We start from the raw sequence: 144,179 nt of genomic DNA, 5'->3' as shown, positions 1-144,179 counted from the left end.
CCTTACGTAATAATTAACAAAATTACATGAGAAAAACAATTAAAGATGAAAATAGTTATGTGGAGAAACGAAAAATTGATAATACAAATAATAACAAAAATTACAAGAGAAAAAGTAATTAGAGATAAAAAAATAGTTATGTAGAGAAACGAATAATTTGATAGTACATTAGTTAAGATATAGTTGACAGTGTAAACAGTATAAACATACAGGTTATGGTACTTATAGAAATAACAGAGCAATATTTAAGCTAAAAAAATGAAAAGAAAGAATAAAAATTAACTTATATTAGACAGATTACAATATGAGACTTTGTGTCTCGCGAGATTTCGGTCAGTCTTTCAGTTCGAACATGTTCGTCACCGTTTTCCTCCCTCCTTCCGTCTTGACTACGATCCTGCCATCCTGGGTCCATACATTTTGAAGGCCGAACTGTGTGATCGCAGCGTTCAAAACTTTTAGTACTTCGCGCGTCAGATCTGCCCTCAGGGTTACCCCACTCTTGGCGAGTTTTCGTTTCTGAGCAAACACTTGAGCTCTTTTCCGGTAAGACACAAATTTAATTACTATGGGCCTGGGTTTCATGGCACCTGGTATCCTGCGCCCAACACGGTGGCTTCTGTCAATATCGGCCACGTCGATCTGCACGCCAAGTTTTTCACGCACGAGGCTAATGGCCAGGTCGTCGGTGTTTTCGCGATCGTTTTCAGCTACAAGCGCAAGCTGTTACTTCGCTGATACTGCTCAATTTCATCGTTGGCAGCAGACAGTTTAGCCTCTAGGCCGGCGGCTTTTTTCTCTTGTGCGGCCAGGGACTTTCTAAGAGACTGGATTTCGGTGCTGTTGCGCCCGACAGACTCTTGCGGTTTGTCCATGACCGCGGCCGTCACAGAGTCCGTGATGGATTGCACGATTACGTCTAGCGTGTCTTTGCTGTGCAGCGCCGCACTCACCTGGGACCGGACGAGCTCCCCGATGTCGGGAAGCGGGGCCTCACCTGCCGCCGGAGACCGGGCGCCCGCGCTGCCTGCGCCCCTGTAGCCTCGCCTGCTGCCGCTTACTTGTGCTCTTCCCATTTTTCACTCGCTTATCACTTGTGGTAATCAATGGAGAACAATACACCACGGCAAGTAACACTTGTTTAGTCGGATGCACACGTTGTGGACTGCCGCACTTCTCTGTAACACCTTCAATGAGCGGAACAACTCGCGAGCCGAAGAAACGCGCTTCACTCAGTGGCCGCCATTACTATTATGAAATGGCAGATATTACAATCATAACGTCAGCACCTTCTTGCGCCTGGTGCACTTCAATGCTACACTCCAGAAATTCCTTTTTCAGAAGTGTGATCAAACGCATCTTGTTTCGTTCGTTGTACAAGAACTTGTCCTGAGGGACTTGGTTCACCATCTCTGATTCAACCACAACGACAACCGAAGAATGTTTTTTGGCCCTACGAATCCTCTCAGCACTCTTTGTGCTACATTTTTCTCCCTCACATCGATACCCATCAAATACAATAGCAAATTGAGATCCAAAATGACGTTGCAGGTAAGAAACATAGCTTTGGGGTATTGACTTGAACCAAATATTTTGAGTCCAAGTGACTTCGTGGATGAGGTTCCCTCCATCACTGACAATAAATTGTCTCAGGAAACTGAACTATTGTTAGCTGCAATAGGCAACCTAATTAGGTAGGTAATTATCTTTTGTATAAAGAACAATTCCTACGTACTTTTTCTTCTAACTTATCATTAACGTCAATCAACTGTGGAAAATGTACGGCACCTGCATGCAATCGTATTACATATTGTACCACAAATAAACGTTACGCAATCCGACGTGAATGTGTTCGTAGTTATTGAATATGATGCTGTTTGTCCTGGCCCTGCAGCAAAGTGAGATGGTAAATTCCAATGAATAACATGACGAGTAATATGTTTATACTATACAAATAGAAACTGAAACAACAGTGTTCAAAAATTAAGTAATTTGCCATTTTGCTCGAAATTTGAAAAATTGGTATTTTTTGACGCGCTGTAGCGCAACTGAAACAACAGTGTTCAAAAATTAGGTAATTTGCCATTTTGCTCGAAATTTGAAAAATTGGTATTTTTTGACGCGCTGTAGCGCCTTAGATATTGGGAGTAGAAAAAAATGGTAAGAATCAAATTCGTAGATAATTTTGTGCTCCTTAAAAACGAAAATAGACGTAAAAGCAATAGGAGCAAATGAAACTGAGATATTTTGAAAAAAAAACTGAAAAAAGTCCGAATTTTTCGAAGTTTTTGGGCTGCAGAAAGTTTTACCAAGAGAAATTTTGTTGTCAGAACTTGGTTTTCTAACCTTTCCAACAATATGAACGAGTTAAAAAAAATAAAATCTTCTACCCCACCTTTTGCAAGGTACTGGCTTTTTTTCTGACAGTTTCACTGGACTAGTATCCTGACCAACAAATACTGGAGACGAGTGTTACACTTGGTCAATGAAAATCGGCTTCAAAGTGGAAAGGAAATGCTGCTGCTTGTCCATTTCAACTAGAGATGGAAAAAACTGAGCGGTTAAAACCGATAGCAGTATTTCAATACTCTGAACATGTGTAATTTTATTACATATTTTGCTGAAGAACAAAGGTATAGATCTGCCGAAACCATGGTAAGACATTGAGTAAAACCACCTTTCGTTGCTACTGATTGGCTGTTTTCGAGTTCTTTCTTTTTACTGATAATAAGGCAAAGAAACCGAAAATCAATCAGCCATGAGAGTAGTGTTAAAATTTTTGTTTTTTAGGTATATCTTTTGTAAAGAACGATTAATTTTTTGCGTATAATTCACATTGAAATAGTACTTTATACCAGAAAGCTGAGCGCTAAGTCCACCGCTGGCGCGCTGCCAAGATTGCGTTATATGGTTGGCGGGTTGCGTAGCCCGCCTTTGTAGGCGCAACATGCTGTTACATCCTTGAGCCCCCCGGTTATAGATGTACCCTTGTCCGGTTAATGGCTGACGCTACAGATCAGTTTGCAAATAAACAATTTATTTATGAAAATATACAGTACAATCACCAACAAATTTTACATATTCGCATACTCCTTTACCTCTTACGCAAATGAATACAGACTCATTTACAGATATTTTTCTCTTATTAAGAGTAAATAAAGGCAAACAAGACGCCGACATATAGGCAGATTTACCAAAGTCTTTATTAGCAAGTCCTACCATATGGTAGGTTCGAAAGGCAATAATGTCTCTATCAACAAAACTTTCAAGTCCACCAACATTAGGTACTCCTGTACCTCCACGTACAATAGCTACTGTAAACCATCCGTTACCATGACCAAAAGAACCATTAATATCTAAACTAAAATTAAGACGACAACCATAGAAAACAGACGGTCCGTCCAGCAACGCTTGAGCAGCAACAGATTTGACTGGTATACGATTATTCTTGTCTCCAGATGTTGTAGCAAATTCGATGTTCTCGATGGTTTTGTACATTGTATGTTTAGAACGGCGACGGTAGGTATATCTTTTGTAAAGAACGATTAATTTTTTGCGAATAATTTACATTGCACTGAAATAGTACTTTATACCAGAAAGCAGGAAAAGCGATCACTGTTATTTAAATAACAATACCGACAGAAACGAGCAAAAACCAAGCGGCATAAGAACTGGTATAATATGGCTGAGATAATAATGTACCTGTAACATGTGGTGTTGGCTACAGAAGATGGGCGTGTACAAGTACTGCACAAATCACAAAATAGCACCATCCCTAATCTGTTAGTATTTTACGAAATGCAGTACCAGTTAAACAAACTGCTCCATTTGCATTAAAAGACTAAAAACGAAAGGAACCACAACAAATTTGCGACACAATATAAAGAGAAAACTTAAACCATAATACACTCCTGGAAATTGAAATAAGAACACCGTGAATTCATTGTCCCAGGAAGGGGAAACTTTATTGACACATTCCTGGGGTCAGATACATCACATGATCACACTGACAGAACCACAGGCACATAGACACAGGCAACAGAGCATGCACAATGTCGGCACTAGTACAGTGTATATCCACCTTTCGCAGCAATGCAGGCTGCTATTCTCCCATGGAGACGATCGTAGAGATGCTGGATGTAGTCCTGTGGAACGGCTTGCCATGCCATTTCCACCTGGCGCCTCAGTTGGACCAGCGTTCGTGCTGGACGTGCAGACCGCGTGAGACGACGCTTCATCCAGTCCCAAACATGCGCAATGGGGGACAGATCCGGAGATCTTGCTTGCCAGGGTAGTTGACTTACACCTTCTAGAGCACATTGGGTGGCACGGGATACATTCGGACGTGCATTGTCCTGTTGGAACAGCAAGTTGCCTTGCCGGTCTAGGAATGGTAGAACGATGGGTTCGATGACGGTTTGGATGTACCGTGCACTGTTCAGTGTCCCCTCGACGATCACCAGAGGTGTACGGCCAGTGTAGGAGATCGCTCCCCACACCATGATGCCGGTTGTTGGCCCTGTGTGCCTCGCTCGTATGCAGTCCTGATTGTGGCGCTCATCTGCACGGCGCCAAACACGCATACGACCATCATTGGCACCAAGGCAGAAGCGACTCTCATCGCTGAAGACGACACGTCTCCATTCGTCCCTCCATTCACGCCTGTCGCGACACCACTGGAGGCGGGCTGCACGATGTTGGGGCGTGAGCAGAAGGCGGCCTAACGGTGTGCGGGACCGTAGCCCAGCTTCATGGAGACGGTTGCGAATGGTCCTCGCCGATACCCCAGGAGCAACAGTGTCCCTAATTTGCTGGGAAGTGGCGGTGCGGTCCCCTACGGCACTGCGTAGGATCCTACGGTCTTGGCGTGCATCCGTGCGTCGCTGCGGTCCGGTCCCAGGTCGACGGGCACGTGCACCTTCCGCCGACCACTGGCGACAATATCGATGTACTGTGGAGACCTCACGCCCCACGTGTTGAGCAATTTGGCGGTAAGTCCACTATACGCCCTCGCTCAAAGTCCGTCAACTGCACATACGGTTCACGTCCACGCTGTCGCGGCATGCTACCAGTGTTAAAGACTGCGATGGAGCTCCGTATGCCACGGCAAACTGGCTGACACTGACGGCGGCGGTGCACAAATGCTGCGCAGCTAGCGCCATTCGACGGCCAACACCGCGGTTCCTGGTGTGTCCGCTGTGCCGTGCGTGTGATCATTGCTTGTACAGCCCTCTCGCAGTGTCCGGGGCAAGTATGGTGGGTCTGACACACCGGTGTCAATGTGTTCTTTTTTCCATTTCCAGGAGTGTATTTCCTTCGTAGTTCTTCACATCAAAACCAGAAAACAGCTGATCTGCAGTCTATGTCTAAGTACCATAACGTCATCTGCTTGTAGCTCTTGAAATCGGACAAATTAACACGAAAATTAGAAACGTTTTTCCCTCAGTTTTTAACCTTTAGCACAGAGTATTCGTAATGGGTAAATAGTGGTACAATCCCACATTACAACACGACTTTGAGCAGAGTTTCAAACAAATAGAATCAAAAGAAGAATATTGGTGATTTTTTGCAGTAGTCAACCAATAATTAATTTCTGAGAAAAGCGGCGAACGGTGGACGAACAATTTTTTCTTGTTCAGTATTTCGAACCTACGTATTTTTAAACAGAGGGACTCAAAATTTTTCAATTTGTGTTCGTTTTTGTAAATAATATAAATAAAAAATTGAAAACTAGTTATTTAGAGTGATGTTAACAGCCCGGCTAAACCCGTCGTTAGAAAATACGGTTGGTTCCTCCATAAACGTCATCCCCAGCCTCTACCATTTTCCGAGCGAACGTTGCCAACGGAAGTGACTGTTTTGAATCACACACCTTAGAAAGTGTTTCCACATTAGTTCCAATTGGTAAATATGGAATTGACAATTATCATAGAATAATTTTAGTTGTTGAAATATTTAGTTTGAGGATTCGGTGTGCCTTACACCAAGTGTAGTTCTAAAATTGCATGCTGGATAAGGCTGGTTTTGCTTCATCGTCTCATTCATTTACACGTAACATGAAATGTCTACAGTTCGTTTAGCACATCTGTTTTGTAACTGTTTTGGAATGAAAATACCATTGGTACACGTAATTGAGAGATCAGAATCATGTTTAAGGCAAAAATTTTGACAGATGTATTTGTGTGTGCCTGTGTATGTGTGTGTGTGTGTGTGTGTGTGTGTGTGTGTGTGTGTGTGTGTGTGTGAGAGAGAGAGAGAGAGAGAGAGAGAGAGAGAGAGAGAGAGAGAGAGAGAGAGAGAATGTTTGTACAAATGGGTACATTTTTATCAGGTATTTAAAGTGTGCAAATTCAGCAAGGGAAACCATTTGCGTAATTATTTGCATAAATACTTTTGAAGGTATCGCAAAAAATCGGATAATTGCTTAGTATTAAGTATATCTCTGATAGTTGCCCTATGGCTGTATTGCGATTAGCTGTCTGATTTTAATGGCTGCTAAAATACTTTGTTGTAGTTGACTGTAGAGGACAGGGCGAGGAGGAGAAAGGTGTGGTGTTGCTTGTCATGTGATGGTGACACTGATAAGGGTAACGATGTCACTGGTGAAAGTGATGAGGCACTAATAAGGGTGATGGGCTTTGTGACAAGGGTAGGCTGCTGAGCTGTGAAAGTGACGTCACAAATATCAACAAAGAATGCTGGACAGTATCTTGCTATACTACTCAGCGCATTATTGCAAAGGCAATTGACACAGTGATGTAAATGTTTTCGACTTCAGAATTTGAACTGGTTTCCACCTCGCAGCTAGTTGCGTTACTGACATGAGATATGGATGCGGGTGCATGTCATTGATACAAGGAGAAAAGGAGTACTGCTACTATGTGATGCGATCAAATGGTCATTGTCTGTGGTAGTCGATGGTTTGCATTCCGCATCGACATACTAGAAAGCACCAGATTTCTCCTCGTACCCTAACCTGATATATAGGGCTTTCCCGTAAAGTAATGAGACTGGGTCTGGAAAAAAGGATTTATTGATCCAGTTGGTGTCTGTTGTTAAAGTTACTCAAAATAGTCTCCTTGGGCCTTGGTATACCACCGCCAACACGATTACCAGGCGTCAATGCCTCCCATGATGATAGCTGGCATACAATACGCTAATGCAACCAATCCTAGAGTATTGTCCACATGTTTCTAGTCCTTACCAAGCAGGTAAGAGAACAGACATCGAACGATATCAGTGATGCACTGCGTAACAGGTCGGTGCAGCCTCTAACAAAGTGCGGTAGAAATGCTCGGGGAATTTAAATGAGAATGCTTGGAAAAAAATGTCGAATAAATTTGGAGAGAGTGTATTCGAAGATTAGTGTGTGACGGTTACGCTGCAACCTTCGTGCATGTAGCGCTGGGTTTATGAGACAAAAGATAAGAGAGGTTAGGGCGTACAGAGGCCTTTAGACAGTCATTTCTCCGTCACTCAGTACGTGAATAGCAAAGGAGGAAACATGGATCTTAAATATAGGTGGCTCATAAAATCTAGCCGGAAAATTAAATTTTACAGTAAAAGTGCTTGTTTGGTAACAGTTTCTCCATTCCAGAACATTCATAAGAAAATGACGTAATATGGCCGCACAAAATCACTCTCTTGTATATCTATTTCTGTACTCGCTGTTGTATACAGGATGTTGCAAAAAAGAAACATGCGTGCATGTCTGACATGTCTGAAAGAACAGACAAGTATATAATTTTTCGCCGGCCGTGGTGGCGTAGCGGTTCTAGGCGCTACAGTCTGGAACCGTGCGACCGCTGCGGTAGCAAGTTCGACTCCTGCCTCGGGCATGGATGTGTGTGATGTCCTTAGGTTAGTTAGGTTTAAGTAGTTCTAAGTACTAGGGGACTGATGACCTCAGCAGTTAAGCCCCATAGTGCTCAGAGCCATATAATTTTTCAGCATTCCCGGCGAATTATATTCCTGTCACAATTCCGTCCACGAAAAAGAAAGGTCCATAAACTTTGTCAACAGAAACGATACAAAACACATTCAGTTTCGATGAGTCTCCTTCTTGTTAGAAGACGACACAAGAATTTTGTGAACCCTAAATTCTTACATTATGACGTTTTACTTTATAAGACAGATGTAACGTCGATTCGCCCGAAAAGACGACTCGTTCGGAAAAAATGTCCTGTGCCGTATCCTGGGGAACGGTAATGCATTCGCACCCTCCGTTATGGTCGTCGGGATGCAATTGCTGTAGTAACTTGTATTTGGATGACTTTATATGCAGGGTCGTTTCAAAACACTCCAAAAAGTTGTTTGAGAAATCCGAAGTTTCTGGACTGCACGTCTTGTGGACTTCCGAGGGGTACGTATGGAGACTTTTCAAATACGCTTTACATTTTCAAAACATGTACGTGGCCGGCCAGTGTTCATCCCTTTGTACAAGCAACTATCTTCCAAGAATTTGTTTCGTCAGCCACAAATCCGCTCTCGTAAAGGCGGTTTCTTGCTGAATGGACGGTTGAATGCATGTTGCACTTGAATAATGGATTCACATCGCGCAAGTTACGATACACCGAATTATTTGTCTTGTGGTTTAGTCACCGTATTGCTACAAATAAACAACAGCGCAACTGAGCAAAAAGTTTGAACTTTCCTCTATCCAGTAACAAGCGCAAAGCATTTCTGCCCTTTGTTGTTCGTCTGTAATAACCAACTGACATCTTTATGAATCACACTGTATTCCTGATGATTTCCTCTTCTGTTTCACCGGGTATTCATACTTCTATGCACCTAAGTTGCGAAAATGTTTTACAGTTGCAATAGTGGCAGTCGCCAGCGAGAAGCTTTTAATGGTAGGGTATGAAATGACAACTTGGATTGTGCAGCGGTATTCTGAACCGTGGTATTAATTGTGAGTTTATGAAAGTTTAGCTTATGACAAACGTTGTGAAATGCGCATAGAGCCACAGGAATGCTGCTCCCACAGACCTGTAGATACATGCAGATTGGGGTTTAGCAGGCCATCGGGCCAGCTGGAGGTTAGCGCCCCCACAAAGGACCTGCAGGTAATTTGAGTGCTCGCTGGAATGCTGGTACCACACAAACAGGACTGTGACGGAGAGCAGCGAGTGTCACTGGCTTACACGCACGTCACCCGCCAGCGTTTGGATACCTGGGGATAAACATACTCCGCCAGATTCAGATCCCTTTATACACAACGTGATATGTTGATACTACGGCCTAGGTGGCAAACAGAGCAATGAATTATCGGGGATGAAGGATATGTGACTATTAAGCACAGACACCGAAACAAAGAAACAATGGACATGTGTACTTAATATTTCAAGTCATTAGTTATTATCTTTGGAGTGATTCAATGCCGTTCTTAATCTCTTCAGACCGTGTGATAATTTCTTACTCAATACATTCCTATGACGCTCAAATATCTTCGTAATCTATCTCACGTACTCTAATCATCGTCTGAACAACATATTGTTAGGATATATTGTTTATTATGCATACATCACGCTAACCACTCCAAGGAGATTTAGGACCAGTTATAACTTCATTGTGTACTGTAAATCGTGAACAATTCAGTCGATTTAGTCAGTCTAAGATCAACTGCAAGGGCTCGATCGTACGTCCAATAGATTATTTCAGTTGAGAGTCCCTTAGCTCATCGTAGGCAAAATATTCACGTGATGAAAGTTCGGTGTAATGCTACATGACAGATATTATAGGATACAACAAAAAATTACTTGAAGTTATACATGTCTTTTCACACAATGTAATTTACTTGAATTTAGTCTATCAGTCCTCATCTTATGATATAAATATTCGTCTACTGTTTCCATTCTAATAGATGCGCTTAACGTCACTAAATATAACGACCATCTCCTACTCCGAATGAGATAATCGTTTTGTGGAGGAATATTCTGTGGACTAATTCACTAATTTTTGACACTTTTTTTAAAAAATGCTTTAGACGTAATTGTCTCAGTCGAAGAACGTGATCAAAATTACTTGCATTAAAATACGGCATTGTAATCGTTATTCATTAATTGAAACATTGATTCGTTGTTCTTTCTGTACAAAATTCCGTTTTGCATTATTACTCCTGTAATCGAATGGAAATGGAAGAGGATGTAGATGAAGATGAAATGGGAGATACGATACTGCGTGAAGAGTTTCACAGAGCACTGAAACACCTAAGTTGAAACAAGGCGCCGCGAGTAGACAACATTCCATTAGAACTATTGATGGCCTTAGGAGAGCCAGCCCTGACAAAACTCTACCGTCTGGTGAGCAAGATGCATGAGACAGGCTAAATACCCTCAGACTTCAAGAATAATATAATAATTGGAATCCCAAAGAAAGCAGGTGTTGACAGATGTGAAAATTACCGAACTATCAATTTAAGTCACAGCTGCAAAATACTAACGCGAATTCTGTACAGACGAATGGAAAAACTGGTAGAAGCCGACCTCGGGGAAGATCAGTTAGGATTCCGTAGAAATATTGGAACACGTGAGACAATACTGACCTTACGACTTATTTTAGAAACAAGATTAAGGAAAGTCAAACCTACGTTTGTAGCATTTGTAGACTTAGAAAAAGCTTTTGACAACGTTGACTGGAATAGTCTCTTTCAAATTCTAAAGGTGGCAGGGGTAAAATACAGGGAGCGAAATCCATGGTGAAGAAATAAAAACTTTGAGGTTCGACGATGACATTGTAATTCTGTCAGAGACAACAAAGGACTTGGAAGAGCAGTTGAACGGAATGGACAGTGTCTTGAAAGGAGGCTATAAGATGAACATCAACAAAAGCAAGACGAGGATAATTGAATGTAGTCGAATTAAGTCGGGTGATGCTGAGGGAATTAGATTAGGAAATGAGACACTTAAAGTAGTAAAGGAGTTTTGCTATTTGGGGAGCAAAATAACTGATGAAGGTCCATGTAGAGAGGATATAAAATGTAGACTTGCAATGGCAAGGAAAGCGTTTCTGAAGAAGAGAAATTTGTTAACATCGAGTATACATTTAAGTGTCAGGAAGCCGTTTCTGAAAGTATTTGTATGCAGTGTAGCCATGTATGGAAGTGAAACATGGACAATAAATAGTTTGGACAAGAAGAGAATAGAAAATTTCGAAATGTGCTGCTACAGAAGAATGCTGAAGATTAGATGGGTAGATCACATAACTAATGATGAAATATCGAATAGGATTGGGGAGAAGAGGAGTATGTGGCACAACGTGACAAAAAGAAGGGACCCGTTAGTAGGACATGTTCTGAGGCATGAAGGAATCACAAATTCAGCATTGGAGGGCAGCGTGGAGGGTACAAATCGTAGAGGGAGACCAAGAGATGAATACACTAAGAAGATTCAGAAGAATGTGGGTTGCAGTAAGTACTGGGAGATGAAGAAGCTTGCACAGGATAGGGTAGCATGGAGAGCTGCATCAAACCAGTCTCAGGACTGAAGACCACAACAACAACAACAATCGAATGGAATCTTTTGATTTACATCGTTCATTTCTAGTTACTCACACCATGGCCCCACACATGGCAGTCGGTTTTTGATCTCGTCATAGCCTCCTCCACAGCATTCTGACCTTAGCATCTTCTTTCCTTGCTCCTACTATGTGAAGATCCTCGGTCACCTGGTCTCTGAGTTTTATTTTCGACTTGCCTAAAAATCTTCGTTTTTTAAATTTCTTCTTTGACACTTCTCTCAGCCTCCATCTATTCTCTCTTTTGAAGTCATGACCAGTCAGTCTCATTCTCCTTATCTTGGCTTCGGCAGCAACGCTTCGTTGATTGTATATCTACCTCAGTTCCTTGGTCTTTCATCTTCGGCATTATTCTCCCTCACAAACTGCTTCAAACTTCTTCCATTGGATTTTATTTTCTGAAGCCTTTATTTTTCTCTCTCTATACTAATCTACTCTCCATGTCTCTGCCTCATTGGTAATGCCGGTCTGATTATAGTTTTTATACATCCTTATTTGTTTCTTACTGGGAAACATATTATTTTAGAGGTCGGCAACCGGAGCCAAAATTCGAAATTGTAAATAACATCTTCCGCGCTGGATGTTAAAGCAATTTTATGAAAAAGTCACTAGCGGTTTCGCGTCAGTAGAAATGCATCTTCAGGTGACAGCACTTTAAAATAGTCATGGCGCGGCAATCTGATTGATGGCAGCCAAGTCCCGTAGTTCATCGCCTAGATAAAACCTATAGCACTCTAAAGGCAGTTGTCTATGACTAAACTAACAGGGATCACGAGTCACCATGCCGTAGGCTACACAGAGGGGTGGACGACGCTAGATTAACTGTACCTCTTAAAAAAGTATTTTAGCAGGCAGTGCGGAAGATTTTATTCACTTATTGACAAAATTTTCGATGGCAGTAATTTGTTGAGTGAAAATGACACTGTGGATCCCGCTTTGAAGCAGTTTTTGTTTCCCATGATTTCTGCTGTTCACCACAACCTCCAGATATTTAAGCTCTTCTGTTCCTTGAAATACGTGGTTATCAATCTGAATTGTTTCTGGCTTTTTGATTTGTTATTTCTTACGACCCTAATGAATTTTGTGTTTTACCCCACTCCAATTTCTTTGTACTTTGAAATAGCTTTCTTCGAAGTGTTTTCAGGTCATCTAGACTTTTACTGGTTAAATGCTACATCTTTTGCAAAGGCTAGTTCGTACGTCTTTATTCCAACGTTAATTCCCTCTTCTGCTTCGCTTGCTGCATCCTGGTCTTCCTGTACTGTTACACTGAACAAGAGTGTTGATATTGCATCTCTTTGCTTCACTCCTTATGTTAAAAGCTATGGAACTTTTTCATTCCATTTACAGTATCTTATTCGAGGCTTCCAGTGTAACTTTTACACGATTTATAACCTTCTTTGGTATTCCACACTTCCAAATTTTCTCTACACCTTTTTCTCTGTTTTTGCTGTTATAGTGTTCCTTTACATCAAGAAGCAATTTGCCATTGTAATCCCAGTATTTGGACATGGCTTCTTTTAGTACAAATGTCTCATCTGTGGTGGATAGGGCCTTCATACATCCCATTTCCCCTCATCTGTTATTACCTCTTTTTAAGCGTGGTTCCCGTCTTTTTGCTTAATGTTAGAGAACACATTCTAGGGTGTGATAATTTATGGTGTCTCCTATAATATCCACAGCCTTGTTTGTAACTCTTTTATGCACTGGTAGTATGCTCGCCACTTTCCTTAGAGGAGAAATTCTTTCTTCCTTCCCAATGCTGGTGAGGAATTTGTGCATTTCTTTAGTAATTTTATCTGCTAACTTTTTAAGTACTTTAGCTGTTATTCACATGTCTCTGTACTTTTGTAATCTTTTAATATTTATCTTTGTCGGCGGTATTATTAAGGGCTTTGCTTTCTCATATTTATGTTGTTGCTCCACTTTTGTACTTCTGACTTCATCATTTAAAAACTCCGGAAAATATTCCATCGAAATACCCGTATCTTTTGTTTTTTCCGAAACTGTGTTGACATCCTTCTCTGAAGAACCTAATTAACCTGTGAAATTCTCTTCCTTCAGATCTCTCCTCTTTTGCTCTTTCAATTAAACTTTCTACTGCTTTCTTTTTCCTTCTGAGGAGGTTTTTGGTATGCTTATTAGCATTTTCATATGCTTCTTTGCTTTCGTTGTAATCTTCCTGTAGGTGTTTTTCCCACGCTGCTCTTCATTCTTTCGTTTTTTTTCTCACATTCTTCTGAGAGCTATGGACTCTCTTTCATCTTTTTATTTTCCCCGCCTCTTCTACTGCTGCTTTTTCCTCCTTTGACTTTATCATTTTCCACTGGCCTTCAATTTCGAGGTTGTCTATTGTTAGAAATTGAATTTTTTTAAGCTTCGTGACAAATTCCTGTGAATTTTCTTTATCTTTCAATTTATCTACGCCAATATTGCGTTCTTTTATGCTCTTTCCTCCCCTTCACTTTTCTACAGCTATTCGTTGCAGTTTGTGACTGTTTCGGATCCTCTAATGGTTTTCAAATGCAGTACACTGCTTTTGTGACTTCGGCCTACGATGATAGTACCAATTCGGGTTTTTGTTCTACCATCTGGCGATATCTAAATTGCCTTTTGAATATCCTTAGAAGGGAAGTATGTGTTTTTAATCCGTACGTTGGCTTCTCTTGGACAGCTAGTTAGTCTCACTCCATTATCGTAACATTAATTGTCTAAGCGTTTCATCCCTGTTATTCCCTTCCCAGTGGCCTCATTTCCTACTCAAGCACTGTAGTCTCAAACAATGAAATTCATATCATATCTCGGTGTCTTTTTAATTACCTCCTGAAGAATTTCATAGAATCTGTTTTTCTCTTCATCATCCATAACCTCACTATAGGCATGTCGCGTAATTATTGTTCTATTTGCGATCTATCTCTTAGTCTTTGCACTGTGGCGGAACTGAAACCTACGGGAGTCCACTTAATTAGGACTGTTAAAATGTTTAGATACCACTCTGTGCCAGTACACCAGAAAATCTCGAAAAAATACACAATAAATATGTTTGATAGGTGAGGAGGTGCAATACAATTCTATCTAGTCTCTCAGAAGAACGCAGATTCCTAGAAACGCTACACGATCAACTTTGTGACCAATAACTAACCGTGTACGCAATTTGTGGGTTGCATCATCAATGTGAGGGTGTGAGTGTTACAGCAAACTGGCAGCTGTGCATCGTAAGGAAGCTACTTGACTCCAAGAAGAAGTTCCATACCGTGACCGTAGCCGCGTTACTCTCTTAGAGAAATCGCCATGGAGCCTGTGGATTTCAATCTCGACGCAGGTTGTGTGTTGCATCGTCAATGTGCGGGTTCCAGGGTTCCAGTAAACTGGCAGTGGTGCATCGAAAACAAGCTACTTGAGTCCCAAGAGAAGTTCCGTACTGTGACCGTAGCTGCATTAGTCGCTTGCAGAGAAGACAGCATGGAGACTGTAGTATTCAATGGCGACGCAATTTCTGGTAATTCCTCCTCCCAACACTACAGGGCAGTTTCGATTAAATGGATCACCAAAAAGGACCACCAACAAACAACAGCGCAGACCCACAAGCCATCTCACTACTAAAAAAATGGTTCAAATGGCTCTGAGCACTGTGCGACTTAATTTCTGAGGTCGTCAGTCGCCTAGAACTTAGAACTAATTAAACCTATCTAACCTAAGGACATCACACACATCCATACCCGAGGCAGGATTCGAACCTGCGACCCTAGCGGTCGCTCGGTTCCACACTGTAGCGCCTAAAACCGCTCTCACTACTAACGAAGTGTCTTTTTTTTGTAAAGAATATTCTCAATATACACTGAATGGCCATAACATTATGACTACCGACCTACAATCAACATAAACCTATCCCAGCGACAGCAGCGTCACCTAGTCAGACACACGCTCGGTCTTTTAATAAGTGAGCGTGCTGTCTGTATGCAGAATGAGAAGGCAGGCGATCTATCTGAGTTGGACCAGGGACACATTGTGATCGCCCGAAGGCTCGGCAAAAGCATTATGGAAGCTGCATGACTTGTTCGAGGAGTGCTACGGTGAGTGTCTTCAAAACACAGCTAAACCAAGATGAAACAACGTCCAGACGTCGTGGGGTTGGGCGGCCACCCCTCATTACAGATGTCGAACGTCGTAGGCAACACGGGCTGCTAAAGCAGGACAAGTATCGTTCTGTGGTGGAACCATCAGATTTTAATTCTGGGCAGTGTACAAGCGCGAATGAACCTTCGCAGCCGTAGTCCAATGCATGTGCCACTTGTAACACTGCGACATCGGCAACTACAACTGAAATGACCACGTGACTGTTGGCATTGTACGTTGACGCTGTGGCGCGGTATTGCACAGTCTGATGAATCATGCCAATGGGAGGGAGCGAATCTGTCGTCTTCCAGGGGAAAAGCTCGCTGACGTCTGTACTGCACGACAGAGACAAGCTGGCGGCGGCTCCATTATGCTCTGGGGAACATTCATGTGGGCGTCCAAGGGTCTAGCATTGCTTGTGCAAGGCACCATTACGGTAAAAAACCATAGTACACTGGTTGAAGACTACATACAACCCTTCATGACTATTGTGTTGTGTTGGCAGTGGCATTTTTCAACATGATAATGCTACATGCCGCAAGGCCAAGAGTGTGACGGAGTGATTGAAGGAACGCAGTAGCGAGTTCCACTTGATGTACTGGTCACTGAACTCACCATATCTGAGCCAGATCAAACAAGTTCGGGACTGATTGAACGTGGCGTCCTAGCTCATCGCTCCCTCTCCGGAATTTATGGGAATTTAGTTGCTGCTCAGCCGTCCTACATCGCAATGCGTGGATTGGCAAGGCATCAGGGAGGTCAGAAGAACATGCAGCTCATGTTCGACCAAGTGCTGAGACAGACGGTGCGTGAATTGAGGCATCGGCAGATTCAATAACCAGTCAAGCGACGTTTATGGCCCAGAGATTTTGCTCGTGAAAATAATAGAGTGTATTACAGTTTTATTGAATACAGGTAGAATCTGAGTGTCAAGGAAGTAGGACTCTTGAAGTACTGTAGTTCACGATTGGGAATTTGATGAACTAGGTTTAATTTTGCTGTCTTGTTCATCAAAAGTTAGAGAGAAAGAGTAAAGTTGCCTGATTTTTTGAGAAATAGATCAAAGGGGCGGGTACTGCTTAAGAAGTACATTCTGAGTAAGTATTTTATATGAAACTCCGCTGCAGAGTGAAAATCTCATTCTGGAAGTATTTTATATGGTTTGTATGTAGGAATGTTCGGTTGCTGATGACAAGAAAAGCTTTATAAATTTTCTGCTTCATTGTAAAGTTAGCGTGTTTTAAGTATAGTTGTTCGAAGCTCAGTGTGAATTGTAAACTCCTAGTAAACAGTTAACAGCATATAAGGTTTTTATTTTATGACGTTGTAGTTTTTATTAACTGTTCTAAATTAAACTGAGAAGAAATTTACTCGTGCAGACAAAATTTCGAGAATTCATCTTCTTCTTGTTAAGAATTAAGTAATACGACAGAACACGGCACAGCTGTGCAGCAATCTTTGATTCTTGTATGAGCTACTGATGTCAAATAAAGGTTTTTAAATGTTCCTCTTGTCATTAAGTGATTCTCCAATACCTTCCATATCCCTAAATTCGTGTCCTGTCATTGTTAAGTTGTCCTTCGAGAAACAAATAACTTCGTAATTACAACAATATTACTTCAGTTAGCACCTCGATAAATAAATGAGGAATGAGCAATTTTGTGAATGGATGGAAAGAGTCAATAGACAGAGTGTGCTTTTTCCTTGTAGTGAACCTGGCAAAGGAGCAAGGCAATAGAGTGAATGCTAAGAAAAGAACGAAAGCTAGTTTGTATGGACACGGCGAGATTCATCTACCGGTTCGACAACTGTGTTTCGCGTTATGTGATAAAGTGGCACATCAGATGTCTTCGACACATCTGGATAAGCAGCGAATAGCCCCAGCAGCATAAAACAAGTCTCCAGCAAAGTTGTCGAGCTAACGAATAACAAGGCAAAATTATCATTGACTCTGGAGTTCGTAAGCTTAAGGTCACAAGGATATCGTATCGAATAGCACACAAGATTCACTGACTGAAGGATATAGAAATGTGTGGTTGTACGGTCACTTGAAGTTAAAGATAGCCTAGAATGCAGGGTGTTGTACGACGAGGACACCGTTCACCTACAGGAGAGACTGACTTACCACCAGGAGTGCAAGATTACCTGGCGCTACAGCATGGTGGGCGTAGTGACGACCCACAGGTGATGCAGCAGTTTAACTAACAATCCACTTGTCAAGCATCAAGTACTGCAGCGCAGTCAAAACTCGGACTTCCGAGCCATAGTTATAAATGAAACATTTGCAATGACGCCGTCTGAATTCTATGATCTGATGCATACGTTTGTTAGGTATACTAAGACGACAAAAGACATGTGATGACGATGTACCCAAATGCAGATGGCAGAAGTTTCGCGTACACGAAGTATAATAGGACAGTGCCTTGCTGGAGCTGACATTTGTACTCAGGTGATTCATGTGAAAAGGTTTGCGATGTGATTATGGCTGAAAGAGGGTAACAGACATTAAACGCGAAGTGGAAGTTTGATCCAGACGCATGGGGCATCCCATTTCAGTAGTGATTAGGGAATTCCGTATCCCGAGATCCACAGTGTCTAGAGTGTACCGAGAATATCACATATCAGGTATTACCTGCCACCATGGACAACGCAGTGGCTAATGGCCTTCACTTAACAACACAGGGCAGCGGAGTTCGCGTTGAGTTATCAGTGGTAACAGACAAGTAGCACTGCGTATAATAAACGAAGAAATCAATGCAGGGTGTGCGACGAATGTATCCGTTACGACAGCGCGGCAATATTTGGCTTCATTGGCTATGGCAACAGACGACAATTACAAGTGCCTCTGTTAACACTACGACATCGCCAGCAGAGCCTCACATGGACTTATGAACATATCGTTGGATCCTAGGCGACTGGAAAACAGTGGTCTATTCAGATGAGTCCCGATTTAAGTCAGTATGAGTTGATGGTGGGGTCCGAGTATTGCGCAGACCACACGAAGCCATGGACCCAAATTGTCAACAAGGCACTGTGCAAGTAGATGTTGGCTCCATAATGGAGTAGGCTGTGTTTATGTGGGATATATTTTGTCCTCCGGTCCAACTTAATCGGACATTGAGTGGAAATGGTCATGTTCAGCCACTCGGAGACCATTTTCAGTCATTCATAGACTTCATGTTCGCAAACAAAAACTTAATTCTTATGGATGACAATGTGTCATGTAACCGAGCCATAATTGTTCGTAGCTGGTTTGAAGCACATTCTGGACGATTCGAGCGAATGGTTTGGCCGCCAAGATCGCCTGACATGACTCCCACTGAACAGTTATCGGACTGGGAAGTCATTTCGTGCAAAGGATCCGGCACTGGACCACCATAGGGACAGTATGGCTCAATATTTCTGCAGGGGCGTCCACCGACTTGTTGAGATCATACCACGCCGTGATGCTGGACAAGTTGGACTAAAGGAGGTCCAGCTCTATGGTGTTAAGTATCCTAAGACTTTTGTTAGCTTAATGCATTTTTTGGGGGTATTGGCTTGCGCCATAAAGGTATCCTTGTTTTCATTTTTTGTTGTTGTGTGGATAAACACTATAAATTCAAAAGTATCCGGAGACCTGGCTGAAAATGACTTACAAGTTCGAGGCGCCCTCCATCGGTAAGCCTGGAATTCAGTATGGTGTTGGCCCACCTTTAGCCTTGATGACAGCTTCCACTCTCGCAGACATACCTTCAATCAGGAGCTGGAAGGTTGCTTGGAGAATGGCAGCCTGTTTTTCACGAAGTGCTGCACTGAGGAGAGTAATCGATGTCGGTCGGAGAGGGGTGGCACGAAGTCGGTGTTCCAAAACATACCAAAGGTGTTCTATAGGATTGAGGTCAGGACTGTGTGCAGACCATTCAGTTACAAGGATGTTGTTGTTGTGTAACCACTACGCCACAGGCCGTGCATTATGAACATGCTCGATCTTGTTGAAAAATGCGCTAGCCATCCCAGAATTGCTCTTCAACAGTGAGAATCAAGAATGTGCTTAAAACATTAATGTAAGCTTGTGATGTGATAGTTCCACGCTAAACACCAACCACAGCATAACACCACCGCCTCCGAATTTCACTGTTGGCACTACACACGCTGGCAGATGACGTTCAGGGGGATTCGTCATGCCCACACCCTGCCATCTGATCGTCGCATTGTGTACCGTGATTCGCCACATCACAAAATGTTTTTCCACTATTCAATGGTCCAACGTTAACGCTCCTTACACCAAGCGAGGTGTCGTTACGTATTTACCCGCGTGATGTGTGGCCTAACTGTCATAGTACTTCCAGTGTATCCTCATGCACTTTGAAATTACTGTGTGATGGTATGGATAGATGTCTTCCTGTTACAGATTACGACCCTCTTCAACTGCCGACGGTCTCTGTCTGTCAACAGACGAGGTTGCCCTGTACACTTTTGTGCTGTACGTGTCGCTTCACGTTTCCACTTCACTATCGCCTCGGAAACAGTGGACATAGGGATGTTTAGGAGCGTGGAAATCTCAAGTACAGACGTATGACACAAGTGACACTTAATCATCTGACCACGTGCGAAGTCCGTGAGTTTCGCGGAGCGCCCTATTCTGCTCTCTCACGATGTCTAATGACTACTGACGTCGTTGATATGGAGTACCTGTCAGTAGGTGACAGCACAATGCACATTATATGAAAAACGTATGACATAGTGTATAAGTAACTGCTTGCACATGTTACCAACACAGATAGTATAGATGTTTGAGAATGAGATTCGCAGTGGATGAGGGTGGATGTGACTAGTGAATGTGTTACTTTGTTCATATTATTTTCATGACCCTCTGCAACTATCAGTTTTGTTTGTTAGACATATCCAGTTACGCGTTTGTACCATGTCTTACGTTCCTATTCTATTAACATACTCTGGGCATAAATGATATGATTACTTAAGTGGGAAAAAATACGTTACAAGAAGTATTGAAATTCTGCTTGTAACATCTGCACTTGCTGCCGTATATCCGTGCAGACTGAAGAAACATGAAAATGAGCATCAAATGCACAAACCATTACTTGAACGGTGATTAGTCATTATTAATGATGAAAAAGAAGGAACAGAATGATATTACTCATTCTCACTTGCGGTATGGGGAACCAGTTCTGTTACTTACCAACTGAGTTACAAACTTCCACACAACTTAACTGAATTTCATATTCAATACGGGAAGAAGTTCCAACTCTTGCTGAACTGTGCAATGAAACTATTAAAAAGTGAAAAAAATTACCAATGTCATGACATACATACAGAACCTCCCAGCTAGAAATCAGATGTCACACAATTTTCAGTTTCGAACCTGAGTGATGGCTAATGGCTAGCAGGGAGGGGGGGGGGGGGTGTAGTGGTACGGAGGAGGTAGGAGATGAGGAAATGGGAAGGGAGGGATACGGGATAGGATTGGGGGTTGTAAAGTAGATGCCAGTGTGTCTAGGCCAACTGACAGTATGCTGATTTGAGACTATCGTTCATTAACTGCTCGTAATAACACGAATACGTCCGATATATCACTATAAGGATTGCCAGGGTTATTCATTTGTATTTCACAACTAAAACATACATGTCCAACTATATCAGTACGTATAACGCAACCCCTTCCTCTGACACTATTGTAGATCGTGTTTAACAAATCTGTGATGCCTTCTTACGTTTAGAGTGGTAAATTCTGTTTACAAAATCGCACAATGCTTGTAGAACAATTCAATGGTTAAATTATTAGGTAACCATAGCTCATGAAGAGTGGACAGATGAAAAAGAGTGAGCACATAAATTTTTCACGAAAATGATGTGTTGCATGCTGCGACATCAATGTGCAGGGTAGTAGCACAGCTGGACGAACGAGTGACAATTTTATCTGATAGTTGGTAGAAAGGATCGAGTCACTTGGAGGCCGAATTTATGAAGGTAATTAACAGTTTATTAAATGAGGGTGAGCGATCTGATTACTTTGCGTAAAATGGCTGTTTATCATGCATTCTGCTTCACACGTCTCACATATCACACTTACGTTAATAATATGAGAAAAAATGAAAAATCAAAATCTGCAGTTCGCAGAAGGGCAAACATTGCTATGTCCGTATCACCTGAAACAGTTAAAGCCGAACAATCTGAAGCGTGAGTTCAAATGGCTCTGAGCACTACGCGACTTAACTTCTGAGGTCATCAGTCGCCTAGAACTTAGAACTAATTAAACCTAAGGACATCACACACATCCATGCCCGAGGCAGGATTCGAACCTGCGACCGTAGCGGTCGCTCGGTTCCAGACTGTAGCGCCTATATATATATATATATATATATATATATATATATATATATATATATATATAGAGAGAGAGAGAGAGAGAGAGAGAGAGAGAGAGACGGAGGAAGGGAGAGGTAGAAAAATTTTTTATCTACCTCTCCCTTCCTCCGTCTCTCTCTCTCTCTCTCTCTCTCTCTCTCTATATATATATATATATATATATATATATATATATATATAGGCGCTACAGTCTGGAACCGAGCGACCGCTACGGTCGCAGGTTCGAATCCTGCCTCGGGCATGGATGTGTGTGATGTCCTTAGGTTAGTTAGGTTTAAGTAGTTCTAAGTTCTAAGGGACTGATGACCACAGATGTTAAGTCCTATAGTGCTCAGAGCCATTTGAACCATTTTAAACCTCTTCGCCACAATAGAAGAACTACACAAATAACACGCACACCACACACCAAAACTACTCATGGAAAAAAAATCTTTCTACCTCTTCCTCCCTTCCTCTCTCTCTCTCTCTCTACCTCTGCCTCTCTCTCTCTCTGTATCTATCTATATATCTCCGTCCTTCTCTCTCTATCTCTCACTCTCTCTATCCACATTTTTTGAGTAATCGAGAAAAGTGCATTGACAAGCAACCATAGGTTAAGAAGTAAGCCGTTTTTACTTTGCCAACAACACAGGAGAACGCACCACAACTTCAAAACTGTAAGTCACACAAAGGAAACGTTATATAATCTTATTTCCGTTCGTAAATGCATAACAAATAGAAAAATAAATAACGTTTTGCTGTTGCAGATGACAAGTTGTATATTGTGTAGCAGAATAGCTACCAAAATAAACGGACGACAACATCATGTAGGAGGTCTAAGACTTGTTAACTAATGCTTACATCCACTTTTCGCCAATTAAGTTATAAATGCAACTTTTACATAATATTGTAAACAACACAAATGTTAATATGTAACAACAATTTCACGGTTAAAAATTAAGAATTGAACCCACTGACGATATCACAAAAGTGCTGAAACATACATGGGTGAAACAAAACAAAAAATGTGTCTTGCAAAAGGCGGAACTTCTCATCCCATTTTCTTAGCAAGCACTGATACGACAGGAAGAACTGCATCACAAGATGAAAGATAAATAATTTCGATTCAACGTTCAAACATATAGAACTTTTGTTTAGTAGCTTTGTTATCCGTGAGTAGTATGGTTGGTGCTTCTTATTTCCAACTACCTTTTGGTGTTAGCGAGCGCGCATTTTAAAATATGCTGCAAGATCATTTGCTTTCTCGTTGGTACCAACAGATATACGACTACGATTACGATGAAAACAAAATCTGCTGGAGTTCTTAAGACGCTTTCCGAGATTAGTGTGTGTGATTGTGTGTGTAGATTCCAAAAAATATTAGTTCGTTCCAATCGAATTATACTACATGAAATTATGCCCTTTTTATAGTTCTAAAACACTTTTAGTATATTGTTTGCTCCTCAGTCCCAATTGTACACATTTCTTATGCAGTATGACTATTTCTGATCTGTATGGATCGTATTCAGACCCACGCAGTTCCATCAGGAACCTGTTATATATCAACTGGACCTTTTTATAAATCTTTCTTCCGGCTCGTTTGATGCGACCAGCCTCGGATTCCTGTCCTGAGCGGTCTCTGACTAGTACATCCTCAGTTATTTGCTGGACGTATTCCAATCTCTATATTCCTTTGTATTTTTTACCCTTTTACCGCGAAACTGAACATAAGAATATTGTATTTTAACTTTTTTAAGTGACTGCGAATTATTACTGTTCTACAATAAAAACCTTTGGGGTTCAGGAACTGCTTATAATTAGGTATTTACAACTGATGCAATCAAACATTCCCATAAAATAACAGATTTGCTCTTCCTCTGGAGTGCAGTGACATGCTATTTTTTCCGATTTACAATTTTAGTTGGGGTAATCTTGGTGTTGGGGTTAAATAAGAACTTTTAATTGACAATATACAATAATCTCCAGCTATTGTAGGAAATCCACATTATTTCTGTTGCTGTGCCTGTCCCTTTCATATTGTTTCTGTTTTAATTAGCACAGAATTGCTTATTTTACAGCGTCACTGAAGAACAAAAGCTTTTAAGTCAAAAATCCCAATCTGTCGCCTCTTTATAATGCTATCTATCAGCATTATTTTGGAATGAAAGTTGGGGACCAGGATAAGTGGCGGGCTCTGTATATACATAATGTAACCGATATATGTGCAGGTATTTCTTTTGGTGACTAAGGACGGTGTATGGAACAACATTGCATCAGTATTTGCGTCCTATGCAACTAATAATTGTAGGTATTAGGACAAGTACGTATTTAGGTTCGTTAGTACCTACAAATACACTTGGCGAGAGCAAGCCATTAACCCTTATTTTCTCCTGGCCGGCAAGTCAGATGCTAAAGTGTGGCTGCGTGGACGCAAAAATATTAGTCTACACTGCCAGGCGTCGTTCTCTTCACAGTCCAGGTACGGCCATGCAGAAAACATCAGGTTCTAAAGTTTGTTACATGTTTGTGGGAGCATTTTTCGACGCAGAGAGAAAAATCACCAACATCTTGATGTGTGTACATATTAAGATGCTACATATATAAAATGTCTGCACTCACATATGTTACACATGTATTTTGCAACTCTTGTGGTGTTATGTTATAAAAAGTTAGGGGAAAAGAGGTCTATGGCTCCTGCTGAGTCTGTGGTTTGGTGGGAGTATAAAAATCATACAGACAACTGCTGTTTCTTCTTGACTCTAACTATAAAGGAGGGCTTCTCAAGGAATGAAAGAGGGACAATTCAGTACACCAAACATACTTCTGCTACTCGACCTGGTCCACATTCCGATAGTTTACCAGTTCCTACTTCCACCACAAAAGTATCAGTTTCAGGTAGAAAATGAGATCATTATGGAAGAAGAAGTACCCGACAAGTTTCCCACATCCCATGAGTATGAGTCTGATGAAGAAGATGATGAACCGTACACACTGAGTCAAGCAGAACTGGATGATTTCATTCCAGACATTAATTTGTCGAATGATGAGTTAGAACCTCTAGGGCCAGTATGATGAATACAAGCGAAAACTATGTGGAGATTTGAAGGTCATCACTTTACTCTTACGAATACCATAGGGATGCACTAAATATTGCTGCTTTTTATGTATGTGGAACAGTAGAGATGGGAAACTGCATTTTATTCAAGCTGGTTGGCCTGCAAAAGACCTTACCACTAGCGAGAAATACATCGTTGCCTTCCCTTCTTCTTCCAGCTTTACATAAAAAAACTAGATGTGGGGCAATTTTTGACAAAAGTATGAACCAATAAGGCTTTAAAGTACTTAAGAGTCAAATACCCTACATTAAGTGATGCAAAAGTTAAGGACCACAAGTTCGAGAAACTCTAAAGGATCCAACGTACAAATGAATTTTGGAGGTGGAAGAAAAGGGAACTTGGGAATCCTCAACGGGAGTCATTCATAGATTTTTATGTAACAACAGAGGTAAGATGTACGTTCAGTTAGTGATAATAATTCTACAAAAATACTACCAACTCGAATACAGAATGACCCTTAAAGTTCATTTCTCGACTGACAAATAGAGTTTCCCTTTCTGGTTGTCAAGTTACCAGTGATGAACACGGAGGAAGAGTCTATGGGCATATATCTGTAACGGAACAAGGATATCAGGGCCGTTGGAACGAAGCAATGCCTGTGAATTCCCGCTGGCCTGTGTCCACGTACGCTTAGAAACTCGAAACTCACTCACAAGAGGCAAGCGAAAAGAAAACAATCTCGTAAAGCCATGATGTGACTCTCTTCGGACCTAATCTAGTGCAACTTATTCTTGCATCAACTTAGATTTCATTGAGTGTAGCTGACCTTAAAATGTGTCAAATAGAATTCCAATTGTGCTAGTACAAGTAACTGAAATGACTCTTTTCTCTTAACCATTCAAACAAAACACTTCTGCATTTTGTACAGCACAGAAACTACAGTTAGCAAAAAAAAAATTTTTATTTTGTTCGTTTTCCCTAAAACCAAAATTAGTGATGTTTGACTCATGAAGCGAAGGAAATATTTTTAAAAAAATTACTGGATAACGTTATTAGTGGTTTCCCTTCACATCACGGTGCTGACATCCGAAGGATAAGTCACATAAGAGTGTAGACGTTTATAACGCTCCTCAAAGCTTTTGCAATAGGTTTTGATATTTTGCTTGCAGATGACGTATTTTCTCGACAGACTCAAGTTTACCTGCTGACAGGCTCAAGGACTAAAGTACCGATCGCATCTTGTATGGACTTTGAATAAAACATGCGTTTTATTAGAATCGTGCCACCGAATAAACATTACACATCGCCGTATTTGCTACTGATTTTGCATTGTCGCTTCATCTCGCACCGGTTGTTGTCAACTAATGTGGGATTATATCAGCGTGCCTGTCTCCGAAAGTACTCATGTAGTACAAGTTCATTCTGTGGTGTTCTTCCTCTCGTTCTGACAATTTTTTGCAAATATAGGTAAACTTATGATCTAGTACACTAAATTTAAACGTGTTCTAGCCGTCGTAACATTTACTTACAAATATCAGTGCACATTATCCTGGACATACACTGGTGTAGTGTGGAAGGACCTTTGACGCAATGTGATAAATCTTTCAAGTAAGCTGTGTACATCGGAGATTTTGTTACACTTTCTTAAAGTTTACTTAGCCTTACTTTCATTTTTGTGAAGTTTTTCTTTCCGTTTAACATATTATGAGTTGCCTTTGCTCGGTACTCGGCAGAGGGGTAATTATAACGTAAGGGGAATATTTCATGGGTGACACATAACCTCTGTGGTTAGAGGAACATACAAAGACGGCACTGTTCTATAGAGTTTATTCGTCGGTGACAGTATCTGTTGCAAGAATTTGTAACAAGACAAAACCGTTTCGATCACTTCGTTAGTTACACAATTTTTAACACATCTGTCACCAAAAGCATTTAAAGATGACGAATTGTGGAATTTCAGAAGGCAAGAAACTTTACTTATTTGAACGTATTCTTTTTTTCTGTCTTAGCTGCCCTCAGATGAGAGCGTCATTAAGACGCGGAACTTAAGAAATAGTTATAATAAGACACTGGAATGGAAATACTTTAGGTAATTGTGGGATGGTCACATATTTGTCGATACGTTGCAGACCTGCGTCATCAGGTTTTTAGTGATGGTTATAAAATATTCTGGCACGTACTTTCCTGTAATTTCATTACTATAAACAGCCGCATTTATGAAAACTTGCAGTGTACAGTTAGTAAAACCTGAAGAAGATTCCGCGGTTCTAGACGAAGCTCTTTACGTTTAATAAAAGGGTAGGCAGTCAACAATGCAAATCATTTGAAGTGTCACATGCCGTTGCCTGGCATTACTTAGAATTTATATCGATTATGATCCGCGTCGATAGAGAATCATCTGATTCTAAACAGAAGAAGAACATTTTATATCGGATAGTGCACCATCTACAGTCTTCATACCACCAACGAAGTTGTCAAAAGCTTCTTGGGGAGCTCTGTAAAGACCTGTATCGTCGGTTTTGGAGGCAGAAAAGCCCTTCACTCCAACTGTGAGTGAGTAAAGACTTTTAGTGTCGTGTATGAATTTACTTTGTTCTATAAGCTGTGAAACGACAATGTGATTGTCTACTTGTTCTTGATTACTGTCTTAGTAAAGTACTGGGGTCAATTCTAGTGTCCGATACCACCAGTCAGCTTTGACCAATGACGTAATGTGTGATGTTATTTTGTTTGTGCCGCAGATTGCTGTCGATGAACGTTAAATGATTTCTCCTCGCTCTTGTATATTAAAAATGCGATGTAGATTGTTTTGTTTTCATCTCGTTATCTGTTTTCGGCAGCTTTTGTTAATGAAAGTAGTCGTGATTTATAAGTAGTCGTGATTTATAAGGTCTGGTTTTCTCACGCTGTTGATTATGGATGAGTCAGTTGTTTTTACTGTGAAAATTCTGCTTCAGAAAATGAGTGACCGTAAATCAGCTATAAAGTTTTTGCAATCATTGGGCGTCATTGTGGGGAAACAGAAGGATTTCAGTGATGCAAGGCCATTTAGATGAATACTGTTGGAGGAAGAATATTCCTACAGGTTATTGTTTACTTCTTGCATTTATGAAAGTAGTCAGCAAATTGTACAGGCCTCGTTTTGTTAGTTGTGTGTTGGTGGGTCTGATACTTTTTTCTTGTTTTACGTTGCGCTTTTTTATGTTACTGTATTGTGCGAGTGCTACTTTTTTGGTTTCTCTGGAGGAAGGTTTTCCTGTCGTTTTAAAATTTTGGGTTACAATGGTAGGCCGAGAGGTATTGCTGTGTCTTTGCCGTAGGGTTTATCTGATTGACTCGTGGTTTCATTCTTTTTATTATTTTAAAATTTTGCGTCTGATTGAGGGCGGGAAGAACTGATTTGAGTGGTACCTCATTCGTGCCTGGACTTTGTGTTTCTTATTATTTTTCATTAATTTTTCTGGATTTTGCTTCTTTCGTTACAGTTTGACCTTCTAACATTATTATTTCTTGTTATGTTCTTATTTCGTTCTTGTCAGCCTCGATCTTTGACTAATTTGGAAGTTCATATGCGGTAAGTTTCTTTTTATGTACCAGTATTGTTTTCCTTTTTGATGTTTTTGCTACACTTGTCTTACTTTTACTGTCACACCTGGTGTATCAATTTTACTGAGTGTTATTTGGAGTTACTGCAGCTGATGTGACTTTCGTGTAGTATAGTTATCGGTTGCCAGGTTTGGTCTTTTTTGCATTTTATTTCTTTGCGTGTGCAGTAATGTGTGTAAAGAGTTTCATTTTTTGAAGGTCTAATCGTATTCTGTAGTTCACTAACAAGATCATTTTTTACCCACGTTTCAGATATGTTATAAGATTTTTGCACAACAAACAGTAATATTGGAATCGGAAGCTAGAAATGACCTCCTACGTATTTTGCATCTAGTTACCGATTCCAACTATTCGACGATTCATGGTTTTGCAGTACGTGTGGAAAATACAGGGTGTTTCAAAAATGATCGGTATATTTGAAACGGCAACACAAACTAAACGTGCAGCGATAGAAATACACCGTTTGTTGCAATATGCTTGGGACAACAGTACATTTTCAGGCAGACAAACTTTCGAAATTACAGTAGTTACAATTGTCAACAACAGATGGCGCTGCGGTCTGGGAAACTCTATAGTACGATATTTTCCACATATCCACCATGCGTAGCAATAATATGGCCTAGCCTCTGAAAGAAATTACCCGAAACCTTTGACAACGTGTCTGGCGGAATGGCTTCACATGCAGATAAGATGTACTGCTTCAGCTGTTCAATTGTTTCTGGATTGTGGCGGTACACCTGGTCTTTCAAGTGTCCCCACAGAAAGAAGTCACAGGGGTTCATGTCTGGCGAATAGGGAGGCCAATCCACGCCGCGTCCTGTATGTTTCGGATAGCCCAAAGCAATCACACGATCATCGAAATTCACGAAGAATGTCCAGATAGCGTGATGCAGTAATCGTTTCGGATCTGAAAAATTGGGCCAATGATTCCTTTGGAAGAAGTGGCGGCCCAGACCAGTACTTTTTGACGATGTAGGGACGATGAGGGACGATGGGACTGCAACATGGGGCTTTTCGGTTCCCCATATGCGCCAGTTCTGTTTATTGACGAAGCCGTCCAGGTAAAAATAAGCTTCGTCAGTAAACCAAATGCTGCCCACATGCATATCGCCGTCATCAATCCTGTGCACTATATCGTTAGCGAATGTCTCTCGTGCAGCAATGGTAGCGGCGCTGAGGGGTTCCCGCGTTTGAATTATGTATGGATAGAGGTGTAAACTCTGGCGCATGAGACGATACGTGGACGTTGGCGTCATTTGGACCGCAGCTGCAACACGGCGAACGGAAACCCGAGGCCGCTGTTGGATCACCTACTGCACTAGCTGTGCGTTGCCCTCTGGGATTGCCGAACGCGGTCGCCCTAGCTTTCCAGCACGTTCATCCGTCACGTTCCCAGTCCGTTGAAATTTTTCAAACAGATCCTTTATTCTATCGCTTTTCGGTCCTTTGGTTACATTAAACCTCCGTTGAAAACTTCGTCTTGTTGCAACAACACTGTGTTCTAGGCGGTGGAATTCCAACACCAGAAAAATCCTCTGTTCTAAGGAATAAACCATGTTGTCCACAGCACATTTGCACGTTGTGAACAGCACACGCTTACAGCAGAAAGACGACGTACAGAATGGCGCACCCACAGACTGTGTTGTCTTCTATACCTTTCCCATCACTTGCAGTGCCATCTGCTGTTGAAAATTGTAACTACTGTAATTTCGAAAGTTTTTCTGCCTGGAAATGTACTGTTGTCCCAAGCATATTGCAACAAACGGTGTATTTCTATCGCTGCTCGTTTAGTTTTTATTGCCGTTTCAAATATACCGGTCATTTTTGAAACACCCTGTATAATAGAACAGGCTCTGCTAACGGTATACTGCGCCTTCCACATCGTTGGCAACAACTTCTATACAACGCTGTTCTTTTATATTACATAATATATGCACTCGTAATTGCTCTCGTGTTCTCATTTATTTCAGTCATCTTCAACTCGTTTAAATGAAATTAGCGCGTAAATAATACTCGCATTAAATGTATTATTTTATGGCATACTACATTCATTTGTTTACGAGGATAATCCGTTCCATTAATAGATTGTCCATTGCAACATCTTTGCCTTGCGTATGACGTCATTGGTCAAAGGCGACGGGTGGTATCGGACACTAGAATTTATCCAAGTACTGCGTGAGTCATAGTGTCTAAATGCGGTAAAAGCAGAAAGGAAAAGATACGTCGCCAGTAAAATATGATTATTTTGTATGATAACGGAATGAAAACGTTCCTAGTTAGCAACTGTTCATTGGTTAGACGCACCGCATAGTCATTGGCTGCCTCCCGTTTGACACAAGGACACGGCGCCAATATCTGACCTGTACGCTGAGTAAGGGCAGCGCGAGGACGTCCATTAATACAGATTAGCCAACTAGTGCACTAATTACACACTGCTGGACGTGCAGCACCAGATTTTATCGTTTATCGATTACTTCTTGCTTGTGTTTCTCGTAGCATCTCCATCTGTTCCGGAAGTACTGTTAATGCCATTTGTACCTGCGGTATCCTCAATTGGTTCAGCAATGTTATCTGGATGTTTCCTTCATTTTTCGTATTACTCGTTACCTTTCCACGGCGCAGTGTGTATATTCGAACCAGCGTTAACTGATACTTACAAATGGAGGTGATGATTTGCTTATGGGTCATTGTCTGCATTAATTCCTGCCCAAAGTCAACAGTATAAATATTTAAAAACACTTTTGAGAGTGCTTAGAAAGAAACAGAATGGTGATGAATAAGTAACGGTGTTCTAAAGAGGTCGTGTAGCACATGACGTTCTCAGTAGTGAAGTCAACAAGCAGCTGGGTGTGTTTGTGTTACGCACGATTTTGAGAAGCACAGATTTTTTTCTGCATCATTCAACCTATCACTGCCACTCGGGAAAGTTTTGAGATTCCGAAAAATGGTTCAACTTGTTCTGCGCACTGTGGGACTTAACATCTCAGGTCATCAGTCCCCTAGAACTTAGAACTACTTAAACCTAACACACACATCTATGTCCGAGGCAGGATTCCAACCTGCGACCGTAGCGGTCGCGCGGTTCCAGACTGAAGCGCCTAGAACCGCTCGGCCCCACCGGCCGGCTGTGAGATTCCAATTATGCCTTTTCCTTACTCCTAATGGACGACATTTCTAGCACGTGACCATCGATAGAGCCAGTGATGATAATAATAATAATGACAATATTACACTGAAACCAGAAAGTTACAATTATGCTATACAAAAATAGTGCATTACAGTTTACGATGTTGCAAGATGATGGCGCTTTACATTATGTGTTTCATCACATTGATGTATGCATAAAAAGATGGTGATATTACAACCATAACAATTTCAAACACTTCCAATCTCAGAGATATTTAATTATGTACATGCATGTAAAAGTAGATATTTACAAATTGCTAATGTTACGTTACTAACTATTTACATTGGAAGAGAATTGATTAAAATTTGGATAAATAAAGCAGTCTGTCATAAAGTGTTATTGCAGTGATATTTCGAAAATATTATGGCATACATGGGAAACAAAGTAAATGATAAGGGCGAGATGTACACAAATACATGTTACTCCTATGGACATATTATGGCATACATTGAAAGCACAGTAAATGGGTTGGGATAGATGTGAATATATAAATATTACAATTATTCTTTACTTTGAATTGGAAAGCAGGTCAATGAAATTGTGGAGAAAGGCTGCAATGGCTAACTCGGTTTCTTCATTGAAGAGGTTTTGTTGTGATTTGCTTTTATGAATATACATCAGTGGATGATGGTTCCCTATAAATCTCAAAATTATGTTTATCGTTTTTATTGGTGATTCTTACATCTAGGAAATTGATGCTGTTGTTGGTCTCACGCTGTGTTTTTGTGCATGCTACTCAGTTTTGTTGCTAATGTTTCTATTTCCTTATTGGTGCCATCAAAAAGTATAGTTGTATCATCAACATATCTTTTGTAGTAGATTATTTTGCTGTTGGTGTGACCGTTAGCGTCAAAAAATGTCTTCTCTAAGTGATTTATGTAAATATCTGCTAACATCCCAGCTAGGGTGCTACCCATTACCAACCCATCTTTCTGTCTGTATATTTTGTTATTAAAACTGAAGTAATTGTATGGCAGTACAAAGGTGAGTAGCTCAATGAGCTCACAGATGTCTGCCTTTCTTAGTTTCTTATATCTGAGTACATTGTTTCTGATTATGTTTAAGGTGTCCTTTACAGCGATGTTAGTATAAAGGTTTACTACATAAAGTGAAGCAAATCTGGCTGTTGGTGGAATGTAAACATCTTTAATTTTGTCAATATGTTCATATGTGTTCTTAATGGAGAAATTTTTTTCGAAGGTATAGTAGGTATTAAACAGAGCTTCGAGAGCGTCTAGAACCTGTAAGTCATTTTCAGCCATGTGTCCAGATACTTTTTATCACATAGTGTACTAACGCGCACTGCATCATATTCAAAAATGGTTCAAATGGCTCTGAGCGCTATGGGACTTAACTTCTGAGGTCATCAGTCCCCTAGAACTTATAACTACTTAAACCTAACTAACCTAAGGACACCACACACATCCATGCCCGAGGCAGGATTCGAACCTGCGACCGTAGCGGTCGCGCCGTTCCAGACTGAAGCGCCTAGAACCGCTCAGCCACACTGCATCATATGTTCCTTGTTCTTTGATCTTCCTTTTACATCCAGAGCTCTAGTAACACCTAGGATTTTCGTTCAAAGCACAACAATATGCACTGCACCATCGTCTCCACGCACACACTTCCGTAGGTCAGACAATAGTGATCACGAGCAGAGGCCAACTTTCGAGACAACTAAAATAACTCCATCGACTTCCTTCACCAAATTTCGTCTATCATGTCTTGCGTGTCAGGCTCTGTTCACCCAATACACTACAGGTAAATGATCTTGAGTTTAAAAAAAGACATATGTAGTGTACAACCTCTTGGGTGTGTGCTGTTTTTGTAGAGAAGTCGATCGACGTTATCTGTTAAATGGTGAATATCCATACATATTTTAAAGTGGACGAATGTATGTCTAAGTGTGTGTGTGTGTGTGTGTGTGTGTGTGTGTGTGTGTTTATTTGTTCCTACATCGCCGGACCGATTACATCAAACGTCATACAAATATCCTGCATTGTCTGGAAACAGTCGCTATCGGGATAAGAAACACCTATCATACTTTCAGGTCATATGATGTCAAAAACAGAGAGATCCGCGAAAATTGTCGCTTAATATATGGCGTTTCAATTTAATACTTTTGAGCTACCAACTCTGTTCGCAATAAATTCCTCAGATATTATCCACATTTGTAGCTACAGGCACGTACAGAATTATGTCATGTTACCAATCATAGTTCGAGAGACGTGATGCGTGAAAAACTGCCGCATTGTGCGTGATGTTTAAATGTATTACTTTTTTGGTACTAATTCTACTAGTAACGCATTTTGCAAACAGTATCCACATATACCAATGAATGTACCTACACGAATATGTACGATACATAGTTCAAGGGGTACCACGTGATAAACACCGTGATGAATGAAGAAGCGCCCCATCATGCAGTAAGTTTTATTACACCTGTTGTCTACTACTAAGACACTCCTACAAATGAGTCAGCTTAAGGAAATTCCCAATACCTAACAGCACTTTTGATAGCTTTCAACTGTGAAGCGCAAACGGCTGTAGGCGAAAAGGATAACCGTCTTAGAGAGCTATGAAGAGACACTGCCATAGAAATGTTTACAAAATCGCAATTCCATATCGCTTTTTGCTTAACTACCGGTCTCGAAGAAAGGTGGAGTAACTCAACGCTGGAATTCAATATGGTGATGGCCCACCCTTAGCCTTGATGACAGCTTCCACTCTCGCAGGCATACGTTCAGAGTCAGGCGCTGGAAGGTTTCTTGGGGAATGGCAGCCTATTCTTTACTGAGTGCTGCACTGACGAGAGGTATCGACGTTGATCTGTGAGGCCTAGCACGAAGTCGGCGTTCCAAAACATCTCAAAGGTGTTCTATAGGATTCACGTCAGGACTCCTAGTAGGCCAGTCCATTACAGGGATGTTATTGCCGTGTAACAACTCCACCACAGGTTGTCCATTATAAACATGTGTTCAATCGTGTGGAAAGATGCAATCGCCATCCCAGAATTGCTCTTCAACAGTGAGAAACAAGAAGGTGCTTACAACATCAATGTAAGCCTTTGCTGTGTTAGTGCCACGCAAAACCACAAACCCAGCATAATACCACCGCCTCCGAATTCTACCGTTGGCACTACACACGTTCACGGGCATTCGTCACACCCACACTCTGCCATCCGATCGTCACATTGGGTACCGTGATTCGTCACTCCACACAACGTTTTCCCACTGGTTAGTCATCCAGTGTTACACCAAGCGAGGCGTCGTTAGGCATTTACCGGCTTGATGTGTGACTTACGAGCAGCTACAAGACCATGAAATCCAATTTTTCTCACCTACCGCGTAACTGTCATAGTACTTGCAGTGTATCCTGATGCAGTTGGGAGTTCCTGTGTGATGGTCTGAATAGATCTCTGCCTGTTATACATTACGACCCTATTCAAATGTCAGCGGTCTCTGTTAGTCAACAGACGAGGTCGGCCTGTACGATTTTGTGCTGAACGTGTCTCTTCACGTTTGCATTTCACCATCAAATCGGAAACAATGGGCCTAGGGATGTTTAGGATTGTGGAAATCTCGCGTACAGACGTATGACACAAGTGACACCCAATCACCCGACCACGTTGGAAGTCCGTGAGTTCCGCTGAGCTCCCCATTCTGCTCTATCGTGAAGTCTAATGACTACTGAGGTTGCTGATACGGAGTATCTGGCAGTAGGTGGCAGCACACTGCACCTAATATAAAAAACGAGTGGTTTTGGGCTGTTCGGATTCTTTTGATCTCATAGTATATCATGTCAGGAAAAACAGTACACTGTAATATCGTAGAAATTGGTCTGTGAATGTAATACGTCCTTTATTTCCAATGTAGACTTTCTTCTTCCGAATACAGTGGTAAACTACAGCAAACTATGACAGGCACAAGTCTAGTGTTAACGGAATTAAGCACGCTAACCAAGAAACTGCTTAACCCCAGGCGACATCACGCTTGTACATTATAACATTTATTTTTTTCTAAGAAAAAAGGACGAATCCTCAGACCTGGCATATCCAGTTGAAATCACTCATTAGATACCCGGAGAAATCGCACTCCGTGAATCATGACTGCTACGTTCCATCCGTTATTCCAGAAGTCGCAGGTGTCTTCTGTGGGATTAAGTACTAGTAATTTAGCGGGCCAGTCAAGGTGCGATGTCATAAATGATCGTTCGTCAAACGAACATGGCTGTTATCACCTTACAAGGTGGCAGTGATCACGATATATTTATCATGAAAATTTTAGCAACTCTTGTTCACGAAGAAGATGTTGAAATAAACATCCTTACTCAGTTTCACGCTAGCACGAATTAGTTGGTCCATATCTTGATACAATAAACATCACAGAACCACCTCCAGTCGTTCGAACCTCCTCATACTACAGATTAAACGCCTCATTGGGCCGTCGCCTCTCTGGATGCTTTGCATCTTCCCAGCAGGCACCACACTTCACTTTTCAGACAGCTACTGTTGGTTTCTCATTGAATATCTGCATGTTTATGAGTGAATAACGGTTTATTGCGTTGTAAAGATTGCAAATCTGCACTGCGTTGACTTTCCTTCAGAATGTTCGCTTGGGACGTGGTTGAGATGAAACCTTTAATTCACTAACAGCAGCACTTACTACTCGTTTTGCATCCGACTGTCGCCACTGACTGGGTGCATCTTCTGTCTCCGGAAGGATCCATTAAAAAAAAAAAAAAAAAAAAAAAAAAAAAAAAAAAAAAAAAAAAAAAAAAAACATACACACACACAAAGAACGAATTATCAAAAAGTGACGGGAATCAGTGGATTAATGAATGTGTACAGACAAGCGAAGGATTACAATTTCTGAAAAATTAGATGAGTTATTCAAAAGAAACAGCCTCGAAAATTGAGCAAGTCAGTAACGGGTTGCACCCCTCTGGCCCTTATGCAAGCAGTTGTTGCTCTTGAAATTGATTGAAAGAGTTGTTGGATGTCCTTCTCAGCGATACCGTGCCAAATTCTGGTCAATTGGCGCAAATCCCGAGCTGGTTGGAGGAATTTGCCCGTAATACTCCTAACGTTCCCAATCGGGGAGTGATCCGGCGACCTTGCTGGCCACGGTGGGTTAAACAAGCGCAAAGACAAGCAGTACAAACCCTCGCCGTGTACCGGAGGGCATTATCTTGTTGGAAAGTCAGGCCAGTATGGCTCGCCAAGAACGTAAACAAAACGGGGCGTAGAATATCGTCGACATACCGCTGTGCTGCAAGGGTGACAACCAACGGAGTTCTACTATGAAAAGGAAAGGCAACCCAGAGCATCAGTCACCATTTGGATTTGCAGTTCCTTGTGTTTACCGTGTTTGCAGTTAAAATTGTTGGGCGTAAGGTCCGCCAGTTACGCAAGACACCGTTTTTTACAAGTTCTCAAACATGTTTTTGCACCTTTGTGCGGTCATCGATATATTTCTGTTTTATTTAATCTTTACACTCGGTTTGCATGGTTTTTCGGGACCACTTGTTTATTATTTATTAAAGGTAGCTTGTCACGTTTCTGTTTGCCAAGCCATTTTATTCTCAGTATCATGGTGAGGTGTTGTGAAGGACACGTAAATATGAGTCGTATTTTCACAAATAAGTTCGTAAAAGCACTCTGAACCTCACCAAAACACAATGTAATTGTGGTTGTTTGGAGGGGGGAGGGTGCCCCAGTTTGACTGAGCTCTGAGCTGAGACCCACAACAATCACAATTACAGTGTGTTTTGGTGAGGCTCAAACTGCTTTTACGACTTTTACGACCTTATTTGTGAAAATACGAGTCATATTTACGTGTCCTTCACAACACCTCACCATGGTACTGAGAATAAAAGGGCTTGGCACACAAAAACATGGCAAGCTACGTATAATAAATAATACACAAATGGTCCTGAAAAACCATGCAAACCCAGTGTAAAGATTAAATCAAACAGAAACCCACTGATGGTCGCACAGATGTGCTGAAACATGTTTGGGAACTTGGGAAAGACGACGTTTTGCATAATTGGCGGACCTTACACCCAACGATCGGAACATATTCCTGTTCGTCAGTCCGTATGGCGGGCGCCAGTCAATTTGGTATCCCACTGCTGTCCGGGGCGTCTTCAGACATGTCTTCACTGGTCATTGGGGCTCAGTTCAAAGCGGGACCCATCACTGAGGTCTGCTCCAGTCAGTGAGATACCAGACCGATGACCGACTGGCAAATACACACCACTTAACTGCCATGACTTACGTCAGCGCCTGTTACCTTATCTACGGTTCTGTAAAGCGACCATTGTCCTCATTTAAGGGGATTAATAACATTTTCTCCCATCAGCTTATCTTCGACCAAGATGACGTGTTCTAGATGTGATGGGTGTTGGTGCAAGCCATTAACATATTCCAGATTTAGGTACGGAAATTTAGAGACTAATGTCCAAACAATGACGGGGTTATCAGAAAATGAATACAAGTGATCCATCGTGGGTGATTTAGGGTAACCACAGAAAACGAAAACTCTAGGCTGTTTGTGTTTGTAACGACCTTAATAATACGGTTATAGTGTCTTAACTACAGCGTCACATCAGGGTATCAAAATTTTGTTCTAACCAGTGATTCAATTTTGTTTCAGGTAGACGAATATGTCGTTGACGTTATGATCAGTAACAATGTGCCTCATATAGATGCCCTCGATCCTCCAAAATCGCCGGACAATGCTTTAAAGCTTATAGACGTAAATTGAAATGAAGAATCATTGAAACTGCATCACATAAAGCACACTCAGAATCTAATAAGATTTCCCTAGGCAGTACAAGGTTTGATTAGGTTTTACAGGGGATTTTTTTTTACCGTGTAGAAACTGTAGGGATTGAACGATGAGAGCATATGGAATTAAAAAAGGTCGAATGAACTTAGTCCAAAAATGCATGGTTTCCATGCTAGAGACTATTTATCCAGTCATACTCTGTTGCAGAGATTGCGGTCAAATACGCTCTGAAACCACGCAGCCGCAGTCAGAGTACGCATGGTTTCATCCTAGAGGGAGGTACTGTTCCTCATACGTCTTGCACCAGCGCCCTCTCCTGTCATAGTAAATGGTAATGTTGCGTCCGATTTACTTCTGTTGCTGATCCATCTGTAATTTTTACTTTGTTGGAAGTATTTCGGGAGACATGGATTTGTTTAAAAACTGCAAAGAGGAGGTCGTCTTGGTGCAAGCTGTCCTTAAACTGGACTCAGCTGTATCCAAATGTCTTTTCGTGCGACATAGTAGCAAGTAAATCGATTTAACGATAACCCATTGCGAAACATTGATTTTAGATCGACTTTAGTGTCGTCGTTGTCTCGGCACCCGTGTAAGTTTCGAAACACCGAAATTCTACCTAATTCTATGTTATTGGAAACGCTTTCGATCGCAACCACAATTTGTAAGGAATGATGTCATTCCTCATACGATGTCACTGCACATATTTATCACGATTTCAAGTTCGACATAGTTATTTAGTTAGTTAGTTAGTTAGTTGGTTGATTGTGTGTTCCTTTGATCAATCGCACGGTACTGTAGCCGTTATGATATGGAACGTGTCAATTGCACAAGAAATGCACATGTGAAAGAAGATTTTTGATATATATAGCTAAATTTTAATATTTCTGTTATTCACCCATTCCCTTAAAAAGCAAAAAGTGCATATACTATATTTATATGTTCGTCAGGATAGATGTCAGGAGCGTAAAATTGTGGGCGTTGCAATAATTAAAAGTAATTAAGCTGGAATGGACCCTATTTTCTCATGTAAAGATGGTACATGGGTGCCTACGTAGGGTTGAGTAGCCCCAAGAAGGGGTTGCCGTCTGTTCACCAGGAGGTTTGAGGAGAGAGGCAGAGGCTAGAGGAGCGACTACTCGGGGAAGAGGTCTGAAGCTAAGGGCGCGCGGAGCTGTTTCCAAGCCGCCCTCGCCGCTCCCCGCCGCGTCCCCACGCCATCACACGACTAGTCTCTGATTGGAGGGTTGCTTCCGCCAACGAGCCTTGCTAGTAGCGTACCCTCGTCAGCGCAACCAACCCGTGGGACTAGAGCCTGACCGAGGAGCACGTGGCAGGAATGTGCCGACAACGGTCTTCCGGCCACCACCTTCCACCACAGTACGCCCAAAATTATTTAATAAAATTTATCGGAAAAGATCCGCCTTAGGGGTCTCTCCTCCCTGCACATCCTTTCCCCTTCCGAAGAAGGCTCTCTGGATGAGAATGAATGAGCTTATTCTAATTGATTATTTCATTTAAAAAAATATATGATCATTATCCCTCCCTGCACATATAGATTTATTTATTCCTATTCAAGAATTCATCTGTGATATAGAAAGAGTTTTCAAGAAGATGTGATTTCAATTTATTTTTGAAGTTATTACTGCTGTCTGTCAAACATTTTATTTCATTTGGTAATTTGTCGAAAAATTTTATAGCACCATATTTTACCCCTCTCTGAGCCAAAGGTATGTTGGGTAAAGGATAATGTAAGTCTTTCTTTGTTCTGGTGATATAATCATGAATGTCGCTGTTGTTTTTATCTGGTCCATGTTGTTGAGAACAAATTTCATTAGCGAGTAAATGTGCTGTGAGGCTGTTGTAGGAATTCCCAATCTTTTAAAATATGCCTACAAGATGTGCGACTATGAACCCCACACATTATTCTAACCACTTCCTTTTGGGCATTGAATACTGTTTGTCTAAATGTTGAGTTCCCCCAAAATATTATTCTGTATGACATAAGAGAGTTAAAGTATGCAAAGTATGTTTTCTTACTAATTAAAATTAGCAATTTTTCTAATTGCAAAAGTTGCTGAACCTAGTCGCTTTAGGAGACCCAAAATATGAATTTTCCAGTTAAGATTTACATCTATATGTACACCCAAAAACTTAGTATTCTCTACCCTGTCTACTGACTTCTGTTGGCGTGTTATATTTATTGAAGGAACTATACTTTTTGCAGCAGAAAATTGGATGTACTGTGTTTTTTCAAAGTTTAGAGCAAGTCCATTAGAGGAAAACCAATTAATGGCTTTTCTGAAGACCTTATTTGTATCATTTTCAATTGGAGTTTCTTTTACAGGATTAATAATGAGGCTTGTATCATCAGCAAACAGTGTCAGTTCAGCTTCCTGTTTCAAAAAGGAAGGGAGGTCGTTCACATATATCAAGAACAGAATTGGACCCATGATTGAACCTTGTGGAACACCTAATGTAATTTCAGCTCAGTTAGCTGAAGTGGCAAACTTATTTAAATCACTTGACCCATATAAGGAAACTTTTTGCTTTCTGTTCTGTAAGTATGACTTACACCACTCATATGTTATTACATTTATACCATAGAATTGTAATTTATGTAACATAATGCCTTTGGTTCACACAATCAAATGCTTTGGACAAGTCACAGAGAATTCCTATTGGTGACATTGTACTATTTAAAGACTCTATTATGTGGACAGTGAAATTGTATATTGCTGTCTCAGTGGAACAGCGTTTTTGAAATCTGGACTGTATCGTTCTCTTTAATAGCAATACTTTTCTTGACATCCGTCTAACGACATTGTATATTGAATTGAATTTATTTCTGGAGTTGTTAATTTCTTCTCTAACATACATATTTCTTTATTTCCTTACTAGTTTTCTCAGTATGGTACAATAATTTTTAAAGTGTGAAACTATTTATGGATCTTTACTAGTTCTTGCTGTCTCATACAGTTTTATTTTCTTTCCAAAGACACTTTAATACCTGTAGTAGTCCAAGGTTTCTTTGCAACGTGTGTGTTGCTACAGTTGGTAATTTTCTTTGTGAAACAATGTTGAAAAAGGGAAAGAAATTTATGATGAAATATGGTCACAGTGAGCCATTGTGTGTTCTTAAGGCCCACACGACAACATTAAGTCTCACTAAAAATACGTAGGGCTGTATAATTCTTGTTCTCCCACACACTCTGTCAGCACGAGCCATATGGCAAGCACAATAACAGCAATCATCTTGCATAAAAATAAAAAATAGCATCCGCAATATACACCGAAATGTATCACTCGTGTAGTCAAGGAGGTGGCTCGATTATAGAAACGGTACATTTGGAATAATTTCAATTAATAAGCATTTTATGGCTGTGAAGGCAGACCTACTTCTTTTTTTAATAAGGATCGTCACCTGTGATGAACAAACACATCTCGTATAAGCGGTCATCCTGTTTCTGTTAACGATCTTGTCAAAAGGAGCCCGAGAACAGCATAGTGCATGTCGCTCTTTGCATGCCATACTGCAAAAGGAACAGTAATGATAAAAACGAGGAACTAAAAGGCATTTTAAGAGACTGATTTAAAGACAGCTAACATGCATACAAAGAAAATATGGTTTGCTATGGAAAGAAGATCTTGGTCCGCATTCAGTTTGCAAACACCATCGATTATTCCCCTATCTCTGGATAGAGACTGAAAGCAGGAGCATGAGGAAAATGTCGAAAATCAACTGAAAGCTACCAGTTACACGACTTCTTTTACAAATTGGAATTCGCCTTTTACATTAGGGTATCGTCACTGGATTTAACCTAGAATAATACAGTTTTGTTTTAATATGTAATAATAATATGATTAGGAAACAAATGGTTCAAATGGCACTATGGGACTTAACATCTGAGGTCATCAGTCCCCTAGAACTTAGAACTACTTAAACCTAACTAACATAAGGACATCACACACACCCATGCCCGGGGCAGGATTCGAACCTGCGACCGTAGCAGTCACGCGGTTCCGGACTGAAGCGCCTAGAACTGCATGACCACCGCGGCCGTCATTAGGAAACTGTTTACTTCATCATTCTTACATTAACAAATTACCGCTTATGTTACTCATATATCAGGCTGAAATCTTAGTCTCCTTACATCTGTTCACGCAACGGCCTTGGCGCAGTGGTAACAGCGGTTCCCGTCAGATCACCGAAGTTAAGCGCTGTCGGTCTGGATGGATGACCATCTGTTGGGCGCTGTTGGCAAGCGGGGTTGACTCAGCCCTTGTGAAGCAAACTGAGGAGCTACTTGATTTAGAAATAGGGTCTCCGCTCTCGGAAAGTGATATACGGCCGGGAGAGCGGTGTGTTGAACACATGCTTCTCCATATACGCCTCCTCTGACGCCTATGGTCTGAGAATGCCACGGCGGCCTGTCGGTACCGTTGGACCTTCATGGCCTGTTTGGGAGGGGTTTACTTTAGTTTAATATTTTTGAGGTCACACTGTCACTTCACCTATATATCTGTTCTCTCACTTCCCCCCTCGCTCTCTCTCTCTCTCTCTCTCTCTCTCTCTCTCTCTCTCTCTCTCTGTGTGTGTGTGTGTGTGTGTGTGTGTGTGTGTGTGTGTGTGTGTGTGTGTATGTGTGTGTGCTAGGCAAATTTTAAATTCCTATGAATGGCTGGTTACTCTGGATTGTAATCTTCTGTGATTATTACTTGGTAAATTTTGACTATTAAATCAACTACTGTAAAGCTACCTTAATGCCTTTATATTTTTTTAGGGTAATAAGCTATTCAGCAGGAAGAGCACTGCAGTGTTACAACGAACTTGACTCCAGCGCTCTCAAGGTTCACAAAGAGTTACGCTCTACCAAGGACAAGAGAGACGGTCCGCAAACTGCAGGCGTGTGCTAGGTGGAATATGAGTGTGGAAAAGCCTTTGTGGGTGAAACCGGGAGGCCAGTAGCGACACGCTTCAGGGTCACGAGCGTTACATTCTACTTCAGCAACAGAACAAATCTGCAGTGGCCGAACATCAGAAAGGCTGCAGCTAGATATCAAAATACAACGAAACCTGTAGACACTCCAAGCGGCCACTGATGTTGAAACGCAAGATCAGAGAAGCCAATAAATTACTAAAACGCCCTAATAATACCAACAGTGAGCACAATCAGGGCAGCCAGTCATTCTAGTCCAAGAGGCCGCACAAACAACAAGGGAACGCGAGCGTTACCGTCGACTAACTCCCACTGCATGACGTAAACAGTACGCTCGCCGGATAAAATTGATATTGCAGTGCCTGTATTATTTCGAAATACGATGCAGCGTTCCTTTGGATTTGCATGCATGCCCAGAGAAACGTTGCATCTTAATTCGGGAAACACAGGCACAGCAATATCGTAATCGTCCTCTGACACCGGGCAAGCGACTTTCGAGTAAAATGTCTCATCCGTGCAGTAATATACATAATGGATGTACGAGTATACGTTGTCGACACATGGTTCATGACAGGTGGATATTCGGGTCTGAATGTGAGCCGTGCTCGGATAGGCGAGCGCTTGCGATTATCCTGCAATCCGGGTTAGAATACCAGTTGGGCACAACTTTTCAGTGTCGTCATTCAGTTATAGAGCTGAAGGTAGTCCGTATTTGCGAATGTGAATGCATTTCATGCATTTCACGCTCGTACAGATGAATCGTTCAGCATTTATAGTTGGCACAGTGGTCGAGTCACATGCTCAATTGTTTATGAACTGACTCGTGAGCGTAAGGCAGATGCGATCTGTGAGACGTTTGTGTTTCAAGCGGACGTTGTACTGACACACGAGTAAACGGAAAGAAATGGCCATGGCCTTACGGTGTGTGATGTTGCTGGATTTGTTGGTGTTTCACGGCAGACCGCTCAACGCATCTACAAGCAGTCGTGTAACACACGTGGCCATGAAACACGAAGTCATAATTGCACTCGAGAAAATATACTGATTTACTGGGACCGGCGACGAATATCACGGCTTGCAAATCACAATGGCATCCAAACCCGACACGAATTGCTGCAACTAGTGAATGAAGATCGATTAAAAACTGTCAGCGAGAAATCTCTGCGACGGGAACTGTATGCAACGAACATTTGGAGTCGGTTATTTAGCAAGACACCATTGCTCACGCAGGAGCAGACAGACGACAAGAGCTAGGTTCATCGGGATGAATATGTCGCAGATTTTCCCAACAATCCCTCACCCTATTATACCTCGACTGGACTGCAAAATCATTTGAACGTCGTAGAAAATCTGTAGGACGTGTTGGAACAGTGGGTAAAACGCCGACATATGCATCTCTCAAATTTGGTGAAATTGCGCCGTCAAACCGAGGCGAGTGACACGAACTGGATATGACGTACCTGCACAACCCTGTTGACTTACTTCGTAGCCGAATCCACGCTGTTATCAAACCCTGGGGCAGACTTACACGGTATTAAATGATGTTTGTAGTAATTTTTCTACTAGTGATTAATTTTTTGTCTGGTGAGTTTAAGTCTCGCATGAACCCACAAGCGATTCGCCAATGACTTCCACTCATGTTACAGACTGTTACAAGCAATAGTAAAACGCAGATTCCCACTCCGTCCACCACAGGAAAACAATAACCATAAAGTTTCCCACTCCTTCCGCCACAGAACGCTAATGAATCAACGGTTTTAAAATTGTGATGTGATGTAATGTTAGTAGAGAAGTCGTGACGAAATATAACGCTCCGTGGATAAAAATACAGCGCTGAATCCAGAAGAAAGCCACTGTAACCGTGACAGAAACGTCGATTTTATCCTTTTATAGTTATGCTACAACATGATGCGCATTATAAACATAAAACTTTGCCGACCTACTACGTTCGTGGAAACGTACGCAATTGCACTTCAGTAGTGATAGAAAATTGTTGACAGAACTAGCTGACTTTTAGCTCCCTGAATAAAAGATGCAGTCATTTTCTTCGCCTTACGACACTCAGTGTTGAACGAGTCCTCCTCTCTCTTTTTTCTGAATATGTGTCCAAGGCAGGTGACATATCATTTTGTAATGAAACAGAGTCCTTCATGAAGACAGCTAGCCATGGCTTCACTGTAAATGGGTTTCCCTGGTTCCAGCAATGCCTCCAAGCATTTCTCCACAGTGTGAATAAATTTAGAGTGAAATGAACACTCCTAGCTGCACACAGGCGTTAAATGAATACCTCTAGCTGCATACAGGCGTTGATATAGGTCAACGGGGACAGTTCAAAATGTGCCCTCCGACTGGGACTTGAACCCGGATCTCCTGCTTATATGGAGACGCTCTATCCATCTTTTATTTTTATTTATTTATTTGGAGCCACCAAGGACAGATAGGATGGTGCGACTGCAGCGACTTTTCTCCGGCACGCCTCCCGTGAGACCCACATTCCCAACTTAATGTCCCGCACTATATTCATAATGCCCCTGCCCATTATACTCATTTCTTGCGGCTTTTTCCTGATTCCCGTAAAATTTCGAGCACTGAGCATCTGCACAGAAGAGGATGGTCAAAGGGCCGGTGAGCCTTCACTATATATGTATATATGGAGGTGGTTTCTGTTGTTTCGGACATGTCCGAAAGAACAGATACCATCTTCACATATAAAAAGTGAATAAATTTTATTCTGCTCGGATTATTTATGCAGATAAATATGAGAAATTCAAACTGCCACTCATACTTGAAATACAAACGGTGTATATATGTAGATGCTAAGTTAATTGTAATTCTTCTCGGAATGCAGCTCGGGTACAAAAACCATTGCTGCTTCCTATACGAGTGGGCCAGCAGAGACATAAAAGTAGAACACTGATAAGGGGAAAACTGGCCTGCTGGGAATGAACTACTTCCTCGTTAGTGGAATGCTTGAGCGTTTCTGTTGTTGACCACAAAAATGTGTATAGTGAACGGCAGTGTTGTCGGATTGCTGTTGGTCGGTAACAAGTGACGTTCGTGTGGGAAGGTATGGCAGGAAATCTGGAAGAAAATATTTTGTGGTATTGCTCTATACTCTCTTTACTGTTGCGGTAGGGACTTATTTGATTTCTTTGTCTATTGAGAGATTCTTTCAGTGATTCCATTTGGATGTCTTGTTGCGAAAGTGTGTCATTTTGTCATATCCGTATAATATATAGGCTGCCGCAGGCATTTGCAAAACACATTATTAATTGAAAACTGAGTCTCGTATAGAAATTCTGAAATGAGATTAGGATTCAGAGGTGACTTTTTCCAGTACCAGTGTGTATTGTCCTTGTAACTGGAAATTTTTGTTGTTGTTGACTAGTGTTATTTTACATTACTCTCGGTTTATGTAGAAAATGCTTTTGTGTATAGATAAATGAGTCATTTTTGTGGATGACTGGTGTCATCATAATGGAATAATATGGTCTGTCTGCGCTAATGCACATACTGAGGTGCAGTATACATACATAGTAGTCCGCCTTCACACAAGTAAAACCAAATTTTTTTTATTGGTTTCGTTGTATGTGCCTGTGAATTGTAAGTTGCCAACAAAATTCTTATGAATGCAAATTAAAAGCATCAAAACACCTCCGCTATGGTACAATAATTCTTAAGAGCTGAAAGCATTATGTGGCAACAATGCAACTATTCAATTGAAGAATATCTGCCGCGTTTGTATCCTGTCTACTGATATTATCAAGCTGTAAGAATTATGACATCCATATCCCTTCAGCGGGCGCACGTGTGTATAAGGTGCGCAAATAAATAAATAAATAAATAATAAAAGAATGAACGCTTCCATTTTTGTTTCACAACTGCAGACTCGTAACTTTTCCTTTATTATTGCTTCAGGTAACACAATAATGAACTGTGTTGTCATACGTCCAAGTGAGCAGCAGTAATACAAAATACAAAGCGAGCTAGGCATAAAAAATTTACGATCCATGCAAAAAAAAGTCCTTGATTGGAGCTAGTAGTCTAATGCCACGTTGAGGTAATTGTCTACGAGATAGTTATCGATCACATAAGCAGCTGGATGGGATCTGATGCACTGGATTGCTTAATGCTTCGAGTTAGTCATTGCTGTCTCTGTAACACCTGTCCTTGGCAACAGGGTGTTGCACTGAAAATTTATTCCATTATTGTTTAATAGAACAGTGGTGTATCTCATATTATGTAAGTTTATTTTCTTGTAGTTTAAATAAACTAGGACTAAACTGTGATTCTGATCATACATGACTCACCTCGGCAACATAAACGAAGCTGTTGTACACATGTGTACAAAGCGCGCCGTGCGACCGCTCTTATTATGAAAAACGGCGCGCCCATTCAAGGGTTAAGGAAAAGCGTCAACTTCTTCTACGTTGTACCAGATATTTAGCGAAAGAGGCGCGATTCCAGGTAATGCCCGCAGATGGAGTCCAAGAGTTCAGTTTCGAAATCAGTGGCGCCAAATTAAATAAGCTTAATTTACTTCGATTATCTTCTCTAAACAATGAAATGTTTCTATCGGGACGATCCTCAGCCACTGTAACAAGCGATCAGAAACCGTGAACTGCTCACGTGGAAATGTAACGAAATAAACCAATATAACATTCCAATCAGCGACGAACAAAGTTTTGGATAAGCACGATCGGACCTGAGGTAGCTGATCCAGAGAGAGCGTACGTAATTAGCTGACATGTGGCGCCCAGCAGGTGAGGCAATCCTGGTGGCCCTGCTAACCGCTATCCGCTACGCGTGCAGCGTGCTGCGTGCGTCACGCAGGCGGCAGGGCAAGCCACGGCCCGTCCCATACTTGCGCGCCATATGCGGCCGCTACGCGTCACGTAGCGCCAAACAGCAATACCGGCACAGCACGACGCGGCGTGGAGCAGCCTCGCGCTACGTGGTCGGAATGCGGTCAGAGGCGCCATGTTTGATCAGTCGGCCATTACAGCAATTGTGTCCAATAGCTCGCTGCGAAACATTCTGGTCTTTCTAATTTTACCAGTAGTTGCACAACTTTGACACCATAAAACACGGCTTGAGAAGTGCTGTACGTACTCTACTAGAAATCTGGGTCATAGGAGCACCATTTTTTCGAAAACTATGTTGTTTACACTTAGAAAAATTGCCTGCAACATTTCAAAATTCATACTCATTAGCGGAGGCGTTTGAAATGTTGCCATAAGGTCTAACGTAAATACGAGGGTCACTCCAAAAGAAATGCACACTATTTTTGTAGAAATACAGTTTTCATTCTGCATGTGTGAAAGTTTTACAGTGTCTAGATACATCCTTCTGGCTTGTTTTCAAACTTAGTTCAAACTTTTCCCGTGAGTGGCGCCATCACAGCATGTCTTCAAGATGGCTGCCACACTTGACGTTCGTCAGAAGCAACGTGCTGTCATATAATTCTTGTGCTGTGAAAACGCAACAGTGGGAAACATCTACAAGAAGTTGAAAAAGGTGTATGGGGATGCTGCTGTCGATCACAGTACAGTTATTGGATGGGCAAGCAGGTTACGTGATGAAAGTGGGCACCACAATTTTGAGGATTCTCCTCACAGCGGCGGGCCTCATACTGCACACACTCCAGACAATGTGCAGAGAGTTAACGAATTGGTGACTGCTGACAGACAGTGAACAAATTGTCACGCTACGTTGGGATAGGGGAAGGACGTGTTTAAAGAATACTGAAAGTGTTGGCGTTAAAAAAGGTTTGTGCCAGTGGGTTCCCAGGATGTTGACAGTGGCTCACAAAGAAACAAGAAAAACGGTATGCAGCGAACTTTTAGAACAGTACCAGAATGGTGGAGATGAATTTCTTGGAAGAATTGTGACAAGTGATGAAACATGGCTCCATCATTTTTCACCGGAGACGAAGAGGTAATCAGTGGAGTGGCATCATACAAATTCACCCAAGAAAAAATATTTAAAACCACACCTTCTGCTGGAAATGTTATGGCAACGGTGTTTTTCGATTACGAAGGACTCTTGCTTGTGGACATCATGCCAACTAGAACTACCATAAATTCTGATGCATATGTGAGGGCACTGAAGAAATTTCAAGCTCGACGGAGTCATGTTCGACCACATCGGCAAAAGCAGGATGTTCTGCTGTTGCATGAAAATGCATGGCCACATGTCAGTCAAAAAACCATGGAAGCGATCACAAAACTCGGATGGACAACACTGAAACACCCGCCTTACAGTCCTGACCTGGCTTTATGTGACTATCATCTAATTTGGGAAACTGAAAGACTGTCTGCATGGAACAAGGTTTGAAGATGATGACTCACTTGTGTTGTGTACGCTGCCAAACAGTGGCTGCAACGTGTTGGTCCAGAACTTTACCGTGCAGGTATACAGGTGCTGGTTCCAAGATGGCGTAAGGCAGTTGAGAGGGATTACCTGGAGAAAAGAAAATATTGTTCCTAAAGGATGTATCTACACACTGTAAAACTTTCAAACATGTTGAATAAAAGATGGTTTAAAAAAATAGCGTGAATTTCTTTTGGAGTAACCCTCGTATTTGTCTGTATTATACGACGACTGATAAAAATAAGACGTAAGTGATTAAGTTGTAAGTGAAAATGAAAACAGTCATTCGAAATATTCTAACGATGATGTTAGTTTCCTATGTATAGTTGGATGAACAACCGAGGAAGAAATTTCACATATCGATTGGTTTTACGTAAGATAGATGCACAACTATTACAGCACACGATTACATGCAAAGTCCACGTCAAACGCAAAACTTTTAAGTTCATTACAATTGAAGTTTAGCTGTTTTAGCATCGGTATCCGACTTTCTAGGAATGATGTTCAGACTGTGAGCTTCAGAATTTTCGCTGTTAATAGTGTCGTGATTTGCCGTTAGACGCCGGTATTCGTATGGCGACGTACGATTGAAACACAAGCATCAATTGCGTTACAATAGCAGACAGTCAGCACAGGTGTAGAACACGTCATCATCGTTTCAGTAGTAAAGCTGTTTTCTCAAAACAACAGTGACATCACTGCTGCTTGGCTCTGAGCACTATGCGACTTAACGTCTGTGGTCATCAGTCGCCTAGAACTTAGAACTAATTAAACCTAACTGACCTAAGGACATCACACACATCCATGCCCGAGGCAGGATTCGAACGTGCGACCGTAGCAATCGCGCGGTTCCGGGCTGAGCGCCTAGAACCGATAGACCACAGCCGCCGGCTCGCTGCTGCTCTTCGAGAGTATCGACGCATTGAAGGTAAACGGAGAGGACACCTTTCTGCATTAGCCTTGAAGGAAACGCACGTCTAGGAAGTTATAATTAACTGGCCAATTGGAAATTGTTCGTGGGAGAGACCGACAGTGAAGCAATTCAAAAGTTGTTGAAGAAATTTCTGTTGCCATGGTGGAGAATGCTGGACCAAATGTGCGGTCATCAAGCAGTGCACGAGCTGTGTCACAACAGCTGGACATTCCATACTCCACGTCCACATCCCACTTGAGATGTTTCAGGCAGGTGTAGAGCAACGACTAGTGTGGTTCCAGACTGTCGTGGATGCAGATGGTGGTTGCGTTGAGCGGTGTTTGTAACCTTGAACATATACGCGGTTGTATGTTTGTTGTATGTTCACCGGGGACCTAGAACCGACTGAGAGGCTCCGTCCCCGCCGCAGCCGCAGTGGTCCACAACCCCACGACCACTACCGCAGTCCTCTTCGCCCCACCGCCGCCCCACACCGAATCCGTGGTTATTGTGTGGTGTGGCTCCCAGTGGACCCCCCCCCCCACCCCAGCCCCCAGGGAAAGTCTCACACGAGAGGAGTGTAGACCCTATGTTTGCTTGGTGGAGTAATGGTGGTGTACACCTATGGGGGCGGAATAAGGGGAACCAGCCCGCATTCGCCGAGGCAGATGGAAAACCGCCCAAAAGCCATCGACAGACTGGCTGGCGCACCGGACCTCGACACAAGTCTGCCGGGCGGATTCGCGCCTGATACCAGGCGCTCCTTGCCCCTCCGGAAAGCCGTGCGTTAGACCGCACGGCTAACCAGCTGGGCTACGTATTCACGGTACTCAAATAACAAATGATACCCTCTGAAATGGAATTTATAACGCGTTTCTTTCAATGGTTTATTCGGCACTTCTCTTCAGCATGTCTTTAGATACGTTTCCATAAAGTCTCATTGTCAAATCATCACTCGTTTTTCATAGGTGCTCTCTCAAGCAGCGAAAAATTTTTATAAGCACTCCATATATTCATAGTAATATGTTACGTCAGGTCAGTGAAGTAAAATAAATCATAATTAATTTACCTACTTGGCCGACCAAGATTAGTAATTTGTTGGTTTAGTGAAAATTACAGTATGGTGCATATTGGTACCAGACCTTTATTCCTCTATTCTCCTTTAACCTAGAAGACAAACTGGCGCTTTTTCTTGTAACTAATTTTGATTGTACAGTTTCATAGTGCTGCATAGAAAAAGGAGGCTGACAGAAAATGAGAACCTGCACGCAAACCGTCTTTGGATTATTGCGATTCCCTTATGAATGTGGCTCCCGAGGAGAGGAAGAAAATCCAGTGCGCATTATGTGTGCATAGAATCGGGAGTCATCTCAGATGTGAAACAGCTAATTATATGTGTCGTTTTGTATCGGAAGAGAGTCTCTCTTGTTTCCGTCTGCTATTGAAACGCTGCAGACAGCTACTCTCACTACACACCTCTGCGTATGTGGACTGCTGCCAGAGCCACCGTGTGACGACCGCAGCTCAAATGCACCACATGGTCATACGCTGAGGTAATTCAAACCCACAAACCGCCCACCAGAGCGTTGTTTAACCGTGTATCAGCATTATCCTTAATTTACGAGCATGAGTGTAGTTGACACTTCGCTCGTTGTAGCCGGTTTCCTTCAGTCACAGCGCTCATTATCACGTCCGAAACATTCGCCGTTTACCACAGTGCAAGAGCAATTAGTTTGCTTCCAGTTCCTTGTCTGGCTTTCTTTCTTGATGTGTTTGGATCCCGAATCGTGGGTCCAGCTCTTTTATGTAGTATTTCGTCACACATGATAACCACATCAAAAACAAAAAAACACACACACAAAACGACACTACTGAAACATACACATTTCATACGCAGCACTAGCCAAACACTACTGGATCCTACCGCTCAAGACGCCATTCAGCGTCATTTATACAATTACTATGACTCTAACCACGACAATGTCTAAAGCTGAATTTTTGAAGGTTTTCAGTTAAGCGTTGAGACTGGGACATGAGAGCCATAACACAATAGACTTCTCTGGTGTAATTGCATAGTATAGTGGTTAGCGTCTGAACTTGACGTGTAGAAGATCAAAGGCTCGAATCTTGCCAAATGTAGCTAAATCAAATCGAAAAAACTTTGGTTATAATTTTCATTCAGCTAATTGGTTTAAATGTAATTTCTTTGTTTCTAATACCTCACCGCATCATTTTCATCTCAGTACTTACTCTTTTATTTGCTCATATTTTTCTTCAGTCAATCTTTTTTAGTTTGGAACCTGCTTGTGTCACCTACAATTTGCAGCCAAGTGCCAACCAGGAACGCTCCTCAGTTGGTAACGTGGCATCTCGTGTAGCCAGAATGACAGCTGTTTCAGGTAACCAGTGACAGCGAGAGATTACAGTTTGCTTTTACTGCTAAAACTGAAAACTGCTGTGGATTAAGGATATGCAACTAAAACGTATTATGAAATTTTTCTGTCTTGCGTTTGATCGTAGGGTTTAGCCTTAAACTCCACGGACAAAGTGATCGTGATTTTAGTTCTGCTGCGGGTTGTTGATCGTCGTTTTCTCGGATACATTGCACATCGCAAGGTTGTGGTTGGGTTAGGACATAAGTTTAAATTCTGAATTACAAAATTCCTCGTCTGCCACAGTTCAATCACTGGTCACTTAAAATCAATTGCCGCCAAAGTACCTCCCGTTTCTGCCTTACCTCACGGTGGCTATATCCAACATTGGTCCGATTTACAGGTTAACAGAATTTATGAAGTGACACGGACAACGTTTGTGTGTCACCAATAACCGAGCGATTGCCAGCAGCGGGTGTGGCAACACTGTAGCGTTAAGTGACCGACATCACCTATTCTAATAGGACTAATGTCCACGCTGCGCTTGTGAGGTTCGAATGGATGTGGAAGTAACGGAGACATATGAACTTGGTTTGTGGCTGTGGCCGCAACAAGACAAAGAGCTGCCACACCAATGATTGCCAAAGTGAAGTCATGCTCTGTTTGCTGTGGTTCACTGAGCGTCTCTTCTGGTAGAGGCTACTTGCCTGTGCATGGCGGCTCAGCAGTGTGACACTTTCGTAAAGTGAGGGTTAACTGTGTCCAAGCGACGGTGTGTGCGAACCATTGTGCTCTCCAGTTTTGACTGACCTTGCTTGCGAGGCATTGTTATTCGACAGTGTACAATCAACACTGTTTGAAGTTGTTTTGATGTCTATTGTGGCGTTGTGCTGGTCAGTTGCGTTCTTTCGGTCATGTCTGAGTCAAGTGTTGCGTCTCCTTAGTGTTCCATTTTACAGTGAATTCGTGTCTTGTTAAAATATAAAATTGTATATAATACATGTGAGAAGTTGCTCTACAATTGCAAAATTTTTCCTCGTCCAACCCCTGTTTTATTTAATGTTAAGTTTGTCTTCCCTATTGTTCATGACGTATGTCTTTAAGTGATGTAAACAAATCTGATGTTCATTCAGTCTGTCCCCATTTGTTCCCTTTTATAATGTTTCGTGCGATGGAAGCGGCAAGAGTGGGTATAGATGGTACCATGTATGTGAGACAGCTTTAATGATACAAAGTTTAATTTGATGATATGGGTGGTTATAATTGAACTGGTTGGTGTTCTGAGTGCTGCACTGCGGGATGGTTACAGTGCTGAAACATCGTAGGTATGTTCATTAATCGGTGCGCTAGAGGAGTATTCTGAAAAAAATAATAGTTCCATTTTCTGCCATCAGGTGAAAATATAGCGCTGCTAGCAGTCAGAATGTCGTGCGGATCCAAGAAAAGGGGGAGGAACGATGAAACACTTGATAACGATGCTCCTGTTACATTTATTAGGATATGGTTAGAATTTGCAACATGTTTTCATTTTGGTCTCCTGATTCAGAAACATGCTGCATCCATAACACCCCACGGTTGACAATTTCTCGCAGATTATCTGGTGTAATCAGAGTGATACGTCATCGTAATCTGTCCTTCAAATCAGGAAGATAGTTAACGAAGGCTCCTCGAAGCAAATCTCTCACCTAGCAAGCGAAATGTGGCGTCGCCGCATTTTGCAATAAAATAGTGGTGTGGATACAGTTGCATACTTGTTACAAAGGGAGGTCCTTATAACGTGCAGATATCCGTCTACTCCTCACAGGCGTATGAGGTGTCATCCCTTCGAAGAAAGACGGACCGAGAATGAAGGATCTTGTGAAACCATATCGCAAAGACACATAAGCTGAGTGCAGTGGATGTTCCTTCACAAAATGTGGCGAAGTAGAGCCGCATATGCAACTGTTTCACCATTTCATTGCTTTTCAAGAAACGAAGGGCAAAGTCACATCCTTTTAAGCTATATTGGGGCTTCATTTAGTGCTTATTCTGAATGTTTCAGCGATATCACTATAAAATGAGCCGGAAAATCTTTGGAACTGTTAACCAGGGGAAAGATAGTTCCTGTGTCACAGGTCAAGCACTGGCTGCAGATTGTGAGGCGTGTGCTCTATTGTCATCAACTGCCATTGGCATGGGCCGCCTCCGCCTCCCTGCTGCACCACTTAGTTCATCTGCTTCTTAAAATTTCTTGATCTTATTCTTTAGCCGTTTCGACATGGAGCCTTTTCACAAGTGTTTCTGTCGCCGATATTCCTCTCAATGCAGCGCTGCTGTTGCTGCCATTCTCAAAAGACGACTTTACCTTCAATGCACGGTCTTCCTTCTGTAAAGGTATCGAATTTCGCATGGAAAGCTTTAACCGTCTTCATCCTTTACGCCAAAAGTCTCTTCACAGAAGAAATCAACACGAGTTGCCAATCCGCAAACAGCATGTTCACGTCAAAACGGGAAATATTCCACTTCTGACTGCTTACAGCGCCATGTTTGCACCCAGTGCCAGGAAGGAGAACTACTATTTTTTCTCAGCATGGTCCACAAGCGTACTGATTAATGAACATAACTATGATGTTTCAGCATCCTTAGATATGTACGGTCTGCAGCGTTCGAAATACTGCCAGTTTAATTATAAACATCCGGTATGTCTTACTATGTGTGATGAAAGGGTTGCTTTAAAACCATGGAGAAATAAAATGTAAACCATTTTTTATATGCATGGTAAAATAATTTTTAGCTTCATGGCTAATGCGTCCAGATGCAAGTGGATATTAAATTATGTCCTGATAGATCGTTCTTGCCGCCAAGAGTAAAATGGTGAGACTGTGTTTGTTGAAAATTATAGCTTGCAACTATGTCCAGTAAAACTCTCAGAACGTTCCACAGCCCACAACCAGGTCCCCTACAATAAAAGCACGTAGCTTTATTTTTTCGAGATGGTGTTTGAAACTATGTGCCTGCCCCTTCGTACAGAGTGCTGTGTATCGATTAAATGGACGGAGTGAATTCCCGTTGAGTAATGAGCTTTCTTCCGGTGCAGTTCACAGCCGCAGCACCCGTGACAACCGCCGGAGTGCCCGGCGGCGTGGGTGGTTCGCAAAACGCGCAGAGTGATGGCGGGGCGGTGTCGGGGGCGGGACACATTAATCACGGCGCCGCCTATTGGCGCGTGCGACTGATTGATGCCCGCCACTGCTGCGAGGGACTCCGCTTCGACTCCGGGGAGGGGCGGCGCGATACAGATGCGCGGTTTGGGTGCGCGCCCTCTTTGCACAGCGATCCGTCCTGGCAGTGCCTGAGTTCCCTGTCTCCTGTCTACGCTAGCAGAAATATCTCTCCGAAAGCTTGTTGTCCTCTCAAGATAAAAGAGAATCAATAACGATTCCGACAATTTTCTACATCTCATTTAAATCAAATGGCTCTCATCTCCGGCATGATTGAGATTTGCCTTCAGAGGTAAGTTTATCGATATCATGACCATCACTCCTAACCAAAAAAATGTGTGTGAAATATTATGGGACCTAACTGCTAAGGCCATCAGTCCCTAAACTTACTCACTACTAAACCTAAATGATCCTAAGGACAAACATACACACCCATGCCCGAGGGAGGACTCGAATCTCCGCCCGGACCAACCGCACTATCCATGATTACAGCGCCTTATACCGCTCGGATAATCCCACACGGTTCACCCTAACATTTTTGCATCTACGACAGCACCTCAACTACGGGAAATTTTGTTCATTTTTTCTCTTCTCCGTTCACTTAGCAGTGTCACCAAATCTATATGCAAGCGACAGCGTCCGCTACCTCTTTGTTCCAAAACGCCGGGCATAACGACGGAAGTTTTTCGGGGATTGGAGTTCGATTGGCGATAGAAACGTAGGGTCAAGTGTTCTGGATAGTCCTTACGCTAAGGACCTTTAGTATACCAAAAAGAAGGATCTATATAGCGCCACTATCATACAGTACATGGCGTAATTTTGAACATTACACAGTTCCTCTAGCTTAGCCAAATGGAGCAAACCGGTTCGTTCTTTTTACATCAGATGTGGTCTAAGGTGAGCCTTCAGTGGCTTACAGAAGTACCATTTATTTCTTTGGCAGTGTATAAAAAACATGAAAAAATGTTTTTCACGATTTTTTCGTCGTCAGCAGCGGATATCTGAATAAATAATCGCAGAACATTGCTAGAAGTTTAACGATATGTCCTCTAAGCATGTACCTAGAAGTGCCATTTCTCCGTTTCCCAAAATTTTTTCCCGCTGTCGAGAAACAGCCCCAAAAACGTTGGTCTCTTTGAGTACGAAAATTGAGCCACTGATTCCAAGACAACTATGAGCAGCAAACTGCTGAAATCGTTACAATGTGTCCCTAAGATCTCGATCTCTAAGACCTTCAAATTTTCTCTATATATTTATCCGTTTCGAAGATACAGTAGTTCAATGCTACCCTAATTCCACAAGTAGAAAACCCTCATAAAACCCAGTGTCAGGCGAAAAAGCGGTTTATAAAGTGACGTAGCACGGAGATGTAGACCGAGAAAGGATAGCCCGTCCCGGGTAGCTGAGTGGTCAGCGCGAGAAACTGTCAGTCCTAAGGGCCCGGGTTCGATTCCGGGTTGGGTCGGTGATTATCTCCGCTTAGGGACTGGGTGTTGTGTTGCTCTAATCATTATCATTTCATCCCCATCGACGCGCAAATAGCGGAATTGGCGTCAAATCGAAAGGCTTTCACCAGGCGAGCGGTCTACCCGACGGGAGCCCCTCCTCACATGCCATTATTATTTATCAGAAAGGTTCTCGAAAACCGACCATTGTGGCCGAGCTTCAGTCCGGAACCACTCGGCTACTACGGTCGCAGGTTCGAATCCTGCCTCAGGCATGGAAGTGTGCGATGTCCTTAGGTTAGTTAGGTTTAGGTAGTTCTACGTCTAGAGGACTGATGACCTGAGATGTTAAATCCCATAGTGCTTAGAGCCATTTGAACCAATTTTGGTTCTCTGAACTCCGCTTTGTAGTACTGTAGCACATGCAGAATCCGTAAAATCGGATGTGAGATGTAAAATTAATGCTGTGTTAATTCTGTGTCACATAAGTAAACTATGAAAATTTTACTGATCTTTAAGTTCCACATGCCATGAGAAGCAGGGAAAAGAAGGGAATCGACAGAAAAATTCTTCTATTGAAGCACAAAAATTGTATATATGCTCCTGTTAGTTTAAAAGTCTCTGACTGAAAACATGACCGTCAGCTACCATTCTACCCTCAGCACCTTTAAAATTTCCCAAAAGACTTTGGCGTGTGAATCTATTCGCGGTTTTTGTACAATGAGAGAGAAAAAGACAGTGGTAATGGAAAAGAGACGGAAAAGTAATAAATAATGGAAGATAGTAGGCAGTGGTTGTGGTATAGAAAGAGTGAAGAACACAGGGGTAGACTGAGAGAAAGAGAGGGACACGATGGCGTTGGTACATAGTTAACAGGGACCGAACTGTGCTACAAAAAAGAGTCAAGAAGGTGGTTCATGTGGCAGACGAATAAAGAGAAGCAGAATATAGAAGTGGGTGAGAGGAAGTAATAATGAGAGACAGAGTCTATGACAAAGACGATGAGGAAGAGAGAGGTAGTGACAGTGAAAAGAGACAGCAGAAATGGGAAGGAATGAAAAAGATAGTAGCAGTAAGAGAGAGCCAGGAGGAGACAATGACGGTGAGTACAAAATGGTTCAAATGGCTCTGAGCACTATGGGACTTAACTTCGGAGGACATCAGTCCCCTAGAACTTAAGACTACTTAAACCTAACTAACCTAAGGACAACACACACATCCATGCTCGAGGCAGGATTCGAACCTGCGACCGTTACGGTCGCGCGGTTCCAGACTGTAGCCCCTAGAACTGCTCGGCCACTCCGGTCGGCCAATGACTGTGGGAAGAGGCAGTGTTAGTAGGACAGAAGTAAAAGAATGTGGCTACTGGACACGAAACAGTAAAAGCTAGACAGTCACAGACAGACAATGACAGTAAGTTGAGATGTACGAGCGAGTGAGAGTGGGCAAGTGCGAGTCGAAGTGTGTATGGACTTACAGCAATGGACTAGTGGATGTGATCGAGTAACAAATCCGGGTGTTTTCGAAAGTGAGAGGTGAGTGGCGCTTTAAAATGAGTGCGGATTCTTCACATGCCAAAATTTTGGGATAAATATTTTAAGTTTCTGTGGAAGATACAATGAAGCAGCTGGTGCCTCACTTTTCTGGAGTATATTCGCCTTTTCTGTACTCTGATAGGAATATTGTTCCTCTAATGCTATGTGGTTTTTCTGTCTCGTGTAAAATAGGGAAAATGGGTAATATACTGTGCAAGAACCAAGGGGATCACTAACACAGAAACACCAAGAACCATCGTTCATATTAAAAACGGTGTGAGAGAGAACTGCATCCTTTCCCCTCTACTGTTTAATGTACACATCTGAAGGCAAATGGTAGAAATAAACAAAAGTTCCAAGAATAGGTTTAGAATTCAAGGCGAAAACACATCAGCGAAAAAATGTTCAAATGTGTGTGAAATCTTATGGAACTCATCTGCTAAGGTCATCAGTCCCTAAGCTTACACATTACTTAACCTAAACTATCCTAAGGACAAACACACACACCCATGCCCGAGGGAGGACTCGAACCACCGCAGCGTCCTAAACCGCTCGGCTAATCCCGCGCGGCAAAACACATCAGTGATCAGGTTCGCTGATGACAATAGTGAAAGTGAAGGATAATTGCAGGACATGTTGAATGGAAAGTTCTACTGAACACCCACTATGTACTGTGAATAAACCAATGAAAGATAATAGCAATGAGAAGTTGCAGAAATAAGAATAGCCAAACACTTAACATTAGAACTGAGGACGACGTAGCTGACGAAGTGTAGGAATTCTGATACCTTGGAAGCAAAATTACGCTACACGGACGAAACAAAGAGGACAAAACAAGCAGTCGACTGCAGGAAAACATGACATTCCAGGCCAAAAGAAGTCTACTAGTATCAAACATAAGCGTTGCTTTGAGAAAAAAAAAATTACGACAATATAAGTTTGGAGCACGGCACTGCGTGTAAATTGATCGTGGGAAAACCGGAAAAGAGAATCAAAACGTTTGAGATGTGGTGCTATAGAAACACGTTAAATTTAGGTAGACCAGTCTGATAAGGGGTGAGGAGGTTCTCCGCAGAATCGTCGAAGAAAAGGAAACAAGGAAAATACTGAAAGAGAGGCAGACTGATGGAATACGGGTTGACGTCAGGGAATAACTTGCGTGACGCCAGAACGAGATCTAGATGGTAAAAAATGCAGGAGAAGAGTGAGATTCGAATACATCCACCAAATAACTGAGAACGGAGAGTAAAAGTGCCACTCTAAAATAAAGAGGTTGGCTCAAGATACGAATAAGTGGCTGGCAGATCGAACCAGTCAGAAGACTGATGACTCAAAAAGTCAAGAAACTGTTCTTCTTTTCTCATGATTCTATAAAATTCTTCATTCCAACTGGCTACTTCAGACAGCGAACTGTTTTCCCCATTAATCTTTTCATTGTCTGAATTCTGTTCCCTCTTCTGCATCACTGCAGATTTATCTGTGCTACTGTCTTCACCATCATGCTCCTCATTGTCTTCCCCAGTGAATGAATCACCCAACAATAGTTTCAGAATTTCAAGAAAATCCTTATCTCTGAGCGATAAAGGAACAGTTGTATAATGGTGCGCATTCAGTATTTCAAGCTCGCGGTAAACATGACGACTTCGGCCTGCTGTTACCCTCTTCTGATTGCTTTAATTAACACAGAAGGAGAAGATAATAAGCAACATACGAGCTGTGAAATGCCTGGACGCATCAAAATAAAAGAGGCTAGATTCTTAAATTTTCAATATACGCAAAGTAAATATGTCTATGTTTTTTCTGTTCTTTCGGACATGTGCAAAAGAACAGACATCAGTTTGATCCTGAAGCCACTATGAATCGCGACACATTAAAGGCATTAGCTGCCAGTGGGCACTGATTCAATTCAATGGGGCAATTTGAAAATGTGTGGGGGACTATCACTCGAAATCAGGTCTCCCGCTTACAAGATGGATGCGCTGATCACTATGCCATCCGGACACAGTGGTCAGCACAACCGCACAGATTTCCCTAGCAAAGCCTTCCATCACACCGAAATTCTCAACTTATACCTCACAGTACTGCTATTTAGCCTCATTACTCACCTACATCTCGCCGGTTCCAGTAAAAGTCGGAGCTTGGTGTTCATTCATGAGTAACCTTTTTCCTTTGTCCCTCTGTATAACAATTAATGTTGGTAAAAGTGTAACCTTCCTTGATGTCAGTAGTTAGACGAACCCCTTAACTTCTATCATCACTATTAATTTTGGCAATTACCATTAATTTACCAATCGCAGATTTTTTCATATCATGTTTGCGTGGAATGGGGACGATCTGCAAATCCAAAGGATCCACTCGAAACAGATCACAGGCACAGCTGTTACCTAGCCATAGCCCAGTGGCCCCTTGGATTCCCATGCTCAACTCTCGCAAGAGTTTGCCAGGCAGCAAGTTTCTCAGTATTGTCGCTGTTGTGAATGGTTCATTGTTACATGTGCGAGAGACGAATGGCTTCTACTAGAGACAGTGTGACCAGCTGAGAAGTTTTTACGTTCTTCAGGACACGTTTTCCCTGACTACCCATTAGTATTTCATTTGATGTTACAGATTATCACATTGTGCAGAAATAGGTAAGGTAAATCTGGTTAACACCCTCCATGTATCCCCGAGATGTTAGCTGTTACATTTGTTACGCTTCTACTTTAGACCAACCCACGTTGATGTTCCCAATAATTTATTTCACACTCAAAGAAAACATATTTATGGATTATTGTTAGAGCTCACAATATATTTAGGCATACAATTTGCTTGTAAAGGATGGCATCGACGAAAATGTAAGAGAATGTGGGGGCGGAGTGTGCACTTAAGCCAAAATTATTATTCTGGCACATTCATAATAAGTAAAGTAACAACAACTGCATGTAGGATTACTGTAGTTTCTTTAGTTTTACTAACGTAAAACTGGGTAACTTCGTGACACTTTTAGCACCGTTTATAACATACCATTATTTAAATGTGTACCGCGAAATTTAATTTCCATGTATATGGAATTGTATATGTATCGCATCAGATATATGTACTATTTAATTGGTTTATAACCTTCCCAAAATTCTTCAAAATCACAGTTTCTGTTAATCGCGTCCTATAGAGGAATACGTATATTACCCATTATTCTTTATCTTCCTTTTGATTCCAATAATTTTTCTTTCTGTTGCGTGTCTATGTGTACTTTTGGAAATGCATCGAGTGCCACATTCTGTTCTTCTTTTTCATATTTCAGTGTCAAATTACTATAGTAACAATGGCCACTGACCAACATACTACACATCAGTTGGCACTCTTTCCAATATGTTAGAGGTTTATGGTCAATAACGGTTATTCTATGATGTCCTCAAACATTACAAATAACCTTCTTGTGACCACTAACAATTATTAAAGCTTCCTTCTCAAAGATGCTCTAATTCCTTCTACAGTTTGTTATTCTGAAAATCGTAAACGCAACCATTCATTGTTTCTTATCTCCTTCCTCCTCCATTCGTATCTCATGATTTCTTGTGTCCGAGGCAGGACAAAAGGAAACGCTAGGGTCAGGGTAGTGTAATAATTGAGAGTTAGTTAACATTTCTTTGATTAGTTCCAATGCTCGTTGGTGTTATGGCGTCTAGATCCAGATACTGTTCTTTTTTGCGTAATTTAGATCAATTTGATCACAAATGGTTGATTAGAAATGAGTCCATGATAAACTTCCCATACCACAAGCTCTGATTTCAACTGTTTCTTGCCCTTCGATGCATGTGCTTTCTTAATTGCTCTTACCTTCTCTGAGTCTAATTTCCTTTCTGTAATATTTTCCTAAAAATTTAATACTTTCTTTTAAAACTTCAGATGTTGTAGTTTTTAATGTCATCCTGGGCCCGATGAGTGTGCTGAGCCATTCTTCTCGTATCTGGCAGTGTTATTCCAATTGCATGGTAGCTATCAATACAACAGTTCAGTTTTGTCCCCAAACCTTTGTCCAATGCTCTTAGAAATTTACAGACATAGTAACAGTGATAATAATGGTAATGGTACAACCTTATATTGATAACATTTTCCACTGAAATGAGATGTCATGTTTTTTCAGTTTTATTTCACCAGTACACTTTCCATTATCAGCAAGTCAAATCACAGTTGCTCATGTATCACACCCCTCTAAATTTCTGCATAATTCGTGGCATGTTCTCTGCCCTATAAGTTTCCGTTTCTATAATTCTATTACGGTTTCTAGCATGTACTAATTGAACTGATCCGTTCTGTCTGCTTACTGCATAAAGTAAATTACTGTATGCTGAATTAGCTCTCTCGCCCATCCCCCATTGCTCAAATTTTCTAAGTCTTCCTCTTACTGCAGTTCATTCGGCCATTGGTAAAGATACAGTTTTACTGCAAATAGTGGATGAGGTTTTAATTTAAGTTTGTTTGCCTAATTACGTACGATTCCAGGCTGATCAGAATAGACTCGTTTGTATTCATCAGTAATTTCATCGAAGCTTTGTGTTGCTCATGGCGACGTTTCCAATGTTATTTACTTCTCCCATTGTCTAATAATCTGGCACCTCGTTGTCAGAAGTCCAGAAGACCGCCTCTCTTATGAGTTGACGATTTTGGTAAACAATAAACACAGATTTGTGAAGAAATTGAAATCACTTTTACCTCATCAGTCTATTTGCTTCGTAAGTTATGTTACAAGTAGATAAATTATTATATTTAATGCAAGCCAAGGTTAATGTAACAACCTCTCATATGAATGCTCGGAATACAGCTATATTTTCACAATGAACATGTATGTTAACTCTAATTGTTATGTTCCATATTTGGACGACATGTAGGAATTTTTGTCGGTGGAACCTCCAAACAATTCCATTAAACTACTCATAAAATACACAGGCAGAGTTGGTGGTAAGTTTACGGTCTTCTTATAAAAAATGTCATCTGTGGAATACCATTTATACATGTAGACTGTTTTCATCTGTTCAAGAAGAGTTATTGTTAGGTGAGATATGCCGTGAAGTATTCGGAACGAGTCATTAAGCAATAGTGCGTGATTACATCGACTTAAAGTCGTACTTAATAAAGAAACCGTGTAAACCATGCATTGAACATTGTATATGCAGTGTCAGTTCAACCGTTAGATTTGGTTTGGTTTCTATTCTACGAATTCATAGTTGATGGAACGTGAGAAGGGAAGCAAACTGGTGAACTTCAGTGCAAGACTGACATATTAGCACCACACACCACCAGTGTTTGTGAAGAATATCATGCTTTGGCAGAGCAGTGGGATAGGAAGAATTGTTTTACCTTGGACATTGAATACGAAGACTAACAGTGATGTTAATCACAATTAAGAGATCACATTATGGTGAGTCGTTCACATGATTCTCCAATTAATGTTCGTAATACGAGTAAAATAAAAAGATTCCACCTTTAACACACGATGAAATGAAACGTAATGGAAAAGGAATGTAATAACTAATTTTTGCAGTTTATTCTCGATGTAAAATACTTTGATATACGTTTTTCAGACACATCTTCGACGACTCAAGCTGTTGATTGAAAGACTGAAACTGTTAAAGAGCAGCATACTCGACATTTGTGAGAGAGTTGCCATTTAATTACTTTAAGAAACGTGATAATGGTTCTGAACTCAACATGAGCGTAAATAAAAGGGAAATTCCTTGTACTGTCTTCACATCTGTTGTCTTACTTTCGCCGCTGTAGAATTTCTTAAGATTTGTGAGCTATCTTCGTAGTTTTACCAGTTGTGGACGCTGGGGAAGGCTTTTTAAGTGATATTTTGATTTGTAGAAACTGTTAGGCTAATTCCAAGAAACATCGGCTCACAGTGCATTTCCGTTGTGCATGTGATGGAGAAGTAGACGCCAGTTATATCCTCTTCCATTGCACATATCAGAGCATTCACAAACACTTTCTTCTGGCATTTACTGTAACTGAAATGTAAACTAGGACTTTGTCGTTGTTGTAGAGAAACTAAAAGATGTCAACATTTTTATATGTACACGTTTTAAAAATGTGGAGCTCGCCCTTTGAGATAGTTTCCTTAAGTAGCTTTGGTGATACAGTACAGTTTTACATGAAACTGTTAAACAATTATAAACTTTGTGACTATAGTGTACCGTTAGTGTAAATATATATCTATCATCTTTGGAAGCCCTCTCACTTGCACATGCCAATAAAAAAAATGAAAAGAGGAAAGTATTAAATTTTCCATTACGATTCAAATTCAAATTCCATTTATTAAGATTATTTGGTTTGAATGGAGAACATCTTTCCCACGTGAAGTGCCTTATCTCCACAACCAAATGTTTCAAGCCAACAGAAGAAATAATTTCCAACGGAGAGAATTTTTTGCAGCACATCTTTCCGAAGCAAGAATGAAGGGCCACCAAAGCCCCTCAGGACCTCGAGAATTAATAAGATCCCGGCGTGAAGTAATGGAAAAAATTCCACCAACGAAGAAGGAATAATGAGCGGCGAACACCAGGCAAAGGTCGTTATTCATAAAAATTCCTATAATGAAATCACGGCGTGGAAATTATGTCGTCCTCATCTCACGAAATTAGAGATACCAGTGAGGCGTGTAGTTACTATAAAGTTGTGTATTAGTTTAATTAAGAAACAACAACATAAAATGGAAGCCTTTCATTGGGTTTACTCAAGTAGTTAATCGTACTGCAAATGTTGTCGAAACGTAATAGGATTAAATTTTGTACGAACGGATCAGAAATGTATTAGCTGCAGGAAGACCATTTATTAAACAAGTCTACCATAATTACAGTGTGTTAATCTTTGTTCCCTCTGTATGGCCCCTATATATTTTTCTTTGAACCCTGAATTACGTAGGCTGGAAACTGAAAAGCGATAAAAATCTGCTAAACGTGGGTAATAGTAATTCTTCAGTTTATTATGTCTAAGTACGTTGAACATCAACTTAGGTCCGATAACATATATGGAAGGCAAAGGAACGTCTCGTTTAGATTTTGGTGGATTTGATCTTTGCCACGTCGCATAAGAGGAGAAGTAATGTGACACTGTAAGTAAGCTTTCTCCTAATTCATTCCCTGTATCCACAGGAAGCGTTAGAAAGTGGTGTACACGCCGACAGCGCCAGTGAAAGTAATTGATAAGAAAATATTATTTTAGAACCGCTAGGAAAGGTTAATGATTTTCTAATTATAAAGGTGTGTTATCAAGAACCACTGTATTTCTCAATTATAAAGTTTCATTTGCGTATGTAGTAGTAAACTATTTCTAGTTTACAATGTAAATGATTCTTTTCAGTGCAAAGAATTATTTTGAAATTATTTACGTACTGTAATATTTTATGTAGTGCACTTACGGTCATGAAATCTGTTTGCCAAATCCACATACCACAACATATTTGTAAAATATTGCCTGAGTTTTTCTGCAGTTTACTTGCACTTACTCACGTGAATTACCTGTGTTGAGTAGCAGGAACTGCATACCACGTTCTTAGTTATGTCCTTTGATCTAGAAGCACACACTCACCGTTTGCACTTGTTGCAGTTATAACTTGTCTTATTCCTATACTTCTTTATTTGAAAATGTCTTCTCATTTTATTTCCTTCCACAGAGTTTCCAAATTACTTTTCGAGTCCTTGTACCCAATACGAAGCCGCTCTGCTAGCTTCAGGATATAACTTCGACGAGAGATCTTAATCTTTCTTATTTTCTTGAAAATGATCTATGAATTGATAGCTGCCAATTCAAGAATGTTATAAAATACATGAATCGGCCATCCACGAGTACCAGCTCGAACATTGTATTTTTTTACCGTATATCCACCGCATCGCCATATTTTTTATGAAGTTGAACTTGAGAATTCAAAGTGCTATATAGAAGCACATTCTTGTTTCGTTTGCCTGCATATACAGTAAGACTGCCACTGCAGTGTTTGAAGGGATCTGAGTCGTAAAGATTAGCCTTCATTGCTTAAATGCATTAGGAGGTTCTCTTCTTTATCGTCTAGTTCTTCCGACAACGCTAAAATCATTAGTTCTCAACTTCTCGCCCAGTTTCACTGTTTTTAAAAAAATGTCCGTAGCCATGTTTCACCCCTTCTTTAGAAACGGCCCCATTAACTTCATTACTACACTTTCAGGAAGTCTCGTCATGTGATCTGCTGTCGTCTTCCCGTAAACAAGGGAACCCATTGCAGAGAAACTTTTAGTCAACGTCGACAAGAAGCCAAAATTTTACACGTAAATTATCTGGTTTGTTTAGCATATACTGTAAGAGTGAACACCTTGTTCGCCCGCATCTCGTGGTCGTGTGGTAGCGTTCTCGCTTCCCACGCCCGGGTTCCCGGGTTCGATTCCCGGCGGGGTCAGGGATTTTCTCTGCCTCGTGATGGCTGGGTGTTGTGTGACGTCCTTAGGTTAGTTAGGTTTAAGTAGTTCTAAGTTCTAGGGCACTGATGACCATAGATGTTAAGTCCAATAGTGCTTAGAGCCATTTGAGCCAACACCTTGTTCTGCTTGGAAAAAGCTGTTCATCAGCAGTCAGATTTTCACCTGGAATATCGGTCAAAAGGCAGTTTTCAATCAATTTGTTTATAACTTTTGATACTAAAACGAAGTTATGTAACTTCAAACATTCTGATGTCGTGTTTCTAACGCCAAAGCGAAGGAATCTTAGTATTTCTCGAAAACAGTTTCTCCCCATAGTGTCACTGAAGATAGGTAGGCCCCACTCTTTAGACCACAGTTCATAAGTTCAGAACTGTAATACTTCCGACCGCGGCCACTTTCTCCAACGCACCGCTATATGCCGAACCGGACACCCTGAGGCGAGCCCCCGACTGCAGTCATTCTGCAACGGCCCAGTGGGAAGCCAGGTCGGACGTCCGTTTGACAACGAGAAGCGTGCCGAGAGCTGATGGACACCTGCAGCCATTGGGACGGGACGCCAAGAATGTACGAACGAAAGAATCTGAGTTCCTCTGGCTTGGAGGCAGTCATTTCACCTACCTTAGAAAGTGGGAATATGCCGATAGTTCCAGCACCCCACGGGCACAGGAAGCAGCGTGTAAAAAGCGCGAGCGATTGGCGCAAGGAGGCGTTTGAAAGAAGCCACCATTCATAAGAAGATGTTTTTTTCTCCACAGTGAGGACATTCCTTGTAAATGACGGACGCCAGCAGATTTTGAGACTGAGCCGACACATGATTGTGTCCAGGGCTCACGCAGGGAGAGCGGTTATCAAGATGTGTTGTGTAGCTGCTCTCCCTCGGAATGAAGGAAAAAGTCTGAAGAACGTTATTTCCACCCTGCACGGAGAGGGGTGGCTATGAAATGGCGATCTGTCATTGGACTGCATTGAAAATTGCGTCCGCCAATAACAACACCAAAAGGGATATTGCAGCGAAGAGGAGTTGAGCTGAGAGATGGGTGAGAAGCGAAAAGAGAGAGTGGTGGAGACACAGCGGAAGTGAGAGAATATGGACGCTCTTCCACCCGTCGCCTTCTGATGCCGTGACAGCGCAACTTCGGCCACGCAACCGACAACGGCCAGACAACACGGAGATCGCACCTCGGCCCCACCGCAAAGCAGCGATTGCTGTTGAGGGCAGGCAACCAGTGCAGCACAGCTCCGACGCGACGCGCGGAACCGACACAGCGCCTGCCGCCGACAGCAGTATAAGACGAACGACGACGAAGAATGGTAACGCGATACGTTCCCTCCTCCTTACCGAATAACTGAGTCATGTCTACGCGCAGTCAAATCGGCCATGAGATCTGTAATTTAGTTTTGTTTTGTGGAAACATTTCTTTTATGGTTTGATCTTATAAGCAGTCTTTTACATTAAAAGATGAACTCCTAAATCTTGTACCCTTTGAGATCTGTAATTTAGTTTTGTTTTGTGGAAACATTTCTTTTATGGTTTGATCTTATAAGCAGTCTTTTACATTAAAAGGTGAACTCCTAAATCTTGTACCCTTTGTGTTTGATTTCGTTTAAACTCTCGATTTATTTTTGGCCCAACGTAGAGTAATCTCATTAGTCATCTGCTCATCATTTCATGTTCAACAGCAGATAGAGAGAGAGAGAGAGAGAGAGAGAGAGAGAGAGAGAGAGAGAGTGAGAGAGAGTAATTTATCGAGTTCACTAGATTTTTGGCACCCAACGTGAATCGTAATTTCTTGAGTTCACTACAATCCCATTGGCTCCAAGAGCACCACGAGCATACAATTAAGCAATAAAAGCTTCCACTTTCTCCAAACCTATACTCCACAATTCATTCCCTAGAATACGTCTTGATTCCGTTTCCGTATAGTGTTGATTCATCAAAAAACAGACGCCATGCACGCAGTACACTGGCATCAGAAATATACCACTTTGTATGTGGTGTAGGTCCTGGATTTTCTATCACGATTTTATAACGCTCCGATCTGCCAAGTGTTTTCTTTCCAAACGCTACTACAATCCACTCAGTAATGACATCAGTACTCAACAACATATTACGTGGTCCTGGGAGGCATGTGTTCATCTATCCTTTCTGATATCCTCTTTCACGTGATACCTTTTCTACTGCTGTAATAGAACAATAGATAACTACAAATGAGCAGTGTCTGCTCAGAGTAATTGTCATATAAATCCTGAATTTTTTGTGAAAGTTGAATTTTTATCTGTAAATAACACATTTCGTAATTAATACTAACCTGGCTGAACAACTACGTTTCCAGCATAATTAATCACTGCTTCCAGTGTGATCGTTTGGTTGACAGTAATCTTCATCCGCATCTTCTCTTATGTCTTCTGCATCTAGGTCACATTCTGCTTCACACTTATGATCTGGAATATCATGTAAGAGAGAGAACAATTCTACATCGGTAAGCGAAGGGGATCTGCGAGCCATGTTTACTACGTTGCTACGAGCTGACGAAAGACAATATAACTGAAGACGCAGAGACAAACAATAGACGAAAGTAAATTACAAGAGTTTCATTATTGTGTGCATTATTACTGTTTAGAGACTTATTGTTAACAGATTTAAACTCAACCAGAGGAAGAAGGACATGTTGTAAGATGTACTGTGTATACTTCTCAGCAACATCCTAACCATTTTTAAAAAAATATATATAATTTGTACTGGTAATTATGACCATTACCCTGGAAAAGCCACTGAAGCTCCTTGCAATACGATAAAAACGGCAGACAAAATACGTTTTGAAAACGTGTTGCCGTCATTTTGGCTGCTCTCGTGGTTCAAGTGTTAAGTTCCACTTGGGTGCTACTCGAGAAGATTAGGTTACTTATTGGTATCAGTTTCATTGTTTTTCATCTCATTCATCACCATCGTCGGCACAAACCATATTACATTAATCACAAACCATGTGGGTAATAAGATCAACGTGGAATGTCGTTAACAAGGAAACAGAGAAATAAGTCACATAAGACGACACAGCTGTTATTAAAGAAATTGGTAGCTTTAAAAAAAGCGGGTCTTCTCTTGGATATAGTTTCAGTTTATGAATCGATGTGAGGAAACTGTTTTATGAAGTTCATAATACAAAGAGAACAGCATATTAAAGAGCAGTACAGAGTGAAATTTAAATTTGTCACACATTCTCTTCTGGAATAAGGAAAACCGGTAGGGCTCTCAGAAGTAAGGTTCTTACAGAATCAATAACATTTCCAATAAGAAATCAAAATGTTGAGGTGTTGCGATACATATTGATGTTGGCCGCATGTGTAATACACCAGCAATTCGAGATACGTTCCCAGACATTAAAATATGTATTTGTTAAGCGTTTCTCTAAAGAAAAGAGACTCAACAGATGTCAGTAGCTGTCAGCAGTCTCACTATTTTTTCCAAAATATGTGAGCAGTTGGCATTGTCGAGGACTGATGCAAACACCAGCGAACGAATCAGATAATTTGTCAATCGCACTTTGGATTTCAAAACGCCTTCCCTATGTAGGCAATTATATATCCGTGAGGCAAATTTTAAGATTGTAAAATATCACCGACTTTGGATATTCACTAACTCATCGAAGGCATTTCATTGTGTGACAGTAATACTATTCTGCTTGAGATACTAATTTTGCGTGGTATACAATGTTTATCTCTTGCATGGTTTAGTTCATGTTTCAGAAAGGGGATGGAAAAAAGCACACAACGATGATTTACCCTTGGTTGGGGCAGAGTCATAATATATTTTCTGAATTAAACATACGCCTCTGTCTCTACAAGTTATTATTTTTACTACTATCACTATTGCGACAGTAATTTAAAATGCAAAATGAAAAAGAATCAGTAAGATGTATGGGTATATGATACTTCCTAACTGTTTTACGTATCTCTTTAAAACATCCTACAGCCAGCAAGAAATGTTGTGCACGAAAGGAACGCCATATCACCACATCAGGAGAAATACTATAGGGTGTTACGGAGGATCGATCACAGAACCTTTACTGTTCTTGCTCTGTTTTAATGAGGTACAATTCTATTTGAATCACAAGTCATAATTAGGAGTATTTTGCAGACGATGCCAGCATAATTATCAAGTTTATCATTGTCATATCAACAGGGAAAATGTAATTGTTTTTTCTTTTAGTTTAGGAAATGATTTTTCACAAATGGGTAGCTAAAAGTTTGGAAAGTAATATTACTCATCCAGTTTCGTACTACCAGAAACACTTCTTCCAGTCAGTGCAATGTACCAACATAAAACAGAATACAAACTCGTGGTACTTGAGTGTGCAATTAATAAAAAATGAAACGAAATAACTATATAGTAGACCCTCTAAATATTTTAGGGTGAGCTCCTTTTGACATAAGAATAGCTGACAACCTGAAGACTTAGAAATCAACAGCTTAACTAATTTTGCATATTTGCTGTCTGTAAAGTTCATTGCATTAATATTCTGGGATAGCAATTGGGAATACTAACCACAACTGCACAGAACATTTCTTTAGCATTAAAATTGTTGTCAAAAATATATCAGAATTGTAAAGTTGTAGATACATTTACTAGTTGATGGCTCTCGATCTTCTACCATAATCGAGTCCATCAACATGAGGTGTCAAATATGAGGTAGCCAAGAAGGTGGAAACGTGGGTTCTACTATGACAATACTGCTTGGCAGGTAAAACAGGAAAACATAAATAATTAGCAGTAGTACAAATTAAGAAAGTATTTATTACGTAACTTTGCTGTAGTCCATGATTAGTTGGTTGACAATTATAGAAGACGCGACTAGACTAAGCGTCTGTAGAATGACATAATTTACATGACGAATCCGGTGAACTTGAACACTAACTAGGAACGGAGCTACAAAGATTTGATGGCAGCAAAGACTGAGCTGCAGACGATGACTAACATCGGCGCTGCCTGACCACTGAGCGCGGCTACGAACTGTAGACTGGAACAGCTGCACTGCTCTCCCGCTGCACATGAAGTGGCCTAGCGGCGCCTTGCGGCGAGCATAAATACTGAGACTGGCTGTGTACTCCTTGGCTAGCACAGCCGTTCTTCTGTTCCGTTTATCGAGAGAATCGCATCCGGCGGATCGATATCAGGCGGCGGTGTGGTCGTATGACTGACGAAATCACACAATTATGATACAAGAAGGAAAATATATCTGCGTTTCTCTCTAGAAAGTGCACAGAAAAGTTTGAATACACAGCTTTAAAATTCTTTTTTAATCCGCCCAAATCCCTGCAACAGTTCCTTCCATACAATAGAGCAGCTCTTGGGTAGAAATTTGTCATCAACTATAGAACTGCAAATATTGACAGCACTTTGAGAAGTTCATTTCGTTTATTGCAAATATGATGTACTCAAAACTAAAACATTTAAGGCAGTCACCTTAATTACAGTCACACTGGACTGAGTGGAGGATACACCAACTCCGATGGTCGTTTAACTGCGGATAGGTGGCACTAGGTGGGAATGTGGGTCATCCGAGAGCAGGGCGAAGGTACTGCATGTAAATGCAACAAGAGCTGTGTCCGGGTGGCGCAGAGATTAGGGCAACTACGTAGTAAGCAGGTTCAAATCCCAGTCCGACACACAGTCATCGCCCCTGATTCTGCATCCCGTCCCGTTGCAGTTGACGTCAACAATCCCTTCCCTTTGCTTTCCTTTCTTCGCGAACCATTAATTTACCTAATTTGTATCAAAGCTGCAGATTGCACATGTTGTCTATTGTTTCAAACATTTCCAAAAGAGCACACACATATATCTTATGTTTGAGCTTACAAGGTGTCTTCATTCTTCCCGTTATCTCATAAGTATTTCATTTTTTTCTTACTATTCAAGAACACTTGGAGTGGCATTCAAGAGCATACAAGATGTTTCCTATGGTACCATGAACCAAAGCAAGGAAAAGACTGAAGCAAGCTACCATCATTCGTCTTCAGCGTAGTGATCACTGACGATAACTTCCCTCTGACCATTTTAAGTGAGTTCTGTAAACTGCCAGCGAGCAACGATTTTCACCACACCACAGATACGACACGTTCTCGCATGTCCAGCAAAATGTGATATCTGTCTCATCGAACGCGACGTTGATATGCAAGAGAGATGGATCACTGTTATAAATGTCAATTAACCATCAGCAGTTATCAGCAGTGTAGATATTTGCTCGTTAGTCAGTTTATGCGGGACATATCTGCAACACCTCGTCAGCTGCTAAACATCTTTTTGAGTGATGACGTGACACTAAGCCTCAGAAAGAGATGTACAGTGTCCACGTTTCGTGGCGAATCTATGCCGCCTCCCTTTACGGTCATAAACCGTCACCAGTTTCCTTTGCGTCTCAAAAGTGTCTGAAGAAGGTGTACACAAATTCTGCCAATGTTTCTTTTTGTGCCAAACTCGCAAGCGTCTCCATGTTAATGCTGATGGGCTGACCAAGAACTCTACGACACGAGTCTTCACGCTTAATAACGTCCAACCTGTCGCAATTGAGGAGTCTGCTGAATATTGTGTATGCGACGCTTTGACGACTTTTAGACATGTCTCGTAATGGACACACGCAGATTATCAAACTAAGTCCTCTATTAGAAGACCCACACACTAGCCGAAAAACTTACACATTTCTAATTCAGTTTGATTTTTACAAATTCTATTGAGGTGTATGAGTTCCGTTACCCCATGTTATGTAAGCGATAATCCAATTTACGCCATAAATTCTGAAGCATATGTGGGCTCATCGACTGAGGCACATTAACAACGTCTTTTCCACTACAGCATACAAAATAATTTGTAAATAGATCCAGAGAAACGTTAAGAAATCGAAATAAATAACTGCAGGAAGTCTTAGTATTTGACAAGGTCAGATTTGGCGAAAAGAGATTTGTTGTGGTAAAGCTATGGATTCAGGAAAATTCATAATAGTCAAGATCGCAAATATAATAATATATTGTTATATTTACAATCTTGACTGTTGAAGGGTTTTTCTGAATGCCACAGTTGGAGCAAGATGTAATTCCGTATATATAAAAATCAAAACAAACTTGGGTGAAACAAAAAGCAAGGATGCCAACATTAAGGGTGGAACGGCAATTTCACAGAGGCGAGAGAGGATATCTTTAGAGTGTAGAAGAAGACCTCATCGAGGAGTAGGACTCGTCTGATAACGCAACAGGAAGAAATGAGAATATGCAAGACATAGCAGATCCAATATCAGTGTCAGAGTTCAACAAAGCTTTGTAAGAGATGCAGCAAGTAAGGCGTAGGAGATAGGTAAAATTCCTTTGGAATATCTCAAATCATTGGGATAAGTACCAACCACACAATCGTTCATGCTCGTGTGTAAGACTATGAGACTGAAGTCATACAATCCGACTTCAGGAGAAATATCATCCACACAATCATGAAGTTAACGAGGGCAGATAACTACGAGAATTATTGCACAGTCGTCTTTACAGTTTGGTACCCAAGAAGCTGACAATAATAATATACAGGAAATCGAAAATAAAACTGAGGCTTTGTTATATGGCTTTCAAAAAGATAAAGCAAGCAGTGATAGTCTTCTGATCTTGTGACCAATTGCTTAAACACGACTTAAGACACATCAAGGTCTGTTCGTAAGGTATATCAGTCTCAAAATACGTTTAGCAGTGAAAAATGGTACAAGACATTCTGATTTCTCAGAAAAAAAGGAGCAAGCTATAAATCGAAAGCAGGAGAAATGTGTGTATGCCTCGGATCTCCTCTAAAGTCCCTGGATCAATTTCAACCAAATTTGGCACAGAAACAGCAAGCCTCATATGTACCAGTCTGCGGGATTTATACCACCTAACCTCCAGCAGGAGCTCCGATGTAGACAAATACAAATTATCCCAGTCCCTGGTGTATAGGCTGCCCTGAATTACAGGTCTGTGTGTTGGCGTAGCATACCTAATTTGCGACCAATCGTTAATACTGGTGTCCATGGACAAATTTTGAACACTCTGCATTAATGACTGTAATGGATTTGGCAGTTCATTATAACATATCTACCTCAGTCCCAGATTTTCTCTCAAGTACCCAACTCCCTTCCCATGATTAAGGTGCTCTGGAAGTGAACCCACATCTGAATTGACTTGACCTGGCCTGACCCTCTCATCTGAAGACCGCTACTTTGCAACCCGAACTGAACCAACTTTTTTTCGTGAAACTTGCTCTGGAACTTTATCAGCTGTACTTTTATAATGTAGATGATCCCTATTTGGGCCAGGTGAGAGTGAATACTAAAAACCTGAGGGCATGTGGGACCACTGTGTTGGAATAATTCAATGTCAGCTGGCACACCAGCCAAGGAACTGTTACAAACAGTGCAGGCTTCAGTTACCTCACTAATTGTTGGTGTATTTAACACCAGCTGGCAGTCCACCGCTCCACGTAAACGTTAGCTTAAATCGGCGACACTACCTTCAACTACTAAGCCATCTCATATAGTAATTAGACTGTGTTACATACGACTTCCCAAAGAAGTTCCTTTTGTCCAAGACCGCTTCCATAACAACCATATGTGAAACACTTCAAGAGCAGAGCAGTACACATAAATAACAGCCTCTCTTCCCCACAAGAAACAGCAGAACCGCCACCACTACACAAGAACACGCTCTTAGCTACCAGTTTTCCCATAATTTATTAAAGTATTACAATTTAATTTATTTCAGACAGTTGTAATCAGGCAAAACGTAATTAATTTTTGCCCAGTGGATTGCTTCCTAGCTTGGGGAGTAAGAGTGGCGCTGGGACAAGAAATGTTAAGCACCATTTAAAAAACAACATTATTTTACTAAATACCCAAACCTGATATCTCAAGTCGCAATTTCTGACTCCTGTTGGATTCTAGGCAAAGATTTCTTTCAATAGCGAAACTCAGAAAGTTTATACTTGTATTTACTTCGTACCTTGTAATAAAATCAGGCCTCAAAAATTTTAAATAACTTTTTAACGGATTAAAATATCAACTATAAAACTTTCAATGCTTACATCGATTACAAAAATCTTTAGATTAACTTTACAATAAATTTTAGGAAAGAAAATATTCACAATTATCGACATATTAAATCACTTGAAAGGTAAGCAAAGCAGAAGCAGGTTTTTCAGTAAGTGACCATCAAACGCCTCGTTTCCGAAAGAACTTCGTCTAGGTGGCGGATTACCTTTAGAATGGGTGATCTGCTGGCACCACTCGTACATGCCACCTCTATGGTTGGTAGTTTGACCTTACATCAACACGTTTCCATACTTAGTAATGATAGCTCGTGCAATACAAAAGCTGTAAAAAAAATAAGCAAGCAAGATGAATAAAAGTCTTATTCTGCCAATAACATTAGAGCTTTGTGTACCTAACTGATTTAAAGACAGGGCTTTTAATTTACCCAAAAATATTACTTAACTAGTGGAGGAGCTAGATAAGTGGACCAGTAAACCAACCAAGTAATTTAAATATTGAAAACAAGCACAGTACCGCAATTACCTGCCGTAGTTTAAAACAAGGAATTTAAATTACATAAAATATTACTTAACAAGAAAAAGATTGGACAACCTCAACTGACGAATTTAAATACGAATAAATGGTACCTTATTTTCTTGGCGCACTACACTCTTTAAACTTAAGGAAGTCTTTTCGTCGTGGTACTATGTGGACGCTGGAACCAAATTTATGTCCGTTAACATGTGTAGTGAACTTCGCACAGGCCTGCATTAGTACGACATTATAGAGCAGGGTAACTGCCTATGAAACGTAAAACATTCCCTGCGTCCTTCGTCACTAGTCCTAGAATACAGTTTTCATGTTCATTAGCCTCATCACAAGATCCCTCTAAAGCTTAGCACGCTGCACACACACCAGGACCACTAACTTTTTCTGCAAGCTACCTCCGAAACAGTGCCTTCAAAGGGAAATAAACAGCCCACTCTTTGCTGGAAATGCTGTCCACTTGTGGAACTGAGACAAGCTAACACGCGTCTCTTGCGAACACTGCAAGTTTATTCCACTCAACTTGGTAAGACCTTACTGGTACAAACAACTGTCCATACACAATGGACATTTCACATAGCGGCTCTACATTGGCTAATAGCTCCTTTTCACGGACTCTCTCTGTGCTCGCCTTTTCATTCTCATTCTCTCCTAATGTCTGTACCTGATTTTCTTCTTTGTCTGTCTGTCTTTCCTCTAATATCACCTTGCGCGTCCTTTTAAGACTAGCGACGCCAGCGTTCCTCTAATATCGGAACTGCGATTTAACATGAGACGTCGAACTCCGATCAAAGCTCAAGCGAGGTCGAATACCCCTCGACTCACATTCCATTCAATAGTTCCTGGTGTTCTTCTACCCTTTCACTCAGGAAAACAATTTAATTTGTAAATGATATCAGCACATCCTCTCACACTGAATGTTCATGACTCACTTTAATTTTTATTTTATTTACGAATTTAGTTCTTAGAGATATAGATTTGACAGCCGCGGTTAAAAACTGACACTTTTTAAGAAGTAATTAGTATCCGAAAATGATTATGATTCTATTCCCATTCCCAGTGTTGATATCAAGGACAGGTTAAAGATATTTGGGGTTGGACTGCCAGAGCCGTCGGCATGTCAGGTGGGCTCGTCCACTGGCACGAGCCTGCTAGTGACTCTTGCAGTTCTCCCTCAGTCTCGCTGTTCTTTGACACCTTCGATATGTGTCACTGATTAGTAGAATGATGGGCATTCCTTGTGTCGATCGTTTTGGATCGCCCACTGAACTGTTCACGAGATTCTTAAGTGTGAGTTATCACAAGCTGTGTAGGATAGGAAAGCTTCCTCTTGGTTCTGTTACATATTGTTTACCGGTCTTTTCCTGTGTCCTCATTCAAGTCTTTGTTCGACACATATATTGCACAAAGCTACTCCATTAACTCTCTTTAACCACATCTCCCCACACTGTCCATCTCCTCCTCCCTTCTCCCTATCTCTCTCCTACTCCTTTTCCCATGGTCCCTCCTGGTTCCCCTTCCTCCTATCCAGTTCTTCCTTCCCGTCTCACTGTCGATATCCATCTGCCGCTTCCTTAGTCCCACATCATACACCTGTCTCCCTATCCATTTCCTCCTGCACCCCTCTTTCCATATCCACCTGTCCTGCCCTCTGTCTACCCCGTTCTTTGTCCATCTCGACCACCCTCCAATTGTGACTATCTGCAGGTGTAGCACCAACAGGTCGATGATGCAGGTCTTTAGTACTCCTACAGTGTGCCTGTAGGGCACCACAGCCTACACATCAGTGATTGAAAACTGTTTCTGCCCCTGAAAAATTGGCTGCCATACCAAGTACGTCGATAAGGTAGACTCAAACCACTGCAACACAACACATCTGTCGTGCAGGGCAAGGTGCTACTGTGGGTCTGCAAACTTATATGTGCCCCTGATCTGTAGGCTGCCCTGTAAACTAGGCTACAAAAAAAAATTACTGATCAATGTTTAAGGGATGTTGTTGTCAGGCCCTGTGTGTCACTTCATGCATTGCTGGTGATCCTACTACAAAACTGTGTCAGACACGTTTCAGACCAGTTGTGGATTGTAGAAAATTTGATCAGAAGGTTATATTGTATTAGAGTCCATACCTCTCCCTCATTTTCATAAATGTTTGACATGGTTTGCAGTCCCTCGGTATTTTACAGTGTTAGATTTGAACCAGACATACCACCAAGTCTCATAAGCCGAAGAGCCAAAGGCACTTACGGCATTTGCAAGGGATTGGAGCTTGTGAATATAATCGTGAACTACTTAGGCTTGCCACAGGAACTGTAGTTTTGTCTACATTCTTACATTATATATTAAGGGGGGGTTGTAGTACAAATTCGTCTAAAATTATCTGAATGACGTGGTGGCGTACAACAAACTGCTTGAAAACATTTGAGCCAATTTGTGACAAGTTTTGAATGGATTTTGGGAAGCCGGGTTAGCTGTAAAAACCTACAATATGCCCTTATCTAGGTGGCAGATTTCCTACCTTTGACGTATAGTTTCGTCTGGTGGGGTTAGACGTCGATCAAGACAGAACTCGACGCATTCAGCTGTTTCCTCCTTTCTATGAGGAAACAGTTGTTTCATGATTCACGGGGCTAGTCAATGTTTTAACGAAATTGGCGCCAAACTTCACACAGTTGGCGCCGACATTGAATCAATTAAGGTGGAGAGATTAATGTTTAAGGTGGACAGAAAGCCACCGAGCAACTTTTCAAGGTTTAAAGCATGCTCTGGTAAGTGCATCAGCTTTGGCTATTCCTGAATTCGAACGTGAATTTGTGCTCCAAACGGATGCTCCTAACTGTGGACTGGCTAAATCATTATTACAAGACTATGAAGGGGACATAAGAGCTATTTACTAGCTTCTAGATCATCAACAGGGGCCAAACAGAAATACTCTGTTTATGAGCTTGAGCTCTTGGCCGCGATATTTGGCTTAGAAAAATTCAGGTTTTATTTTGACTACGAGGAAATCTCTCTTCAAACTGACAGTCAAGCACTTTTATGGCTTTTATAAGATCCAAGAAAAGCGGATATGATTGCTTGCTGTGTTGCAGGGCTGTTACGACATCATCATTAAGGTTTAAAATCAAGCATATCAAAGGGATACACAACCGAATAGCCAATGCCCTTAGATGTACAGCAGGTACTGACGACCGGGGTGCATAGTAACATTATCGCTCTTTTTGGAAAGCTGAGGGAGCGACAAGAGGACTGTGCTTGTGAAGTTGAGACCAAAGGCCTGAGAAGGTGTCGTAATTCTGGGATGTCTCTGGCGTTAGGAACTTGCTTGTTCTGTATACGAAATAGTAGTAAATAATAACAGTGATGCTATAACTGTTGGTTGGTAATATTTACTGACAAAATGCAACCTAACGCTAGATTGCGTACTTACGGCTATCCTGTGTGGCGGTGTTTTCAGTACGGCTTAAAAAGAGAGAGAGATTATTAACTGATCACCGATGCGTTGGTTTTCGATTGTGTTCAAGAGACGTACGGATTGATTACATGAAGGGGATTCTTAATTGACCTTTTGACAAAGATTGCCTTCACGCGATCACAATCTTCGGTAAAAATACCTAAGGGACCTATTTGAATATAAAAATGGAAACGAAAGCAAATTAGTGGAATTTCGTAAGAGTAAGATTAACAGATCGGAAATTTAATACATTAGTTGTCTCCCATATAGAATTGAGACACCGCGATAAAGAGCGAACCTGTAACAAAACTCATATACAATTTGAATATCATTTTTGGTTAGTGAGAGAAAAGAATAAGAAGAAAATTACTGCATAGTAAAATATAAATATATTTTGGACAAATTGGCTTTAAACTTCTAGACATTGACAAATACACAATAAATGCATGACTTACATCTGATATTTCTTTTGTACATGGCAGTCTAATAATCGCTGTTTTGTCAGTCCGTTCCTTCTTAAAATCCTTGCGTGTGCGTAAGTACATTGTATCCTCACCCGAGTTACTGAAACGTTTGTTCGTAATTTCACATAGTTTTTACACAAAATAGAAATACAACTTGTAGCAGTGCTATGTAGTACGTCTTAACATGTCGGCGACCAAAAGTGCAAGGGATAACGGAGTCTCTAGAATATTTCGCAACAAAAGATAGAGTTTTCTTTCTTCTGTTTCGCAGCTTCTTGCTATCAAGCGCTGCCGCAATGATTTTAAATATCTGCGCCCAGAGGGTTGTGATGTTTATTTAGAGTATTTAAAGACTGGACGCGCTTCTTGGTATAGGCGCACATTAAAAAAAAAAAGTCTTCTCTTTACCCTCGCGCTGTGATTCTTAGCATTTCTACGGACTACAGCTCGTTAGCTGTCCTTCTCTTTTATAGCAAATATCTCATATGCTAAGTATCTGAAATTCAATAATATTACATAATTTGTGTTTTAAGGCAGCCTATGTTAATAAGTACAAGATTTGCCTCTCCAAGGAATTGGTAACTCTGTTTTTCAAATATTTTGATGCGTCAATTTGTGGAGGGTATTAAGGTCTATAAATTACAAAAATTGAAGTCCACCTGACTTGGTCAACACTTCATATGTGCATCAGGAAGTTAGCAGGCAGACAATATGAGTATAAAAAAAGTAAACCACATTATGAGTATAAACAAGGTAAACCAAGTCAGAACACGGGCAGGCGTGAGTTTCAGTCGAGTAGGGAGGATCACCACCTGTATAAAATATTTATAGACTGTTTGAGGCCCCTGTCACGTACTAAGGAGTGTAATCGTTATCTGTTATTCGTGGTCGTCGCCTTCTCAAGATCCGTGCTGCTGCTCCCCAGTAAATGCACCAATACCGAGCTCACCGTAAAATTACTAAGTTTCTAGTTAGTGGCAACGCGCCTGCCTTTACATCTAGAGATTTCAAGAAATTCTGTTTCACCTGTGCCATTTTCTGGATCCCAGCTATATCCCACTATCACCAATCACCGTTCGGAGTGGGTTCATAGTAATATTAAGACAGCACCAATATACACTCCTGGAAATGGAAAAAAGAACAAATTGACACCGTTGTGTCAGACCCATCATACTTGCTCCGGAAACTGCGAGAGGGCTGTACAAGCTATGATCACACGCACGGCACAGCGGACACACCAGGAACCGCGGTGTTGGCCGTCGAATGGCGCTAGCTGCGCAGCATTTGTGCACCGCCGCCGTCAGTGTCAGCCAGTTTGCCGTGGCATACGGAGCTCCATCGCGGTCTTCAACACTGGTAGCATGCCGCGACAACGTGGACGTGAACCGTATGTGCAGTTGACGGACTTTGAGCGAGGGCGTATAGTGGGCATGCGGGAGGCCGGGTGGACGTACCGCCGAATTGCTCAACACGTGGGGCGTGAGGTCTCCACAGTACATCGATGTTGTCGCCAGTGGTCGGCGGAAGGTGCACGTGCCCGTCGACCTGGGACCGGACCGCAGCGACGCACGGATGCACGCCAAGATCGAAGGATCCTACGCAGTGCCGTAGGGGACCGCACCGCCACTTCCCAGCAAATTAGGGACACTGTTGCTCCTGGGGTATCGGCGAGGACCATTCGCAACCGTCTCCATGAAGCTGGGCTACGGTCCCGCACACCGTTAGGCCGTCTTCCGCTCACGCCTCAACATCGTGCAGCCCGCCTCCAGTGGTGTAGCGACAGGCGTGAATGGAGGGACGAATGGAGACGTGTCGTCTTCAGCGATGAGAGTCGCTTCTGCCTTGTTGCCAAAGATGGTCGTATGCGTGTTTGGCGCCGTGCAGATGAGCGCCACAATCAGGACTGCATACGACTGAGGCACACAGGGCCAACACCCGGCATCATGGTGTGGGGAGCGATCTCCTACACTGGCCGTACACGTCTGGTGATCGTTTAGGGGACACTGAATAGTGCACGGTACATCCAAATCGTCATCGAACCCATCGTTCAACCATTCCTAGACCGGGAAGGGAACTTGCTGTTCCCACAGGACAATGCACGTCCGCATGTATCCCGTGCCGCCCAACGTGCTCTAGAAGGTGTAAGTCAACTACCCTGGCCGGCAAGATCTCCGGATCTGTCCCCCATTGAGCATGTTTGGGACTGGATGAAGCGTCGTCTCACGCGGTCTGCACGTCCAGCACGAACGCTGGTCCAACTGAGGCGCCAGGTGGAAATGGCATGGCAAGCCGTTCCACAGGACTACATCCAGCATCTCTACGATCGTCTCCATGGGAGAAGAGCAGCCTGCATTGCTGCGAAAGGTGGATATACACTGTACTAGTGCCGACATTGTGCATGCTCTGTTGCCTGTGTCTATGTGCCTGTGGTTCTGTCAGTGTGATCATGTGATGTATCTGACCCCAGGAATGTGTCAATAAAGTTTCCCCTTCCTGGGACAACGATTTCACGGTGTTCTTATTTCAATTTCCAGGAGTGTATTTTCATAGCAATTCTCTGTAAAAAAAGGGACCAGTCAGTTTCATGGATCAACATCGCTTTTAGTACAGAACAGTTGTGCAGAACAGCTGTAAAAAGATTCCAACAATGTAAATGTTTTGTTTCCTGTGAAGTCATCAGTCTCGAATTTGTTGTCCATAAATGATTTGTTACTGGAAGTCAACGATCCGTGGGCTGTACAAAGATACTAGGAAACCGTCAGCAACATTCTGTTTCTGGACCGATGGGGAGCTATCCGCTATTATAGGCATTTTCTTCTGGTCTCTTTGAGACTAGCGGACCTGCTGTATTTGAAGAATTTTTGGGGTCATAGTAAGGAAGAGGCTCCCCGAATTTGTGGGGAGGAGGAGGAGATTCTTGTTTAACGTTGGGATTTGTGGGCCTCTATGATACAAATGTGTTGCCTTCAGTGTGCTGTCTTATCCAGAACAATGGCACTACGGCAAAAACAAGAGCACATATTAGCCAGTTGAAACTGGAATCTGATGACCAGTATAGGGTAAATTTGCTAGATAGATGGTGCCACCTACGCTTTGTGTCGTCTGCTGAGCTGTGGTACGATCGACTTAACTCCAGCTTTCATCGGGGTTCGATATCTCGCGTTAAATCACAGAGCGAATATTACAGAAACTTTGCCGTGTCTAGTCTTAAAAGGGCGCGTCTAGTCTTAAAAGGGCGTGCACGTTGGCGCTAGAGGGGAGACAGAGGGAAGAGGAAGAAGACAGGGACAGACATTAAGAGAGAAGGAGAGAGATGGAGAGAGAGAGAGAGAGATAGAGCAAGGGAGAGACAGAAGGCGACCGCAAGGTGAGGGCGTCCTCGCGTAGGTAAGATGCTATGGTGCAACCATCCGTGCAGAGAGCCTGTGTGTTTTGTATCCTATGTGGACGGACAGTTGTATGTGGCCGTTTGGTCTTGCCAGGCTGAAAGGAGTATGCTTAAAGCGTCTGCAAGCGGCGCGTACTGGCTTGGCTTAGTTACACGAGTGAATCACACTTTCAGCAACCCTGTGGTCGTTAACTTGTCATTGAAGGCACCGTTCTGAAGACAGCTTGTACAGTGCGTTTTAATGTTTCTCCGCGTTAACCTGAAGTTAAATTAGTATGACTGAATAATATCCGGTTACTAGAATGGAAACTTTTGGACGAGAGAAGTTTTAACACATATATGTCCCACATTCCCCGCTATTAATTTCATTCCTGTTTGAAATCTCAACTCTTTAAAGCAAAATGAATAATGGTATGTAAAGGGCACTTCGTAATCTTACCCTGTCTGCCTCTCGATGTCCAAGTCAGCACCTGGAATAGAATTTCTGTGGTGCTGCATAATTTCGGCGATCGTCGGTTCTGAAGATTCATAAATAGTCAGTAGCACGGTCGTATGCCCTGGGGAAGTCATCTTGGGTACTAGCACGTACTCACTCTGCAGCATGGGAGTGCGAAAGTTGCTTATTAATTTAATTAATAAATTAGCCTCTCAAACTAGAGCATAAACGACCGAGGTGGAGGTTTTATCGATTTGCCACAAGGATAATTAGTTCCCTAAGAGTTACGACACACCAAATAAAGTTCAGAGCAACAGGCGAGGGAGAAGTAACCAAAGAAGTAAACGTACATTTTCCATTCATCAAATTATATTTTTCCATAATTTATCTTCGTAGCTACATATCATCCTCTTGTTGAAATGAAATATTACATAATTAATCAAATTACATTCCGCGTTCAAAATGGCAGCTTCCAACAATTCCGCTAATTACAATTAGCTACGACCACACAATCTGATTCCTCTCAGCACTTGCTACGTCAGAGGTAAGATAAGTTCATGTTGGCCATTATTCCACGGAGGTCTTATTTCACGAGTCACAGATAAGCTCTCTCTCTCTCTCTCTCTCTCTCTCTCTCTCTCTCTCTCTCTTCGCCGTTAGGAATCTTTGATCCATTTAGACCACTTGCGCAGCTTCGCACTTTTCATTTGCGCTTAGCAGCGAAACGGTGGTGCTGTAATTTTGTGTTCACCATGTGGTGGGTATTGTAGGGTGGCTAATGTAATTGAGAATGCTATTCGAGCGTTACCGACGAAGTACGCGGTAGAAGTTTTTATGTTTGGTAAAGATTTATCCTCCTCCAAATATTCGTACTAAAGTGAACTTAAGTTATGTTTACCACACCGCTTATCAAACATAGAATTAGTTCCAGTGTCTGCGTAGTAGCACGATGGAAATACCTCCTTTAACGTAAAGTGTGTGGTGCTCCAGACAACTGAGGAAACGTTTTTTGTTACTGAAAGTTGTCCGTTGAGTTTGCCCAGTTTTGTTTCTTGTAAAGCAATTTTTCGTGTAATTTAAATTCCTCGCTTTAGATTGCAGCAGGTAACTGAGGTCTTGTGTTTTTTTTAATATTTAAATTTGTCGGTTGTTTGCCAGTTAGCTCATCTAGCTCCTTCTCTACTTAAGTAAAGTTTATGGGTAAATTTAAAACTTTTTCTTTAAATCAGCTAATTACGCCAAGCTGCGATGTTATTAAGGGCCAAGATATTTTATTCACATTGCTTGGTTATTATAAATGCTGAACAGTTGTTGTGTTGCAGGACCTACTATTACTCTGAGTGGAAAACGTGCTGACGCAAGGCAAAATTAGCAATCATAGAGGTACTAGTTGACCACCGACTCTAAAGTTAATCCGCTATGCAAACGGAGTTCTTTTGGAAACAAGGAGCTGGATGTTCACTTATTGCAAAAGAGACTAGCCAACTTGCCATTGTATTGTTTCTGTTTCAAGTGATTTAATATGTTGATAATTGTGTATATTTGTTTTCTTAAAATTTACTGAAAAGTTTACGTAAAGAAATTTTAAGACCGATATAAGCTTTCAATGCTTTAAGGCTGATGTTTTAATCTATTGTAAAGTTACTTAAATTTTTTGAGGACTTTAATATGGACCTAGGCTGTATATTCAGTTAATGTGTAAACACTGTTATGAAAAATCTCGAAAATTTCTTTGATTTACTGAAATTTTCACATGACACATCCAGACAGAAGTAGCCCATACACTTTTTAATAAATAACTAAATATGTAATATATTAAGGGGAAGGTTTAGCAAAATGTTCTGAAAAGGTATCAGGAAACGTACTTCAAATTTTTATCGTACACTCTAATAAGAAATTGGGCCGACATTCGCTATAAATTGTTTAATGTACACAATACATAAATTCATTTCTAATACAGAATGGGGAAATTTTGTTACCAAAAATCTCGAAAAGTTCTTGACTGATTTACTTGAAGCTCTTACATAATACTCTAATGAATATTCATAATGAGATAAGCTACATATTCATAACATGGAAATACAGGGTGTTTCAAAAATGACCGGTATATTTGAAGCGGCAATAAAAACTAAACGAGCAGCGATAGAAATACACCGTTTGTTGCAATATGCTTGGGACAGCAGTACGTTTTCTGGCGGACAAACTTTCGAAATTACAGTAGTTACAATTGTCAACAACAGATGGCGCTGCGGTCTGGGAAACTCTATAGTACCATATTTTCCACATATCCACCATGCTTAGCAATAATATGGCGTAGTCTCTGAATGAAATTACCCGAAACCTTTGACAACGTGTCTGGCGGAATGGCTTCACATGCATATGAGAGGTACTGCTTCAGCTGTTCAATTGTTTCTAGATTCTGGCGGTACACCTGGTCTTTCAAGTGTCCCCACAGAAAGAAGTCACAGGGGTTCATGTCTGGCGAATAGAGAGGCCAATCCACGCCGCATCCTGTATGTTTCGGATAGCCCAAAGCAATCACACGATCATCGAAATATTCATTCAGGAAATTAAAGACGTCGGCCATGAGATGTGGCCGGGCACCATCTTGCATAAACCACGAGGTGTTTGCAGTGTCGTCTAAGGCAGTTTGTACCGCCACAAATTCACGAAGAATGTCCAGATAGCGTGATGCAGTAATCGTTTCGGATCTGAAAAATGGGCCAATGATTCCTTTGGAAGAAATGGCGGCCCAGACCAGTACTTTTTGAGGATGTAGGGACGATGGGACTGCAACATGGGGCTTTTCGGTTCCCCATATGCGCCAGTTCTGTTTATTGACGAAGCCGTCCAAGTAAAAATAAGCTTCGTCAGTAAACCAAATGCTGCCCACATGCATATCGCCGTCATCAATCCTGTGCACTATATCGTTAGCGAATGTCTCTCGTGCAGCAATAGTAGCGGCGCTGAGGGGTTGCCGCGTTTGAATTTTGTATGGATAGAGGTGTAAACTCTGGCGCATGAGACGATACGTGGACGTTGGCGTCATTTGGACCGCAGCTGAAACCCGAGGCCGCTGTTGGATCACCTGCTGCACTAGCTCCGCGTTGCCCTCTGTTGTTGCCGTACGCGGTCGCCCTAGCTTTCCAGCACGTTCATCCGTCATGTTCCCAGTCCCTTGAAATTTTTCAAACAGACCATTTATTGTATCGCTTTTCGGTCCTTTGGTTACATTAAACCTCCGTTGAAAACTTCGTCTTGTTGCAACAACACTGTGTTCTAGGCGGTGGAATTCCAACACCAGAAAAATCCTCTGTTCTAAGGAATAAACCATGTTGTCCACAGCACTCTTGCACGATGTGAATAGCACACGCTTACAGCAGAAAGACGATGTACAGAATGGCGCACCCACAGACTGCGTTGTCTTCCATATCTTTCACATCACTTGCAGTGCCAACTGTTGTTGAAAATTGTAACTACTGTAATTTCGAAAGTTTGTCCGCCTGAAAATGTACTGTTGTCCCAAGCATATTGCAACAAACGGTGTATTTCTATACCTGCTCGTTTAGTTTGTATTGCCGTTTCAAATATACCGGTCATTTTTGAAACACCCTGTATATATGCGGGATTTGTTACCAAAAACGTCGAAACGTTCTTATTATTACACAATACTCTAATTAAAATTCGCACAGGCATGGGCTACACAATTTTAATATATAAATGTATAAGTAATACATAAAGGAAAACATTGCCATACATCTCTAACAGTTTTTTCTCAATTTACTTCAAATTTTTCTGGGATTCTATAATGATCATTTCGAGAGACGTCGGCTATATTTTTTTAATGCATACAAAGTAAGCATGTTGTAGTGCATTACGGGGAAATGTTGTTGCCAAAAACGTCGAAAAGTTCTTAACTTACTTCGAAGTTTTACACTTTGCTGTACATTTCGATGAACATCGCCTATTTTTTTTCAATATGAGACTATATACGCAGTACACAAAGGGAAAAGTTGATGCCAAAATTCTCGAAAAGTTCTTCACGAGTTTACTTTTTACTTTTACACTATACCGTGAAAAATATTCATATGGACAGAGGTACGTATTTCTTAAACGACAGTGTACAGATTTTTATTGAAAATCGACTCTGATAAAGCAAATCCTATTGTATGTTGCTCGGTTTTGTTTTCTTTGTCACAGTCAGACAAATTAATTGTTCCGTATATACTCCTTCTCATTATATGTATTCTGTACTTTAGTTTTATCCCTCATAATCAGTTTTCACAGAAAACAGAACAGTTGGCTATAAAGCTTATCGACTTATTTTTGCATAGTACTAGGGAATACAACTTTGCAACTCAATAAAAACAACATGCTCCAGGTCAGGGAAGAAAAATGGATGGTCATGGGGGAGAAGGGTACATTTAGACTGGGAAGGAGCAGATAGACAAAGAGAGGTAAGAGGAGGAGAGAGATGGAGGCAGTAGCAGATAGACAGAGAGAAGGTGGAGGAGGTGATGGGGACAGAGAGGGGAGAAAAGAAGATTTAGATGTATAGGGTGTATGGACATACTTAGCAATTGTGGAGCAATGCTAAGTTCGCTAGTACAAACAGTCGATACCATGTATAGCGAAATCGCTTTTAACGATGTATTAGCTATAGCAGCGAAATCTAACGATAGAAACGTTATATTGAATGTTGCTTATTGGAACTTATCGTGTGAAACGACGTATTTTTATTACGTTTTCGAAGAACAACATTAGATGCAGCGTTTAATGTACATCTTTGTTTGTTGCGAATTTGGGAATTACTAACAAGAATGTAACACTTATTTTCAAACTCTTGTTTTCTGCAGATCGTTGGTTTCAAATTAGGCGTTCAAGCGAATGCATAGTCAAATGCAAAATACGTACATGCACCTTCAATGCGAAAGCAAACAAAGAAAAATGGTCACCTTAACTAGGACGGTATACTGTAGTAGGCGTTCTTGTTTTGCGTCCTAAGGTTAAAAGACTGGTTGACAACCTAACTAACATGGCCCTTGCTGTGACTGCGGAAAACAAAATACTAAAATTCCAGTATGTCATTTTTTCAAAGTATGGAAGTGGAATAATGGTCTATTGTTCAATACTTACTGTACTTTCAAATATGCTAAAAGTTTTATCTAATTCATTGCCCAAGTCTGTGTTCGACATTATTGAACAATTTCACTTTGTACAGGTTATGTACATTTCACTGGCATTTGATTGCTGTACATGCCGCATAAATACAAGGAAAGTTTCTCTTCAGTCCCTTTCCTAAAATACTGTATTGTGAGCACTGTAGGTGCACTGAATTTCTGTTAGTTTTTCAAGTGTTAACTTTATTGCATCCTAAAATGGATATGCAACTTTTTGGGATTTGAGGTCCGCCAGATACGCAAAACACCGTTTTTCTCAGTACCCAAACATGTTTCAGCACCACTGTGCCATCAACAGTGGGTTTTCATTTTTATTTATTCTGTAATGTGAACATTTTGTTACATGATTATAAAACGTAACGTAAACGTTACTAAAACATAAGTTAATACGATAATAGGCGCGAAAACATCGCAAAAAACGTAATTACACTCTAGAACATCGATTAACTGTCAGCAAAAAAAACTTTCTCATCAACATCGTTTGGTTGCAGATGACAAGCTAACTGTAATAATTAACACAAAAGTGGTGCAGAATATTTATGCTCACCAAATCTAAAGTTAATTACAAAAAGAAACGATCTGTTGTTTGAACTAAAAATGCACATAATTTTATGATCATGTAACATAAATGTTCACATTGTAGAATAATTAAAAACGAAAACCCACTGATAATGGCACAGTGGCGGCAAAACATGTTTGGGTAGTGAGAAAAACGGTGTTTTGCGTATCTGTGGGACCTCAAAAAAATGTTCAAATGTGTGTGAAATCTTATGGGACTTAACTGCTAAGGTCATCAGTCCCTAAGCTTACACATTTCTTAACGTAAATTATCCTAAGGACAAACAAACACACCCATGCCCGAGGGACTACCCACACAGTCAGTGACTGCAGCTCCTGAGACCGCTCGGCTAATCCCGCACGAGGCGGACCTAAAATCGCAAAAATTTTAACTGCAAACACGGCCAATACAAGACGCTGCAAATCAAAAGATGGATAAGCAACTTTTATGAAAAAGTAAAGCAAAAATCTGATTTGATGTCTATCATGTATGACGACAGAAAACCGTCGGTGTCTTCCACGTCGTTGAAACCGGTTTTGACTATATATAAGAGCATGATGTATTTTCGGTAAGGATACGTGCACGGCAATCATGATCATTCTAAATGCATCATACGAGGTCCCATCTTTCCGGATTACTTTTAGAGAGGTGAACTGGACACGTAAAGCGAGGGCCCCAGTCACCCAGTGACTTCCTCTGCTCTTCAGAGGTGACGAGCTAATCGGTTTTCGGATGAAAGGCAGTCAGCCTAGACGCAGATGTCGGCGGGTGTCAGGACGTCACCGCTGAGATAGGCTGCGCCACCGACGAGTGACAGGGAGAGAGGGAGGGGGGTGACTGAAAGGGAGGGGGGGGGGGGAGAGGGGCGGGCGGGAGTGACGCACACTGAGGAGCAGGGGGATGGAATCTGCGGGCGCTAAATGGATGTGGCTGCGGCGCCCCAAGTTTTAATGAAGACGACACCAGCTGTCACGCGAATAAAATTGATTTAAATCAGGTAATTAACTCTGAGGCTCCGGCGCTCCTTGACAGCTGACGTCGCCGCTGTGACATAATCAGGCCGGCAGCGGCGGTCGCGAGCGAGGGAGGGATAGAGAAGGGAGGGCTGGGAGAGGAAGGACGTGTCCCCGAGCAACCACTGTACGTCAGCTAGTTGCTGGCAGCACGGTGGCTGCTGTTACCGCGTGTCAAGGAGCGCAGTCCTGAAAACCTGGTCACTCGCCAGTGGCATCTTGTCATGTTCCCTCACCTGCCGTTAACAAAAGTTTTCTCACACTAAGGGCTTTGGAGTTTTCTAGCTGTCATTTTTGTATACTATACTGTACACTTGCGATCACCTCCAGTTTCGCTTTCATTCTGGCTTTTCTCCCCATTTATATATTGTATCATTAGATTAGATTAGTTTTTCGTTCTATAGATCCCTGCTGAGGAGATCCTCGTGGATGTGGAACATGTCAATTTTTGAGGCTGAAATAACAACACTAATAGTATGAGTATATACAATACATCATTGTTTCTATTAAAAAATATGTAAATGGAGCAGAAGGAGTTGGCCACTAGTAAGTCTTTCAGGCTCCTTTTAAACTGATCTTTATTTCGAACTAATGTTTTTATAGTTGCTGGCAAAATATTGAAGATCAGTGTTCCTCAGAAGTGGACCCCTTTTTGAACTAAAGTAAGTGCTTTTAAGTCCTTATACAGATCATTCTTGTTCCTGGTATTGTATGTATGAACTGAGCTTTTTGTTGGAAAAAGAGATAAATTATTAAGGACTAATTTCAGTAAGGAGTAAATATACAGAGGCAGTAGTTACTATACCCAGTTCTTTGAAGAGGTTTCTACCGGACGTCCGTGAATTTACTTCACAAATAAACACGCTTTTGGACTCTGAAAACTTTTGTTTAACTTGAAGAGTTTCCCCGAAATATTACACCAAATGTCAATATTGAATGGAAGTAGGCTAAGTATGTAAGCTTTTCCATTTTTATGTCGCCTATGTCTGCTAACACTAGAATTGCAAATACAGATTTGTTAAGGCGTTTCTGACTCTTGACCGAAGCGATTTCTTCCAATTCACCCCAGGTGCTATGTGCACATCACTTTCTGCCTACTGAGTAATCCTTATTTGAAACTCAATGGTGCGTCCATGACACAAGTTTTTAGGTTCAAAATGGTTCAAATGGCTCTGAGCACTATGGGACTTAACATCTGTGGTCATCAGTCCCCTAGAACTTAGAACTACTTAAACCTAACTAACCTAAAGACATCACACACATCCATGCCCGAGGCAGGATTTGAACCTGCGACCGTAGCAGTCCCGCGGTTCCGGACTGAGAGCCTAGAACCGCGAGACCACCGCGGCCGGCCAAAATTTTTAGGGTTCTGAGGGGCACAAATACAGTGTTAGGTAAGCGTTGGTTCCTACGCAGAATTGTTTTAACTTTAGTTGGGATTTACAGTCCACCCACGTATGCATTTAGCGTACAAGATCTCGCCTGTAAAGTTGGTATATATAAATATGTTTTGCAACGTCTGCTATTGACACTGATAGAGGATGGTTCTGTCTGTGTACATCAAAAGCTTCACTAGCTCTCTAATATTTACACCATTATTCATGCCTCTTTTGAGAGAGAGAGAATGAGAGTGGCCCTCGTATACACCGATCTTCTGAAAGATGGTTCCTACAATGCGTTTGTCATTTCTTCTAAATTTTCAGTATTTTTCCACATTTCTCATCTATATAGATGAAATACGATTATAAACACAATAAGATCACTTCTCTAAATGAAGTGTGTCCCTCAGTTCACTACGACAGTGAAACACAAACAGAATGCTAAACTGACGTTCAGCTGTTACCTACGCTGGGTTAGCACATGGGTGACCTACTTGAAAATCAGTTGTCAAATCATAAATAGAGTAAAGACAGAGAAAGTCTGCAGCAGCCGGAATAAAAACAGCTGAATTGAGTAAAAGTGGACTGTTTCCGTTCATGAAATGCTCTCTCTTTCCTATCAGTATACACCAAACATACAAAAACCACACATATTGTAGTTCAGGAAGAGCTGGACTATAACTTAACACAATAATAACTATTCCTTATTCCGGCGATATTCACTTGTGAGTTTCCTGCAGACTACTTACAACCCGTGGAAAATTTCGGAAATTTGTGGTAAGGTGTTACGGGACCAAACTGATGAGGTCATCGGTCTTTAAGCTTAAACACTACTTAATCAAACTTAAACTAACTTACGGTAAGGACGGCACACACACACACCCATGCCCGAAGGAAGACTTGAATATTCGACTGGGGAAACCGCACGAACCAAGACAAGGCGCCCTAGACCGCTCGACTACCCCGTGTGGCAAGCTGTGGTACAAGGACAACATGCAGCTCTTACTGTACTGTCCCTGACCACAGGTACAGGCCACAATATTGAAACATTAAATTTAATGGGCAGTAAGCTTAATTATGTAACAGTGCCATTTACACCCTCACACGAGGCACCATATTAAGAACGCCAACACAGTGGCACTCGAATGCTACAGAACCAACTCACTTTCTGTCTAGCAGCACAACACTAGAACCTTCCACTCAGGTCGGTGCCCACGGCCTGATAAATATCATTCTAGTGTACGAAGCCGCACCGGTCCGGACTCGTCAACAAGAGTTAACATGAAACTGCAGTCTAATAAAGCACTGCATTCCTCAACCAGACTGGTTTCCTCCAACAGTACGTCATTTCTGTTAACTAATGTGTTAACCTGAATGACATACCATTCATAAAAATCACTCCATTCCATCGTGACAACCGTATCGTGGATAGCGTTAAAACACACGTCGGCTACACAGTGCTCTTGATTAACTCAAGATCGACACATTTCACCCTGTTAGAGCATCATAAGGTTATCTGGAAATGTATAGGGAGGACGGCATTACAGTTAACCAGAGGTGGCCCTGTCCTTGGACTACTATAACAGAAAAGTGAGAACCGGAAAACTGGCTGAATGAAACGATACCAGACAAGATGGGACTGTGGGTACGTTTTGATCTGGGACCATATTTACATCTTGTGCGCTTGGTCTTCTTCCGCACTGCTATGACTTGTCACCAGCGCTTACAAGCCAACCTGACTTCTTCGTTTTCCTTTTCATTCTCAACTGCTCCCTGTTCTCACTGTTTTTCTCCAGTCTGTTTGTCTTCTGTTTGTTTCTCAGTTTATTCCACTTGGTATCGTACAGTCTCTTGGCTGTAACTTCAAAAATAATAAACCTTACAGGACATAGAGGATACTCCACTGAACAATGTGAGGTAGAGAACCTGGAATCGGAGAAGTCAGCTTAAGAAGGTAGTAGGAATAGAATCACATTTCTGTGTACTTTTTTATTTACATTAATTACAGTTAACTGCAAATACCACCACTGACACAATGGACGTAACATTTGTTCTGTATCTTACAAAATGTGCTGAAACTGACTACTATCGACCTCAATGCGAGTGTGACATCAGCGAACAAGAACCCTCACAAACATCCCGTGTATATTTCGAATCACAGCACAAGCAACTACAATTTGGGCAACTAATTCCATCTCCGTATACACTGGGGTCTCATACACAAGTGACATTAGGTAACCCCGTACGAAACAAACAAGGGGATTCAGGTCAGATGTCCTCGCAGGCCATGGAATAGGACCACCCCTTCCAATCCAGCGACCAGGAAATACAGCAACATGACTTCATAGTAATCAGGCTTGCCCTCCTTTCCTTGCAGGAAATACGAAATCTACATATAAATAAACAGAACAGTACATGTAAATTTGTACACATGTTGGTTGTAAATAAGCTGGAATACAGTAATGCTAGACAAAGCGGTAGACTAGCTTACTTCCGTATCTCTTTAAGATGGCTTCTCTCAGCCTTGGTTCCCTACCTCAAATTGTTCAGTTGAGCATTCTCTATGAGGTGTTACATTTTTGCTCGCTCTTACGGAAACGCCTTGCATATATACTATTTCATTCGGTCTGTTTTCTGGTTGTCACTTTGCTGTTGTGGCAGTCCAGGACAGGACCCAGTCAGGGTAATTGTAATGTCGTCATTCACATGTGTTTCTGGGTACCCTTTATTTGTGAAAATAATTTTGTGGGACATAGAGTGCAGTGTATAGAACGTTGTTTAAAAAAATTTAGACATTGTAGTTTATTTATTTATTCAAACAATTTGTCTAGACATCGATGGCAGTGCGTGGAATATTGTTTAAACAATCTATACCCCGTGTGGAATCTCGTTTATTTAAAATATTTATTGGATACAAGACAGTGTATGGAATGTACTTCATTTATTTCTGTGGTGTCACCGCCAGACACCATACCTGCTAGGTGGTAGCCTTTAAATCGGCCGCGGTCCGGTAGTATACTTCGGACCCGCGTGACGCCACTATCAGTGATTGCAGACCAAGCGCCGCCACACGGCAGGTCTAGAGAGACTTCCTAGCACTCGCCCCAGTTGTACAGCCGACTTTGCTAGCGATGGTTCACTGACTTCTACGCTCTCATTTGCCGAGACGATAGTTAGCATAGCCTTCAGCTACGTTATTTGCTACGACCTAGCAAGACGCCAGTATCCGTACTATTGATATTGTGAATCATGTACCATAAAAAGCGACGTTCTCCATTAATGGATTAAAGTTAAGTATTCCACGAGCTACGTCCGTTTTTCTCAATTCTAATTCCCTTGTCATGTTCCAGACCTCACGCCAGCCTGCGTGAGCTGAGACGCGTGCATTTCGGCCTCCTTTAGAAAAACACGGTTGGCTCTCCTGCCAGCCACAACATTGGCGACGAGAGTCAAGGTGTTCTTATCTAAATTGCCCTGATTTACTTGTGTAATGGATTCGCCACACTCTCCAGATGTACTGTCCGAATTTTATCGCTTACAGAATCAGCAGACGCAAGCCTTACTGGATGCCCTTGGACAGCTCATCCAGGATCAACGTGCGATGCAAAACGATGCGGCAGCAGCCGCTTCACCGCTAACGCAGCCACAACATGCTTTTGCACCACCTTTTCCACCTTTTGATGCTGCACTGGAAAGTTGGACGGAGTGGTCACGCCAATTTCGATTCCATCTCGCAGCCTACAGAATTCAAGGTAACGAGCGGCAGCCTTTTCTGCTTTCATCCGTAGGGGTGACCACGTACCGGGTGATAGTCAAATTATTTCCCCGACGCGACGTCGCAACTCTGTCCTACGAAATAATTTTGTCTGCATTAGATGCATATTTCAAAGAATCAGTCAATGTAGTTGCCACACGGTATACCCTCTTTCGTACAAAACGTACGGCCGGTCAAACTAATTGGGAGTGGGTTGCAACCTTGCAAGGCCTTAGTAGGTATTGTGCTTTTGAGTGTCAATGTGCACTCCCTTATTCAGATACTATGGTACGTGTTGCAATTGCACAGAATGTTTCTGATGTTCGTATAAGGGAACAGATTTTGAAACTTGTAAATCCCTCCCTTCAACAAGTGATGGACATATTTGATCGGCAGGACACACTTGACTTTGCTCAGGAATCATTTGGAACTTCGCCGGCAGTGTGTCAAGTTAACCGGCCCGCCGGTCGAGCTGCAAGGAGCAGTAAACAGCCCTCGCGCCCGGCCGCGCCGCTGTCGCCAGGCTCTCAGCCACGTGTGCCGCGCAGGCAAGCAATTGCAGTGTTCAAACCATGCCCGCGGTGTGTTACCAAACATTCGCATGAGACTTGCCCGTCACGCCAAGCTATTTGCTTTTATTGTAATAAAAAAGGACATGTTCAGAGTGTTTGCCAGAAAAAGCTCAGATCGGAAGCTCAAAACCATTATAGGCCCTTTGCTTCGCGCCAGAATCGGAATCGAACCAAGGATACTCAGGCTCGCGAAACTTCGCCTATGGAAATTCATGTAGTTCATTCCACTTCGCCCAATGCCACATTCTCTAACAGTGACTGTGTTCGTCCCAAAAATAGTGTGCGTCGACATCGCCGGAACTCCCGTGAAGTCGCAAGTGATTATGTGCCAGTGTCAGTTCACGTTGCACGAGACAGTCTCTCTTGTCGTCGGCAGGACAATAAACTTTTTGTACACTTGGACATTAACGGCAAAGTGATACCATTCCAGCTCGATACAGGAGCTGCAGTTTCACTGATCAATCAGGACACTTACAAACTGCTGAACACACCTCCGTTACGTGCCGCAAATGTTAAGTAGTTATTTAGGTCAACGTATCCCTGTGTTACGACAGTGCAGCCTTCTTGCAACATACAAAGGACAACAAAACTTGTCTCATTTTACGTCCTTTGTTCTTCTTCTGCAGTGAACTTGCTTGGTTTCGATTTATTTCAGTTGTTTAACTTGTCTACGGTAAATAAGGTCTTATCAGTGCACCAGACTGTGCCTTCAGACAGTGTTTCTCGTCTATGTGAAGAATTTGCAGACATTTTTGCACCGGGCCTCGGTTGCGCTAAGAACCATAATGCACATTTGGAACTGAAAGTAAACGCGCAACCGAAATTTTTCAGAGCGTGCAATGTTCCCCACGCATTGCGTGATGAGGTCGCAAAAACATTACACGATTTGGATCACAAGCTGTGATTGAACGTGTGCAGGCTTCTTTCTAGACATCACCCTTAGTAATTTTGCCAAACCCTTCCGGCAAATTGAGACTGTGTGTGGATTTCAAGGCAACAGTGAATTCATAACTAGTGATTACAACTTTTGCTTTACCCCGCCCGGAAGATCTTTTTGATAAACTGCGCCCGGGAAAATATTTTTCGAATTTGGACCTAGCAGATGCGTACTTGCAAATACCAGTGGACAAAGAATCCCAGCGCGTTTTGGTGGTAAACACGCATCTTGGTTTGTATCGATTCAAACGACTGCCATTCGGGTGTGCATCCGCCCCTGCATTGTTTCAGCAATATCTACAAACTGTTTGTGCGTCGGTCTCTACTGCAGAAAATTATCTGGACGATATTGTGATCTCCGGAAAGACGAAAGAAGAACATTTGGCCAATCTCAGAACATTATTTCAGGTCTTGCGACAAAACAGTCTCCGCTTGCGCAAGGACAAATGTGTGTTTTTTCCTCGGGACTTACCATACCTGGGACATGTAATCAATGCCCAAGGCATACATCCCAGTCCCACGCACCTTCGTGCCATACAAGACTTGCCTTCGCCGCAGAATTTGATTCAGCTACAGAGTGTTCTGGGAAAAATAAATTACTACCATCGCTATATTCCGCATACCTCTTCCATTTCAGCTCCGCTTCATCGCTTACGCCGTAAGCGTGTTCGGTTCGCCTGGACGACGGAATGTGAACGCGCCTTTCGCCAGTTGAAATCGGCGTTGCTTTCCAATACTTGTCTTACGCCATTCGATCCCCAGAAGCCCCTTTTGTTGATGGTGGATGCATCAGATTTCGGGATCGGTACTGTGCTTGCGCACAAAGATAGATCGCACGGTCGCCCTATTGCCTTTACGTCCAAATTGCTCTCGTCTGCGCAAAGAAATTATTCATAGATCGAGAAAGAAGCATTGGCTCTCGTATTTGGTGTTACAAAGTTTCATGATTTCTTGTATGGTCGTTACTTTACCATAATTACAGACCACAAACCTTTGACATCGCTTTTTCATTCGACCAAGCCTGTACCTCCACGTACAGCGCAGAAATTCATTCGCTGGTCTATTTTCCTCTCGCAGTACCGCTGCGATATCTTGTATCGCTCCACTGCTAAGCACGGAAACGCCGATGCATTGTCCCGCTTGCCTGTTGCTGAGGATAGGGCATTCGATTCCTCCGAAGTTGCTTGCATGTTCCTTGATGCGGAAACCGATGACGTGGTCGAATCGTTTCCGATTGATTTTCGTTGTGTAGCTACCGCCACAGCTGAAGACCCTGTCCTTGCTCCCGTTGTGCGTTTTGTTCCTACGCAATGGCCCTTGTCAAAGTCACGGATCGGGGGGACCCGTTGGTTCGCCGATTTTTTGCTCACAAGGAGAGACTTTTTGTACGACGTGTTGTTTTGCTGTTGCGTTCTGATAATGATCAGTCCAGGGTCGTGGTACCACGTTCGTTACAGTCCTCTGTCCTCTGTCTTAAAGCTTCTCTACAAAGTACACTGGGGTATAGTGAGAACGAAACAACTTGCTCCTCAGCACTGTACTTGGTTCGGAATCGATGCCGCTATTACGAATATGTGCTCTTCTTGCATGGTGTGTGCCGAACAACAATCAGCGCTACCGCGGAAATTCTTTGCATGGCCAAAAGCCACTTCCCCTCGGCAACGCTTACACATCGATTTTGCCGGTCCATTCTGGAATGCTCGATGGTTGGTAGTGGTAGATTCATTCAGTAATTTTCCTTTTGTTGTCCGGATGTCTTCCACGACGTCATCTGTCACCATCGAATCGTTATCTGCTATCTTTTGCATTGAAGGTCTTGCACAGACTGTTTCCGATAATGGCCCACAATTCATATCCGCAGAATTTCAGTCATTCTGCAAGGCCAATAGTATTCGACATCTTACGTGCGCGCCGTTTTCGCCGCAGTCCAACGGTGCCGCTGAACGATTCGTCAGGGCTTTCAAGTCACAGATGTTGAAGTTGAAAGAGTCGCATTCTCGGGAGGACGCGTTTTTGCTCTTTTTGTCCTCGTATCGCTCTCAGCCCCGAGATGGTCACTCGCCGGCTGACTTGCTCCACGGTCGCCCTCATCGAACCTTCATGTCTTTGCTACATCCGCCGCATCAGGTTCCTGTGCCGACACCTGCTTGTGCTCCAGGTGACGTTGTCTACTATCGCCACTATCGAGGTTCACGGCGTTGGCTCGAAGGACGCATTCCGCGCTGCCTCTGACCCGCTATGTTTTGGGGGCCTCTGGTGAGGTAGGTCGGCATCTCAATCAGCTGCGCCTCTGTCGTCGCACGGGATCTGCCGCTCGCCGTCAGCTTTCAGCGACGGTGCCGTCCGGTCAGCGCCCCTGGGACCCATCTACTGGCTCGACTCAGCCCCAGGTGTTACCGACGCTGCCTTCCATTTTGCTCCATGGCGACGTGCCGCCGCCACCGCCGCCGCCGCCTGTTCTCCCGCCGGCGACGCCCGCAGTGGACGCGTCACTGCAACCGACGGGCGCCTCCCTGGGTCACGCGCCGCCGATCGCTTCCCGGGACCAGTTGTCCTCCAACATGGAACTCGTGCCCGCTCCGGCCCATATGTCGTCATCGCCCGTCGGGTGCCCCGGCCCGATGGAGGTCGACCCTTCGGCCCCTCCTGTCTCTCTACGGGCGCATACACCGCAAGTTGCTTGCACTCTGGAGAAGGTTTTCAGGCGTTTCCTAGCTCCCCGCGGTCCGAATGGCAGGGTGCGTGTGGCACAGCCTCGCCTGTTGTAAGGCTCCCCACCTCGTCGCATACGTCAACATGCGGTCCTCCCCACGGCGGGTGGAAGCCTTATTCCACAACCGTACGCCGATTTGCGGGGGAGGAATGTGGTGTCACCGCCAGACACCACACTTGCTAGGTGGTAGCCTTTAAATCGGCCGCGGTCCGGTAGTATACGTCGTACCCGCGTGTCGCCACTATCAGTGATTGCAGACCGAGCGCCGCCTCACGGCAGGTATAGAGAGACTTCCTAGCACTCGCTCCAGTTGTACAGCCGACTTTGCTAGCGATAGGTCACTGACAAAATACGCTCTAATTTGCCGAGACGATAGTTAGCATAGCCTTCAGCTACGTTATTTGTTACGACCTAGCAAGGCGCCATTATCAGTTATTATTGATATACCTTGAACTTCTTGCAATTTTTCGTCGATTTCTTTATGGACTTCTAACATGAGTTGAGGGGATTCCTTCTTTTGTGTGGTGTCTCCACCAGACACCACACTTGCTAGGTGGTAGCCTTTAAATCGGCCGCGGTCCGGTAGTATACGTCGTACCCGCGTGTCGCCACTATCAGTGATTGCAGAACGAGCGCCGCCACACGGCAGGTCTAGAGAGACTTCCTAGCACTCGCCCAGTTGTACAGCCGACTTTGCTAGCGATGGTTCACTGACAAACTACGCTCTCATTTGCCGAGACGATAGTTAGCATAGCTACGTTACTTGCTACGACCTAGCAAGGCGCCAGTATCTGTACTATTGTTATTGCGAATCATGTACCATAAAGAGCGACGTTCTCCATTAATGGATTAAAGTTAAGTATTCCACGAGCTACGTCCGTTTTTCTCAATTCTAATTCCCTTGTCATGTTCCAGACCTCACGCCAGCCTGCGTGATCTGAGACGCGTGCATTTCGGCCTCCTTTTGAAAAACACGGTTGGCTCTCCTGCCAACCACAACAATTTCTGTAAATGATTTGGCGGAAAATTGACTGCAGTGTATGGAATGCTGTTTAAACAATTTAGACAATGTGCTGAATATTGTTCATTTAAACAATTTACGAGATACAAGGTGACCTATGCAACCGTTAAACAACTGCGATAATTTTCATTTCGATTGAGTAAGGAAACGTGTAATTTCAGACAACTGTCTCGCGTCTCGCCACGTGCTTAGGTTGCCTGGATTCGGGCACACCGGAGGGATTTTGGAAACGCTAGCGGGCTCGCCACACACCTGCGCTACAGTCTCAGGTGATCCGCTTGCGTGAACTAACATATTAGATACCAGTGCACGCGAGAGACGCCTTCCTTCCAAAGAAAATACCTCACTGGGAATCGATCCTGAAATATCTCTGAAGTTAATTAACAATTAATTTCCGGTCACATGATCGTGCTTTAGGGAGAATAAGGTGGACTCAGTAGCTATTTCGCACACACACACAGACACACACACACACACACACACACACACACACACATTCACACACACGCGCGCGCGCACACACACGCACATACACACATACACAAATTGACGATTTCACGAAACTAGTGGCAGGCTTATTAGACTTACACTTATAAAAAGATCGTTGCATACAAGAGAAAGAGAGAGAGAGAGAGAGAGAGAGAGAGAGAGAGAGAGCTGTAGTTTGCTTTTCAGGTGACATAGGAACTAGTATGGCTCATTTCATGCTGGTGTGGGCTTTAAACGGCCCACCCTTCCTGGAACACTTCTCTATGGCACATTTCAAGAATGCTCCAGGAATTATTAGATCTGGTGGAATATTACATCTTGAAGATCTCACAAATTTTGCTTCTGAAGATGTGACCTGGGAAATATTAATTAAGTAGTTAACATAGCGTTTAAACAATTTGCTTCAGACAGTTTCAAACTAATCAAAATACAGAAAAAAAGATCGACACTGCACAGTAGTTTGCCTACATAAATAACACTTACGTTTTTGATGAGAAATTTCTTTGAATAATCCAAACCTAATTTTATTTGAAGTCACAACTGGAAGCGGAGAGGTATGAAATGATAGTTGGAATTTTAATTTTCCAGGTAAATTTAAACTGTCACGGTTATAATATTCCCGACCACTACAGGTCTGCAAAGTGAATTTGCTTTTTGAAAGAGGTACAGAAATCTCAAGTTGACTACTCCTCTCCGCTACACCCAGACGAAGAAAGAGGGAGGAAAGGTCTTCCAATTGATGGAATAGCAACAACAACAAATACCTCTCCAATACAGAGTTCACTGCGGTGTATTGAGAAGCACTAGATACGACACACTTAAAACATGATCCAATCCGTAGTGATAGTAGTTGTCGGGAATTTGAAGTCGCGATGGGGTTTTTGAAGCACTATAAAATTCCTAAACTGGTTCTCTACTATATATTCTGAAGGAGGAAGGTCTAATGCATGATAGGATTCAGACAACAGCAAATACTACAACAGGAAATAGGGCATCCTGAATACCCAACTTCATGCCTTTATTTTATGAAGCTAACTTATTAATGGTGAATAAGAAAGATCCCTTTTCGTGTTATCTTATACAATATCATTTTATGTGTTGTTATTTTCTGTATAATTTTTATGCTGCATTGTCATAGACAGTAATTGTGACCACTGTAGTAGGCCATTATATCTGCTTGACATATTTGTCATTGCCGGCTTGAATTATGGTCTGTCTATTTCTGGTACAGCCTATCGTGTTCACTCTAATTGAAAATGTTTGTCGAGCTAAGGTAGCCTTATTGACACTCCCCAATCTCTGACCATCGTTCAAACTGGGACAAACATTGAAAATGCAAAACACGTTTTTGGCCGTGTGGAAATGTATTACAAATTCATTATTATTATTTCCCGTCATGCCATTCATTTTTAATGATTTTTTCTCTTCATTCTCATACCTTTCTTTATTCCAACGACAAGTTTATTTGAAATACTGTATTTATTTAAAATAATACAGTTGCGAAAGTTTCGCACGACTCTCCTGGTATTTGACTACTTTTCTTAATGTACACAGATAAACCAACATAATATGAATACGGTATTAACAGAGATTTGGTCCACTTTTTGAAAGCAACAGAACGGTGATTTTGTTTTCCACGGATCAGAAAGTCCTTACGAAGTTTCCGGAAGTAAATGTCTAGCACAGGTCATGCAGTTCCAGTAAATTACGGGCCAGTGGTTCCTGAAAACGAAGCTGCCTTCCTATAGCGTTCCAGAAGCGTTCCATCGGATTCATATCTGGCGAATTTGGTGGCGAAGACATCAATATAAGTCCCCTGTCATGCCCCTGAAATCACTGTACCTCCATTTTCTAGTCCTGTGATAAGAGTAACTGTCTTGCTGAAAGACTACAATACCGTCAGGGAAGCCATCAACTACGAAAGGATGCGGGTGGTGCCCCCATTGTTGACGAGGCGGACGTCTGTAGTGGTGCCGTCGCTTGATGCCACAGGTCTGATCGGATCTCAGTTGAGTGTCCTCCATAGCCTAATAACGCTCCCATCGGCCTGCGTTCATGTGGCGGTGCATGTTTTGAGGAGCAATTCTCCTGGATAACGGAAGCAGAGACGACCACTGTGGTAAATAGAAATCTCCAGGGTACATGTTGCCTTTCATCACGGTCGTGTCTTGATGATCCCTTTCACATTGCAGTCGTCATTGACTACGAGGTGTGTGAGAAAATTAATGAGACTGACAACACTGAGAGAAATCTGGCAAAGCTGTATAGTTCTACTTCTGTTTTCCGTTGTGTTCATGCCTTTCAGATGCACAATTCGAGTTTCAGCTCCGAACAGACATCAGGTACTTTTTGAGCACCTTCTCAGTGAAGTTGTGTATTTGTTGTGTGCTAGGAAAATGGAACAGTGGAATTTAGTGCAACGTTATGCAGCCAGGATTCGTGTCAAATTTGGGGAATTCTCGAGTGTGACCTTTGAAAAGTCGAAACAGAGCTATGGGGAACATTTCTTATCAACGGTACAATGTTTTCTCTGGCACATTTTTGGAAGGCCGAAAACAAATTGAAGATCACTCAGGGAGACCTTCAAAACCAAACGAAAACATCGAAAGTGTGTGTGACATCAGACTGACGTTTAACAATAAGGATGATGAGCGATCTGTTAAACATAACTACTTTCACCGAACATCAAATTTTGACGGACGTCTATTTCAGATTTTTGCAGCGTCAGCGACCCCAAAGTTGTAGCACAGCTTTGGCTAACTAAGTCTTGTGTTGTCTGTGTGAATGGATGGTTAATTGGTTGATAAAAGAAACTGTACTTATGTTTCGAAGCATTATTTAGTATGAGACACTGTCAGCTTTCCTCTACTCATTGCACAGTGTTATAAGATCTATAATGCAATGTTCCTTGCTGCAAGTAAGTACCACATTTGAAGGTGGCCGTCTCTGTAACGTGCATTCACAAATCCATATATCATCCGTCTCAAAATTCATACCGCAGCAGCTGATCGCTACGAGACGCTCATACACGTGAGTTATCGTTTCCCGGTGTAACACAGCAGTGGCCGCGCTGCTTGACACCTATACCCCTGAGGTAAGCAGCCAACTTTAGTTAGCTCATCAACATCGATTAAAATTAAGCACATCTTAAAACCGTGATTCACTGTGTAATTATTTTTTTGTTACTAAGCAGAAAAACTACCGCTCTTAACGTTAGTTGACGTTTTGGATCCGGCTTTTAGTTGCCAGGCACATATTGTTACAAAATACGGCTGGGAATATCGAGCCACACAAATACTTGATTCGGGCCGCAGTCTGACGACCGTTGGGCTTGAGGGAGACGCGTAAATGTCGTCGAGTCGTCCCCTGTGCAGCCTGACGTTCAATAATGTGCTCTCAAGAGTGGGTTCTGAAAACGTTTTACCAGCTCCAGTATTTTCCTTTTCCGTCAGATATGCCATGGTTCTGCAGCTATCCTGCTTTAAAGGGCGGGCAATACTCCCAACTCCTCGTTGTTTGATGAGTCGTTGGCGTCGTCAGCTCGTCTTTTCAGTATCCTTCAATCACTTTTCGAAGATGCTCACGACAGTAGCATCGAACAGCCGACCAGTTTCGGCATTTACATGATGCTCATTGTCAGGTAACGGACTATACCAATCTGCCTTTTGTCGAGGTCGATTATGTCAGTGTGTTTCCCCATATTCGGCCGTTATCGGGGCCAGAATGGAATGATTCCCTATATGTCTCTTCTCCTCCTAGATACTTTCTTTAAGGGTTGACATGGATGAAAAATATACTATTTCAAAAATGCACCAAATCCACAGTTTTAAAGATATCACAATGAAATTTTGTACCACGCTTTACATGAATGTAACACATTTACATATAAAATTCTTCGATTATATATATTCAACTTTTTTGAATGAAATTTTAAGTTTTGCTTTCAAAAAATAATATATGTTCCTTTTTCTCAGAAAGTATTCAAGAGATTGCTACAAAAATTTCTGTTTCATCTCTTTATATGTTGTAAGATTCTCTGAAGAGGTTTCTGGTATAGGTCCACTAGGAGAATTTTCTTAAGTTTTTTAATTATAATTATACGAGTATAATTTTAAATTGATGCAGAATTCCAAGCACTTTGCAATAAGAATTTCGAAAGTTGCTCTTGAGAACGCGTTTACAAGGTTTACAAAAATATGTGTTCAAAATTTCATAATTCTAGTAATCATAGAATGTGAGTAAAAGGTACATAAACATAAAAAAAATGAACTTTTCAGGAAACGCTCTTTCAAGTTCAGCCTAACTTTTTTCCTTATGTCACTTCTTCAGAATGCACCACATTAGTACTCTGGGTAATCTTTCCCTGCAAACCTTTTCTTCTGGTTTCTCGTTGTCTGTTTTCTTTTCCTTTACCAGGTCTTCAACTAACTATTCAGCTGCAGAGACGCGCTGTAAATCTATTTTTCTCAGTATGTATTGAGTAAAATTTCCTATTTTGAAGCCCATTCTTTCTAATACCTACATCCTCCCGACGTTCCCATCATTAAATACAATAACTGCATCATAAATTGCAATTTTGACAACTGTAGCAGACGCAAATGTGTTTTTAGGGCATCATTTCCATATGAGTGAATTTAGACTCATTTGGATTTTGGGTTTTACCCTAAACACACTTTTTGAGAAGTGCAGGATCGGCCAAAGCTGATCTATAACACCATAGAGTATGTATCACGGCCTTCTAAATGTATACAGCACACGTTTGGTTGAAAGTAATACACAGAATCGTTGTTCACTGAGGTGGTATTGAGGTGCTGCTTCAAAACGTGGGCGTGGCAGGAAGGCCGCGTCACACTTATAATTAATTTTCAAAGCACTTCCGATGCGATACCAACATTGAAACTTTGAGAACTTACTGTTCATGAGTCGTACGAACAAATAAAAAATAAATCGAAAACTGACATTCTTGGTCAATTTCATCAACGTCTCCCCTTAACGCCTCACGTTCCCACTACTCCACCATGCGGCGTTAAGTATCACGGTTTCCTTTTCCCTTTTTTTTGGGGGGGGGGGGTGGGGAGGAGTTGGTGGTCTTAATGTTTTGGCTCGCAGTATACACACTGGTGGTGTGTAGCCTTGCATTGTGAATTGTAAAAGAACTCGGAACATGCAGCTTATTGAGGGCTCCCATAAAATTGTGTCTGTCTATCTAGCTTTGTCACAAAGGCAGTAATATTAGTGACATTTATAAATACCAAAGAGTGCATTAATTTCAATCCTTTGCTAATTAACCATTTATAAGTTTTAACTTTCATTTCAGTTAAAATCTACTCCCATCTAAAATAACATAAATTAATCTACATTGGCAAAATATGAATATATAGTGCATTGAAAATTAGTTGTGACTTTTGACAGTTCAGAACGAACGAATGGAGTTGCTAGCGTGGGCTCACCGCGCCAGCAGGTTGTGATAATGGCAGACCTATTGGGCGCGGAACCTGTCAAGCCCTCTTGAGTGTGTGAACAGCAAGCGGCTCAAGCCGTCCGATCTGCAGTCTTTCTCAAGCGATTTTAAGAAAACTATTCGGCAATAAACTCTGACTGTCTTACATCTTATACTTTCATTCGTCGGTTTCATGATGACCTGCTTACAGTTTCTTTAACGGTCATCGTTACTGTGATATTTCGATATTAAGAAAACTGCTGTAACCTAATAGTTCTGTTACCAAAATTATTAAAGTGTTATTCGATGAGATGAGATTTCAAGAAGCACCTCCCGTCCGAACACTGAAATAACGGTAATACGATTACATCTTCGGAGAATATTAGTAACATTGATGGCTGGTCCCTTGCGAGTACACTACGTTAACGTCACCCACAGCTGACTAGCCAAAAGTTCTCTCACTGACCTTCTTCACAAGGCTGTAATAACATAAACCATATATTCACCTTTCCGAAACTTCCAATAACACTTTGTACAAGACGAAATCCACATTGACTTCTGAGTAAGTCACTTTAATGACCGCCTAGGAATATAAATATATCCTAACACATTTTAAAATTTACCGTACGTAAGTGACATGCTACCGAAACCGTACTATTCATCATTGGGTAAAGACTTTTAAGTGGTATATTCTGACTTACAGTTTTTATCCCTTCAAAATTTGACCGCACTTGTGAAAAATTCCTTAATAAGTGGACCCCAAAGAGTAGAAATTTCACATCTAAAATGTTTATGTTTTGCAGAAGTTGTAAATGTGTGAGAGTGGGAAAAGCCAGGAAATACTCTGACAGCACACGTTAACATGAAAGTGGAGAACTAATTTGTGAAATAGTACAACCGAGCAGTAACATTTGATTAAGTGGATTTGACGCTGGCATATCAAGAAGAGAGATGAAGTGTTATGTGATAACATCAAAAATTAAGCGAACAGGTAATTTAGGGACAGAGAAATGGTATAAGGAATAAATGAGGAAAGGAATTTATAGAAAACTATTGCTGACTGAACGGTAAGGTTAATGCTACAGATAACAGTACAGAGAGCCGTAGATGGAGATGGTTGTGGTTCAAGAAAGATTAGGTTATTCAACAAAAAATATTTTATGGACGTAGTGCTGTATAGTTTTAATGAATATTAAGAACTGCGGTATGCAATACACAGCTGCTACGGTACAGTTTGTAAGAGGCGATCGATTTCGGTCTAGGATCAGACCATTATCGGGTCCAGTCGATATATCAAAGTACTTCGTTGCAGTGGATACAAGTGATGATGGTCTGATCCTAGACCGAAACCGATCGTCTGTAATAAAACATGTCATTACAGTTGAGTGATGCACAATGAGGTTCTTAATGTTCATCATTGGTTATCCTCGTCGTCTGTTTTAGTTGATGCACGTTGACTGATGAGCAGAATTACTGTAAAAAAAGAAAGCGTGTAGTGCAATGGTTATTGAAACGGTTAATTATGGAAAAACTGTTACTGGAAAAGCTTGTTCACCCCATAAGAATAAATTTGCCTTTTATCTCACACGCGACGTAATTAGTACCTCCTCATATTTTCCAACACATACCTAATTTCAGTGAAAGATTAGTGGACGTTACTGGCAAGCTTATTTTCCTCCATGCGGCAGCCTTGGCGAGTGCCCCCAGGGTACCGGCTACACGGTAAGGCATTCCAGGAATTAGCTGGAAATGAAGGCTCTTCGACAATGGTGCCACGTTCATTAAGCGAGGCACCTCTCTGCCCCCAGGCGGTGTGCTGACGACAAGGCGATTATGTAGGAGGACGCTGACGAACCGGAAAATTAAAATAAAATCCGTGACGTGATGATGCTGGAGGTGTCCTCAGGACTCCCACCCTTACGCCCTGCGTGACAGATCCGCATCTGTGACTCGCCCACTGCGTCTAGATAACATAAAAGTGGTATTACCCTTCTTTATAGGAGCAAATCTAAATGTACAAACGATGAAACGAGGATCCACTAAACACGCTTAAAAATAACTTTCGGTTTTTACTTAAAGCGCTGTGCGAGTGACGGAACTAATTCGTGGCGTATTTATTTTATATTTGAATGGTGGTGAAGAGCTGTCATATTGTGAAGAAATGAAAGGAGTTCACACACTGAATTTGTGCGAAACTGCAGTACCACATCACAGTTTAAGGCTTTACAAATTTAATTACCTCAGAAAAATGACTCAGCATTCGGTTTGGGCTGTCCCAAAGTCGTTTCGGCAATTACCATTATTCTTACTATTGTAAAGTAATTTTTCCATGTGAAATAGCACAGACAACGTTTATGGGCATAAACGTGTAGATTTAGAAATATTTTAAATGATACACAGTGAAATGTTCATTAACTGTCTGACTACGAGTACGACATCAAAATGAACACGGATGATTGCTAAGGTCTTACTGCACCAAATTTCAGTAGACAGAATATGTTTTTCTTTGCTTAGAAATCTAAATGGTAATGAAAACTAGAAGATATGGCTGGTGACATAGGCTTACTGAAGGTGGTGTCGGGAAGAGTTTAGTGACGAATTTTAAATATAGCAGTGATTTGTTGTCAGACGCGTATACAAGTGCAAGAGAACATCAGGAAAACCATCTGTGAAACCTGTATTATATTGGCGTTGTTATGCATATTAAGATAGGTAGCTGTTTGAGTTATTATGAACAAGGTGATGAGTAGATGTAACTTTTGAAAGTGAAGCCACGTCCCAACCACCTCTATGCAGTCTTACCCTGCCGCATTAGTAGTTAATGATAAGAAAAGAACATATGTAGAAACAGAACGACTTAGTAAATATATGACGAAAGTTGAATGCTTCATACGATGGGTCACTGGAATACAACAGAAACAGAGAAGGTTTAATTTTTGCATATTAGTTTCAACAGTCGTAGGATATCTTTTGAATAACAACATTGATCCACCACACATGCACAGTCACTGATAAAACAGTTAACTTGTATTGCGCTGTTCGTCTATTAGTATAGTGCAGTGGAAGGAAGAATAGGACTCCTGATCATGTCAGTACAGAGTCATCACACAAAATTAAATATGGGTAATGCAGAAGTAGACCTAATAATGAAGTAGAGGATAGGAAAGGCGAAAACTACTACGGACACCACAGGGAACGAGTTACCATATCCAAGACACACATGATGTCAACATCCAGCACAGTAGTACAACGTTATATGGCAACTATCTTGATGAAATAGATACAGTATATGGTAAGATATAGGAAATCATTTACATAGACAAGGGTGGCGAAATTTCATTACAGTGGATGGCTGGAATTCTCTACTAGTAAAAGAAAGAGAAGGAAATACAGTAGGAGAAAACGGCCACGGACAGAGGAGTGACAGGAGAAGTGCCCTCTTAGAATTTTCCATAGAGCTTACGTTAATGATTGCCAAAGGTTAGAGATTACTAAACCACATTTTAAACAATAAGATATTTCCAGGGGAAGATGTGCTGACTGCAATTTACTGATTATAGACTGGAAATTGAAACTGAAGAAACTGCAAAAAGATAGAAAATTGTGGAGATAGAATCTGGATAAATAGAAGGAACCAGAGGTTGCTGAGAGATTCGCGACTAGAAATGATCACACAGGTAGAAAGGCAAGGGGTTACTATGAGTCCCTGCATAAAACAGGAGGGACTGAGTTTAATTGACAAAAGGAGAAAATATAAAACTGTGGAAAATAATGAAGGCGAAGAATTATATAGATGACTAAAAACGATTGGCATAAAGAGCAAAACTGAATGGTTTGTGTACAGATGCAAGGTTGCAGCATAGCGCATAACCAGGAGAAATATAGATGCCCCAACAGGAAAATTAAAAGGGCCATTGGGGAAAAGGAAAGCAGCTATATATAAACAGGTCATATGGTAGGTCAGTACTAAGCAAAAAATGGATTCTGGAAGGTGGAAGAAATATATTCTGGGTCTATGTATGAGAGACGAACTAGAAGACAATGTTAAAGAAATACACTTCTGGAAATGGAAAAAAGAACACATTGACACCGGTGTGTCAGACCCACCATACTTGCTCCGGACATTGCGAAAGGGCTGTACAAGCAATGATCACATGCACGGCACAGCGGACACACCAGGAACCGCGGTGTTGGCCGTCGAATGGCGCTAGCTGCGCAGCATTTGTGCACCGCCGCCGTCAGTGTCAGCCAGTTTGCCGTGGCATACGGAGCTCCATCGCAGTCTTTAACACTGGTAGCATGCCGCGACAGCGTGGACGTGAACCGTAAGTGCAGTTGACGGACTTTGAGCGAGGGCGTATAGTGGGCATGCGGGAGGCCGGGTGGACGTACCGCCGAATTGCTCAACACGTGGGGCGTCAGGTCTCCACAGTACATCGATGTTGTCGCCAGTGGTCGGCGGAAGGTGCACGTGCCCGTCGACCTGGGACCGGACCGCAGCGACGCACGGATGCACGCCAAGACCGTAGGATCTTACACAGTGCCGTAGCCGACCGCACCGCCACTTCCCAGCAAATTAGGGACACTGTTGCTCCTAGGGTATCGGCGAGGACCACTCGCAACCGTCTCTATGAAGCTGGGCTACGGTCCCGCACACCGTTAGGCCGTCTTCCGCTCACGCCCCAACATCGTGCAGCCCGCCTCCAGTGGTGTCGCGACAGGCGTGAATGGAGGGACGAATGGAGACGTGTCGTCTTCAGCGATGAGAGTCGCTTCTGCCTTGGTGCCAATGATGGTCGTATGCGTGTTTGGCGCCGTGCAGGTGAGCGCCACAATCAGGACTGCATACGACCGAGGCACACAGGGCAACCACCCGGCATCATGGTGTTTGGAGCGATCTCCTACACTGGCCGTACACCTCTGGTAATCGTCGAGGGGACACTGAATAGTGCACGGTACATCCAAACCGTCATCGAACCCATCGTTCTACCATTCCTAGACCGGCAAGGGAACTTGCTGTTCCAACAGGACACTGCACGTCCGCATGTATCCCGTGCCACCCAACGTGCTCTAGAAGGTGTAAGTCAACTATCCTGGCCAGCAAGATCTCCGGATCTGTCCCCCATTGAGCATGTTTGGGACTGGATGAAGCGTCGTCTCACGTGGTCTGCACGTCCAGCACGAACGCTGGTCCAACTGAGGCGCCAGGTGGAAATGGCATGGCAAGCCGTTCCACAGGACTACATCCAGCATCTCTACGATCGTCTCCATGGGAGAATAGCAGCCTGCATTGCTGCGAAAGGTGGATATACACTGTACTAGTGCCGACACTGTGCATGCTCTGTTGCCTGTGTCTATGTGCCTGTGGTTCTGTCAGTGTGCTCATGTGATGCATCTGACCCCAGGAATGTGTCAATAAAGTTTCCCCTTCCTGGGACAATGAATTCACGGTGTTCTTATTTCTATTTCCAGGAGTGTATAAGTAGAGACAAATAAGGATGAGACTGGAAGTACGATATTGGGAGATGAATTTGATAGAGTACTAAAAGATTTAAATGGAACCAAGGCCTCTCAAACAGACGACATTTCCGAAGAATTATTGAGATCCTAGGGACAGCGAGCCACGACGAAAGCGTTGCACCTAGTATGCAAGGTACACGAGGCATGTGAATCATTCTCAGAAAGAATTTAAAGAAGAATGGAAAAGTGGTAGAACCTGGCTTCTGGAAAGATTATGTTGGGTTGTGCAGAAATCTAGGTACACTACGGCCAATACTGACACTAAAATTTATCCTGTAAGATAGGATGAAGAAAGGTAAACTTGAGTTTGTAGCTTTTGTAGATTTAGTTATATCTTTTGACAAAGTTGACTGAATTACGCTCTTGATAATTCTGAAGTTATTAGGGATAAAATAAGGAGAGTTAAAGTATTTACATTTTGTGCAGAAACCAGCCTGCTGAGTCGGATAGCATTAGACGGAAGCCGTAGTTGAGAAGGGCACAGGGTTTTTCTCTATTCTCATGTTATTCATTCTCTACGTCGTACATGCAGCAATGGAAACCACGGAGAAAATTAACTAAATTTATGGGGAAGAAATAAATACTTCCAGGTTCGCTAATCACATCGTAGTTCTTTCAGAGACACCAAATCATTCGGGAGAACATTTGAACAGAATGGATAGCGTTTAGGAACGAGGTTATAAGATGAACAATAATAAACGTTAAAAAACGTAGTGGAGTGAAACCAAACTGAATCACTCGATCACTCGATGCTGAGAGCATTAGACTAGGAATGAGAAACTTTAAGTAGTATATGAGTATTGGCATTTGGGCAGAAGAATAACTGATAATGGCCAAATCAGAGAAGACTGAAAATGCCGACCGTCAACAAGTGAGGTGACTTGCTGAAAAAGAGGAATTACTTAACATGTAACTTCAATTTAAGCGGTAGAAAGTCTTTCTTCAAAGTATTTGATATACGATGCTACAAAAGAAGGCTGAAGATTAGATGTACAAAGAACAACAAATGAGAAGGTACGGAAGTGAATGGCGTGAAAGAAATGACAAAAATAAAAAAATAAAAATGAAACTAAATTTAGGGCACTACATTAAAAGAGATGTTCGATTATGACACATAATGTTGTAAATACATAATGTAAGTAAATAAGCGGTCTGTTATACATGTTATACGGAATATGATTCGTAATCATGCCCTAGTAAATCATAGGTCAGTTATACAGAAATATTATATAACAATCTGTCGAAGTGTATTATGAAGCGGACTTATGATTCATATAGAATCGTTCTATGAAAGAACCTGCGATGTTTGCCATACAGAATGTTCCGAAATTCCTGTTACTAACTTCTAGGAGTTGTAGAGGGGAGTTATTAAATAATATTTTCAACAGGAACCCACTATCGAATGTACATTTACGCCTATCACAAGCCGAACAACCAGTCCAATTTTCTTCTTACGAAGTTTGGTTATCATTGCCATTATCATAGAAATCATTCCTTGAATTGTGACTAAATAATTTCATGGTCCTGCGCCACCAAACTTCTCCGCTCTCCGACGACCACATCTGCCCCTGACTTTCACCAGAATACGAGATTTGCGGGTAATAGCATTCATTCGACTCAGCACGCAGTTCATTTCAATCATTAATCTAAGAAGTCTACAGCTTCGTATTCTTCTTGTCATAATTCTGCTGTCATAAATGTGATGAGTCCCACCTGTCGAACAATTAACAATAAAAGATTTACATTTATTCATTTTGTTATATTTGAGGAATGCATTACAGCGTATGAACAACAGGAAGAAACATGAAAGGACTAAGGTTTGTAGACTTCGAATGTTCAAACCATATAGATACCATCGGAGATTACATGGCATGTGGTAATATTTATAGAACGACACCTGCGATGACTGGTTGAAATCAAATTTAGTTTTTGCTTCATTTGATGTGGCTTACAGGACTTGCTGATCCCATATTAGGAATCACAACCATCGGCCTCAATTACTCGCTGGATACATTCTAGTCTCAGTTCTCCCATACAGTTCTTGGCTTCCCTCCGTCTTCGTTGGAAGCAAAATATTTCTTGATGACGTAACACATGTTATTTAATCCTGCCCTTTCTCTCATTTGGTATTTTGCGTTTCTCGCCGATTGTACAGAAAACCTAATTTCTTATCGCATCATTTAAGTTTCCAAACCCTTCTATAGAAATGTTGTTGTTGTGGTCTTCAGTCCTGAGACTCGTTTGATGCAGCTCTCCATGCTACTCTATCCTGCGCAAGCTTCTTCATCTCCCAGTATCTACTGCAGCCTACATCCTTCTGAATCTGCTTAGTGTATTCATCTCTTGGTCTCCCTCTTCGATTTTTACCCTCCACGCTGCCCTCCAATACTCAACTGGTGATCCCTCGATGTCTGACAACATGTCCTACCAACCGATCCCTTCTTCTAGTCAAGTTGTGCCACAAGCTTCTCTTCTCCCCAGTTCTATTCAATACCTCCTCATTAGTTATGTGAGCTACCCACCTAATCTTCAACGTTCTTCTGTAGCACCACATTTTGAAATCTTCTATTCTCTTCTTTTCGAAACTATTTATCGTCCATGTTTCACTTCCATACATGGTTACACTCCGTACAAATACTTTCAGAAATGACGTCCTGACATTGAAATCTATACTCGATGTTAGCAAATTTCCCTTCTTCAGAAACGCTTTCCTTGCCATTGCCAGTCTACATTTTATATCCTCTCTACTTCGACCATCATCAGTTATTTTGCTTCCCAAATAGCAAAACTCCTTTACTACTTTATGTGTCTCATTTCCTAATCTAATTCCCTCAGCATCACCCGACTTAATTCGACTACATTCCATTATCCTAGTTTTGCTTTTGTTGATGTTCATCTTATATCCACCTTTCAAGACACTGTCCATTCCGGTCAACTGCTCTTCCAAGTCCTTCGCTGTCTCTGACCGAATTACAATGTCATCGGCGAACCTCAAAGTTTTTATTTCTTCTCCATGGATTTTAATACCTAATCCAATTTTTTCTTTTGTTTCCTTTACTGCTTGATCAATATACAGATTGAATAACATCGGGCAGAGGCTACAACAGTGTCTTACTCCCTTCCCAACCACTGCTTCCCTTTCATACCTCTCGACTCTTACAACTGCCGTCTCGTTTCTGTACAAATTGTAAATAGCCTTTCGCTCCCTGTATTTTACCCCTGCCACCTTCAGAATTTGAAAGAGAATATTGTCAAAAGCTGTCTCTAAGTCTGCAAATGCTAGAAACGTAAATTTCCCTTTCCTTAATCTTTCTTCTAAGATAAGTTGTAGGGTCAGTATTGCCTCACGTGTTCCAACATTTCTACAGAATCCAAACTGATCTTCCCCGAGGTCGGCATCTATCAGTTTTTTTCCATTCGTCTGTAAAGAATTTGCATTAGTTTTTGCAGCTGTGACTTATTAAACTGATAGTTCTGTAATTTTCACACCTGTCAACACCTGCTTTCTTTGGGATTGGAATTATTATTTTATTCTTGAAGTCTGAGGGTATTTCGCCTGTCTCATACATCTTGCTCACCAGATGGTAGAGTTTTGTCAGAACTGGCTCTCCCAAGGCTGTCAGTAGTTCTACTGGAATGTTGTCTACTCCGGGGGCCTTGTTTCGACTTAGGTGTTTCAGTGCTCTGTCAAACTCTTCACGCAGTATCATATCTCTCATTTCATCTTCATCTACATCCTTTGTCCTCTAGCCATCCCTGCTTAGCCATTTTGCAGTTCCTGTGGATCTCATTTTTGAGACGTTTGTATTCCTTTTTGCCTGCTTCATTTACTGCATCTAAGATATGTCGATTCTCATTTTTTTCCATTTTTTCCTACATTTTAATATTCACTTCTATACAATGCTATCTTCCAAATATATTTCCTCCGAAATATCTCCCCCATATCAAACCCTTTGTGTCACGCTAACCGTCTTCCTTTAACGGGAAATGCTCTGATTGCCTGTGCTATTTGGTTTTTAAGTCCTAACTTTCATGCGCAGTTATCTTTGAAACATACTGAATTTTTTAAATTAATCACAAAATAGACTATATCGTAAGACATATTTATTAAAAGGTGAGCAGTCTCGATTATCTCATGGTCATCTTCAGACCTACAACCACATTGATGGGCAATGGCTGTGCAAGGAGGAGGAAACGCTGAATGACGATGTTCAGATGGAGATCGAATAAATAAACGTGGTTTGCGATATAAACTGTTTAATAATTTATTTCAAATATTAAATTATGATCGCTGATTTCACCAACAATGTTTTCGAAAGTAATAGATGAATTTTTTTCATTTTGTCCTAGAATTCAACCTCAATTTTGATGGAAAATCATTTCTTTTTCACCTGTATGCTTTCTTCTTTCTGTGGTTTACCCTCAATTATTTTTCTGTTACCAGCAGAATGTTCATTTCAAAGAAATTTTCTAGTAATTATGTCTCACATTCAGAGAAGACATCAGTAACCCTTACTATTGACTTACTTACACTCTGAAGTGCAATAACAGTTCGAATGTTTAATTACTGTTATTTCCTTCATTGATACTTTGCTATAAAGGTTGAAAAGTACAGGAGAAAGACAGTATCCGCCGGTTTACCTTCAAACAAACCTTTTTTGTTATCTACACTTATCGTCGTGTGTTGGTTCTAGAATATATTTATTTATCTTGGTCCCTGAATATATTACTTGTTGTATTAATTTCTTGTACATTTTTGTTGTGGTCTTCAGTTCGAAGACTGGTTTGATATAGCTCTCCATGCTGGTCCCTCCTGTGCAGGCCTATCCTATCAGTATAACTACCGAACTCGGTGGTCTCCCTTTACATCCCTCATACTTCCTTCCATTACCAAACTGGCAAATCCTTGATGTCTATGGATGGGTCCTTCAGACAATCCCTTCTTTTAATCAGGTGTGCCACATATTATTTTTTCACTCTTTTAGACTGAGCACCTGTCCATATATTATTCGATCTACCCATCTGCCCTTCAGCAGTTCTTCTGTAGGATCACGTTTCAAAAGTTTGTGTTCTCTTTTTGTCTGAACTCCTTATAGTTCATGTTTCACTTTCGCACAAGGCTAGACTTCGCAGAATTACCTTCAGCAAACGTTTCCTAAGATCTGAATTTAAAGTAAATGTTAACAAATTTTTCTTTTAAAAAAATGCTTTCCTTGTTATTAGCAGTCTGTACCTTATATCTTCCCTACTTCGTTCTTCATCAGTGTTTTGGATGCCAGAATAACAAAACTTATTTCCTAGTCTGATTTCCTAAGCAATGACTGACTTAATGTGACTACTTTTCAATACTCTTGTTTAATTTTATTGATGTTCACGTTATAATATCTTTTCAAGACATTGCCCATTCCATTCAACTGCTGTTCCATGTCCTTACCGTCTCTGGCAGAATTATAGTGTCATCAACAGACTGCGACGTTTTTAGTTCTTCTTGACGAACTTTAATTACCTTAACAAATTTCTTCACAGGTTCCTTCACAGGTTGCTCTGTGTACAAATCGAAGATCGAACTTTGAGGACAGGCGAAAACTGTTGATTTTCTCCCACGTCCTTCGAGTCTCGTAACTGCAGTCTGGTCTATAATAATCTTCCGACCACGTTATTTTACCTATGCCATCTTCAGAATTTCAAAGAATCTAGTACAGTCTATATTGTCAAAAGCTTTCTCTAAATCTACAAATGGTGTACACCCGGGTTTGCTATTTTCAGCCTATCTTCTAAGGTAAGTCGTGGAGTGAGCGTTGCATCGCGTGTTCCTACACTTCTCCAGAACTCGAAATGATCCTCCACGAGCTCGGCGTCTACCAGCTGATCCAAACTTCTCTAAGTAAATTGTGGTAACGTTTTGCAACCATGACTTCGTGAAATAGTAGTTCGGTAGTATTCACACCTTTCAGTGCCTGCCATTTTAGGAATTGAAATTATTTCAATCTTTATGAAGTCTCAGGGTGTATAGTCTGTGTGTTACATCTTGTATATCGGATGGGATAATTTCGTCCTGGATGGCTCTCTCAAGGAGTTCTATAATACCGAAGGAATGTCATCTAACCCAAGGGGTCTTGTTTCCGCTGAGGTCTTTCAATAATCTGTGAAATACTTCTCACAGTATCATACCTCTCCTCTCATCTTCACCTACTTTGTCTTATCCCTCTTAATATTTTCTCTAAGTATGTTCGCTTTATGTAGACCTTCTACATGTTCCTTCCATCTAACAGCTTTCCCTTCTTCGCTTGCTGTCTAAGTTCCTGACATTCATACAGCTCGCTCTCTGTCTCTCTGTTCCAAAGGTGTCTTTAGTTTCCCTGTACGCAGCACTTAATTTTCCCTGAGCTATGAGTTCTTCTACGTCTTGCATTTAACATCTGGCCATTTCGCTCTATCTGTCGACATTCCTTATGTATCGTAGGGAAGGGTTATATGAGAAATAACTGTTGAGACGAAATTCGATACGTTGCGCTGTTTCTCCGTTGTTTATCGTGGGAGTTAACCAGTCAGTCCGTGACGCCTGCAATTTCAAGCACCTGCACGCTCTAAAGTGCACTAATGCACATAAATTTATGGGTCCGTGAGCTACCACTTGCTGAAATGCTAGTTACCATCTACAGCGTGGCTTTTCCGGAAGTAAAAACTACATTTCTTCGGTTTAAGGAAACCCATCGAAGAACATGTTTGGTAACACCGTCTCTCAGGCTGCTTCAATTTGCGAGCGTTACGTTCTGACAGGGTAACTTCAATACAAAATAATTCGGAAGCTGCGAACAGTATCGAATTTTTTCTGAACAACTGTTTCTCAGCGCACCCTTCCTTACTACACCGTTACAAGATTTTCCGACTGTTCCTGAACTCCGTGTACCGTCGCAGGTTCGAATCCTGCCTCAGGCATGGATGTGTGTGATGTTCTCAGGTTAGTCAGGTTTAAGTATTTGTAAGTTCTAGGGGACTGATGACCTCAGATGTTAAGTCCCATAGCGCTCAGAGCCATTTGAAACTGAGCACACTGTACATTGCGTACATTTACCAATAGCGTATAGCTTGGTTACTTGCAGTTAAAAGACGAATTACAAACCTCGTCCTCACAAACGTTTTTGAAAAAGCGAACATCGTTTAATTTTTACCTGCCGGACTGTACACTGATCTGCCGTTAATTGGTACCATCCGCAACTCTGGCGAGGTGCAGCAGCCCGTAAACAGACCGCGCGACCACCGTGTACCAGTAGGGCGCACAGTACATCGAAGCTGGGGTCCCACGGAGCGCGGCAGCGTGTGTAATGAGAGCGCTCGCTGTGTTAACAATTCCGCGGGGCGGTGTTGGCGAGCGCGGAATAATTTAAACGCCGCGGACGGCGATCAGCCGCCGGGAATGCAGCATGCAACACGACAACAACACAACACCCCCCCCCCCCCCTTCCATGCCCCTCGCGACAGTCAACTGTCCGCCAGGTGTCTCCGTGACTCGCTGGCCGCAAATATCACATGCCGGACGGCTATCGTGTGGAACTCCACTAGTTGTCTCTCTTCTCTTTTGTGTGGAAGCATCAGCTTAAACGTGCTGTTAACATCAGATCAATATGGCCCGGAGCAGAGTTTGTTCTTCGATATCGTTTTGAACCAAAAATCTAATGACTTTGATTTTCTGCATATTCTATACAGGAAACAAATTTCCTTCCAGTTGTTACAGCTGAGTTTGTTAAGATCTATATGAGGCAAATATTTAAAAATTCATAACAAGCACAAAAAAGCTGGCTGCTGTGGCCGAGCACTTAGAGGCACTTCAGTCCGGAACCACGCTGCTGCTACGGTCGCAGGTTCGAATCCTGCCTCAGGCAGGATGTGTGATGTCTTTAGGCTAGTTAGGTTTAAGTAGTTCTAAGTCTAGGGCACTGATGACCTTAGATGTTAAGTCTCATAGTGCTTAGAGCCATTTGAACCATTTTTTAACTAAAACCAGTAGGAAACGACGAGTTAGCACCTATAACAGTGCTGTGGAGAAAGTAGGGCAAATATTTCCCAAACTATATAATCATAACTAGAAAGTAATCGTTGATGAGTAACTGGTCTCTTTCCGTCACGTGCCCCTCAGGCTAGTGGATTTGAACATGGAAATTGCGCGATAGTGCTACTTCTTATGTTTTGAAAACACAAATCTTTGTCTGGTCAAAAATATGAGAAAATCGTGGCATACACGTTGTCACTGATCTGAGATATGAGACGAAAGGACAATTTGTTCATGTGCGGTGAACAGCGTCAAGGACTTCTAAAAAAACATTTTACGATGCTGCGAATCGGGAGGTAAAAGAAGCCTGGACTACTTAACAACTAATAATCCATTTTTGTCTGCTGAAAATAACATAAAATTTACATTACTTTTATGTAAAAAATATAAAAGAACCTGCAGAAAAAATGTAAAAATACTGTTGTTGTTGTTGTAGTTGTGGTCTTCAGTCCTGAGACTGGTTTGATGCAGCTCGCCATGCTACTCTATCCTGTGCAAGCTTCTTCATCTCCCAGTACCTACTGCAACCTACATCCTTCGGAATCTGCTTAGTGTAGTCATATCTTGGTCTCCCTCTACGATTTTTACCCTCCACGCTGCCCTCCAATACGAAATTGGTGATCCCTTGATGCCTCAGAACATGTCCTACAAACCGATCCCTTCTTCTGGCCAAGTTGTGCCACTAACATCTCTTCTCCCCAATCCGATTCAATACTTCCTCATTAGTTATGTGATCTACCCATCTAATCTTCAGCATTCTTCTGTAGCACCACATTTCGAAAGCTTCTATTCTCTTCTTGTCCAAACTATTTATCGTCCATGATTCACTTCCATACATGGCTACACTCCATATAAATACTTTCAGAAATGACTTCCAGACACTTAAATCTATACTCGATGTTAACAAATTTCTCTTCTTCAGAAGCGCTTTCCTTGGCATTGCCAGTCTACATTTTATATCCTCTCTACTTCGACCATCATCCGTTAGTTTGCTCCCCAAATAGCAAAACTCCTTTACTTCTTTAAGTGTCTCATTTCCTAATCTAATTCCCTTAGCACCAGCTGACTAAATTCGACTACATTCCATTACCCTCGTTCTGCTTTTGTTGATGTTCATCTTATACCCTCCTTTCAAGACACTGTCCATTCCGTTCAACTGCTCTTCCAAGTCCTCTGCTGTCTCTGACAGAATTACAATGTCATCGGCGAACCTCAAAGTTTTTATTTCTTCTCCATGGATTTTAATACCTACGCCGAATTTTTCTTTTCTTTCCTTCACTGCTTGCTCATTATACAGATTGAATACCATAGGAGAGAGACTACAACCCTGTCTCACTCCCATCCCAAACACTGCTTCCCTTTTATGTCCCTCGACTCTTATAACTGCCATCTGGTTTCTGTACAAATTGTAAATAGCCTTTCACTCCCTGTATTTTACCCCTGCCACCTTTAAGATTTGAAAGAGAGTATTCCAGACAGCATTGTCAAAAGCTTTCTCTAAGTCTACAAATGCTAGAAACTTAGGTTTGCCTTTCCTTAATCTAGCTTCTAAGATAAGTCGTAGGGTCAGTATTGCCTCACGTGTTCCAATATTTCTGCGGAATCCAAACTGTTCTTTCCCGAGGTCGGCTTCTACTAGTTTTTCCATTCGCGTTATTACTTTGCAGCTGTGACTTTTTAAACTGATAGTACGGTAATTTTCACATCTGTCGACACCTGCTTTCTTTGGGATTGGAATTATTATATTCTTCTTGAAGTCTGAGGGTATTTCGTCTGTCTCATACATCTTGCTCACCAGCTGGTAGAGTTTTGTCAGGACTGGCTCTCCCAAGGCCGTCAGTAGTTCCAATGGAATGTTGTCTACTCCAGGGGCCTTGTTTCGACTCAGGTCTTTCAGTGCTCTGTCAAACTCTTCACGCAGTATCGTATCTCCCATTTCATCTTCACCTACATCCTCTTTCATTTCCATAATATTGTCCTCAAGTACATCGCCCTTGTATAGACCCTCTATGTACTCCTTCCACCTTTCTGCTTTCCCTTCTTTGTTTAGAACTGGCTTGCCATCTGAGCTCTTGATATTCATACAAGTGGTTCTCTTCTCTCCAAAGGTCTCTTTAATTTTCCTGTACGCTGTATCTATCTTACCCCTGGTGAGATAAGCCTCTACATCCTTACATTTGTCCTCTAGCCATCCCTGCTTAGCCATTTTGCACTTCCTGTCGATCTCATTTTTAAGACGTTTGTATTCCTTTTTGCCTGCTTCATTTACTGCATTTTTATATTTTCTCCTTTCATCAATTAAATTCAATAATTCTTCTGTTACCCAAGGATTTCTATTAACCCTCGTCTTTTTACCTACTTGATCGTCTGCTGCCTTTACTACTTCATCCCTCAGAGCTACCCATTCTTCTTCTACTGTATTTTTTCCCCCCATTCCTGTCAATTGCTCCCTTATGCTCTCCCTGAAACTCTGTACAACCTCTGGTTCTTTTAGTTTATCCAGGTCTCATCTCCTTAAATTACCACCTTTTTGCAGTTTCTTTAGTTTTAATCTATAGGTCATAACCAATAGATTGTGGTCAGAGTCCACATCTGCCCCTGGAAATGTCTTACAATTTAAAACCGGGTTCCTAAATCTCTACCGAGCGAGGTGGCCTCGCATTCGGGAGGACGACGGTTCAATCCCGTCTCCAGCCATACTGATTTAGGTTTTCCGTGATTTCCCTAAATCGTTTCAGGCAAATGCTTGCGCTCTAATGACCCCGTTGTCGACGTGACGTTAAACACTAACCACCACCACCACCTAAATCTCTGTCATACCATCATATAATCTATCTGAAACCTGTCAGTATCTCCAAGCTTCTTCCATATATACAGCCTTCTTTTATGATTTTTGAATCAAGTGTTAGCTATGATTAAGTTGTGCTCTGTGCAAAATTCTACCAGTCGGCTTCCTCTTTCATTTCTTTGCCCCAGTCCATATTCTCCTACTACGTTTCCTTCTCTCCCTTTTCCTACTACCGGATTCCAGTCACTCATGATTATTAAATTTTCGTCACCCTTCACTATCTGAGCAATTTCTTTTATTTCATCATATATTTCTTCAATTTCTTCGTCATCTGCAGAGCTAGTTGGCATATAAACTTGTACTACTGTAGTAGGTTTGGGCTTCGTATCTATCTTGGCCACAATAATGCGTTCACTATGCTGTTTGTAGTAGATTACCCGCATTCCTATTTTCCTATTCATTATTAAACCTACTCCTGCACTACCCCTATTGGATTTAGTGATTATAACCCTGTAGTCACCTGACCACAAGTCTTGTTCCTCCTGTCACCGAACTTTACTAATTCCTACTATATCTAAGTTTAACTTATCCATTTCCCTTTTTAAATTTTCGAACCTACCTGCCCGATTAAGGGATCTCATATTCCACGCTCCGACCGTAGAACGCCAGTTTTCTTTCTCCTGATAACGACATCCTCTTGAGTAGTCCCCGCACGGAGATCCGAATGGGGGACTATTTTACCTCCGAAATATTTTACCCAAGAGGACGCCATCATCAAAAATACTACGAAACTATAAATACTTGTGTTAAGAATTCACTCCCCAATTATTCTCACGCAGTGGCGGATGGAAACAACTCACTGTTGCAGTGAACCATGGAAACTACCCGATGTCGGTTGTTGCGAAACAATCCGCGATTCTGGGAGAAGGACCTATCAGCATCACAAGATGACGGTCTTGCATATATCATCAAAGGAATGACACTGAAACATACATTGTCAATTTCACCAACGTGTACTTCGTCTTCCAAAACCATCGCAGTTTTACAACTAATTTGTAATGCAACATTTTACCAAACACACTTTTAAAGTACTGATTAATATGTTCCAGTTTTGTACCTTGAGTAAATTAATTTTTTCTCAGTGTCATTCACTTCAGTAACTGTCGTAGTCAACAAACTGATTAATGTTTCTAATTTTATGACTCAGTGAAACAAAAATCTCAAATTTTCAGCTATGTAAGACCATTTATTTTTTAGTGTCCTTTCGTTGAGTAAGTTCTGAAGAATTCCAGTAAAATGACCGTTATTCTTATTTAGTTCTTCAGTTACCAACTTCACAGTTCCAAATTCGTGGAGGTATGTAACGTCTATGCAAATAAATGAAGTCAGTTTGTCTATTTCCATACGCGTTTACCTTCCTTTACTTGGGAAGCATCATCTGTGGCCTGAAATACGTGTTTTCTTTCGTGCAAACAATAAACGTATTATGTGGTACATATAATATGCTGCTGTATTACAGTTTGTCACGTTTTTTTCTCTTGCTTTTTAGGTTAGAAGCAACTGAAGATTTCCCAAATTTATTGCATAAAACACTGCTACATACAATCATGTCCCCCAATGGGTAACTGTGGGTCTAGCCGGAAGTGTAAGAACTAGAATTTTGGCTCTGAACAAATCTTGTCGACGCTTTCCTTAACATCTTTCTGTTCTTCAAGGTCTGTTTGTCCTCTTTACACGTTACGTATGTCATAGGCGGGAAGATTACACAAAGCCTTTCGACTGCCTTCTTCATACATGGACCAGCATCCGTAACTAATAGCAGAAAACTATCGAATATCGCCCTACTGGGCCATAACAACTGCAAAGATTCATTGAATAAGCGAGAGATTGTTACACGATTTCGATGCTGATATTTCTGTATATGCTAATAGAAGACACCTCTTGGGGACTATTTCGACATTTCCTAGCACATCTACCACATTTTCCTCTGTCCTTTTGCTAGAGTCTGATGAGTCGTCTTTGCTTACCCTTTTTTCCACGTTCTTTGTGATGTTGCTTAGTATTTCTTCGTGACAGGCAGGCACATACAACTTACTTAATGTTGATTTTTCTTATGATTCAAAATTTATGTATTTCATAAGAAAATTTCTGAGCACTGAGCTTCTCAAAATGGCTCTGAGCACTGTGGGACTTAACATCTATGGTCATCAGTCCCCTAGAACTTGGAACAACTTAAACCTAACTAACCTAAGGACATCACACAACACCCAGTTATCACGAGGCAGAGAAAATCCCTGAACCCGCCGGGAATCGAACCCGGGAACCCAGGCGCGAGAAGCGAGAACGCTACCGCACGACCACGAGCTGCGGGCTGAGCTTCTTCATCTCTATAAAGGAATGTCATACGAAAGAAGAGCGTTTCATACATTTACGTAATATTAGGATCTTTCTGTTATAGAGTATGAGAAGAGGAACCTGTTTCACATAAAAAACACCTGCCTGTAAGCTGTACGTCAAGAGGCCATTCTGTGTTGTAGAATTTTGGAACACGTCTTATGTTCGAGTATAATGTCTTTTCTGGAGACTAGGAATCTACTCTGTAGGAATCAGCATGGGTTTCGAAAAAGACGGTCGTGTGAAACCCAGCTCGCGCTATTCGTCCACGAGACTCAGAGAGCCTTAGACACGGGTTCACAGATAGATGCCGTGTTTCTTGACTTCCGCAAGGCGTTTGACACAGTTCCCCACAGTCGTTTAATGAACAAAGTAAGAGCATACGGACTATCAGATCAATTGTGTGATTGGATTGAGGAGTTCCTAGATAACAGAACGCAGCATGTCATTCTCAATGGAGAGAAGTCTTCCGAAGTAAGAGTGATTTCAGGTGTGCCGCAGGGGAGTGTCATAGGACCGTTGCTATTCACAATATACATGAATGACCTTGTGGATGACATCCGAAGTTCACTGAGGCTTTTTGCAGATGATGCTGTGGTGTATCGAGAGGTTGCAACAATGGAAAATTGTACTGAAATGCAGGAGGATCTGCAGCGAATTGACGCATGGTGCACGGAATGGCAATTGAATCTCAATGTAGACAAGTGTAATGTGATGTGAATACATAGAAATATAGGTCCCTTATCATTTAGCTATAAAATAGCAGGTCAGCAACTGGAAACAGTTAATTCCATTATCTGGGAGTACGCATTAGGAGTGATTTAAAATGGAATGATCATATAAAGTTGATCGTCGGTAAAGCAGATGCCAGACTGAGATTCATTGGAAGAATCCTAAGGAAATGCAATCCGACAACAAAGGAAGTAGGTTGCAGTACGCTTGTTCGCCCAATGCTTGAATACTGCTCAGCAGTGTGGGATCCGCACCAGGTAGGATTGATAGAAGAGATAGAGAAGATCCAACGGAGAGCAGCGCGCTTCCTTACAGGATCATTTAGTAATTGCGAAAGCTTTACGGAGATGATAGATAAACTCCAGTGGAAGACTCTGCAGGAGAGACGTTCAGTAGCTCGGTACGGGCTTTTGTTAAAGTTTCGAGAACATACCTTCACCGAAGAGTCAAGCAGTATATTTCTCCCTCCTACGTACATCTCGCGAAGAGACCATGAGGATAAAATCAGAGAGATTAGAGCCCACACAGAAGCATACCGACAATCCTTCTTTCCACGTACAATACGAGACTGGAATAGAAGGGAGAACCGATAGGGGTACTCAGGGTACCCTCCGCCACACACCGTCAGGTGGCTTGCGGAGTATGGATGTAGATGTAGATGTAGATGTTTACCATGCTACATATGCTGCAAGACTTGAGACCGCTGATCCTGGTTTACTGATTTCCCACATTTTTGACAGAATAGAGTTCTTTCATCATGATAACGATGCCACTAAATTCAGCAACATACTGTCGCAAACGAGTGCCAATACTTTACGTTCGGCATAATGTCACCAACCACTTAACATACCGTATCCTTTAAGTTCTCTGCATTCAACAAGACGAGGGCTATGATTGAAGACTGTGGTGTACATTGCATCAGCCATCCAAATAATAAATAAGGGATTCCCCTTTGAGATAGCGAGGCAGCACTTATAGTGGTGGTCACTTACTACGCAATATGATTGTAAATGAAGTTCATTCAGGTCGCGTTCTCATAATATGATAATCCAAGAAATATTTAAAGCATTCTGGCAGATTAAAACTATGTCCTCGACCGAGAGTCGAACTCAGGATCTTTTTCTTTCACGGGCAAGTACTCTACCGAGTTAGATACCCAAGCACGACGCACCTTGCGTCCTCATGGCTTTACTTCCACAAGTACCTCATCTCCTACCTTCCAAATTGCACAGAAGCTCTCTTGCGGACTCTGCAAGACTACCGCTCCTGTAAGGAAGGATATTGAAGAGATACGGTTTAGCCACAGCCTGGGGGATGTTTCCAGAATGTGATTTTCACCCCGCAGTGGAGTATGGACTCATATTATATTTCCTGGCAGATTAAACCTGTGTGCCGGACCGAAACTCGAACTCGGGGACTTTGCCTTTACCAGACATATTATTTAAAACGTTTATTTATTTAAATATTACAAAAATATGTATTTTTATGTGAAACAGAATTTCGTAGACGCTTGAAGTACGATATTTTAGGAATCTCTTAGTTACAGTGTTTGTCTACAATCAAAACGAATATTTATTTTCTTATAAATCCTAGTCCCTATTCATAATTTAACAAGCAAAGAAGATGTAAATATTTCAAAATTTTGTTGCACGAAAGATACCATAGTCGTATCTTATGCACCTAGGAGAAACGAACTAGTTTTCTAGGTAATCAAAACCCTCCCTCCCCAGTAGTTGTCTTTTACAATATTCTTCATACCTCTGCCAACAATGTTTTTATACCATGTACAGAAATTATTCCAGGGTGGAAACCAACTATTATTTACACTGGATGAATATTTCCTGATGAACTGGGAAGACTCCTAATCACTCTTTACATTGAAGCTGAAAAAAAAGAAAAAGTGCCACAAAGTGAACAATCAGTAGAAGAATAAACAACGGAAATTGTTGAACACCAAGTTCCAGCCACGCAAATCAAAACTGCAAACATACCAGACGCTAATCCTGTCCATCAAGTTATAACAACAAATCCTATGAAGTGCTCAAATTATAACGAGCCTTAATAACAACAACAATATGTCGCCTATATTGATTTTAACAGGCGTAGCTAAATTTTTGAAATGACACCTATTGCAATTTTGCCAGTCATTTGAGTTTCTATTTTGCACAATTTTAAAATAAATCCACCTTTCCATTCCCCCCACCACGCACCCCTTTTTTTTTACATAACTGGTATGACTTTTAGCTTCTAATACTGTTAGGTTATATATATTTTATAGTAAATAATACGAAATTCGTTCATTCAGCTTAAGACCAAGAAACTATGAGTGTGTGAAATACCATTACTATAATTCTGAATGTTACTGAATTTTCTCTTATCTTCATCCTCAAACTAAATAAAAGCCCAGTTGGGCTACATGAGACTGAGAGCCACGTTCTCTACATTACGTGGATGACAAAAATGTTTGTTCTCTCTTTTGTATGTGGCTGATTCGATTGTTTGCTTCTAAAGCTGAAAATTTATTTTATTGTTGCAGAAGGAACTCAAATATACAGTTTAAAAACTTTAATAATTTATTAGTAATACGTCGTGAAATAAACATCGTGTCATTTTGACCCTAAAGGCCATGTGTGTATACTTTTCTAAGTAAACGATTAATGTTAAGAGAATCCTCCATTTTGACGTTACTGTAGTCAGTAATTTCCTTAAACAATATCTTAATCTACAATCTCCATCCCGATGTCACACCTCCATCCTTTACCACCCAACCTATTCCATTATTGGTATATCCTAACCTCCTCTCATCAAGCCGGCCGCTGTGACCGAGCCGTTATAAGCCGTTCAGTCCGGAACCACGCGAGTGCAACGGTCGCAGATACGAATCCTGCTTCGGACATGGATGTGTGTGATGTCCTTAGGTTAGTTAGGTTTAAGTAGCTCTAAGTTCTAGGGGACTGATGACCTCAGATGCTAAGTCCTATAGTGCACAGAGCCATTCCTCTCATCAAACCTGAATTAATCGTCTCCATCCGTCCAATCGATGCAGAAGAACACACAAAATTTTCAATCCGTCTCTCATCGACTCCCAAAGACATAATCCGTCGTACAACCACAGATCAGCGACCCCATTTCTCCAAATACACCAGCTGCCTGTTCTGTTTTTCACATTGATGCAGCAGCCATATACTGTCACCATCACTCCCATTTGCCTTTCTTTCATCTAGATATCGCTTCTTAAGCGTGACCCCACCTTATCCTGCAGGGGACCACACTCCTTCTGAACCCATTCCCTTGCAGCCACATCCAATTCTTTTACCCTAATTCTCGCAACACACACTTGAAAAATCAGTTGCTCAACTCTCATGCCAGGCCCAAACAATATCACACCTCTTTTCCCGTTAAAAAAGTGCATTCCATCCGCATTTGTTTGTCCTGTGTTTTTCATCTAGTCACTGAGGAAGCTTTCCAGTCAAACTACAAACTGCAGCATCTCCAGAATCAAATTAGTTGCAAACATCATATCACCTACACAATCAACATCGCAGATATCAGTCGCCATATCGAAGTCATTATGTTCCATTGTTAAAATGCGGGTTTATCTAGGATCCTGTTCCAGTTTTATATTCAAATTTATTGTACTGAATAGCAATACTTCTGACGAGTGGATACTTATTTACCGACAGGCTGCCCACCTCCACCTCCTCATCTCCCTAGCTCCCATACCATAGGGAAACGAATAATAATGAAAAATAAGTTGCAAGTCGGCGACAAGTTTTCAGATTGCTACAAACTTAATCCTCAACACAGCAAGAACATTTTGCCCTATTAGATAAATTTCCTATCAGTTTTACACTTAGGATGTCGCTGTACACATGGAATGTACGTACAGTGTTGCATATGAGGCCATCATTCTTGGATGGAGTTATCAAAGTAGTATCTTGCAGTCACACGGAAACTATATGGAAACTTATATCCAGCATATGAGAACTCAGGTTAGCAATTCACATTCAATTATTGGGTATATTGTTAATAATCTGTTTGTTACGATGCAGCTATAACATTCACCGGATAAGCTGACCTTTATCTAACAAGCACCAGAATGATTTTTCTACAAATACTAAACAAAATCGGATTTTCAGATATCTTGGCTGTCTTTTCAGTTGCCTTTCCTGTGAAGAATATATATATACATGTTAGAGTAGACAAGTTCCTTTGCTCTGTCCAGATATTTCTTCCACTACTTCAGACTGTTTCATTATAACTCACTTCATCATACCAGTAAGCTGGATAGGTTCATTTCTAGGAATTAAATCTCTGATAAGCATTGCTCATATTGTGCTTCCGTGATTCTCAGCACATAAATGCAAGTGATTGTTGTAGCACTGAAAATCTTGCAGCTTTATCCTCTAATGTGCTCAGTAAGAAAGAGAAATCATTATATTGAAATATTTATCTCATTATTTCTATCTGGTACGTACCTCAAGAATGAGTGAATGAGTTTGTTCACGCGCTTTCTCGCGAAGTATAGTTGCTGTTGAGTACACGGAATGAAATTTGTGAAGAATTTATGTCCTAATATCGACATGTCCCCCGTTTACTATTCGTGCCTGATGCGCCGTAAAACAGAGCTGCAGCGTCACACATTCATCCAATGGCCCCAAAAGTTTACAGTTTTGGATTTTCCGTCGATTCCTATATGAACATCCATTTGCGACCAATCTGCATAAATCCTTCGTGGGGCTTATCCTTCTTTTTCTTTTTATTTTTTGTTTTTCCTCCTTGAGTTTATTTTCGGAATACAGCAGATTTGGGCGTTCATAAAGTAAAATCCTCAGTGACTGGCAATAAAAAGGAATCTACCAAACACACTTTTAAATTACTGTTTAATATGTTCCACTTTTGTACCTTGAGTAAATTAATCTTTTCTCAGTGTCATTCACTTCAGTAACTGTCGTAGTCAACAAACTGGTTAATGTTTCTAATTTTATGACACAGTGAAACAAAAATCTCAAATTTTCAGCAATGTAAGACAATTTATTTTTTAGTGTCCCTTCGTTGACTAAGTTCTGAAGATGCCAATGGAAACCACATAATGTGTATCCAAAGAACATGTTACCTATCACTGAAGAAATGCCATGATGATCTCTCCGCGGGAAATAGATTCCAGCTAAGTCCCCGATTTGAATCTCAAGGAGAGGATTGTCATCAGGCAGGTGACCATGAGAAAAATATTGAATAACCAACGAAAGGGTATGATCTAACAGTAGGGGTGTGGATTGTAAGAAACTTGAACTTGGTGGTGGAGCTACAAAATCTGAAAAGGAAAATGCTAAGGCTCAGTCTAAATGTTGGGGTGGGCAGTAGAGTAAAATGGAAACAACCCAAGGATTTCTGGGCAGACGAGTGTAGGGTAATAGCAACAGCAGCAGAAAATGGTATAAGTGAAGTAGGATTCGTTACCAGCAGGAAGACAGGTCAGAAAATGACTTACTGTGAACAAGTCACTTACTGTGACTTGTTTTAATCAGACTCGATATCAAACCTATAACAGCAGAAATAGTTCAGGTATACAGGTCGACGTCACAAGCACAGGACGAAGAGATGGATGATGATGCTGAACGTGTAATTCAGTATGTAAAGGTAGATGAAAATCTAATAGTCATGGGGAACTTGAATGCTGTTGTAGGGGAGAGAGGAGAAAAAAAATGTGTTACTGTAGAAATTGGGCATATTAGTGGGAACGAGAGAGGGAGAAATCCTAATTGAGCTCTGCATTGAATATCAGTTATTAATACCGAATACTCTGTTCAAGAATCACAGTAGGAGAAGGTACACTTGGAAAAGGCCGGGAGATAAGGGGAGATTTCTTTTATATTACATCATGGACAGCTGGCCGAAGTGGCCTAGCGGTTCTAGGCGCTCCAGTCTGGAACCGCGCGACCGCTACGGTCGTAGGTTCGAATCCTGCCTCGGGCATGGATGTGTGTGATGTCCTTAAGTTAATTAGGTTTAAGCAGTTCTAAGTTCTAGGAGACTGATGACCTAAGATGTTAAGTCCCATAGTGCTCAGAGCCATTAGAACCATTTGAACTTCATGGACAGAAAGAGTTTCGGAAATAAGATATCGGATTGCAAGGCGTCCCCAGGAGCAGATATATGATCAGATCACAGTTAAGTAACGATGGAGCGTAGACAGAAGTTTAGCAGACTAGTCACTAACAGTGAGTAGGTAAAGAAATGGGATATGGAAGAACAAAGGAATAAAGAGAAACGCTTCAAATTCTATGAGGCTAGACTTACTGCGATAATGAGTATCTCTGTAGGCAGTTCAGTTGAGGAGGAATCGATATCTCTAAAACGCGAAGTCACAGAAGTTTGATAGAAAAACCGAGGCACAAGGAAGGTAATTGCGAATAAAGCATGGGTAACAAAAGAAGGCGCAGGTGGTCGACGAAAGAAGGAAGTACAAAAATGTGTAGGGAAATTAAGGAACGAAATAAAGTGCAGGGAGGCTAAGGTGATTTGGTTTTATGAAAAATGTGAGGAAATCGGGAAAAGAAATGGTTGCCGAAAGGACTGACTCAGCATATAGAAAGGGCAAAACAGCCTTTGCCAAAATTAAATACAAGGGCTGTAACATTAAGAGTGCACTGGCAATACTACTGCTAAATGTAGAGGAGAGGAGGAGAGAGCTGATAGGTGGAAAGAATCCACTGAAGTCCTCTTGAAACTGAGGGATAGTCCGATGAGGTGTTAGGAGGAGAAACAGGAGTCGACTCAGCAGAGATGGGGACCCAGTATTACAATAAGACTGTAAAAGAGAATTGGAAAAGAGAAAATCAAATAGGGGCCGAAGGTATTTCTATGGGAATTTATAAAATCGTTGGAAGTGGAATCACAACGGCCAATCACAGTTGGGTGTAGAATACATAAGAATGACAATATACCATCAGAATTAAGGAAAGGGCGGCAAGTGGGAAAATTGTCACACAATCTGCGTAACAGCTCATGCATCCAAGTTGCTGACAAGAGTAATATACATGCGAATGGAAAAGAAAATTAAGGATCTGTTAGATGATGGCCAGCTTGGCTTTAGGAAAGGTAAAGGCAACAGAGAGGCCGTCCAGACGTTGCGTTTGGTAACGGGAGAAAGAACTAAGAAAAGTGCAGACATGTTCATGGAATTTGTCAATCTGGAAAAAGCGCAAGATATTCGAAATTGTAAGAAAAATAGGGTTGATATAAGTAAAGACGGGTAATATACTGTCTGAACAAAAACAAAAGGGAATAATAAGACTGGAAGACCAAGAACGAAGTGTTTGGAATAAAAGGGTGGAAGACAAGGATATAGTCCTTCGCCCACAGTCTTCAGTATACACATCGAAGAAGTAATGATGGAAAGAGAAGAAAGATTCAAGAGTTGACTTTAAATTCAGGTTGAAAGACTGTCAACGACAAGATTGGCTGATGACGTTGCTGTCCTGGGTGAAAATGAAGAAGAACTTTAGAATGGAATGAACAGACTAATGAGTACAGAGCATGAAATGAGAGTAAGTCGAAGAAAGAGGAAAGTAGTTAGAAGTAGCATAAATGAGAGGAGTGAGAAACTTAACATCGCGACTGGGGGTCACGAAGTGGACGATGTTAAGGAGTTCTGCTACCTAGGCAGCAAAATAACCCATGATGGGCGGAGCAAGGATGACGTAAGATGCACACTAACGCTGGCAAAAAGGTTATTCCTGGCCGAAAGAAGTTTACAAGTATTAAATACAGTTCTGAATCTGAGGAAGAAATTTCTGAGAATCTAAGTTTGGATCACAGGTTTGCATGGTACTGAAACGTAAGCTGTGGGTAAACCGGAACTAAAGAAAGAACAGTCCACGTGGTGTACTGAGGTCATGAGGACGCGCGGCCGACTTACCCCCCTCCCCCCCCCCCCCTCCCCCCACCCGAGAGCATCACCCTCCGGGGTCCGCGCCCGCGGCTGCACTTGTGCTGTCGTGAAGACGCTAGCGTCGGCGCATGTGGTAGCGTTGATGTCGGTGCTCTGTTTGTTCTAGTCGCCAGGCTATTTTGATTGCTCAGAATCTTCTTAATAAAACTGAGTGATGGTTCCCAAGCCTTGCTAAGACTACATCAAAGGTCTCGACTGATGAAATCATCCCTGATGCGAATGTCTACGATCTATCTGACGATGATATCTCAGTACCTGGAAATATGTGCCAAGATCCTCGTACATTCATTCTCCATCACATGAGTCTCTGCGACCGCTGACTTGCTGAGATACATCAATCGAGTGGGCCTCTTGTGTTCTCGTCAACGATCTTCGACGGTGCACACAGTCTGTCCAATAACGTCTTTCCAGACTGACACGGAATTTGGTACGCGCCGGCCTTTCATGAACCGAAATTATCTTTAAGGCTTCCAAATAATGCTCGTGTTTTATTGGGCAGACAAAAGTTTTTATTATCTGCTCTCTCAATATGCGTCCAATTTTGGAGATAGCGCGTCAGTGTGCCATACAAAGGTTGTGGCTGACTCTTCCTCCGTGACTTCTCCCATCTCCACAGGTGGTACTGTTGTGGTGAGGTGGTGAGCGTACATGATCTGCCATTTTACCCACCGTTTTTTCGGCAAATAGTTTTGAGGTGTTTCAGCTCCTACGGGAGACTCTCTGCGTCTGAGATGGTGCACCTCCTGTATACTAGTGTTTTTAGCACTCTATTCCTCTGCGAAGGGTGATGGAAACTGTCTGTGAGCAAATACACGTCAGTACACATTTTATTCCGATACACACTGTTGCCCAGGGTGCCATCATTTCTTCTCTGTACCATGACGTCTAGCAATGGTAATCGTGCGTCTGTTTCGGTCTTCATAGTGAATTTGATTCTAGGATGTATGGAGTTCAAATGTGTGAGGAAGTCAAGGAGTTTGTCCCTTAGATGGCACCAGGTGACGAACGTGTCATTCAAATAACGAAAAAAAAAACACGCAGGTTTCCATTTGGATGACACAGTGGCTTCCTCCTAGAAGTACACCATGTACAAATTCGCATATACAAGTTTGCGACCACAGGCGGGAGTGGGCTAATGATTGCGACTCCTTCCGTTTTCTCATAGTGTTCTCCGTCAAATAGAAAATACGTGGAGGTCAGGACATACCTTAAAAAAATTGTTGGTCTTCTCGTCAAATTTCTAAATAATAAGCACTACTGATTCTTGTTGATACACTCTGGTGAATAACGAAACGACAACAAAACTCAGCAGAATATATAAGTCTTTCATCCTGAAGTTGTCGAAATGTTTTACAAATTCCACAGAATTACGAATGTGATTAGGGCATTTACCCACATAAGGGCTTCATACGTTTTTCAGATATTTTTCCAACAGATATTTACGTGTCCTAATGTTCCTGACTGTGGTGTCACCGCCAGACACCACATTTGCTAGGTGGTAGTCTTTAAATCGCCCGCGGTCCGGTAGTGTATGTCGGACCCGCGTGTCGCCACTATCAGTGTTTGCAGACCGAGCGCCGCCACACGGCAGGTCTAGAGAGACTTCCTAGCAGTCGCCCCAGTTGTACAGCCGACTTTGCTAGCGATGGTTCACTGATAAAATACGATCTCATTTGCCGAGACGATAGTTAGCATAGCCTTCTGCTACGTTATTTGCTACGACCTAACAAGGCGTCATTATCAGTTATTATTGATATTGAATCATGTACCGTCAAGATCGACGTCGTCATTAATGGATTAAAGTTAAGTATTCCACCAGCTACGTCCGTTGTTTCTAAATTCGAATTTCCTTGCCCTGTTCCAGACCTCACGCCAGACTGCGTGAGCTAAATCGCGTGCCTTTGGGCCTCCTCTAGTAACACGGTGTTGGCTCTCCGGCCAACCACAACATTGGCGACAAGGCAAAACCGCGTTCTTCTCTAAACTGCCCTGATTTACTTGTGTAATGGCTTCGCCACAATCTCCAGATGTACTGTCCGTTTTTTATCGCTTGCAGAATCAGCAGACGCAAGCCTTACTGGATGCCCTTGGACAGCTCGTCCAGGGTCAACGTGCAATGCCAAACGATGCGGCAGCCGCCGCTCCACCGCTAACGCAGCCACAACACGCTGTTGCACCCAACTTTTCGACCTTTTGATGGTACACTGGAAAGCTGGACGGAGTGGTCACGCCAATTTGGATTACATCTCGCAGCCTACAGAGTTCAAGGTAACGAGTGGCAGCCTTTTCTCTTTTCGTCCGTCGGCGTGAATACGTACCGTGTGATAGTCAAATCATTTCCCCGACGCGACGTAGCGACTCTGTCCTACGAAGAAATTTTGTCTGCATTAGATGCATATTTCAAAGAATCAGTCAATGTCGTTGCCAAACGGTGTACTTTCTTTCGTACAAAACGTACCGAAGGTCGGACTAATCGGGAGTGGGTTGCAACCTTGCAAGGCCTTACTAGGGATTGTGCTTTTGAGTGTCAATGTGGACTCCCTTATTCAGATACTATGGTACGTATTGCAGTTGTACAGAACTTTTGAAACTTGTAAATCCCTCCCTTCAACAAGTGATGGACATACTGGATCGGCAGGACACACTTGACGTTGCTCAGGAATCATTTGAAACTTCGCCAGCAGTGTGTCAGGTTAACCGGCCCTCCGGGCGAGTTGCACGGAGCAGTAAACAGCCCTCGCGCCCGGCCCAGCTGCTGCTGCCAGGCTCTCAGCCACGTGTGCCGCGCAGGCAAGCAAATGCAGTGATCAAATCATGCCCGCGGTGTGCTCCTAAACATCCGCGTGAGAATTGCCCATCTCGCCAAGCTATTTGCTTTTATTGTAATAAAAAAGGATATGTTCATAGTGTTTGCCAGAAAAAGCTCAGTTCGGAAGCTCAAAACCGTTCCAGGCCCTTTGCTACGCGCCGGAATCGGAATCGAAGCAAGGATACTCAGGCTCACGAAACTTCGCCCATGGAAATTCATGTAGTTCATTCCACTCCGCCCAGTGCCACTATCTCTAACAGTGACTGTGTTCGTCCCAAAAATGGTGTGCGTGGACATCGCCGGAACTGCCATCAAGTCACAAGTGCTTATGTACCAGTGTCAGTTCACGTTGTACGAGACAGTCGCTCTTGTCGTCAGCAGGACAATAAACTTTTTGTAGACTTGGACATTAACGGCAAAGTGGTACCATTCCAGCTCGATACTGGGGCTGCAGTTTCACTTATCAATCAAGACACTTACAAACTGCTGGGCACACCTCCGTTGCGTGCCGCAAATATTAAGTTAACTAGCTATTCAGGTCAAGATATCCCTGTGTTAGGACATTGCAGCCTTCTTGCAACATACAAAGGACCAAGAACACTTGTGTCATTTTACGTCCTTCGTTCTTCTTCTGCAGTGAACTTGTTTGGTTTCGATTTATTTCAGTTGTTTAACTTGTCTACAGTAAATCAGGTCCTATCAGTGAACCAGACGGTGCCTTCAGTCAGTGTTTCTCGTCTATGTGAAGAATTTGCAGACATTTTCGCACCGGGCCTTGGTTGCGCTACGAACTATACAGAACATTTGGAACTGAAAGTAAACGCGCAACCGAAATTTTTCATAGTGCGCAATGTTCCTCACGCATGCGTGATGAGGTCGCAAAAACATTACACGATTTGGATCACAAGGTGTGATTGAACGTGTGCAGGCTTCTTTCTGGACATCACCCTTAGTAATTTTGCCAAAACCTTCCGGAAAATTGAGACTTTGTGTGGACTTCAAGGCAACAATGAATTCATAACTAGTGATTGCAACTTTTCCTTTACCCCGCCCGAAACATCTTTTTGACAAACTGTGCCCGGGAAAATATTTTTCGAAGTTGGACCTAGCAGATGTGTACTTGCAAATACCGGTGGACAAAGAATCCTAGCGCGTTTTGGTGGTTAACACGTATCTTGGTTTGCATCGATTCAAACGACTGCCATTCGGGTGTGCATCCGCCCCTGCATTGTTTCAGCAATATCTACAAACTGTTTGTGCGTCGGTCCCTACTGCAGGAAGTTATCTGGACGATATTGTGATCTCTGGAAAGACGGAAGAAGAACATTTGGCCAATCTCAGAACATGATTTCAGGTCTTGCAACAAAATGGTCTTCGCTTGCGAAAGGACAAATGTGTGTTTTTTGCTCGAGATTTGCATACTTGGGACATGTAATCAATGCCCAAGGCATACATCCCAGTCCAACGTACCTTCGTGCCATACAAGACTTGCCTTCGCCACAGAATTGGAAGCAGCTACCGAGTGTGCTGGGAAAAATTACGTGTTATCACCGCTCCGCTTCATCACTTACTCCATAAGGGTGTTCCTTTCGTCTGGACGACGGAATGCGAACGCGCCTTTCGCCAGTTGAAATCGGCGTTGCTTTCCAGTACTTGCGTTACGCCATTCGATCACCAAAAGCCCCTCTTGTTGATGGTGGATGCATCGGATTTCGGGATCGGTGCTGTGCTTGCGCACAGAGATGGATCGCACGATCGCCCTATTGCCTTTGCGTCCAAATTGCTCTCGTCTGCGCAAAGAAATTATTCACAAATTGAGAAAGAAGCATTGGCTGTCGTATTTGGTGTTACAAAGTTTCATGATTTCTTGTATTGTCGTCACTTTACCATAATCACATACCACAAACCTTTGACATCGCTTTTTCATCCGACCAAGCTTGTACCTCCACGTACAGCGCAGAAATTCATTCGCTGGTCTATTTTCATCTCGCAGTACCGCTACGATATCTTTTATTGGTCCACTGCTAAGCACGTAAACGCCGAGGCGTTGTCCCGCTTGCCTGTTGCTGAGGAGAGGGCATTCGATTCCTCCGAACTTGCTTGCATGTTGATTGATGCGAAAACCAATGCCGTGGTCGAATCGTTTCCGACTGATTTTCGTCGTGTAGCTACCGCCACAGCTGCCGACCCTGTCCTTCCTCCCGTTGTGCGTTTTGTTGCTACGCAATGGCCCTTGTCAAAGTCACAGATCAGGGGGACCCGTTGATTCGCCGATTTTTTGCTCACAAGGAGAGACTTTTTGTACGACGTAGTGTTTTGCTGTTGCGTTCTGATAATGATTAGTCCAGGGTCGTGGTACCACGTTCGTTACAGTCCTCTTACAGCTTCTCCACCAAGGACATTGGGGGATAGTGAGAATGAAACAACTTGCTCGTCAGCACTTTACTTGGTACGGAATCGATGCCGCGATTACGAATATGTGCTCTTCTTGCATGGTGTGTGCCGAACAACAATCAGCACCACCGCGGAAATTCTTTGCATGGAAAAAGCCACTTCCCCTTAGCAACGCTTACACATCGATTTTGCCGGCCGCGGTGGTCTCGCGGTTCTAGGCGCGCAGTCCGGAACCGTGGGACTGCTACGGTCGCAGGTTCGAATCCTGCCTCGGGCATGGATGTGTGTGATGTCCTTAGGTTAGTTAGGTTTAAGTAGTTCTAAGTTCTAGGGGACTAATGACCATAGCAGTTGAGTCCCATAGTGCTCAGAGCCATTTGAGCCATTTGAACACATCGATTTTGCTGGTCCATTCTGGATTGCTCGATGGTTGGTTGTGGTAGATTCATTAAGTAATTTTCCTTTTGTTGTCCAGATGTCTTCCACGACGTCATCTGCCACCATTGTAAGGCGTCAGGAAAATCCAACCCCTTCTATGAAAACCCTGAAATGATAAGTAAATCCAATAGTATGTCACATAGCTCCGAATGAATCATGACATCAAATTAACCAAAGTAATACGAGTAACGAGTGAGCAAATGGAATACCACAGACTAACACAAGAATGGCTAAATGCATGTCGTACTTTCCCACCGCGAGACCGACGCAGTTCCAAGGGGAGAAACGAGAACAGAAGCCGAGAGCAGAACCGTGTTAAGCTAGAAGGTCCTACGATAAGGGACGGATTGGACACCCACGTCGCCAGCCTAACTCTAAGACTACCACCCGCACGTTTTAGGGTGAGATTTTTTGGCGTCTCTGTTACGTCAAGGACCACCCCCCAGCCCATGTTAAAAGCTAGAGCCCTCCAAAAAACAGTATAGATCTTACGATAACACAAGAAGGGCGACTATCACCCGCAAGTTTTAGCGTGAGACTTTTTCACGTGTTTGTTACATTAAGACCACCCCCCAGCCCATGTTAAAAGATAGAGCCCTCCAGAAGAACAGTATAGATCTTACGATAACGCTAAAAGGACCACACCAGCTGCAGGTTTTAGCGTCGACTTTTACGCGTCTCTGTTACGCTACAAACTTTAAAAACATTGCCCAACACGAAATGTATAACGTTTCTCATTGGATAGACAGAATTTTTGTAGCCGGAGCTTAAGGTTAAGATTGAGACCCTGATTGGTCAGATGAAAACATAGCCGGCCACTGCTCCGACGCTGCCTAAACACCGATAAGGTAATGAACGCACGCAATGCCGCTTTTTTGAGCGCATAAGGCTTCACTCAGAACTGCAGAAGTCTCATCTGTTACACCCCCTTTTTGCGTAATACTAGTGTCGATCGTTAATTAAAACTCATGGAGTTCACATTTGCCACTTGAAGTAAAGATCTGAAATGCGATGATTTTTCTGCTATATAGTTATTGAGAAACCACATCAGCCACTGTCATTTACAAGTTAGATAAGTAATTAAAGATAATTGAGGGTCGATCCTTTGTAGAACTTGGAAACCCATTCAGGGAATATTCATTCACATTTTTGTTGAACGCAGTTAGTTTTTACCATCCTGTATTAAAACATTTCCTTTTATCAATAGTGCAATTTATAAACGATGTTTTGTGAGTAGAATAAAATTTCCAGTGTTAAATGTAATTGTTTTTTCGACGTTATTTTACCAGCTAACTAAAAATAGGAAAGCCTTGAACCCCTTCCACTAAATTTAGTTAGTATTAAGATTCTTTTACAGAGAGTGCAGTGGAGCTGACGCTGAGATCATTAAGTTTTGGTTATTCATCGCTAGTCTCACTGAACTCTTCTGAATTCTACATGTCATGTGTGGTCTGGCGTCTCCTTACCAGCAACAGGTCCCAGGTTCAGACTAGTTAATTCTCTAAAAAACACGTCAGAGCGTCGTTGCGCGAAGGTGGTAGGGAGACACGATATAGAACAAACAGACACCACCATGAATGTTTAGAAAATGGCGACCCTGCCAGGATGGTAAAATGCCATGATTGAAGGTCGACCACATGCCTAACTAAGTCAGAAAAATATCGCGTTGAAAAATTTTCGTAGAAAATTTTTTTCCCTAAAGTTACACATGGTCGAAAACAGTTGCTGCAGCGATAGATAGTAAAAGTATTCAAGAAAAAGTGAGACAGTCTAGCAGAGACAATAGCATAATTAAATTATGAATGTTAATATTATTAGATTTAAGTTTTCTCTCCAATGCAAGCGCACAGGTGGCGGATACATCGTTGACAAGTTGGTTCTGACCCAACAAGTAAGTGAATGGTTTGTCAAGTCGTGTGAACCAAACGTTTATGAAACGCGTGAGATCGTATGAGCGCATGTTGACCCGAAGTAGTGATCGTGGATTGCTTTTAAACCAAAAAATAAGGGATTCGGAAAGATTAGCAATGGCAGATCGAGACCTTGACCGAACTGAGGTAGAGACCCAGCATGAAAATTGACAGAGAATAGAGGACTGTACAACAGACGATGCAGTATCGCGAGAAATAGGACAGATAACGCACCATAACGAAGATAATGTACGCCAAGGCATAGAAAACGTAAGTCAGCATACGACAGAGGAGAAGGAAAGTAGAGAGACAGTCGATGAGGACTCTAACTTGCGTCTTGAATACGTAGAACCCATAGTGCAAGTAATCAGAGCTCCCTCACCACAGATTACAAGGAATGCGAGCAGAAACCTGTCACAGCACACTTCAATGCAATCGGTTGCAAACCAACAATTGGGAGAAAACACAGAGCGTAGGATGTCGGAAGAAAACGCAATAGGACCCACCAATCTGGCAGAATTATTACAATTAATGACGGAAACCATGACAAGACAAAATAAAGAAATTGCGACCCAAATTAAAATTCACAATGCAGAAATGACGAAACAAAATGCAGAAACCACGAGACAAATGCGTGCGACTAAAGAACAAAACAAAAAAATTCAGTTACATCTAAGTCATATTGAAGATGAGGCAAAAGAATCTCGAGAAGTGATACGAAATTTAATAACACGTTACAATCAATTGAGAACAGACATTGACAAGGTACAAGTGGACTTACAAACATTGCGTAATGACATTCAGGACGAGATCAAAACATTACGTAACAACACCCAGGGAGAAGTCAAGAAACTAAAGAAACAGTTAAACGTAATTACTAGACAAGCAGCAGGTACAGGCTTGAAATTGTTGAAAACAGTGTGTTACACAAACGTATCACAAAAGCAGCGCTCAAAAGATATGATAACCACATAACCAAAATAGAAGCGCAAACGAAGT

Source organism: Schistocerca gregaria, chromosome 5 (genome assembly GCF_023897955.1).
Source record: "Schistocerca gregaria isolate iqSchGreg1 chromosome 5, iqSchGreg1.2, whole genome shotgun sequence".
NCBI lineage: Eukaryota > Metazoa > Arthropoda > Insecta > Orthoptera > Acrididae > Schistocerca > Schistocerca gregaria.
The sequence above is the reverse complement of the archived record's forward strand: the minus strand, read 5'-3'. Positions refer to the sequence as shown.